Source organism: Chlamydotis macqueenii, chromosome 6 (assembly GCF_036417535.1).
Source record: "Chlamydotis macqueenii isolate bChlMac1 chromosome 6, bChlMac1.mat, whole genome shotgun sequence".
Classification (NCBI taxonomy): Eukaryota; Metazoa; Chordata; class Aves; order Otidiformes; family Otididae; genus Chlamydotis; species Chlamydotis macqueenii.
Genome location: NC_141561.1, coordinates 2,582,234 through 2,704,098, shown reverse-complemented (window position 1 = coordinate 2,704,098; position 121,865 = coordinate 2,582,234). Strand labels below are relative to the sequence as shown.

Sequence of the window (121,865 nt, the reverse complement as noted above, 5' to 3'; positions counted from 1 at the left end):
CATGCCTTTACTGGAACTGCTGCTTCCTGACAAACTGGTCTTTATGTGTACGTGATATTTTCAGGTATGTCTAAGGTTTGCTAAAGAACTAGGTTTATTTCTGGGATAGGACTATCATCTATGTAGTCTGAAGTATGAATTAATTTTTTTTTGAAAGCAGAACTGTTGCAAAACAGACTCTGAAAAAATAAGTTATTCTGCTTGATACATATAAAATAACCTTGCCTCTCTAACATACCCCCAAAATCCTTTTGAGGTTCAATGAAAATGTGAAGTCATTTCTTCTGAGGATTGGAAGTTGTACGCTTAGCAAATGACAGCTACCGAGCTCTGTAGCATAGACTCCTCTCACTGCAAATGTGGATCACTGTCGTGGAAAATGTCTCTAAGATTGCTCTGTATCTCTGACTTGGTATAGTCTAATCCTCATCGAATTACTTAAAAAACCTTTAGCTGGAGCTTCTGACTTAATAGGTTCTGGAAAAAATGTGAGGTGGAGAAAAGGATTTCATGAACTCCAGAGGCTGTAATGGTAAGTGTGTCGTATGTTGACTGAGTTTCATGTAAAGGATTGGTATTGACATAGCTTTACTGTAAAGTAGAACTGTAATCGTTGTCTTAAGAATTTCTAGCCATTAATTGTGTGCTTCAAGTGCAAGAAAAGGAGAGTGACAAATAATACTGTAGTCCATAGAAGTCTTCACTAAAGAAAAGGAAGGGAGTGTTGTTAGAAGGTCGTCTGCTTTCTCCTGCTACTGGTGTACAGCAGGGAATGCCAATGACCGAGTTATTTTTGTGTGCTGTTTCAAAAGTGTGTGTTGAGGATATGACCTTCTCTTTAATTCCCTTATTTGAACATCGTGCATGGCTGCAATATGATTTGAAGAGTGATTTCTGTTTTGTTACGTATTAGGGGATGTTGTTCAGGTAAGATTTTTAAATGTAGTTTATCTACAGCAATTTATACTGGACTTCGAGTGTAACATGCAGAGTTTTCCCTTCAATGTCAGATACTAGAAACTTCAAACAGGAAAGCTCTGAAGGCTACAGCAAACTAAACGCTACACAGGATTGTAATCTCAACAGACTTCCTGGATTTAACTGCAGATAAACGGTTTCAAATCTCACTTCCCTATTCCTTCTGCTTTTAGGTTTTGCAGTATTCAGACTTATTCTTAGAAGGATGGAGAATAACCTTCAGAAATTAAAGCACGTTTTCGCAGTAAACTGCTACTTGGGGAAAAAAAAAGAAAAAAGGAAAGAAATCTCTGTAAGAGGGAATGTTTCCTGTGTAGCAGCAGACCCAGGCAATGTAAGTTGGGTTAGCTATTAGGACCCAAGTGTTTACATTTGAGCAAAGGCACGTGGTGGATAATTGTTTTTCTTCTGATCTAACCAGCTAATTATGTGGAAAACATTAGATACAAGCGATTGCTGACTGTGAGGACAGGCACCGAGACCAGTTGACATGGAGACAGTGGTTTCTTGGCATGTGGAACCACTTCTACCCAGGAAGCGCCCTAAAGCAGGCAGCTGCTTGGAAGGGGATTTCTCAGGAAAAAAACCGGAGTTTTAGGGTAAGGGCGGTGTTACTTGAAGCCATGGCAGATCCACAGTGAAGGCTGTTGTTTTTGTCAGCACCGGAACTGCATTATCTGGAGTTTTTCACTGAGGAGCCTGACTCGTCTTTGACAGAGGTCATGTTACAGATACCCCGCAACGTTGCTGTAGCCTACGCAGGACTAGAGCAGCCCTCTAGCTGTCTGCAGAGCGCCTGCATGCATTCAGTGGCAGCGTTTCTCTTGTAGGCCAGTGATAATGTGTGAGTGTAGCATATGTATGACACTGGAATATATTGAGGTAATTTTCTTTACAAAGCTTTGCTTAAATGGCCAGGAGGAGAATGTAAAGATGCATTTCTGAGAGAATGTAATACTGATTTCATTTCTGTTTCGTAAGAAGGTCCACTGGCTAAGAATATGACTCTGAAGCAGGCTGCAATTCTTGCTCGTACATTATTCTGTCCTTTTAAGCGCTTGGCTCACCAAGTACTTAACTTGTGTGCCTTGTCCTCCTGCTAGTGGACGCAGAGCCTTCTTGAAGGAGTGACTTCAGAGCACTTTCAGGTGACTTCTGTTACCTGATGGAAGGTAATTGCATCTTGAGTCATCACTGACTGTGCAAGGGAACATCTAGGAATACCTGCCTCCTACTTGCAGGAACCCAAGAGCCCTGTCTGAAGCTTGGTGATGTGAGGTTCTCACTTGGCTCTAAGTTGGTTTGATTGATTGCTGTCTTGCTCCGGTGCTGGCCAGTACCCCAGATGGCATTTCCCTAATGTGAGAACGTTTGCTTCTGAAGTGCCTTTCTGTTGCATAGGAGGAAACGGGAGTTTCAAGTTAAGTTCCCTGTTTTCTCAGTGATTTTGCTTGTTTCTGAGTCACCTAGTATATCTCGAAATGCAGAGTAATGTTGGGGTTTTTTTTCTGTGTGCACTTTGGATCTTTTTTTTTAAATGATGTAATCTCAAAAAATTAATGAAGAGTACCCATGCAAGTTAACATTTTGCTGTGGGTTTAACCCCATTTAATCACAGTCTGTATTGTCACCCAGTAACTACAGTTTAAGGAAGAAAAAAAAAAAATAGTTGGACTAAAATCTGAAAACTAAAAGGGAATAGCTGTGGAGCAGCTGAACTGCTTCCTGAACCTGGGCTTTGTCCACTCCTCAGTGGCTTTGACTGCTTGTCCTCTGAATACCAGCATCATAATCCCATTCAGATGTAGTAGTGTGGAAAGTGGTGGTCCCTGTACCAACTCCAAAAATTATGTAGTGCAACTCAGCGTCCCTCCCCAGCCTCAGGGCGAGTGGATGTGCAGGCGTGAAGAAGCATGATGGCCCAAAACTTCTGTGCAGAAAACCCGAGAGATGTTTTGAGCCGTACCACGTGCCAGAGTAGCCTTTCCCCCAGTACCTCGGCTACACTGTTGGTTGTTTTTTTTTTTATTTTTTTTTTTTTTTCCCCCAAAGTTAAGATTGTTTCTGTAACTAGAATGGGAAAATCTGTTTAGTCTAATCTGGCTTCAATCCATTCCCCACTGGTTTAAGGCTAATACAAATGTAATTACATGGGGAGGATAATGTAGGAAGATCAATTAGGGAGCAAGGGGCAAATGAAGGAGGGAGGCAATTAATTAAGGCTATACTATAGCAGATAATGATAAGAGAAAACTTGTAATAGCACAGATATCAGCCTAAATCCTTTCGTCTGACAGGAGCACACAACCCCTTCCTTAGAGTTCTGACAGATGCAATGAAAAGACTGACCACAGTACCATACCTGTCCTGTCGTATTCTGGCAAGATCTCAGCCGTTCAGGAACGTCTGTAGGAATAAACTGTCAGCTGTTGAACTCCTAAGGACAGCAGAAAGACGTTAATGGGGCAGAAGATGATCAGCTGACCAAGGCTAGGCACAACTAATAGTTACACTTTCCGAACCTCAGACTGATTTTTTGAGGGAGACACAAGGCCCTGTGGCAGCCGGCTGTGAATTGTTGGCAGCCTGGCGCTGCCTTTCCCACCAGCCCTGTTAGCGCTTCGCTGCCTCTTCCTGAATTAATGTTATTTCATTGAACCCTGCCCTGGGGATACAGCGATGCTTAAAATAGCATCGGCCCCCGTCCTCCTGATGGTGATCTGACTGGGCTAGTCATCCTGGCTTTCAATCAACAGCTGTGTAAGTGACACCAGAAGATGGCATCGTCTGCCTGGGATGCTGTTTAACTCTTTCTGGATCCTCATGCATGGAAGTGGGTTGTTTTGTTTTTTTTTTTTTTTTTGGCAATGGACATGTTCTCCCTCACAGTGAAAATCGGTGTTGAGGCTTTGTGTTTTGGGGTTCTGTATTTTTTAGTGGGTTCAGGATTTTTGTTCAGTTGTAGGATTTTTATAATTGCTCTATGGGTTCCTATAATTAAGGGACACATATATATACACACATTTTTTTTCCAAGTTATAATCCTTTTATATTTGAGTTATTTATTGAGTAACCCAAATGAAAGAATTGTAACTTAGAAAAATATTTTGAGTATTGAATAATCAACTGAAACATTTTACTGTTTTACACAAAGTGGTAAAAGTCAATTTAGTTATTTTTAGCAAACTCATTTTTTATAGGTGGGTTAACATGACATACATGACTATGCATAATGTGAATGATTTATATGAAGACAGTTTTATGTGTGTACTTAACATGCTTTATATATATATATATATTTCAAAGTAAGCATATATTGAACGGTTTTGCAAATCAGAAGCAATGGCTGCTCTCAAACCCCCTGTTAGCACAGCTCAGACATTTTCGGATGGAGTACCTTTTGACTGGCAGGACTCCATTTCCAATCTGACCTTGCTGTGGAAGTGAGAGCAAGGAACCCCTGTAGCCCCTCATCCCCAGATAAATCATTACCTGTCTGATCAAAGGAAACGTTGCTTCTGAGATAATCACCTTGGGTGGCCAAGAGTGTCGTTATACGCTTTGCTATTAAATCTTTCCTTTGTCTGGAGAAGCAGTCTTGTAGCCCATTCTCTCCTGAATTACAGGTGTTTCCTTGCCTTTGGTGATGCATGGGTATGCAGATCAGGTTGTTTCTGTATCTCAATTCCTGCTAGCTGCCTTCTCAGCACTATTTAGCTAATTTTGTTGCCTGTTCTTCAGTCTTTGGTTTCCGTTATTTATTTATTTTTATTTCTGTGAAACACTTCATGTTCTGGCTTTGTAAACATTTCCCCTGATGCACTCCTACCAGTGTCTTCTGGTGTCTGTGGGACATTAACTATCCTTGACATTTGAAATCGCTTTTTATCTTGGGGATCCCAACCCTTTTGGTACCTTCTGCAAGAAATCCTTTACCCATAGATACATCTCAGCACTGATGACACAAGCGTATCATCAAATTTCATCTCGCTGGCCATTGCTGAGACACCAGGATCAATGGAATCTACATTAAAGCTGCTCTCCCTGCTGATACGTTGCGTCCCTGGCCAGTACTGGTGTCTGTTTATGGCACTGAACTGTTAAAAGACAGCAGAAATTCAACCTTTTTATTCTTTCCCAACCCCTGAGCTCATTCCTGGAGCCTTGGAGCAATGAAAGGAAGCAGTGTTCTTTTGGCTCTGGATAGGAAATTATTTTTTCACTTCTGAAATGCCCAGGTGTCCATTCCCTTATTTCTTTGAGGAGGAGATTTGTTATTTCTTTTGGAGACCTCCGACATCTCGGGCTGTTTAGTGAACTGTCCCAGCTGAGCTTGGCTCAGGTTGAGAATTTCTTCAGGAACAATCAGAACTCGCTGTCAAACCGTATCTAATCTGCCAGGGTGACCTAAACTGTGGATTTAGTATCTAGCTGGAGAACTTGCTGGAAAAATAGGAAAATGAGATGACGTCAAGGTTTGCTTTCTTTTACTTCCGTGATACTGGTAGCAAGAAAATTCTCTTGCATTCTAGTGTACCGTGTCAATAAACTGAAGCGAACTATAGCTGTAGTGGTGTTTCTTGTAAGTACACAATCTGAAAAAAGGCATTAATTTCTTTCATTTCATTCAGAAATGAAAAAAAACCACACCTAATAATGATAATGCTTAAGATTACAGTGGTGGAGTATGAGTACTTTTCTGTATCTTAATAGCTCATATTTTACGTGAAGCAGTTTTCCAGTAAATTGTAAATCATACCTTCCATCACGAGTCCTGGGGCATCCAGAACAGCCTGGAAGAAGCTCACCATCTGAAGGAGGTTCTGATCGCTCCTGCATCTGGCTGAAAACTAATGTTCCTGTGAGGCTGCTTAACTCTGTAGTCTGGTCATAAGTAGTAAAAAATAGCAGCTTTGTGACAATACGGTATTGTCTACAATGCAGACAATGTAATATTGTTTGTGACAAAATTGCTGCGGAAAGATGGCTCTTTAGTGCATTCTTCCTGCAGATTATACCTACTCTAATAGGAAGATAGAGGTTTGCCTATCTTGCCACAAAATGAGCTCTTGATAATGGAGAAAATATGGATTAATTCATCAAAGTGGTTGTCTTTTATGACTAAGCCCCTACTTGTCATGACTTACGAATTTGCTATTCAGGGCGAAAGCTTGAAACATAAGAGAAATAAAAGGGCTCGATAATTGGTAATCCACGGGAATAAATCACATTATATACTAATGTCTTATCACATGCTGCACATTGCTAACTCTCCCTGATGTAATTGCTTTTAAGAGAGGCATGAGAGCCTTTGTAACTGGCCTGCCCTTCTCAGACCCTCATCAGGTAATGAGGACAAACTCTGGGGCTAGAAAAAACTGAGATCTCTGTGGAAATGTTGAAGAACTGACTGCTGTCATCTTAATTGTATGGCCGAGGCTAATCGAAGGGAAGTGGTACTCTGTTCTTTGGAGGAAACCTGTTCCGGGAGCTGCTGAAGTCTGAGGGCTGTCTGTTGCTTTCCAGAAGACGCCGACAGTTGTTGTGAGGAGCTGGATTGCTTAGAGATGTCCAGGGAGAAAACGGTGGAGGAGGAGACAACATGTGGTACGTCAGACTATTTCAGGCCGCTTTAATCCAGTGAAATGAACTCGGCGTGGCACAGGGTTGGGGGCAGGGGGTTTTAGCAGGTAAGGAACAAACGTTGCCAGAGAGCGAAGGGGAAGGAGGAGGAGAGCAGCCCTGAAGTGCAGGGATGGGCTCCAGCCTTTGTTTTTCCTGGATGCTGATTCACTAGCTGCATTGTGCCAAACTTCTTGTAAATTTAACAAAGTCAAAGCATTGTCTGGAGATGCTATTGCTTCTGCTTTTTTTTTTTTTCTCACAGAAAAGAGGGGTAGTGTAATGAAGGGTGCTGCCATGACATCCCAGGAGAAGTAGGAATCCTTTAACCTGGTTATCGATCTGGATTGCGCCAGGGGCACAGCGCAGGTATCCGCTCCTCTCTCCTCATTCCCGTTTTATTTTTCCTGGGAGCGCAGCTGTGTGTGGAGGCCTAATCCAGAAGAGAGCACCTGCCCAACCTGACAAAACCAGGCGGAAACGAAACGCCCGCCTTGTCCCTCACCGCCTTCGTTAGTTAGTGTAAGTTACCAAGGAGGGGGGAGCTAACCGGGCTGCGGCGGGAAGAGCCGCGCGCCCCCCGCGCAGCCGTTAGGACCGTTAGAGCCGTTACGGCCGTTGGCGGCCGGCCGCGCGCGGACTACGGCTCCCGGCAGGCGCCGGGCGGGCGCTGAGGGCCCCGCGCAGCCGCTCCTGGGCGAGGGGGTGGGGAAAGGAGGGGGGGGCGAGCCGGGGGGGAGCGGCTCCTCGCCCCGCCCCGCAGCCGGTCCCGCTCCCGCCCCGCACCGGCCGGCGGCAGCAGCGGCGGTAGCAGCAGCTGGGTGTCTGCGGCACCTGCCCGGCGGAGCGCTCGCTCGCTCGCTGCGGCCCGCCGAGATGGCGGATCCCGCCGAGTGCAGCATCAAAGTGATGTGCCGGTTCCGGCCCCTCAACGAGGCCGAGATCCTGCGGGGGGACAAATTCATCCCGAAATTCAAGGGCGAGGAGACGGTGGTCATCGGGGTGAGTCTGCCGCCTGCCCTCTCCCGCATCCCTCACCCGCCGGAGCGCTGCCCTGACGGGCGAGCATCCCCCCCCCGCCCCATTGTTCCCGCTGCGGCGGAGCGAGGGAGGGGCGGCGGCGCCCCCCCCCCCTCCGTTCACCGCTCCCCCACCCCCCCGCCCAGGCGGGGGTCGCGGGCCGGGCCCGGGGAGGGGCGGCCGCCGGCGCTGATGTCATAGTGGGGACTGGGCATGCTCGCGGGGCTCCGCGGGGGCGGCCGCCCGCGCCTCCGCCGCGCCCCTGCGGCAGTCGACGGCGAGAAAGTTGTTTTATTTTTTTTTTATTTATTTTTTTTTTTTCCTTGGGGTTGCGGGAGAGCTCCGCACCCCTCATCATCATCATCATCATCATCGTTATCGTTATCATCATCATCATGCCCCGCGGGATCACGTTCCCCCCTCCGCGGGCGCGGAGCAGCGTCAGCATCCTTAGTTAAAACGAGCCACGCCAGGTGAAGTTTTTTTCTTCTCATAAAAAAAAAAAAAAAAAATTAAAAAAAAAAATACTTTAGATGTCAAGTCGCTGCCATTGCAGCAGCGACCTACCCAAAACATCAGGATTTCCCCCCGTGCTTCGTAACGGATGGGCTGTTCGCAGCGGCAAAGGCTTTAACGCACACGAAGCACGCGTGGGGCTGTGCCCTCCGTGGGTCGGGATGTGGAGCGTTGAACGTGGCGCAGCGCCTTGGCCGGCCTTCCGCGGGAAAGGGCCTCGGCTCTTCCTCCCCGCGAGCTGGAGCTTTCCCGAGTGGGTTTCCGGATGGGGGCTGCGGCCGGGGCTCCGTGGGTGCCCGTAGGCTGTGCCAGGCGCTTGAACCCGCGTTGTGGTTTTGGGTGATCCGTCTCTTTGGTGCTTTGTTTTACGCGTTGTCTACTGTGGTTAAACCAACGGCGTGATCCGTGCTGTGCTGTGATGAAGAGATCTTAAAACTAATTGTTCGTACGAAGAACGGGCGGTCACTCGTATGATTTGTCAAGATTCTTACTAAAACCTTGAGTTTATTAGAAACTTCTTTCATGAAAGTTGCAAGACCGTTATGGAAAAGTGAGGAAAAAAAATTCCTCAATTCTGGACATAAACGGCGCACTTGTTTTTCTTAATTTTTTTTTGTTAAATATTTTTTTTTGTGTAGCCAAAGTAGTTTTCTTTATTTGAAGGTTAAAGTCGGCACCACCAGCAGTTTATTAACAACAGAATAATCAGATTGGTTATCAACCTCTGTCAGCGAAGGAGGGCTGTCTGTGGCCAACAACTATTTGGAGCGAAAGCCGAACTGTGGCACAGCCATTTGGAGGTTTAAGAAACAAATGTCAGCAAATTCCCCTCCTTCTCCTTAAATAAATAAACCCTCAGGCATAGTAAAAGTAGATTAAAGTACATCGACTGTAACTCTCTTAACAATGTTATCTTTTTAAGAGAAGTAGAATTTAGAATCCCTTCTTTCCCACCCAAGGGAATGTGCAAGTATATAACGCATCTTTGTCTATAAAGTGTCTGTTGTCTGGGAAAACAGTAACTGATGCTTTGGAGAAGGTGTTTGTATCTTGCAGACAGGAAGTAATTCCTTTAGTAAAGATAAAAAGGAAAATAGCAGCAACTGTCAGTTTCCTACCCTGGAAGTTTAAAACCAATAGTTAGAGAGAAACAAGAAAAGCGCACATATTTATTTATTTATATAAACACATACAAATATTTATTTTTATATGCATATTCAATTTGGCAGGATGATTTTGGGGGGTTATTTGCCATCTTGAAGATCTAGTCAGAAGCTTAGAGTATGCCTTTCCCTTCGCAGGGCAAAACACAGGTCTTTTTTAGGTGCCCATTTTGGTCAACTGGTGAAATAGATCCTCAAACACAGCTTCTTTTTTTTTCAAAGGGAAACCATCCAGCTGCAATTTCATGTGGATATCAGTAGTTTTGTAAGTGTAAATGAACATGAAAATCTCTCCCTGTTTTTTGTCATCTTCATTCCAATGCTGAGCTCGTTGGGCTTTGGTGTAACTTGATCTACAGCGGATGCCGCTGCAGCACGTTAGTAGAAAGCAGTACCATTTCTTGTTATTTACTGGTTCAGAGTGACTGCCCTGCTCCAACAAATAGCGCCTGGCAGGGGGAAGGAGCCCTCACTCTGCTGGAAGGCACTGCCACAGTAGCCTTCCTTCTAGAGAAGCAGGATTTTAGTCCCCAAAAGCTCTTAGAAACACTACACAAAGCAAAAATAAACCAGAACCAAACACTTTTTGGTGTTTTACTATAGCATCTGAAAAACACTGCAATGCAGCTTTTATTTTTGTTCCACAAAATATTGGAAAGAAAGGGATTCTGTTAAAATTTTAAAAAAACAACCAACCACCAACCTCCCCCTGAGGAATTCTGTCATCACGTAAGAAAAGTTAAAATATAAATGATTTAAGAAAATGTCTAATTTTTTTTCTGACAAGTAAGTCTGAATTAATTTACTTCTCCTTCCCAACAACCAATTGTGGGGAAAATGCTTTCTTTCTGAGCCTCCCACTATTGTCTCCTGTTCTGGTGCCTTGGGCAGATCTTCCAACAGAAATTAAAGATCACGTCTCGATGAGATATCTTGGAAACAAGCAGGAAGTTTAACAACTTAGGCTTGAGTTTCCCCAGCATGTCTTTCTCTCCAGGAGTAAAGCTGTATCTCTACCATGCCCGTGGTCGCGCGGTTCAGAGCTCTTTGTCAGAGAGGTCCTAGGGCAATGTCCTACCTCCCTTCAAACCAGTTAAACTCCCCGGAGTTGGGATTTGACCCAGTGTCTTATATTCTGGCCGCTTCCATCCATCTTCCTGTTCTTTGCACGTGCAACGCAGCGAAGTATGTCCCGATCAGGGCTGAACTACGACAGTATGGAAGATTAAAATGTCTTGCCTTAAATTTTCCTTTGGTTAAAACAGAGAAAACCCACTGTATTTTGCTTCTACTTCAAAGTTTTAAATATAAAAGCCTTTTAGATGTATCTCATCTTTAACCGTGGCAGGAGAAGGCGACAGTGGTAAATCCATCGCTTTCTTTTGCAGTTAGCTACCCAACAGTCTCTACAGACTGCAGTTCCATTTTATGTTTTTGCTCCTCTGCAACCTCAAGGTGACTCTCCGATTGATTCTGTTGGCTCACATACCTAAAAATGTATTTTTCTAGCTGGCTTGCTTTTTACGGTCTTGTTGGAGAGCGTGGAGCTCTTTGCTGTAGTAAGCAACTGAGGCAGTCTTCTGGCGTGTGGTTTCTTCATGCTTCCCCCATTCCTCTGAGTGCTTTTATTGCTGAGCTCCTGCAAGGAAAGGATGCAGAGAGGCTCAGCACCTGGTGGGATGCTCTCCCTGAGGATACTTTTCTGGTTTAGGTTTATGGCAGAGGGTGCTTCCAGCTCTTTCCCCCTCTCCTGGTGTAAATGATAGAGGAATGCAGTTGTGAAGGAGTGTTGTCGCCTCCTTTCTCTGTTAGGAGCAGAGTGACTGCTTCCCTTTTAGTGCAAGGCTGATCTGGAACTCATTCTGCAGGCAAATGTCTCCTGTTTACAAAGGAGAAGGTCTAAAACAAATCTTTCTAGGCAGCTTGGAAACCCCATGTTAATATTACCAGAAAGGGGGATAAAAGACTCTTCATTCTGGTTGTCAGCTGCTTTTTGAGCTGCAGCGTGAGGGCATGTGTAAAGCCCAGCTTAGCAGGAGCTGCTGAGCGCTGCAGCTCTCTGCTGAGGGCTGGGCGTCAGGCGGGCAGCGCAGAGCCTTCCTCAGCCCCTCGCTGCCTGCGCTGGGGGCTTTAGACTCGCTCTCTGCCAGCTCCCACAGCAAACTGCCCGTGGGAAAACCAGCGGAGAGCCGCAGGGTCCCTGCGGGGTTGTGCTTTGCTCACATGGGGGAAAATCCTGTTACTCCATCCAGAAAACATTCCGCGTAGCTAACTATTGTGCCTCAAAACAAACAAAAACATCGTCACCTGATACTCTGCTGCTGTGCGATGGTCATTGCTATTTTGCAGTGTCATATTCCATGAAGTAAAAGAAAACAAAAATTGATGGCTGATTCCTTTGCAGGGGATGGGATGGAATCTGAGCATGATTGGGGGGTTTTTTAATACTTTCTGCTATAGGTACTACTTTGAATGTTGTCTTGTGGAGAGCTTCTCACTTATTTCCGGGAATATTTGAATACGTTTTTACCTTTTATTATCCACCAGAAAAGTCAGCAGAGTTTGTACTAATGAAAAACGTCGTGTTCTTAAGTCTCCCCCTGTACAGAGATCTCTGTGAGCTGTTAAGCAGTTGTCACTCTGCGGTTAAGACAGACCTGCAAAAAAACCCCTGGGATGGTAGTTAAATGACTAATTAAAAAAAAAAAAGAAAATTCACGCAGTGCTTCATGGCTTTTTTTCATGGGGTGTGGTACCTTGTGCTTCTAACAAAAGCCAAGCATCCACCTCTCCCTCGAAACGCACAGCAGTTCTGCTTACGGAGGGTTTGTTCGCGACGTGTCTATAAATAACTTTTATAAAAAGCTCATGCTGGTTTGATGGAGGATGTGAAGTGAGATGGGACTTCTGTCGTGGTGTGAAATATGTCAGTGGGTACGCAGCATGCCATTTTCCTAGCAGAACGCTTTATCTGGGAAGCTGATGCTGGCTTTGTCTCCCAGCATCTTTGGGGTGTTTCCCAGCTCTGCTCAACTCTTCTTTCCCAGTGAAGACTGAGCAAGTTCTGTGTGAAAGCTTTTGTGAAGGACTGCTGTGAGACACAAGCAGCTGGCTAGCTAAGCGTGGCATTTATGTGGAATTGATGGTATCTGAAGGTACCGAGAGCTCACAAATACCTTTGTGGGAGCTGTTTCTTTCAAAAGTGTTGCTAATCCTCCTACACCCTGAGATTTTCCTGTACCCTGGCGTAAGCTGCAGACGTCTCTAACCTGCTGCATTTTCCTGTTTTGTGGATAAGATGTACCACGATGTGCTGTGCTCATTCCCCTGTGGCTTTGGGCTGTGCTGCTTTCAGGTCAGACTATTTCCAGAGCAGCAGCAGCACAAGACTGACAGATCTGGCACTTGCTTTTTTTGGGGGGTGATTTCTCTCAGTAGCTTCAGCCAGCAGGGATCTCGGGAAGAAGCGGAAGCCTGTAGATCACAGCATGTTGCTGTTCATTTGGGAAAGAACAAATACAAGGTGATTCCACCGGGTCCGGATGGCTTTTCGGTGCCTTGCAGAAGAAATTATTTCATTTACTGAAGAACTGGTGTGGTAGCCGTTCAGGGAGCTGCTCACGTGCTCGATATTTAGAGTGGTTGTTTTCCTAAGGCATGCTGCTGTGCTTCACACTTATTTTCAGGAGCTTGTGTAGAAGGTTAAAATCATGGGACTGATGAGATGCCTGGCACAGTAGTTTTTTGGTTCTGTTTTTACAGTGTGTTGGCTAAAGAATGAAACTGTTCTGGATCTAATTATCAAGAAATACAATCCATTTTTCTCTTGACACTGCGATAGTCCCATAAAGCACCAAAGGAAATGTAATGTGCAGTATTACTTACTCTCCTGTAATATAAGTCAGTGGAAAAAAAAATATGTCTTGATAAGGGCTTGCAAAAAAGTCTCTGAGCTTCCCAGTTCCCCTGTTTCTCCTTCTCCACCAGCAGCCTTTGCATCTGTCCAGTCCCATAACCTGGACTGGGTTGGTACAGGATGGGGAGACAGCTTTCCCGGGACGCTGCTGGCACCAAACTGGTTTTCTAAGATGCTACTGAGACAGAGATGCTTCCCTTCCAGTTAAGGCTCAAAGCAAAATCCTCAACGTATTAAACGCTGCTTGGTGTGTCCTTGCTAGGTTTAAGCACCGATAGTCGCTTCTGTCGGGACACTGTGGTTTGGCAGGATTTCTGGTTTTTTTTTCCTTTTCTGAATCCTCTGCTGTTTCTCTTCTGGAAGGGGTGTTCTTTCAAGTTTGTCTGAAAGTGCTAAATTGGGGAATATTATTCAACACGAGTCAATGTGTGCCTCTTGGGTGAAGTTGTATGTGCTTTTCTGTTTTCTAAAACTGTAGTGAGAAACAAGGTGTGAGAATAGCTTCTATTTATTGTTGGTGGTGATAGAAAGATGATTTGCTCAAAATACAAAGCTTATTATTTTTTTTTTTCACCAGAGCAATTTCCCTTTTGTGTTTCCTCGGGGCACTGAAGGCTTTTTAAATCTTTTTCTAATCTCATTTGGATATCTTCCTCTGAAAGATCTTCATCCTGCATACCTACCCTGTCAAAAACATGGATTCCTACTTAAAGCTTTGAAACTTAAAATACAGCTGATCTGTTTCAACAAGACAGATTGTCAATCAGCTGGAAAATGTAGTCACCCGCCACTGCCAGTGTTGTGGTTTTTTTTTTTCCCTCTGGTAGCTCTTGCAAGATGCCTTTGGTTTAGACCAGGAGGTTTAGACCATTCAGCGTCTGTGCTCGCCTTCCTCCTCCCAGCTTGTTGCGGGCTTTGTTTCCTTCCCCTGAGATGCAGCAGTTAGTCACTGGTGTTTGGATTCATTTTTGCAAATGGCTGTTCAGCCTGGTACACTCAGATTTATCGGTATTTGGGGCAGTCTGGGAGTACTCTTTTTTTCTGCGTCATTGGAGGTGATTTCTCCCGAAGCTTCCTGCCCTAAACGAAGGCTTGATGTGCAGTGAGGAAGCTGGTAGGGAGTGATGTGTGCGTACATCTCTACATATTGTTTCAGTGTTTCAAACTGTGCTAGAAGAATAAAAGCCATTAAAAAAGATAAAATGATGGATGAGATGCCACTGACATGTCTTTAATATTAAAATGCCTTTCTCTGTAGGAGTTTTTTGAGGATGGAGGGGATGCTTCCATAAAAGCGGACATTTAGGAGGGGAGATTATTTAGTTTAGCTTTTCTTGACAGTTTTAACTAGACTGCTGACACATGGCATTACCTTTGTGTCCTTCCTGTTGTCATTAAAATGACTCACCTCAGGATGTGTTTTCTTCCAAATTCACTGGTTCAGAGGTGCCTGATGTTCCTCCAGGCACTAAGGTCCATTCCCCCCTCTGTTAGTGGTGTATCAGAGCTGCAACACCTGCAGATTTCACAACGGTGTTTTCTTAAAGGTGGGCTTTTCCTTCTACTGAGGACAATGCTAAATGAAGACAAAATATCTTGTGGCATCAGTATTTGTCTGTTATTTCATTTGAAAACTTCAGCATGCATAAACTGAGCTGTGCTGTCCATGGGAATACCGTACGCGTAGGGAGACGGGAGTTGTGGACACGTGTTAGAAAGGAGGCAGTGGCACAGAGGAAACGCATGAACGAGGTGATCTGTTCTCTGCTTGGGTAAGAAACGCAAACAATCCCATTTCCACCTATTAGCTTCCGTGGCTTGGGGCGGTCCGGTTGCTGATGCGTTTCTTGTTAAATTCTGGCTGTTTTATTTGAATGCAGAAGTGCATTTGGAATTTGGCATGAATGTTTTCACAAGGGAATTTATTTGTGGTGGTTTTTTCTTTTTTTTTTCTTTTTTTTTTTTTTTTTTTCTAAACATAGACAGCAGTCCTGTGCACAGGATGTTTTGTGTCTGTTTTTGTTGGATCCCTTTGAGCTTGACATGTTGTGTCTTAATGTAGCCCAACAAGACTGAACACAATTACCTACAACTACTTTCCCTTTACTTTCCCTTTTTTTGTTTGCTTTTGTGTTGCTGCAGCCTTTTAAAACTCAGCGGTCATGCCAAGGTAGGAGTCTTTCTGAAAAGATATTTAGTAAATGACTCAGATGACTGAAAAAAACACGTGTCTGTGTGGGAATGAGTCTTGGTTCGGGGTCTGCTCTCAATTCTGTGTCTGAGAGCCAGGATGCTGCAGGGTGAGGCAGCAGAGCTCTGCTTTGGCAGAGAAGATGAAGGGATGCCAGATCCAAGTCATTTGAGACAACAGCCTGGGTGTGCAATATGGGCTGATGGGTGCTTCAGCTGACGCTGCGGGTATAGAGGCAGAAAAGTGATTTAGAGTTGCTCGGTAATTGTTTGACACTTTTGACGTGACTGTGTGTGGTGTTGCCAATGTTTGTTTTTTTCCAGCTCCACTGGAAGGTGCACAATGGGTGACGGTGCTTGTCTGTGTGATGGCTTTGTGAGCTGGGAAAATACCTTTATTCAATTCTATTGGATTTTGGAGTGTGAAAATATTGCATGCTTTAAAAAAATCCCACAAAACACAACAGCAAAACCCCTTTTATCTCTAAATATCCAAAAAGGTTTGCTTGAGAATCTTAAAGGTGCGGAGTCACAGGCGTGGTATTTCTGATGAGTTCCTCTTTTTATTTATCTGCTGGAAAGAGCCAAGTCATTTCTAGATATTTATGGCCTCTTTGGATCTTGTCTTTCTATGGGATGTCCTGGAAATGCATGTGATTGTTATCAGATTCCTATTATAACACCGATAATTAGTCCCCAGACAGCTTCAGAAAATGCATGTTTTCTAATTATGAGATAGTCTTATTGAAACCAAGAATGTTGGATTTTTTTTCCCCCATGAGAAATGAGTATTCAGAGCTAAGAACTTAAATATTTCATAGTAGTCCACTTAGATGTCTTTGCAAAAAGCAATTCATTTTTTTCCAGTGCTTCACTCTCTGCTAAAAGAAACCTTATTCCGCTACCTAGTTATAATGATGGATAGGAGATGCTGTTGGTTGGTGTAAGAGACTTCTGGATCAGGGAGCAGTAGGATTCTTGAAAAATTCTTGATTGTTTTGGAGCTGCCGTTAAGCATTTCTGTTGCACGAGGAGGATGTGATAGTGAAAAACACGTTTTCTTATATGTCAAATGGCCCCAAGGCCTGCAATAACTTTTGCTGTACTCCTGAACAAAGTATTCTTGAATTTACTTAGATGCTTCAAGTCACAGTGTTGCTGTGACAGTCTTTTCTGTGTAATTGTCTTTGTGAGGTGAAGAAGACCTCTTATTTTGGGGCTTGAAAGTTGATTTTTAAAGTCACACGGGGAATCTACAGAGAAGTTGAGTCTCTGAAACGCAAGTATCATTCTGACTCCTCAATTATTCTTTGACTTAGCAAAGGATGTGCAGGAGACCATTATCTGAATTGGGGTAACTGGGTTAGTTCATATTTTTAGCAAAGCTCTTAGCAGAAGTCTGATTTTTTCTGCAGTTGTAATCTCTTTTCTTGACTGTACAGTTCTCCTGAATTGCTTGGATCTCTGTATTTAGGCCAACAGTGAGATGTGGATAATCCTACAACTTCTCAAAGAGCTTTGAGATTATATATTGTTCACTTAGTAATAATCTATTCCAAAAATCTATTAAAGAAAGTCTTCTGGCTTTTTTTTTTTTAATACATTGCTATGTAAGACAAATAGCTGAGCAGCTGCCCTTGCCGGCACTACGGCCTGCCGAGGGAAGCACAGGATGCAGCCGGAGGATGCCCGTATCTGTGTATGTATCTGTACGTGTATGGGACTAGCTCGTAACACGCAGTGATATTCCAACAGAAGGTGCTTGTGGCCCGTTCAGCTGGAACAGGCACACCAAATGTGTGTCTCTGCCTTGTTCTCTGTGTACCTGGCAGGATTTGCTGCTGGCTTGATCAGCGCCGCGTACACAATGGCTGCCGTGACCGTGGGAAGCCCCGCTGCTCTGGGTTTTACTGCTGATGCTCCTAGTAGCTGTTCCAGTTACACTGCAAACAGTTGTCTGCACCCATACAGCTCAGTCGTCTCCAGCTGCAGCAGCCAATTCCTCGTTAGCAGCCCAACACTGATTTTGTCACCATATAAATCATACAAAATGCTGCTGCTGAAGACTGACTTGTTAGTCTCGTACTGCTACCATCATGTCATACCCATCCTCTGCTTCTCTCCCTTTTTGTATTGCCTTTTTTCCTCTCCCCTTTTATATTACAGTTTGTTTATTTTCCTTTTTTTTTTTTTTTTGTTTTACATTTTGTTTGGTTTTTCTCCTCTTAGAACACATCTGTATGCTTTTTTATTTTCATACCACTTTCTGGGTCAAGCATAAATACCCAGTGGAAAACTCTGCTGTTATTTGATGAACTCATTGGCTTGATTATTTTTCACTTTATGGTATCTTTACAATTTAACTTCAAAGCAAAGTAGTTTAATGATGCAAACAAATCTTAGAGCAAAGTTAACCTTGCTATACAGAAGCATGTTTCTTTAGACTGGAGAAAAATATTTGCGTATATTGGTAATAAACGGTTTGTTCTGTCCATTGCTTGCTTTCTGTGCAGCCCAGATTTTCTGAGTATTATAGAATAACTTTAGCCATAACTTCAAATGAAACTGTTGCCAGCACAAACAATTTATTTTAATCGTACCATATGTGATCACTGAGCTGCGAAGCACTGTGTAAGAGTTGCCTTCCCTCTTTCTGTGCGGGAGGGAGATGGGACTCTGCTGCGGAGAGCTGAAGGAAAATGGAAACACCTGAAGTGGTTTCGTACCTGGCGTGTTGTGGAAGCCAGTGCCAGAGCTGGGAAAAAGAATGAGAAACGCAAACCCCTGGTTATCAGTGCCCGGCTCGGGAAACATCCAACTCACCCGCAGAACTGCTCTGCTTTGGGGAAAAAATGCTGAGATGAGTCACTGCCGTCTCCATCCTCTAATCAAGATGTTTGAAGGGCTGCGTGTTGGAGATGGCTACAAAGATCTGTAAGTGCGGAACTGGCTGCCCTGTCGGGAGCGGTGAGGAGCGCTGCCTTCAGCAGCTCTCCAGGCGCTGCATCCTCGTGGCAAAGGACGGGAGCTGCCGCAGGGGAACCAGCTCCGGCGCTGCGTGCGGCGCGTTTTGAAGGCTGGCTGTGTGCAGAGCTAGCGGAGAGGCTTATTGATGGGCTTGCTTGCTAGAAGCAGATTGAACTATTGCCCTGTTTTAAAAAATTATTTTAAAATTCACTTTTGTCAGAATTGGTCAATAGTAACTTAATATGGGACTTGGGTTTTTCTTCAAATTAATTGAACTCTTTCTCCTTAAGTTTTATGATTTGTACATGTGCTGTTTCAGCAACGACAGTACTGTATGAACGCGTAATTTCAGCTGAGCTTGCGCAGTTGAGCACATTGCTCTTCTGGCTTAATCCAGCTCTTAATCTGTTCACTTTAGCAGAGCTGCATTTGGCCTGTTTTGGATTCAGACTTTGTACTGGAACTGAACAAACCTGGATTTCACTTGCAAGTGACTTAGGCTCATCAGCTCTTTGGTCCCCTGTTTGTGCAATGGAAACACTCCTTCCTTTTCTCTTGCGTGTTCCTGGGTTTGGTGGTTTAAACTTTAGGATTTTCTGATTTTTGGTACCATGGTAGCTGATGGTTCACACTTCAGTTTCATTTTGAGAAAGTCATTTTGGACCCACTCTTTGAAATGCAGGAAGCCTGAAAGCTGAAGCAGCTGTAGCCTTGCTGGTGGCCGTGGGAATTCAGATGAATTATTCTGTCCTGGAGAGAGGTACCGTCTGTCTTTAGGATCTGGAGTCCGTTGCTGTGTATCTCTCCTGCTTTTCTTAAGACCCGTTGTTAGCTGTATGAATGTATTTCTACTGCCCGCAGTGGCTGAACTGCGTGAACACAGTCGTAGATGTGCGGGGACGAACACTGGAGCCTCGCTGCTCCTCCAACTCACGAGCAGCTCTCCTGCTGAGAGCTGTGTAGGGGCCACGACAGCACCACTGTCCTGCTGGTACGGCTCTGATCCTACACAGGGTTTATTTTTTTCACCATCATTGGAGTGCGGCATTGCTAATAAAGATGCCTCGTGTCGTGCAGTGCTCGCCCTCCAGGTAAGCTGCTGCGAAGGGAACGTGGGCAGCTCCTGATTGCTGGCACCGCACGCTGGGTGTGTCTGGGAAAAGTTACCTCTCCTCTTGAGGGGAGTAAGGGAGAAGGGCCATGTGGAGCTGAGACTGTTCATTTGCCAGTTATCTCCAAGGCTGAGCTGGTTTGTGTAACAAGAATTGCTTGCTTTTTATTTTTACTTTTTATTATTTCAGCCTGCCATTTGGAGTGGCATGGGTTTCAGAGACTTTGGGATCTGGGCATTGTAACTTGGATAAATATAAAGGGTGAGGAAGACAAGAGACCGCTGTGGCTTCAGGACTAAGGAGTCTGGGGCATTTTTTTTGTGTGTGTGTGTTTTTGTTTTTTTTTTTGTTTTTTTTTTTTTTTAAGTAGTTCCAAATGATGAGGGTGGCTGGAGGTTGGAGGCCGTCAGCAGAATGGCTTGTGCCTTAAGAGGAAGACTTAACTGCCTATCCTGGTGCAAATAAAAGGTCTGAATGATTGCTTGCACCCTCCTTATCCTCCTTATTTTCTGCTAGTTGACACTCCTGTGTCTTGCAGGTTTTGTTTGTTTCTGTTAGAGAGAAATAAGAATACGAATCATGACTTTTTGTGCCTCCTGAGCGCTGCAAGGGAACGGAGTGTGGCGGACCAGATTGTACACCGCTTTGAAGATTTGGGAAATGCAGAAGGAAGATATCAGCATTACTAAATCTGATAATGGAATTACTGTCAGATAACTCCAGCCAGCATTGCCTGTTTCTGGATAATTTAGCAGAAAGCGAGGCTGGTCTGCTGATCTCACTACTGCGCTGTAAGAGGAGATGTGCTGTGTAGGTAAGCTGCAATGCATTTATAGCTGCAGGGAAGGCTCAGGAAGGGGTTATGAGCCTGAAAATCTATTTTTGCTCTTAAAAAAACCCAAAATTACCAAAGAAGGTCCAAGCAGTGCATGTCGAAAAGAAATTCTGCAGCTCTTTGTTCTTATGAAATTTGTGTGTGTGTGTTTTAACCAGCTCAATAATACCACTTGAATTCATATTATTTGTGTAACAGTTTGAGCTGTGTCCTGCGGAGTAGCACAGTCAGACCCCCTTTGCCAGCTGTCCAGGAAAGCACAACTTGTCACCACGGAGTCCTTGGTATGGGACAAGTTGGCGTAGACATTGGCAAAGCCATTTGGGACCAGTTCCACTTGAATGCAGGGTGAGATTTAAACAACTCAGAATTACTTGATTGTTGACTTAATTTATCAGTGGTGGAGTAACTTACCAGAAATGCAAAAACCAGGTTCTTAAATACTGTTTTCCTCCTATAACTGGTGCAAAAGTGGAGGAGGCAGTAATTCTGGTTTGTAAGGGGTTGCAGTGTTTTTGTAAGGATGATTTTTTTTTATTTTATTTTTTTTTTGTCTAATTACCTGATGTGATTTTTGTGAACCAGAGGTACAGATAAGAATGCCTGCACTGGAACAGGATTGCTGAGTGTTACCAGACCATGACCCTGCTCCCACAGATATGTGGGGTTTACCAGTAGCGCTGGGGTCTCTGTTTCACAGTTTCCTATTTAAGCTTTCCCAGCCCCCACTACATTAGAGGCAGAATCCTTATTTTTTAAATATTACTAAAAGGTATGATTTTTGTAATATTACCTGGCCCCAGATGCTTTAGCTTGAGGAAGACTGGATGACTGGTGCTGAAATTGTGAGATTTGGACATACCAAGTTAAACTGAGAGTTCTGCTTTATTTTATTGTCCAGAAAATGGAATGAGATATATAAGAAAATCAGAGCAACAAGCCAAGAAGCAGAAGCTTGTTGGTTGTAAGGTTATGGATGGGAGTGAGCAGGTTCCTCTCTGTGCAGAGGGTATGGATGGCAGGAACCGGTGCTCTTGCAGCTGGAGATGAAGCTCCAAGTGACCAGGTTTGTGCTTGGCTGGTGCCGGGTGGCTTTGTTCTTCCCAAAAGGGAGCTGCCTCCTCTCTCCTCCACCCCTGCCTCTCCTAAATTGGGTGAAATGGCAGGGGGAGAAGCAACTGGGCAAATAATGGTAAGAATCAGAAGAAAAGGTAGAAGAAATCAATGGAAGTGTTACCAGAGTGAAAGGAGGTCAGCGATTTTGTAGTGGGAATCAAAGGCCGTATGAGACCCTGCAGTTCCTGCACATTCCTTCCCCAAAGATCTAGTGTTGCTCCCTGTTCTTTTTAAATCAGCTTTTAGTTTTGTGCTTCACGTGTGAAACATGGACCTCGCAGTAATGGCTCTGCCCCAGGTGGTGGGGAGTCCGCGGAACCAGAACGGAGAGAAATGGTGGGTGCGCAGAAGCTCAACAAAATGGCCGCCCTCGCGCGTGGGGTCTCTGCTCGGCGAACGCTGTTCTCCGTCCAGGTTTGAAGAGGTTTGTTGCCAGGAGCAACTTGTCTGCAATTCTCAGTGACAGGGTAATTGCTCTGCCTGCCTCGACATCTGAGCTCCCGTGAAGGCTCTTCCATGCTCAAATCGTGGCTGTTGCTGTAGTCGTTGAGGTGCAGAGCCGAGTATTTCCAATACACGACACCAGCCTAGGCTACAAGGCAGTCGAGCTACAAAGTAGAAGGGAATGCTAGGGCAGCTGTGCATCAAATATTTCTGTAGATAAAACCAGAGACAGCACTGCCCTGTGTGCTGCCCTTTCGGTTCTTCTTTTGAGCATCACTTTTCAATGGAAAAGGCAGAGGGAAGTACAGAAGTAATGGTGCTGTCATTCTTCCTTAATTCTCCAAAGTGTTTTCGGTGCATACGTTTTTAATTACATGGCATGAAAGAGGGCTGGGGCAGACTAGTGATAACGTTTCTGTTATGTTGTAGGCTTTTAAAATCCTGCTGCAACATCAGGTCAGCAAACATTCAAGCTCCCAGCGCTACTGGCATTTAGTATCTCGGTTTGTAAATGAGGAAGCAAGTCTGAAGTTGTTGTTAGTGGTCTCCCAGTGAATCAGGAACACAGTCAGCCAGCGAGGTGTCGAGGGTGAGCGTTATTTCCCCATCTCTGGGAGTGCAGTTTTACTCCATTGCGTTATGGACGCTGGTATCTTCCTCTCTCACTTCTCTTGGACACTAGTAGCCTGGGCTTTTGAACATCTGAGATCTTTCTATTCTTGAGGGCAGAGGAAAATAATCTACACGTAGCAGTGTTGCTCCTACAGTTTCCTGTCGGTGATTATGGGATGAAAACAATTCAGCTCTTTGGTGGAGCTTGTTCCCAGTGCAGAACCATGTTCTCACCATGATGTGCTGCCATGTAGATGGCATTTTGGCTCCGCACAGGTCAGCGTGAAGGGAGGCAGTTTGGGGAGCAGAGATGTGCTGTTGGGGTCTGAGCTCGTTGCTGTTGGGACTGCCTGGATGGTTTCGAGAGCCTCCAGGAACTCGTTCCTCAGGATTCAGTTGCACAATAAATTAGTGGCTCTGGCTTAATCCCCAGGAGACTGAACGAGTATATAGCCCAGCTGCAAATGTGACGGTTTATGCTTGTGCAGTGCTTTCTCTGCAGAACAAATACCGTACAATGCAGGCAGCGGGGTGCAAGCATCCCATTTGTTTCTTTTTGCCAATATATATCCAGCCTGTCAGGACGCTCTGTGACCAGTGGTGTAGTTTGTTCTCTGATCTCCTGCAATTCTTGGTTCTGTGGAGCATGCTGAAAAGAAAGCTGCTCTACGGACCAGTGATGCCCTCTCATTTCATTTTGACCTCTTCTGACCCGAGATGGATTTGAATCTACAACCGACAGCGCTCAGTATCCCGTTACTAATCTCCTGAGCCACCCAGTTGCCCCATAAATCTGTAAGTGATATGTTTAACAGAGTGGAGATTAACACAACACTGCCGCGGCAGAATTAAGATTTAGTTACGTCTTGAACCAGGACTGGTTTGTGTTGCGCTTCTCTTCTGTAGGTGGAGCTGAAGGTCAGCATCTTACTTGAGGTGTTTACTTCACCGAAACAGCTTAGTTTCGTGTTTTGAAATAGTGTTCTTTAAATAACAAAACCCCCCAGCAGTTTAAAACCAATTTTGAAGTATTGCATTTTTACACAATGGACAATTAATACATTGTTCTCTTTTCATTCTCAACTGCTACTAAAATCGTAAGACCTTTAGCTAGAGGAGTCTCAGGCTTCTATAATTACGGTACTTTTCTTTCTCTTTTCTTCTACAAATAATATTTTTTTGTCCTTTCTTTCTAAAGTGTTAGTTTGCATGGTTTCATATACAAAAGAAATTATTACAATCTCTTATCTTATTGATGTAAGGGAGTATGGTAGGTTAGCTGAAATGCTGGAGCCTGATAAAACTAGAGAAATTTGGGGTAATTTTGAGTTTGGCTTACCTTCCGAGCTCATTGAGTGCTTTTTTCCAGGAGGATTTGGAAGGTCTCTGTTGAAGGTGGAAGCTATCAAAAGCAGGTTAAACAGGGGCCCCTGTGCTGCTTGTGGCTATTATGTAGTAAATATCCTTGCAAGATTTCCATTTACCTAGGAACCTCTGATGTCGAGAAGATCTTTATCTGAAATGCAAGTGACAGCATTTTAAATTTAATTAAAATAAGCTTGTGGTTTGCTGAAGTAAAATGAGTAGATTATGAAGGTAGCTTCGAATAGGCCTGAAAAAGTCTATTACATTAGATAGAGCACACTAAATTAAACCAGTAGTTATCTGTTACTGGTAGCACAGTGGTGCAAGCTACCTGAAAGCCGGAGGGATGGTGCTGGAGATGATGTTCTCCCGTTTCCCTGAGGATTTTTAGCATAGCCTGTGTCTAATTCCTCACTCTGATGGTTTTATAGCTATGATAAAGTAGAGAGGTCTGCTAAACTTACAATCACGTATCCACTTAAAGCTTAGTCTTGTGAGACAAGATGGAAGAAACAATTTTATGAAAGAAAAACAAGTGTGAAAAATTAATTTCTTAATGTGGGGTGAAAGACCCAGGAAAGGGGGAATGATGCACATCTTAAGCTAGTGCTGTGCAGAGCCCCAAATGAAATCCTTTTTCCCACGATTATTAACACAGCTTCCTCTTTTCAGAGATTAAATTTAGCTCCAGGAGGATAACACCGCTCTCCCAATACCCGGTTTTGTGCCGTTGCATAAGCAGTTAAGTAATCGAGGCCCAAATCTGCACACTGCTGCATGGCGTGCGGGAAGGATGGTGCTAATCCTGCTGGCATTAGGCTGCACCGTGGAAGGAGTACGAGAGGATGTGCGGACCAAGCGCCGTGGGTCACGCAGCATCCACACACGGTGCTTGATGCTGCCGGGCGTTCAGGTGCGTGCGAAGTGATGAGGATGGCGAAGAGCTGGAAGAGGCTGTGTCCCAGGGCTTTTCCACCTCCCTGTCCTGTTCCCGAGCCAGGCAGCGCTGGGGAGTCCCGGAAGAGGAGGAGGAATGAGTTGGTTGCCCTCAAGTAAGAAGAGATCCTGTTTTCCACAATGCCGGTGGGTGCTCCCAGCTGGGCTACAGCCTCCAGCAGTGATGGAGCTCCTGAGCCTTGCACGCACTGGGATGCTGCTTCTCCAGCCCCTCGCCCAGCCTTCGTCCCAGCTGTGGGGAGTGTGTGAGCCTGCAGTTTATCATCTGATGGCTGGGCTAGGGGCCGCGAGGCTGTTTGCACTGCTTTTTTATTTTTGTGGCTAGAGTTATGTTGGTAACGTCCCATCTGAGCGGCTGAGAAGAGCCAGCGAGGAGTTAGAGCGTCTGCAGGGTCTGTGGTGGCGGGTGGCTGAATACACCGGGTTCATCTCATCCTCCACACCGTGCTGACTAACTTCTACCAACACAAGTAAATAGTAATAGCTGTGACTCTGGATATCGCTGTGACTCTGGATATTGCTGTGTCAGAAGTCTAAATGATTGTTGCCAAAGGGTATTGTTTAATAGTTGGCTTTGTACTGGGAGATCTTTGTATTTAAAATTCATATAAGATTTCTTGAGGAGTGTATTTTCCAGATCATGCATTTACGTAGAAGAAAAGCTTTAAAATAATTTCTAAGACTTGGTTTCCTAAATTGCCAATCTGTACCAAAGTAAAATAATGCTTTCTGAAAACAGGAGTTATAGCAAGGAGTGAAAGGTTCTTCCTGTAGAGAGTGAAAGCTAGAAGTGGATCTCTGGCCACGAGCCAAATTCCATCAGCTCCACAGAAATATTCATAAGGTAGATCAATAATTAAGCCTGCTATGCAAAAGTAATGCTGTGTTTGACTCAGATTGCTCTGCAGTGCCTCTTCATACATGACTACTTGTTTTGATTTACTTTCCAACTGTATTTTAGGAATATTACCAAGATTTAAGAATTTATTTTGGAGAACTTGGTTTGACTATGGAGTGTATTCAGGTTATTTTGAATAAATTTTCTCTTTTTTTAATATCCCAAGTGTTCTGAACTCTGATCTACTTGGTGAATTGCTATTGCCTCAGTGTTTTTAAAGGGCAAGCTAGCATAGAAAATGGATAGGATGGCAGTGGCATTTCCGTAGTCCATATGGCTGAACAAAGGAAAAACATAATAACTAAATTTAACTGTTTGGCTAACATGCCTTTATTTGCTTTGTCTGTCTTTAATGCTCTTGATTTCAATCCTCACTGAAGATAGACAGCTTCAGGAGAATGGGGTAAATCCTGTTCAGTTCTTGTGCTTTATCAGCAAAGTACTGACAACCTTGTAGTTGCAGAATCTGTATAACTTGTGAGGAAAATAAGTCATTCTGTCTAAGAAGTTATGTCTAATTCCAGGGGAAATTTGCAGGGCCAGCTATTTATCCCACTTGTGAATGGAGCAAGTTTAATTTAATTCCTTTAATTCTACTACATAGGAATTAAAGGGAAGAAATGTGTTTTATGCCACCTTCTGAGGGAGAAACTGCTGCACGAGGGATGTGCCTGCACTGAAAAATTGAATTGCTGCTGGTGATAGTTTGCTTTTTGCTCTTTGAAAAAATCTGTCTTCCAGGCCTGCAATTACATATCTTTTATTTATAAAACCTCTCCTACAAGAGCACTTATGATAGTGAAAACTAGCTGGGAAATAATTTCCCATTAATTAAGCTCCTGCGTATCCCATGACTCTATTACCTGTATGCTCATCCATTGTGTGTACTGTCAGGGGCATCTTGTATGGCGTGTTAAACCCACTCGTAGATCCGTTCGTTCCAACTGCATCAATAAAACTCTTTGACTTGAGTAGGGAGCCAGAATAATAATGACAAAGTTTCAGCGGAGTCACGGTTTGCCAAACGCTTCATCTGACAATCCGAGCCACGTGATTTGGCACTGTTTTGTTTCTGCAGGGACCAAAAGTTTTCCCGAGCTACTGGCTGATGATTGCATGGCTGATGCACCCCTTTTACAGGGGTTGACCAGGTTGTGGAGAAAAGAACCTCCCTGCCTTCTGAGGGGAGGGAGGACTAAGATGAGTGAGAGGCACCCTCTGTACGCGCTCTCTGTGTGACCTCCTCACACAGAGGTGCAGCTGGCAGCACAGACACATGGACCTTGTGACCTGTGGTCCTGCTTCAGTCGCTGGTGCTCAGACCTCCGTACACATGCATGCACGCGCAAGGAACTCCCTCGCCCAGAAAGAGAGTTAGAAAGGAATTTAGTAAGAAGATAGGACAGTGCTGATCAGGTGTGGGGCATGGCCGGACAAACATAGTGACCAGCAGCCTGCTTACATGGCTCATGCTTTTGTCTCTTCATCCCATGTTTGTTCCTCCCCAAATCACCCACATCTCTCCCTTTCCTTGCCTTTGTCCTCCCCTAACTGATGCAGTCCCAAAATGATCTTCCCCTACATCCCATACTGTGTGCTGTACCCATAAGCACTCTGAAAGGTGATCGTGAGAGCCATCTTGACAGCTTTCACACCTGGACCATGGGGCAGATGCTCTCCAGGGACAGCCTTGGCAGGTACCTCTTCCTGCAGTCTGCCATTTCTGTCCCCCGCCTGCCTCTGTGCTTCTGCGCTCCTCGGGATGCGTGGAGATGAGCCTTGGGTGGACTGATGGATGTGTTTCTGTTAAAAAAGACTGCATGATCTCTTCTTGAATCTCATTCAAAACGGTGTCCCCCTCGAGGATGTGCTGATGTGGTATTTTGCAGACAGGTAGGAATGAGCTCCACCATCGGCAGAGCTTGTATGTCTGGGGTCAGAACTGCGCTAGGCACGTTCACCACTGCCAGTGGGCATGTAACTTCCTCACAGCTGTTGTCTGCTCAGGCAGAACAAACTTGCATCTGTCCTGGGATAAATCTGGATGGTATCTCTAATTCTGGGGCATGGTTTCAGGCTATAATTCCTCATCAGGGTCAAATATCTCCTTACAGCCCCTCAAAAGCCAAGAAACCCAGCATTTTGTATGCTCTCCTCTTCCTTTTTACTTTAGCTATTATATATCTGAGCTACGTGCTGGCTGTTGGAAATTCTGTTGTAAGCCATCTCGCCTTGCCCACGGTTTTTGTATGGCACTTTGGGGATGGATTCTGCCTCCGAGCTCACGTGCCTGAAAGTCAGATGTCGTCTTGCTCAGCACCATAACCTGCAGAGACAGTGGTGGAGTCGGCCCTGAACGTCTGTCTGAAGATCACAGGGAATTAATAATGAAATTGCATTAGGGCTCCTAATTGTTAGCATGCAGCTCTAAGCACTGAGCGCTTCTCATTTCCTGTCTGTGTGGAGTTTAGGAGAGTTGAGATTTCTCTTTTAAACAGGAAATGTATCTGGTTATATTTGATTGAGGCTGCGCTAGCTTCTAGAGATAGTACTGCTCTGTCATGTTGCCTGTCAAATGATGGGTTTGGTAGCACAATTTATGGTTAAGATCCTTTTTGTGCTTGTGAAATCCACAGATTTTTCTTAAATGCCAAGCCTGTAAACTCAACAGAAAACTCTAACCGTGAAGCCGGTGAAATAATAATTGGCAATACATACGAATGGCATTGTCTGTGCTATCGAAGGGCCAGAACAGGATCCATCTCGCTGTCAATACAGCTTCAGCAGGAATCGTGTGGGTGGATCGGAGCGCTTACCCTAGCCATTATGCGGCAGTGGCATACGTTAATGGAACAGATTGTCAGGAGGACTGTAGGAAGTAATCGCATAGGCAGGAAGATGTGATTTATGTATGAGATAATACACTGCATATAATGAGAAAGTTTGAAAAATAACGTATGGAGGCAGCACGCAGATAAACCTGTGAGCATCAACGCAGGAAATAACACTTTATTTCTAGCTGCTTAGTGCTTTCTTGAATAAGCGCTAATAAGGCTGAAATCCTCCTGATTTTGGTATTAACTCAAGCTGAGTTACATTTGGAAAAAAAAAAAAATAAAAGCACTTGTGTTATTTCTGAAAATGACAATAGGGGAAAAAGTACCGCTTGGGAACATGCCAAAAATAAGGTGATGGTCCTGCTTGCTCAGCCTCCCTCTCTGTTTTGGAGCAGAACCTTTGGATCTGCCAGCATGTTGTCTTTGTAGGATGGCTATGGCTTTTGTTACCTTTGAGAAAAGTCTGTCAGACATTAAGAGCTTATAACAATAGCACCCTCCAAAACAACCAAAACCAAAACCCAAATTGTAGTTAGCTCCAGAGGAAAGTCTTCTATCTTAACAGTATCTTGGCAGCTGAGTTGCCACAGCTTTCCTTCAGGCTGGGCATCTTCTCCCTGCTGAAGGTGTGGTGGTCTCCTCCAGCCCCTCTAAGCTGAGGTTGATCTCCTGCGGGACACGTGCAGAGTGGGGTCTGTGAGCTGCCCGGCTGGGCCGTGGAAGGGGTGAGGTGGTGAAGGTCACAGTGTGCCAGCAGGAGCCTGGAGCTGATGATGAGGAGGACTCCAAGGAGAGCTGGTGGGACAGAAAGGTCAGAGAGCTGAACAAGGTGAGTGGGTGACACAGGAGGTGCCCAACATTTCTCCAACATCAGAGACCCAAGCAGGAATTTCTGAACAAGGAAAGAGAGGAGGATGAGGAGCATAAGGAGCAGGGAGTGTAGGTGGGGAGAAGAGGGTTGATCAGGATGGAGAGGTTTTAGGGCAGAGGAGAAGCAGTGGTAGAGCAACAGAAGTATAAACCCTCAAACTGAGGATAGGCAGAGGGTGCCCACTCATTATACTCTCCTTTGTGAGCTTGAGTTGGCTTTGTCTAAGATCAATGCGGAGACGAAGCACAGAAAACCTCCCCAAAAAACCCGTAAGTGCTGCTTGGATAATGAAGCGCTCTCATTTGGTGCGGTTGGTGAGAGGTGCTTTGTGATCCCTCACATTCATTTATTTTTTTCAGATATCACCGTTGGGTGTTCCAGTCTGGTAGCTTCCCAGAACAAAATCCCAAGGAAGAAGTTTCACCTACATAGCACGTTTGTGAATTGCTGCTTTACATTTGTAGCTTTTCAGTTTGGCAGCTCAATAACAGTTGTGGCCAGTGCCTCTTTCAGCTGCCTGCAGCACATTGATGATGGGATTGTTTTTTGGGGCTCTCTGACATTATCGTTGTGGAGAGCTCAGTAGAAGAGCTGGATTGATTGCGCCGGAGCAATGTGTGCTGGTTGGCTGTGGTAGGATGGTGTGCTGGCATTGCTCTCCGCTGCTCTCTCACATTCCTTAGCTAATACTTTGAGAAACTGTTCCAGACTGGTTATAGCAGGGCTGGGCAGCCCTTTCCATCCTGGGAACAAAGAGCTTTGTCCAGCTGAGAGCCACAGAACGTGCGCTGTCCGTGGAAAGCTGTGGAGGGACAGAGTTTGGGGTAGGTGCCAGCTGGGTGCTCCCAGCACCCCCTCCGCTCTCTCCCGGGCTCGGCGGAGAACTGGGGGCTGGGGCTGCATTGGTGATGTCGGTCTGAGTCGCCTCTTTGGGCTTGTGTCTTACCAAGTGGGCTGCTTGGATGGCCCAGTGTTCGCCCCACGCCAGCACAAGACCATGAATTATTTACTAAACGATTTATAAATTGCCTTCTTATCCTTCAGATCCAAAACTCTGGGATGAAACATGAAGAACACACATTGCAAGCAAACACCTCTCTGTCTGTTTTTCCCCTGTGGCTGTTAAGTACCTGAGTTTAAGGAGCAGGCAAGCGAAAGCTTGTGATCTGCTTGAAGTAAAATCAAAGTGTGACAAAAGTGACTAATTGCGCACCGCGTTTGAACAGCTGGCTGCAAGTGGCAGAAGTGGCACGTCGACGCGACAGAACGAGGCTCCCGCATCGGGTACCCAGCCACCTCGCAGTCGGCTTTGAAGCGCTCGTCAGGCTGTTCTTGGAGCAGGTGTCACGTCTTCGGAGAGAAATACTACAGCCTTTGATGGAAGATAAGGAAGATGTTACGCGTCCGCTTAGTGTAACTTTAAATAAAGGAATTGTATTTTAAATGCAAATGTCTTGCTTGTTTTTGAGTTGTAAGGAGCTGAACTGCTGTCTTAAGAATTGATTTGCCTTTTAAGTGTCATGCAAACCTATTTTTAGGATTGCTAGTATGTGTTTCTCTTGTAACCAATTATACTGGCTACAAAGAGGAATCACAATTTTCTGGAAGCGTGCGTGCGGGTTGTGCGGTATGTACACACGGCGAAGTGTCAGCCGTGCTGTCACCTGGGAGCTAGGGCACCTCGGTGCCTGTGGTGAGAGGGTGGTGGTGCTTGGAAATGGGCTGATTCTATCCAGAACATCGTTTTGGAGCTCTTTCCACATGGCATCTTGTTATTTGTTGGTGCTAAGGATAACAATCATGACAATTTGTGAATAAAATGCAGGCTTAGGGCAACATCACAGTCTGACTGGGCTGCCTGGTTTGGGTCTAACCTATGGTTTTACCCACACAGGTTTGCATGTTTGGCGTAGAATTGAAACCAGGCTGTTTCTGCTGAAGGCACACATAGCGTGCTGGGACCACGCTTGGACCGTGCTGGCCACCCCGGCCTCGGCAGAAGGCGGCTCCCAGGAGCTGCAGACTTCTCCTTCTCTCAGCTCTGGCTGCTGTTTCTCACACCACAGCTTTCAGTAATGAACAGCAAATCTTTTGCAAATATTTGTATGGCTATTCCCCCTTCAGTCCTAGGAGAGAGAGAAAATAATCAACTTTCAGTTGCTAATATTTCAGCTTCTTGTTTCCTGCAACTGTAACTGCTGACCCAAATGTGAACACACAGAAAACATATGCCACATTTTATTTGCCAGCTATAGAAAAGATGGTTTTGGAGCACACAAGATGTCACATCTGTTTAGTCAACAAAATATTGTAGTCTCCATTGCACTGAATAGCTTTCTTTGTAGTAAATGCTGCATTTCAGGATGCCTGTTAAATTTGGTCTGTAAACTGATTAAAATGTTCTTTGTCTTATAGAGTTTCTCTTTTGTTTGCAGCAAGGGAAGCCGTATGTCTTTGACAGAGTGTTACCTCCTAATACAACCCAGGAACAAGTTTATAATGCCTGTGCCAAGCAAATCGTTAAAGGTAGGTGTTGTCTTTGTTTATTCCTGCTTGGGGGGGAGGCAAAAAGATGTCTGCCTGGCCCCTCAAGCTGTTTAAAGAAAGGATAAGAAATGTTTAGATGTCTATATGGGAGTTTGGTAATCAGTAATTCCAAGTGTTTCCTTTTTCTAAGGACTTGTTTGTGTAAAAAAGCCAAACCAAACCCCAAACCAAACAAAGAAGGAAAAGAGCTGAAGGAATTGCAGCAGTTGTCCCTGACTTTCTCCTTGGGTGTGACTGTTATTCCGCACAAATACTTGCTTTTTGTGATGTATGATAAGCCACAAAAAGCAGGGTCTTCATGCAGCATGAGACTCTTTAGTACGGAATGAGCATGGAATAGCTGCGTCTTCAAATGGAAGGATGGGCTGGTAAAGGAAAATACAGAAGGCACTGATTTTGTAGCTGTTTTGCATGCAGATAGCTTGCATTCTGAAACAACATGAGAACACAAGTGCCTATTTGTTTAAAACAAAACCTTCATGAACTGTTGAAATTTCAAGACTTGTACCACCCTCAAATCGCCCTCAGACCTCCCACTTGGTTCTGATCCTGGATAGTCCACCCATGAAGGTATTGCAGCTGCCACAGCACCTCAGGGGTTATGAGTAGTACCTGGTCTAGTTGTTCCCTGGCCTTGTGTGGTGTCCCTGTGCCCCCCAAGATTTGGTCCTCGGTTTTTGTTTTTAAATCAAAGTATGTAGACGGTGGGAATGGTGTCAGAGCTGCTCAGGGCTGTGCTTTTACAGCAACGCAAGGCTGCGTGTTGAACTCTGTGGAGTTTATGTGGCATGAGAGATTTGGGGTTGCTCAGAGGTGCAGGAGCTACCGAAGCGGTGTTGAAGGACTTGGTAATGTTTCAGATGTGGAGCTGGATCTGCTGAGAGCTTGTGTGTGCTGCCAGTGGGGAGAGGTCCCTGGGGCGAGCGGCGCTGCTGCAAACCCTGGGTTCTGTTCTGGAGGAAATGGGTGGGCTCACTGGGACAGCCTCGAGCAAACCAACATGCATGGAATCTAGATGATCAGGGGTGAGGACCAGCAGCTAAATTATTTGATGTCGGAGAGAGGAAATGAGTCATAAGACTTCAGTTGCCTCTTCTCAGAGGGGAGCCTAATTATGGCAATTCTGACTTCAGAGGGGTAAGCTTTTAATAAAAACTGGTGGGACTGGAGTTGTAGAGCTTAGAAATAATTCGTTTGGGTGGCTGACATACCACACAGCTTCTGGAAGTTTGGGGAGCTGTACTACTGTGCGCGCTAACAAAAGCAGCACATCACTGTTTGTAGACTTGCGGAGGGTATTTATATCCCCTGTGGAAGTTGGTTTCCTCTGAAAATGGTGAGAGAAATAAAATTCTGTTTGAGAGCAATTTAGAAGACCTACATCAGTGCCTAAGTCACCAAATAGAAAGCCAAATACTTTCCAGAGTCCTAGCTGAAAATAGAGTTCAAACTTACTGTTGTATTTGTGTTAACTTGGACCTTCTAGATAACTTGAAAGGCAAGTTTGATGGGGGTGAGGGTGTAGAAGAAAAGAAAAGAGAGAGAGAAGAAAAAAAGAGAGAAGGAGAGAAAGAGAGAGTGACAAGGATAGTGATGGGGAGGGAGAGAAAGAGGGTGTAAGATGGGGAGAGAGGTAGGGAGAGCACAGTGTTACTAGAGTGGTGCTCTTGAGCTCGGGGCTTACATTTCCTTACGTTTCATTTCCAGTTTAAATCCTAATAAAGTGAAGAATGTGAAACGGGCTGAGCTGTTTCTGATAGACTGGAACAATGTAATTCACTACATGGAAATAGGAGCTGAGTGCATTGCAACTTGGAGCGCTATTTAAGTCTTTGAGACTTCTTTCGATAGCTGTTCAAGGTTACCATTTGTTATCAGATTTCCTTGTATCCCCATGAAATGGCTGATGGTTTTTACAGAAAATGCCAGCTGGCCTAACAGGCTCCAAAACAATGGTTATAGTCACTATGTTGACAGTAAGAATGGCCCAAATGAGGTTTTTTCACTAAAGAAGAAATGGGATTAGGTTTAAGTAAACAGTTCGATGACTAAGTCCAAGTATTTCACATTCCGTACGTGAGAGATGTGAGAAACAAGGAGATTTTTGGAGGAGGAGAAGCAACCTGTGCGTTACAGCACTCGCATCGGGCTGGGCGCTGGGTTGGTGGTTGTTCAGGGTACTGCCAAGGGCAGAGGTACCGGTAGTGGAAGCGTGTGGGGAATCATCACTGGTGTACGTGACCGCAGTTTGGGAAGTTGTGTTTGCATTTTTTTTTAACCAAACTAAGAAATATCACTAAATCTGACAGGGAACAATAATGTGTGATTGCGGCCGCTTTTGCTTTGTTTCCTATTGCTCTCTATTGCCAGAAAACAGCTTTATCTTCTCAGTCTACACAGATGGATGCCCGTATCTGGATTTCACATCTTTCCTACCATTACACTGAGGGGAGAATATATAATGGCTCAAGCTATTGCTGAGCACTGGAGCTGTGAGCACGTTAGTGCACGCGTGAACATCTGCGCATCTGTGTGTCCTGTGAGGAGGAGAAAATTGCTTGAATGATTTTTTTGGGTGGTGGGATTGCTCTCACTGAGTAGCTCATTGACTTTCTATTCCGGTTACAAATACGGGCCTCAAATGCCGAGTCGAAGAACTAGAAGGTTTAGAGATGGAAAAGATAAGTAATGGGCTAAACTTGGTTGTAGAAATAAGGCTGAAAGGACTTCTGGTCTTTCCTCTTGCCATGAAGACTCCTGTAGCTGTCAGTGGTCCATTTGAAAGGTTTGTTATGAGTTACGTAAAAATCCCAACTGATCTTTGTTCGGTCACTGTGTACATTTTTTTTTTTTTTTTTCCTTGCTCTTAAGCTTTGTGCAGGCTGTTTCTGTTGGGGACTGTCTTCTCTATTCAATTGACAGATGGTGTTTTAACTGTCTTAAGGTGGAAAGCATTCCAACAAAAACAACCTCTTTTGCTGTGGAGACCACTGGCCTTTTTAACTGCAGGTGATGCAAAGAACTTTATTTTTAACAGAATAAGGTATTTTTTGTTAATTGGGAAGGTAAATGACTTACCTATCCTTCCTCAAGCAGCAATGTCTCTTAGTATACATTTATGCTAATTCTGACCAATTTTCTTACATAACAGTTGATTAATCAGATTATTTTCCTCCTAGGCTGTGTCCTAGAGCTGACATTGTACCTTGCATTCACCTGGAGATAATAAGCTCTCCTTTTTTTTTTTTTTTAATTCAAACTAGTTATGTTTTTTTTCAGTTAACCAGGTTTACCAAAATGAGGAAATAGCAGTAGTGAACTCTTAGATTCTTTTTAACTGTCCTGGGAATTTAAAGGTGGTACTTCAGAAACAAACAGGAATTGCACGTGTTTGCTCAAGGATTTCTGAACCACCCCCAGAACACTTAGTTGTATTTTTTGATGCCTAAACACCTTTGAAACTCTAGCTCTGTGCACCTTCCAGACACTTTAGCTCATCTTCCCCATGTGCTAGTTTTCACCTAAAGAGGAAAATGAACCTTCCTTCTTTTCCGGCTTCCAGGTAGATTTTAGTTTAGAATAAAAAATTTCAAATACAGTTGCATGAAATACTGCCTTGCCGGTAGGGAATTTTGAAATTTAGTACTAATCTGATTAACTTTTTAAAAGGAAGTAATGCTTTTGTGTTAAACACAAGATAGAACTTTTTATCTCGTGAGCTGCTACCACTGCAGATCCGTGGCTGCATCTCTGTCTCCTCCTCGTTGGTCCTACGCTCCGTGTTCCTGCTGGTTCTCCCACCTTAGACCCGTTGGTGCAAGCTGAGTGGAGCTGCTAGCAGGATTTGACGTTTGGATCATCAGCAGTCTTCAGGAATTTGCTAAGCAGCTAATACGTTGAAGGTTTATTGGAAACAATGCCATTAAAATTGCAGCCATGAAAGTTCAGGTGATTGCGCTTTGAATGTGGTGCAGCCGGGGGGCCGGCAGCGAGGCTCGCCAGCTGTTTTCTGTGTGCAAGCTGCCGTTGCTGGAGCCCTTCCCTTCCACTCAAGTTCCTTCTGTGTTGAACTGAAAATCAATGAGCTGTTCCCTTCAGAAAAGAACTGGTGAATGAATGTTTTGAAATACCAATAATATGAAATTTGGCCCTATTTCGAAGCCTGTTGGTGAAGGAATGGGTCGCAGGCATGAACTCAGGATAGCAGTGCATCTGTGCCTGGACAGCTGGTTTTATCTATGCAATTATTATTTATAATCACTTATTTTGAACTTTGTTTCCTTAAAGCAAGAATAAGCAGTGTCTCTATTTTTATAAACAGATGAGGATGCTAAATTCATACAAAATGTTAATAGCGGCATGACAGTAATTACAGTCTCTAACTTTGTCATTCACTAGATTGCCAGATTTGAAAAATTTACCCAGCAATACTCTGGGGGGTCTGTACAACCTCTGGCATTCCTGTCCTCTCCAGCTCTCCAAATAGTTCTGCCACAACTTAAACGGTTAGGCGCTGTGTTTAATTAGAATATACATTTTTAAGTGGCTTCGTTCCAATTTCATCCTTACTCAGTATGGCTGGATAGGAAATGTGGGTCTTGTCGCAGTTGTCTTTGAAAAAGATCTCTTTCCCTTTCCTTTCTTTTATCCATTTGTTTTCTTTGAAATCACCTTTCTGTGGTTTTTCTCTGATTTTTTTTTCATGCTTGTTCTTTCTTTATTCTTTTTATATTTTTCTCATGTACCTTATTTAATGATCCTTCCTATCTGGAACCTACATACCTACATACACATAAATGGAGATATAAAAAAGGAGATGGTGTGTGTATGTGTTTATGTTATGTAATGCAGATGACATTGTATGTGATAGTATAAAATAGGGTTGTGTGTGTATTTGCTATAAATTCACACACACATAGGTACTGTTTTTCTCCTGGTAGCCTCAATTAGTACACATATAGAGGGTGGGAAACAGAAATATTTCAGAGGCAGAGAAGGCCAGCTCTAACAGCAGGAGATGTGTTTGCAAGTGGCCCTGGACAGGAAAGTTGCTGCCCAGCCAGCTGCCAGCTGGGTTTCGGTGCCTGTTCTCAGTCCCCTCTGCAGGCTTTTCCTTTTGATTTTATTTTTTTGCTACTGGCTTTGCTGCTCTATCTCTGCCCGGTGTTTCTGCTCCGGAGGCCCGCGGCAGAGCTCCGGCGCCGAGTACGGTGCCGCTGGCCCCTGGCAAGAGCATCGGGTGCAGTGGTGAGGGAAAGGTGGGCGTCCCTAAGCACAGCACCCTGGCCACCATCCTTCCGCTCCCTCGGGGCCTGGGGGTCTTTCTGATGGGGACAGCACGGGGTTGTCACCACTGCTTTTTAGATTGAAGGCTTCCTCAGTTCTTTATTTTCAATAAAGCAAATTTCTGTTTGTCTGACTTTCTTCTTGCTTTGCTCTCCTGCTCTGCAGATGAGCTTGAAAATTAATGAGGCCGTGAACTTTTGTGGGTGTTCTAGTAGTAAAAAAAGTATGAGTTTGTTTAATTTTCACTCTGTTACGTGGTGTTTAAAATGCATTTCCATGTTACACAGCTATATTGGATAGCACCTAGTGCCCAGAGATTTTTTTTTGTTTGTTTCCAGGAAAATTAGAGAGACGTCGATAAATCTGTAATTCTCCAATGTAGATTTTGTTATGATTTTTTTTTTTTTTGCCTAACGATAGCTAGTTATGTCATATTTCTTCCATTCTTTATTGCACAAACTGTTTTCTAATTGAGCTTCAGCATTGTGGCAGACTTACAAAATGCTGATAATTCAGCTTTAAGGTCTCAATATGAGTTTTAACGTTTTCCTTCTTCTTGCAGATGTTCTTGAAGGCTACAACGGCACAATCTTTGCTTATGGACAGACATCATCAGGAAAAACGCATACTATGGAGGTACGGTGGCAAAATTAAATCAGTTTGGTAGCGGCAGTAGGATTAGACGTACCAATTACCTGAACAAGCCAGCTATCTGGAGCACTCAGCTGTGAGTGACATATAAAGAGAGATCTGGCTGTGTTTGGCTGCTTCTGCCTTTTAAGCTCTAGTATTTCTTTCAATGTGGAGGTTTTTTTCAAGAGGTGGTTAGAGATACGTAGTTAAACTAACAAATGGTGAGTGAAAAATATCAAGTATAGTTTCTTCATATTTGTCATAATGGTTTAGGTGCGTGTGTATTTTAAAGGATTTGAGTGAGATTTGTTAATCCACAAATGAAGACAGCAGTAAGGGTCTGCAGAGTTCTGCATGCAGAATTATGAAAATTCATGCCTAGGTTATTGATTTTCTCATTTGCACACCTCTTCTGGGAATACTGCTCTTGCGTGCTGCAGCACAGACGGGTGAATTTGAGAATTGTTGCTTTGGAGCAGAAGAATACCAAATTATACCAAATTCCAGTGGCTGAAGTCCTAAGTCTGTTCATATTTCTGCTACGTGAAGTGTGACAGTGTAGGGTTTTTTTTCCTGTGGTTTTTTTTTAGCTATTCAGTTAGAAGACATTTAGATATTTTAGTCTCTTGCTAAAAAAGGAGAACCATTCAAACGTTTAATCCTCGCACAGGATTGTTCCATCACACCACTGTACAAGCTGGGTGCGTATGTCTTGGAGCGTTCCAGTTCAACCGTGAACTTTGAACAGGTCTGCAGCAAAGTTTTGCTAAATGGAAGGGAAAAAAAAAAAAAGAGCTTTCATTTGTTTAACAGCATCAGATGGTTTTGCTAGCTGATTAACACAGGTGACCTGCCTAACCCGGAGGTTAAAGAGGCAGGAAAGCAATATTCTCTCGAGCCAACAGGCCCTGGTGAAATTGCTGTTCAGTCGCCACAGTCGCTCCTTTCCTGGAGGTTGCAATAACTGATGCCTCACGTCTAATTAAGTCTGTCCTTGCGAGGATGGAGGAAATCACTAGCTCAGCCCTCACAGATGGCACAATGGCTGAGTAATCCACCAGCTCTGAGTGTAATTAAATCAAAATGTCTGCAGGGCTTGAGCTGGTGCTTCCACATGGCATGGGGAAAGATCTCTTAAAGCCAATTTATATTCAGAATTACAAGCTGCGATAAAGAAAATGACTGTAGGAAAATGGCTGATTTACTTCTTTAATAAAGAAAAAGCTGTCATTCTAAAGTGGTATCAAGTCTATATTCAGTTTTAATCCCTCTTTTAACCTAACATCCTCTTGTAGAGTTCCTAAAGTATGTTGTGGAAGAAAAAAAATATTCTGAAGTTGCAGAAATAGTAAATCCTCTTGGTAAAGCTGTTATGGAGGATTTTCTGTGAAATGGGAAATGCTTCATAGTGTGAAGCTTAAACAGGACAAGGTAGTGTAATGTAGCCAGGATAGGCTTTCTGGCATACACAGGTCTTTCTCCTGTGCTAGAGAAAACATTTGGCAACCCGTACGGTAGAGTATAACCAAAACCTTCTTAAAAATAAAGTATTTTTGTCCATAAGATTATATTGATGGGCTTTGACCTTATAATAGCGTTTTCAACAGTGGATGCCTCTGGACTGTAGTTATTATGTCAACACCCTGGAAGAAAACAGCACTGTCTCCAGCGTTACACTTCACTGGCTGCTGTCTGCCTGCCATGTGTAAGTGTGGAAATTAATGTTCTTATTAAAATGAGAGGCTTTAATGAGCAGAGAACTCTGTCCTGGTGCTTTGGGCGAGTTTACTAACAGCAATGGCAGCATGGCAGCAGCAGCAGCACGTTTCTCCAAACTTTTTGAGGTTACAGCTAAATCTATGAGAGTGGGTTTTTTTTTTTTTATTATAGTGGGACATCCTTCCATCATCTCTTGTTTTAATAAAAATCCATTGATAATAAAGTAAAAATAAGATTTTTTTTTTTCAATGTGTCACAGAGTACTGGTGTTACAGCATTTTAAAGATCTTAACTCGTTCTTTGCAAAGTAGTGAATGTGCTCTTGCTTCAGTGAAGTTTCTACTGTCTTAGTGAGAAAGCCCAAGAAGTTGTAGGTGCAGTGACTGAATTACATGTACCCTTAATCACGTTTTATATGTAACAGCGCGGTGCTGGCAAGGTAAAACAAAGTGTTGTGGTTTGGTTTAAGTATGTGTTTGTCCATACAAGTTTTGACCTCCATCAGGGATTTAGTTTATTTAATCACTCCCTTTTTCATTCTCATAGTCTGAAATAAAATGGTGTGCCACACAACAAGGACTTTTTAGTTTTTGAGACGCTTAATAGGATGTTGGGTATGGTATAATGTTTAACTGCTTCCGCTGCAGAAGGTAATATTATTTATATAATATAAATAAAATGTTCACGGTTTAGATCCATCTGGGTGCTGCTTTATAAGGAAGGCAGTCAGCAATGTAACTGATTTGTCCGTATTCTCCTCCTCCCTTCTTTTTCCCCAGGATGTGTAATTCAAGGGCAGAAGCCTAGTAACTGCATTAAATCCAGGTTCTGAGATAGAGGGAGAGGTTGCGTCAGTTCTTCATGTTAAATTTCCTTCATCCTAGGCTGATGCTGAGAAGTTGACTGCCATTTCACCCGCTTTAGCATAAAGGAAGCGATGTCTAGAAAGACTCTATTTGAGTATCCTAGTGAAGGCTGAGAAACGTGGAAAACAGGTCAATGTGACCCACTAGACATTCACAGACATGTGTAGTATTGAGAAACACATGTACGTGTGCCTGATTTTCTTCCTGTTTTGCTAAAAAAATGGAGTGTTTAATAATCTTCAGCAATTACAGATAAAATCTGACTTCCCATGATTTGGAATTGTATGATTATCCACTATATTTAATAAAAAACCCAACATTCCCTACCACTGTTTGGAGTACGATGCTTTGTTGTGCTGATATGGGCAGTGATGCTTGGACAAAGATATATTCAAAAGGTGTATTAGAGTTTCTGGACGCTGTGTTCTGATGGAGAGTTATGACTACTGGCTTGTTAATTGCCTATTTAAGCAGTTTCATAAAACATTTGGCAATAACAACACAGCGTACGCTGTAGTCAGAAAAGGTTTTTCTGTTGAGTTTATATTTCTGCCCAGTTTTCAAGTGGTGTTCGGTTTCCTGGACATGCCTGGCTTTTTCAAAAAGAGCAATGCAACTAAAAGGAGCTGTGCAGCCAGGGAAATTGTTGGTTTTAGTTCATATTCAGTTCTTGAAAGAAGAGAGGAAGGTAGTTGTGCAAATTAACGTGGAGACCAGTAGTGTTTGTAAGGCAGAGTTCTCTGGCAATAGGCCCAGCAAGCTCGGATCAGAATATATTACTCTAATCCCCAAATCCCTGCAACCCAGATTTCCCTTTAGCTTTCTAGCATAGTGGTGAAAGAGAAATAAAATGCTTTAATACTTCTCGTTTCTGACATGTTTCCAAATATCTGATTTAACTGGGAGAACCGGCTGTAATTGGTGGAGGAACGTGTGTTTGGACAAGGCTCTCTCCTCTCCTGTGCCTGAGCAGGGCTTTCCGAGTTATGGATGGCTTTTGTGTCCGCAGGGGAAGCTCCACGACCCTCAGCTCATGGGAATCATTCCGAGAATTGCACATGACATCTTTGATCACATCTATTCCATGGATGAAAACCTGGAGTTTCATATAAAGGTAAATGCAGAACGACGTGTTACACAATGGGTCGGATGGAAGAAAGTTGAGCTGGATGGGAAATCTGCATTCATGTTACAACATTATGCTGCAGAATTTTTCCTTTCTCCTTTTTACAACTCAAAAAAAAACATTACTGAGGACATTTACTAGAAATAATCCAGTACACTTGCTAGCCTTTGACAGAAGTTTTTTGTGAGTGTGTTTTCAGCCCAGGTTTGCTAGTCCATTGATTGCCTTGTCTCTGACCACATAGGCAGCTTGATAAGAAAGAACACACTTCTTTCACTGCAGCTTCTCCAAAGACACCACATCAGCCCCTCTAGTTCTGACCATAAATACTATTGATCCACGTGACGTTTGAGAGAATAATGACATGTTGTTCCTATCTCAATGACATAAAGTCCTCCATAATACGTGGGTTTGCAGTGGAGGAAAGATGGCTTTGGGCAGTTTGCAGAAGAATGTTTGGGTTCCTTAAGATGATGGACTGAGTCTTGGTTTGAACAGCTGATATGTTTTCCCTGTCCTTATTGTGATACCAAACATAGGATCTCAAATTATTCGAGTGACCTTTAATTCCTAGTGTTCATCCAGCCTCCTGGGGAGCTCTCAGCCATGGGACGCATGGGTCCATCTGGCAGAGTAGGGTCAGGGTACAGGATTGCAGGAAAAATGAGTACTCCTCTGTGTCATCCCTCCCCCAAAACACACAAAGTATACCTAGACAGCTTCAGTAAAGTTAAGTAGCTGAACACAGGTAGAGTGTGAAAGTACTGGCCCTTCTCCTGCTGTGACAGGTGATGCTCTCCAAGAATGGAGCTCTCCTCCTCTGTCCCACTTCTCCCTAAAAGTTGGAGATGAGTAACTTCTTAGTGCTTCTTGTGTTAAAGCCCTTGAAGCACTTCTGGGGGTATATATCTATTTTTAGTTTTCCCCCAATAATCTAGCAGAGTACCTCTACACCAGTTACTGATCTTCTGGAAGGACTAGGTCATTTTATATTGAGAACCTTCTCAAACAATGCGTGTTTGTTGGTGTGCTCATGAAGTACAGACAGAAGAAGCAGGCATATAAAGTACAAATAAACCATGTAAATATTTTAATACGTTTATATAAATATCATTTTAATTGTGAAATATTGAGCTCCTTAAGAAGAGACACCTCTGAATTTTCACGAAAATGGCTTCCATCGGAGTGACCCTGTTTTCTTTTCGTCATCTGTAAAGCTCTCCTGTGGCTATGGCTGTTCTACATGATATTCCACATACTACACTTGGATACCAAGATGGGGACCCCCTTGTCCAAGACGTAGTAAATTCCTGTCCCCAGAGAAGATTATCACTTTATAAATCACATTTTCCCAGCACTGGGTTGTTTTCCGTGGTTTCCTGTCATAGCTGACATTTATGAGTCTGTTAACAGAAGAGCTGCCTAAGCAGCAATGAATGAGTGAGTGATTGTACAAGGAGCTGTCATTCAGAGAAATGCCTGTTCTGTCACTGGGAGCAAGAATTTAACCAAACTGACACACTCTTTTAATAACTGAGCCAACGTGGAAAATTAATGTAATTTTTTCTCTCCCTCTTTAGTAGAGACCCATTTAGAACGGGGAGGGGAACTTGATATCTCCTGTGTGTGTTGGTCCTCAGCAGAGTGTTACTGGGATAATATAAAGCCCATCAGATGAGTCCGGACGAACCAGACTGTTGAAATGAGCTGGTGCAGGGGATGGCTTTAAATGGGACACAGGTGAAGTCAATGCACAGAAGATAAACACGTCTGTATTTAATAGCAGTTATCACATAGGAAGCTCAACTCGTCAGTATGAAAAATAGATATAATTTATTTTTCACATGAGAGAAAATGATACGTCACTAGATAGCTAGAGGTTACTGATACCTAAAATGTAGCCGTCTAGTGTTCTAGCTAAATAATCCCTGGATAATTCTTATTTAGGGTATGGTTAGGCATCACCCCCCTAGCACATTGCTGTTTGCTTCTGTGACTCAAATACCCTTTTATTTCGGGAGTCGCTCATTCATTATCCCCCTCCTTGATCTTTCTCTTTTTTTTTGAGGACAATTGTTTCTCTCTTTTGCTACAGAAAAGCTCATTTTCGGTTTGCTCTTTGGGACTTTAAATGTACTTCATTTAAAAGTGTAATTTAATTTATTTTGCTTAAGCTTGTGTAAGTTGTATGTTAAAGCACTGAACTGTCTGCTTTTGTGCTGGTCAATAGCAATATGCCTCTTACAGTTGGCAACATTTACTCTCCTTGTGATGCAGCTGGACTGATATGATACCAGCTGACTTGATTTCATTCTGTTCAATATTTTTGTGTCAAAAAAAAAGATAACGGTAAGATTTGAGTGAAGGTTCTTTGTATACTTTCCTGATAAATCATTGATAAATGGAGAAAGATCAATCACATGTAAAGAATGCGAAATACAAATACTTTCCTGTGAAAGATGTGATTCAAGTATGTGGGAGGTGTTTTTTATTTTTCGTTTAGTGCTTTTTATTTTGACCGATATGGAAAGATGGGTACAAAGATTTTTAAACTGCCAAAATTAAAATCTGTAATGTTTATGATTCCTTTATTAGGTTTCCTACTTTGAGATATATTTGGACAAAATCAGGGACCTACTTGATGGTAAGTTCTGCATTTCTTATGTGGCTGAGTGGTGGTGTGCTTGGTGTAATGCTGTGAATCAACACTTCAGGGGAAATAGTTACTTTCTGTGAGAGTGATTTAAATTTAAGCTGTATGACCAGCTTTGTGAAGGAGAATTTTGCAGTTTAAGTCATCAGATCTCTGACTGCTGTGCCCCTGCCTCTGCAGCGCTACATAGCTTGCCAATAAATCAATGAGGACAGAGAATTTTACAGAGTTTAGGGCGTCTCTGAGCCTCACCGGCAATGTACATTCTCAAAATAAAACTTCAGAATTTTTAAAATTTAAAAATGTGCGTAGTGTTCTGTTGAGGGTTTTTTGGATTAAATTTAGAATACATTCAGTTCAGCTTGTTCCTTGCTTCGCTTCTCTGAGGTAGAGTTTGTTGGGAGCTACCTGTCCCTGGTACAGTTCGTGTGTCTGTGTACACATGCTGTCTGTTGATGGAAGTGTGAATTGGGTGTGGAATCAGTCTGAAGGCAGGCAAATGTATGCTAATGGTAACACAAAACCGGGAACGTGTATTTCAGCTTTCCATTCCAGTGAGTTCTTCTGTTCCTGGTGAAATTCTTACTGCTTTGGCAAAACCTGAATTGGTCTGTGTTTACTTTATTAATCCAAGCAAAAGCTCCTGTGCCATAAAGTTAACTTTAAAGAAACAGATATAAGATTGACAAAACAAGCACAAGTTTTCATAACAGAAATATTGGTGGTTAATAAGGAGTGGGAAGCGACGACAGTTCTCATTTGCAAATGTAATACATTCACGGCGTTTGGCTGTCATGCCTCTTGCTGACACGTTACTACCCGTGGAATATTCCTAATGATCTCCATCTTTCCTTCTAGTGTCAAAGACAAACCTCGCGGTACACGAAGATAAAAACAGAGTCCCATATGTTAAGGTACAGGGAAAATTTGATGCTAATTTTTTCATTCTTTCTCACACAGGCATTTATTTACACATTTCCATTTGTGTACTGGTGCATTTGCTGAGATAATTCAGCTCATGTTCAGAGTCTTGAATGTTCAAGTAGTATTGTTCCCTGGATTTCAACAGTTTCCTGAAATATTAATGGGCTTGAATCACATTTGCTTTGTTTTTCTGACTTTAAACATTTACGTTTTGTTAGTATAGTGTTAAATTTTAAATATTCATATTCCTATTTCCTGTCAGATTTCAAAGAGAACATTGTGAAGAATTTTGTTCTTTAATATTTTGTTACATAGGTACTGCAATCTTGCCGTATTTTACAACAGTTTTATCAGGTTAAGAATTTGTTTGATGACTTCATGGGCCCTCACTTAAATGTAATATTACGAATATATGTGAGCCTTCATTCTATACATGTAATATGTTCTGTTTATTCTCATCCTGGGGAGGGTAAAATGAAATTTATGAAATAATTCCTTCAGTATGCATTTCCTTCATATTGCATTAAGGCAGAGAACAAGGACTATGCATCTTGTCTTGTAGTTTGAGAGAGAAAAACCAATTTGGGTATGTAATCTAACCCAAATTAGTAACAGGAATATATGCCGTATCATTCCGTGCGTTCTAAGTGTAAAAACTCTCTTCTGCTGTGTGTTTGGATTTGACAGAGTCTCTAATCTTGTGAAAGAAAATTGTCTCTCACGTTATCCCATGACCTCCTCCTGAACGTCATACAAGGCGTGGTTTGGTCCATTGCCTTGCTAATGCTCGTGTTGGATGTTGATGGTTCTCCTAATTATTTTGTTAATCAGTGCTCAGTATTTGTCCCGATGGCATTTGGAATACTTGGACACTTCCTAAACTTTTCTGTGTTCAACTTGCATATTTCTAGGGTTGTACAGAAAGATTTGTATCTAGTCCAGAAGAAGTTTTGGATGTCATTGATGAAGGGAAAGCTAACCGTCATGTAGCCGTTACAAGTAAGTATCCTGGCTGGAAAGACACACTTCAGGTCAAGTGTTGGTTTCAATTGATTCTTCACGTTCACAAAGTACTTTGAGGTACTTACATGAGCAATGTAATGATGCACAAGTGATAACAATTCAAAATTAATGGAGCTGTACTTTGTTACCACTTCAGTGCATACAAAAGTCTTTATTGACTGTTTGATCTTTGAGAACTTCTGAATTTAATACTTGGCATTATATAGTATTGTTATATAAAATGTCAAAATACGTATTGTTACATATACTATAGATATTTTGAAATGATGTATAACTGAAATTGTGTACGTACATTCTTCTTTGTGCTACAAGTCAAGAACTCAGGGCAATTCACTGGTGAAATGGCAGGCAAAGGCTGCAGAGCCATTGTCAGACTCCGCGAGTTATCCCTTGCGAGTTATCCTGGTGAAGCGGTGGCTTAGACTGAGTTCCAGTGATTGCAAAGCAAACAAATCTCCCTGAATTAAAAACATAATAACACTTCAGCCTGTGCCAAATGTGTTGACATTGCATTGCATGCAGCCTACTAGCTGATCCAAGCAGTGATCCAGCCTCATCTTGTAACTCAAATCTTGGTGGTGGTGTGGAGTTTCACGTGGTTTTGGTTTTGTTTTTTAAATTTAATTTTATTTTTTTATGATGTACTAATAACATTTTTTTCTCTTTCATGTCTGTGCTTTCACCCTTTGTTAAATACTGTATTGCTTTAGCTTTCCCATGCCTTTCTCATCATACTAGTAGAAACGTATTCTCTTTGTTCTGAGTAACATTTCCTCCCATTATTTCTGCTCTTTCTTTGACAAAAAGTATCAAAATATCCAAAATATCCAAATACCCAAGTACACCTTTTGCTGTGATACTGCCTGTTGCATTTGGCACGCACAGAACAGTCCTCACAAAAGTTGACAGAGAATGAATTTTACTGAGACTGAAAATGGCAAGGAGCAAATTCGTAAGTGTTATTGAAAACCTGAGTTTGGGGATGGAGGAGAAGAAGGAAGTGCAGATTGATGTAAACATTGCTGGGAATGGGAATGGGAGAAGGGTAACAGAAAATAGAGAAAACAGGTGAGGGAGTGGTTTACTGATCCTTAACGCTGTATTTTTGCAACTTTATCAAACTTCAAGCACAACATGGTTACAATCCAACTTACAATCAGTAGAAGCTGAGAGTGTAGCTGCCTCTGTTTTACCTGCGCCTGGGTGAAGCAGGATTTTTAACTGCATAAACAATAAAAATCACTCTGACATTTGGAGGTAAATGGTGTGGTTTTGGTGAAAACTTTTGCTAGATGTTGGGAGAGCTCCTCACACAATGGCGCTGAGACCTGCCCAACTGCTTTTTATTGCAGTTATTATTACTTCTCTTTAAATCCTCTTGCTCAGCTCAAAATTACACCTCTGTGCTGAACATACATCCTCACTGTAGTTCTGTCTAAATAGTGTCTGTTATATCACAGCAGTTTTTTGTGTGAGCTGTCTATAGTCATGAAGAAGCATAAAAGGACAGAACCTTTATTTTTTGCAGTATCTGTGAAATGTTATTTTGTTATTCTTATGCTATGATTTTTTTTGTTATTTTTTACTATTTCTGGTAACATTTTATTGCTTCAGGGGAATAAAAATTTCGAAAAAGAAACTAAAAAAAAAAGCCTTGTAGTTTTGAATTTGCTAGGCATAGGCTTGTTCTGATGAAATAAAATGTCTTGTCAGGTTTAAAGTCATTTAAACAAAACCTTTCAAATGTGATTCCTTTGCAGATATGAATGAACACAGCTCCAGAAGCCACAGTATCTTCCTCATTAATATTAAACAAGAGAATGTGGAAACTGAGAAGAAACTTAGTGGAAAGCTTTACCTGGTAGACTTGGCTGGAAGCGAGAAGGTAATCTTTCCTTTTTCCTAAGCTGCTGAGCGGTCCTAGTGGGGTCACTCATCTGGTTATGTTAATGTGTGTCAGTCAACCTAAAATGGTTTTTACAGAAGTCTTAACTTAGGTTACCGTTAGTATGGCAATCTTGCTTTTTTTTTTTTAATGTGGGATGGAGAAAAGGAGCAGATCAGAACTATAGGTATGAAATGCAAAACCCCCACATCTGCAATATATCTTCATGTATAATGAAATGGATTGAACCAGTGGACTTATTTATAACTTCACATTTAGTTATGGGTATTTGAAGCAAGTAATGTAATTTTTATGTAATTTGAGAAATTAGACAGTTATTTTAATTTGCTTATATTCAGACATGTCCTATTTCTAGATTTTCTGTAATTATTTCACATATTAGATCAATGAAATAACAACAGCTAATGCAGTTATACAGCTGAAGTCTATTTGAAGCTCCCTGAACGACTCTCTTGATCGTGGTGACTGTTTCTGCTTTCCAGTATAGGAAAATACTGATCAGAAAATAACTTGTATCTGTTTACCAAAAGAGTAATGGTCTAGAACAGTATTACAAATGTCATTTTTTCCCAGTTCTCATTCTAACGTCTTCTGCAGTGTTCAAAATTATTTAACTGTGAATGAGATAAATTACAAACCTCATCATTTTGCAACACTATGGAATTGCTTATTCCAGCTGGATCCTTGGTAACTACTGTGGATGTCAAAATAATTACTCATAATGAACCAGTGTCTTTCATTATAGTAGTAGATCTCTATTTCTTCTGAAAATGAGGAGTAAAATAAAAGATTTTGTTCTATAGACTGGGCAGCTTTCAGGTTTTTCGTTGGGACACACTGGTTGGTAACCCATTGGTACAATGTGGAAGCCATTCACCAGAGTAATTAACAGTGTTAATTTATATTATTGCATATAACAATAAATGTTAAATAAAAAACTCTTAGTGGTGTTTAGAAAATGAGTACCTAGTCAGACTCTCCTCTGAAAACAGAACTTCTATGGTTCATTATGTCTGTTTAGATATTGTACAGAGAACCTGAGATAGGGGTTTCCTTGGCAGATCGTCTTTTGAAGAGATGCAGTTATGTTTCCTTTCATGTCATGTGGCATTTTTAGAGGAAAGTACAGATAGCATAGTTTGAATGTAGAGAAAGATACATGGGTTTATCCTACATTTCTGTGCCATTCCCCACCCACCCTATCCTGCAAAAAATAAAAAAAAAAAGGAGAGAAAAAACCATTAAACTGTGTTGCTGTCTAAAGGAGTGCTGGTCCCAGGCCACCACGCTTCTTGCCTGGGCCACCTTGGGATCCAGTTTGTGGACCAGCAAACCTCGTGCTCAGGATGAGTGAGATCACGCTTTTTCTGTCCTGGCGTTCTTGGTCCGTGGAAGCAAAATACAAAGTCAAGATACTCATTTGGTGGTGTATAGTGTGCCCTGAGAATGTACCTGTGGTGTTCCCTATCTGTATGGAGATTCTGGTCTTGGAAGTGGTCCCTGAGCGTCCTCAGGAGAGCACAGACTTCCCAGCTTTTCCCTGAACAAACCAAGGGTCAGCTGGCACCTTCACTGGAAGAAAGATGGAAGTATTACAGGCTTTCACGAACAAAAAAGTGCGTATAAAATTCTCCCTCTTCACGCTGAGGGTAAGCTTGCTTTGTTTTTCTTCCAAGAGCATCGTTAGCTGTTGCACTGTCTGCGCTGGAGCTGTATTTGTAGAGACGCTTGCCGATAGCTGAGCCTGACTGTTGCCTGCTCTCTTTGGTAGGTCAGCAAAACTGGAGCGGAGGGCGCTGTTCTTGATGAAGCTAAAAATATCAATAAGTCTTTGTCTGCTTTAGGCAATGTGATATCTGCCTTGGCAGAAGGAACTGTAAGTAATCCTGTTTTGTGTTGTTGAAGAATGGCTTTTTATTTATCTGTTTCTTTGCCATGCATATAAAAAAATAAGCTAGCATTTCAATGCAGAAAGAAGAAAATATTAGGTGTCCAACCACAAACCAGTGACACTTTTGCTATTCTACTAAAGATAAACTAATTCTCAGTGATCTCACTTGAGTGAATATCCAATCTTAGCACAGTCAAAACAACTACTTTTCAGGAGTGTGTGCTTCAAATCCATTAAACCTGTCATCGTCAACTCATTCTCTCTCATTCCAATATCATTGTTTAAAAAAATTGTTCTTGTCTCTTACTTATATTTTCATTAGAAAACCCATGTTCCATACCGAGACAGCAAAATGACCCGAATACTGCAGGATTCCCTTGGTGGGAACTGCAGAACCACCATCGTGATCTGCTGTTCTCCTTCTGTCTTCAACGAAGCGGAAACAAAGTCGACCCTGATGTTCGGACAGCGGTGAGTCCTCCTCAGCGTCAGGCTGGATGACACTTGGGTTCTGCCACGTGTTTGAGCCAGCCACGCCGAGGGGAGTGAGATGAGCAGGCATTTTAGAATACAGAGGTTGTGGTTTCTGGAGTTATTAAAAAATAGTACTGGAGAACATGAGGAAACTGTCTCTTTATTCCCTATGGTACCAGAAAAATAAATGTTAATGTTGGCCAGCAGCTGCACTACTTAGAAGCTCTGATAATTTTTCCTGCAGAAAGTATTAAGTGTTACAGTAGTTCTTTGAAATTTTATGGAGAAGATAATGGTATTGGGCAGTTTTCTGTTGGCTACCTCAGTGGAAAATGTTCGGTTTTGCTTTATCTGATGCTGCTCTTGATGCTTTTAAGATGTGCCTTCTCTTTGAATGGCATCTCAGAGATCATTGTTAGGGTTGCAAAAAATATTTTTTTAACCATTAAGAGAATGAAGAGTGTGGAAACAATGTAATATTGACAACTTCAATAGGTTACCATGATAGCTCACAGACATTTTTGTATATTTAAAGGAACTTAACAATTCTTCAGAAACAAGCAAGGATAAAATAAGTGTGGAAGGACTGAGCAAGAACATTTCCCTTCCATATGTGTTCGTTGGCAGTAGTCATATGAAATACATTTGGAAAGTTTGCAAAAATAGGTCAGGCTCGTTACGCAATTACTGCTTTTGTTGTAATTGAGGAGAACTCTGATACTTTGGAAGATCACTTGTGTAATAGCAGAAAGAAAAAATACTAGCAAGTTATGATTGTTTGAAATAGAATTTATTTAACAGTTTGTACAAGGCGATAAATCTGTCCTTGTCCGAAAATGCATCGTTTTCCACCATGTGTAATTTTTGCATCGAAGCCCACACTGTTAAGGAGCATTTTATATTGGAAAGTAAAATCCTGTATAAAAAATTAATCTGACAATCTTCCATTATTTCATTGCCCCACTTTTACCCTTTAATGTGAGCTTTCCTTAGATTTCAGCGAGGGGAAGATGATCCCCTCGGTGCATTCATGTAGGAGTGCACAGAAGCGCAGGACGGGCAGTGAAGGACGAAGAGCTGCAGCTGGGCGCAATTCCGTAGCGGAGAGCTGCGGATTAGTGCAGGGTAGGGCTGGAGGGCAGCTCTCCCTCTGGCATTGCCGGCACCGGTATTAACTTGTCCTTACCTGCTGCTGCTGGGATTTGTGGAAGGCGGGGAGGGACCCATGTGCTGCAAAAAGCACCAGTTCCTCTGATCTCTGCTTCTTACAGCGGGTCCTTCCTTCACTGCGGAGCTGTGAGCTGCTCGCTTAAATAACGGCGTGCAGGGAAAACTCCCCACAGGGAGCTTCACAGGCGGTGCAGTAAGCTTTTGTGAAAAAGGGCTACAAAAGGAGAAAGTGGTTGTTAATGTATAATCAGGTTAAGGGTTGCTATGCAGTTTTAATTCACCATTGTATGATGAACCTAAGTTTAAGTTATTGAAGATGTAAGCGTCTACTGAAATCTCCTATATTATAATGTCACCAAACTTTTGAGTAAGTGCAAATATTAAGATGCAATAATTAAATAAAGAGTGTTAACAACTCTAAAGCATCATGAGTTGCACAGTTTTGTCCATGGTAAAAGTTTAAATGTTGTGAGAGTTCACAGTGTAAACCTCCCCACGTCCAATTTTCTGACTGCAGGTGATTTCAGACGAGTGTGAATCTTGCACCTCTGTAGAACGGAAGAGCGGTCCCAAAGTTCCTGCTAATGCATTCTGGATAAGGCTCCAGGGCAGGAAAGCAGCCGAAGGGACATTTCATTTTAAATAGATGAGTAGGTACTGTGTTAGGTCTCGGTCTGCTTGCTGCTACGCTGAACTCTCTCTGCAGGTATGGTTTGAAGTACAAAGACATGTAAGCAGTGAAATGTCATAGTTCAGATTAAAGGGATTAAAAGGTAGTGTAGCTTTTAAAAAAATATTTTATTCTTTTAATCTAGACTAAAAGGGTTTTGCTTTTGTATAAGAGTGCTCCAGGATCTCTGGGAAGCTGTATGCATGGGTACATAGGGAAGCGTGTGCGGAGGAAGTCCAGTTTCTGTGTTATTTCAGTTTACTTTTCTCTTGGTTTCATTTTTCTTTTCAGTAATTGGTAAAACTTGCCTTTCTGTTTGGGGCAAAATAATTTTCAAACCGACTCTGCGCATCCTGGCTAGGAGAGCTTGCAGTGACGTGTCCTGTCGAACACTTTTCTAGGCAGAGGAACATTTTAAAGGTGTTCCTTACTGAGGACTGTGATGACAGCTGAAAGAGCTGGGGGCACAGCCGAACACTTCATTGGGGTTTATTGTGGGCTTTTTGTTTGTTTGCTTAAAAGCTACAGAACTGGGCTGAAGCAAGAAAGGGAGTACAGGTAGGAGGCTGGTGATGCACCAGACCTGCAGAGCAGCACAGGTACTGCACAGACACTGTTGTTTGTCAGCATTTTGGATGGGAACATTGCTGTCTGCGGGAAGTGGTTTCTGTTACGGGCTCTTCGGTTGCGGGGTTCCATTCTTCTGATGTGACAGTATTAAGGGCCTGACTAACAATTAAAGGGAAAGTGTATGAGTCATGGGTGATTACTGGTTCCTCCGTTTTCCCTAGCAAAACAAGAATTATGTCACCATCACAATAAACATCAGGAGTAAAATTCATCTTCCCAGGCCCACTTACACTAATCAACACGTGCGTGTGCTCCTCTGTTAGTAGTGAGTCGGTTTCTTCCCTTTCTGCTCCATCTTTTTGGGTTTTTTAATTGTTTTTCATTTTAGTTGCTAGTAAGTACTTCATCCATCATTAGCCGATAAACTTTATGGTGTGGCATTTTTTTTCCGCTAGTGCAGTTAAACGAGTGGAAACTTGAGCCCTGCTTTTGGCAGAGACGATAGGTAAACGTTAACCGTTAGGCATCTGCAGATTTTAAAAATCCGGGGTTATTTTAAAGTGTTTCTGAGGTCATAAAACTCCTGCTTGCCATGTAGTGCAAATCACCAGAGCACAGTTCGAAGTATGAGGTGCAGACATGGGAGTGTTTTCTTGCTGATGAAACAAAGTTTTAGGACTTCTAGTGATTGGTCATCTTTAAAGGATGCTTCAGAATCAGTAAGCGGAGCTGTGAAGAAAATAACTAAGATCATGTGCTCTCCCCAAAGGAGAGTTAGTCTGTGTATCTGTAGCCCATGCCTAGGCACAGTTTCTTGCACTGATGTTTCAGCCAACGTGTTACAAGCTGGTAAGAGGTTTGTCTGTTATTCCTTTACTCAGCCTCTATTTTATCCAGTCACACTGGAGGCATTTGGAGGGACTCAGTGTCTGAGCAGCGAAGGGCAAAGATCTGAAGCCTTCTTAATTCAGACTGATTTGTTTGGTTTTTCTTTGTAAATGTGGATTTGCTGGACTAGGTGCTGTGCATTTTTTTCTGCTTGCTTTGCATGTTCTAGTGCAATTGTTTAGGTTCAGTTGGAGCTAAGCACTTTCGCCACAATGACGTGGTGGTGGTTGTTGTTAGAAGGGTTTGCATTTTGTGATACTGTTGCCTGGAGAGGCAGTAACTCCTGAGCCTGTCCACAGCGGCACAGGCACGCGTTCAGGCTCCTTTCCCACGGAGAGCCTTCCCCAGCCCAGCAGTAACCCAGTGATCTGCTGGTGACCAGCGGTTCTCCTCCTTCCCTTGCTTCCACCCCTAAAAATGTATTTGGAAGCGCTGTTTGGCTTTCAAGAAGGCTAAGTTTCCGTATCTCTGCTTCACTGTGTTGACATCCTTCACGCTGTGATGCGTGAAATACGGATGAACTTTTGGTGGGGGTTAAGGGATGGAGCCAGCCCATGGTCTGATGCTGGTGGGGGCCCCTCTACAGTGGGTGCCAGGCCAGCGGAAGCTGCGAGGTGACAGCTTACCTAGCAGAACAGTAACGACAGGACTTGGTTTTGTCCTAAATCTGAGAACATTTTCCAGAGCTGCTCTTTTTGGAGGAACCTGAAGAGGCAGATCCATGCCTGACTGGTCACTGGCTGCTGGGTTTTGAGACAGAAAAATTTCTGTTGAGGCTTCCAGGTAGTAATGCTGCTGAGAGTTTGAGAGAAAATGGAATTGTGGCATTGCACTTCAGAAAATAAATTGTGAATGTTTAGGGGTTTCCCTTTGTGTAACAGAAACATTTCTGAATCCTTTCTGTTGTGGTGAGGTAAAAGTTGCAGAGCCACTGACACCCTGTTTTGTTGCGCAGAGCGAAGACGATTAAGAACACGGTCTCTGTGAATCTGGAACTGACCGCGGAGGAGTGGAAGAAAAAGTATGAGAAGGAGAAAGACAAAAACAAGAGTCTAAAGAATGTTATCCAGCATCTAGAGCTGGAACTGAACAGATGGAGAAACGGTACGTACCAGAAAAATCACAATGGGTACATGTCTTGGTATTTTTAAGTTGCGTATGTTTAAATCTTGCCTTAAATCACAAGCCGGACTAATTCTAAGCTCACCGTTCAGAGTTGTAGCACACGCTTTATAATAACTGAAAGGTGAAGAAGCAAAAACCAGGGAAACGAGCAGCAGCCAGGTACAGAAGGTACCATTTTAAATGCCAAAACTGTCATGATAGCAGCTGTAGAGAATAAAGGAAGGCATAAATAATTTTTATTAATGTTAGGAATGTTAATAAAGAAAAGGTAAAAAGTCATTATGTTGATTTTTTAAAAAAGAACTCTACTTCTCAGGCATCAGAATCGGTTCCATTATGCTGTAAGGTAACTAGATCTTGGGTTTTTTTAATAATTGAGTTTAGCATTACAATAATTAGTCCTTTAGTACAATGATTAGGAGTGTTGTCTGATGAGAATAATCACCACTTGTCTGCTTCTGTGGCTTCAAAGTGAAATTTATGTTAAGAACAGCCAATTTTCTGTTTAGAAACACAGGGAATTGCTGTTCAGGGTACGTTGTAAGATCAAGTGCAGGTTGGCAGTGGAGAAAGAATGTTTCTGTGCATACATACTAATTAAAGAATTTTTATTTAATCTGGAACGTTGACACATAATGTTAGCAAACCATCATTTCCTTTCATTTTTATTCCACGTATTAAAAAAAACCCAAACAAACAAAAAACCAAACCCCAAACCAAGCCTCCAAGAAGCAACAAACAAACAACCAACCCCCCTAAGCCCACACAGACCAACCCTGCACCCCCTTGCACCCTGAAATCCCAGCAAACCCCAACAGCAGAACACTGCTGCTTTGAGTCATTGCTATTTTCTGAATTGCTTGTCACCCAGGTCCTGCGTGTCGATGCATCTAGCGGTTCCGTAGTCTGTAACTCTTGCAAACGTGAAGTATGTAAAGCGAGAACAAATGTGTGATTTAATTATTAGTCACAATTCGTCATGCACAGTCAAGTCTGGTTTTGAACATCCTGGGTAAAATCCCTCCTTAAAAGATAATTCCTGACATTTATGGCTGCAAAAGAATTGTTTCCACTTTGAGCTCCCTGTGCTGTTTGCTTGCCTTTCAGATGAGATCGTTACCTAATGATTGTGCTCCGTGTCTTTCTCCGGAGACTCCAGCCCAGGGAATATTTCCCTTATCGGCATAGCGCAATTGCTATGGAGACGGCCGGGCTGCTGGCGGTGTTGAGGAGTGCTGGGGATTCATAACCCGCTCATGTTCTGCCTGTTTCATCCTGTGTTTGCTAAATGTGATGGCTTTCATTTCCTTACCATTCTAGAAACATTTTTTTTTTTAGAAAACCCCATATAGATCCTCTCTATATGCTATACAAACAAGCCTTATACCGTACTGTCTCTATTATTTCATCTAAATACACGCGCCTCCTCCTCCCCTCCGTCCGTCCTGCTTTTCCCATTGGTGTCACCCAGCAATACATTCAGTGCGTTCAAAATTCTATTGATTTCTTGTCTCAGCTTCTGCAATAGCATTGTTTGGAAGGATATTCTGGTAAAGGAGGCTCTTTACAAATGGAAGTGCCACAGAAATTGCATCTTGAATATGAAACGCAGGATAGCTGCATAAATATTCGCTTTGTGGAGCTTGTTCTATACATTTAGAAAATAAAATACAAAATAAAATTGTAGCAGGAAATGGGTGTGCCCAGTTCTCACTGAAGCAGGATTTCAGCAGCTTTGTGTCCAAGTGCACAATCTGGTCTGTGTTTTACAGGTAGGAGGATGTTCTCATCCAAGCATCTCTCTCAAAAATAGGCTCCCCTCCTCCTCTCACCTGTGGTACTCTGCCATACGCAGCTTCCGAGTTAAGTGAAATACCACAGTGAAATGAAATGAATGAAAATCTAAAGATCCATTTTGAGAGGCTCCTGATGGATTCTCCGCAGCCTGAGGAGCGTTGCTGAGTGTGCAAGGTCCCATGGTCTGACCCGAGCCCACCTTTCCTAGTCTGCTCCAGTGAAATACGAGAAATCAATTTACATTTTTCCCATTAATAATATAAAATATAATTGAGCCTTTAGTACGAGGGCAAAAAGTATCCTGAGTGTAGTACTTTTCTAGAGGTTATGGTGCTTGACTTCAAGTTACTCAGTTTTTTCAAGCTTAAAGCTTGAAAACATTATCCTCTCCATTAGTTGGAGGTGGTCTTTCATGCCTTGTTTTGTTTCTCTTTGGAATTTGAATTTGTCTGCCTTTTTGGTTTTGTTGATATATTTGTGCTGTTTCCTTGTTTCCCTGCCAGTAAGATATGTAGTGCCTACCTACTTTTGGCAAGAGGAATGGCTGGTAAAGCTTTATGAGACTAAAATATCGTAGCTTTTCACAAAAAAGGGAAAAAACCTCCTTGTGCAAAAGGCTCGAATGCAACCTTCCCGCACCTCGAACAATGCGTGCAGCATTCAGCAGCTCGCAGAGTCTCCCACCAGACACTAATGAGAGTAGATTTAATTTCTAGCATGAGCGCCTTGCCTGTCCCTCTTCACTGAACTGCAGCGGGCTCGTAATTGTAATGCGCCGACGTTACCGAAGGAAATATTCCTCAGAGAAAAGGATTTTGAAAGGCAATGTGTAGGGAGATCATCCTATCTGGTATGCATAGGCAACGTCTGAAAATTGGTCTGTGTGCTTTAATTTTAGATGTGACAAGGCAGAAGGTGAATGTCGTTTTAAATGCAGCTGTTTTGCTTGTTGTCGTGATGCTCTAGCAGTTCGTTATCAGGGAGGGTGAGTTAATAAGGCAGTTGGAAATCTGAAGAGGAAGAGAGATTTAACTGCCAGTAGCCTTTAGGCTGGAAGTCAAATTTTTTTTTCCTCCTTATATTTACACTTTGTTAATCCATGGGGCTAATCCCATCTAGAGAGGGCTTGAGTGTAAAGGGGAGCCAGGAGTTCGGTGCTTTTAACGGCAGCCATTCAAACTGCTGCTGGGTTTTGTGAGGTTTGGTTTCTAACCGCAGAGGTCGTCTCTGTAACGAGGATGGCCATCTTTCCACACCTAGCTTGGCCCGTGCCTTGCACAGCTGGCTACGGCACTTCCTTCCTTTGCTGAGTCCCTCTTGGCAGCAGTGAAGGACCATCCTGGCATGTCCATGGTTTTGGGCAACCCTGTCTCTCGGATTGTCTCTTGACCAGGGATTATGTGCCTACAGGAGAAGCTGTGCCTGAAGATGAGCAGATCAGCGCGAAGGACCAGAAGAACCTGGAGCCCTGTGATAACACCCCCATTATTGACAACATCACACCGGTGGTTGCCAGCATCTCGACAGAGGAGAAACAGAAATACGATGAGGAGATTGCCAGTCTGTACAGGCAGCTGGATGATAAGGTGTGAACATTTGCGTTGACTCCATTCTCTGGGTGTAAATGGAAAACTAAGCCAAAATGGGTGGGTGTCTCTGTATTTCTTCAGCACCATGAGCAGGAAAATGTCCCAAATTTCAAAACATTATAATTGCATAAAACCAGATCTTGTCCTGTCATATCAGCTTCTGCTTCTGTGCCCTCTGCAGGTAGTGTTTGTGGGAATTCTCCGTGAAATCAGAGCCAAGTTTGCCTTTTGGTTTAAGGGCTCGATACTGGCTATTCAGCCCTCCTCTTCTTCAGTGATTTTTGTAAATATTGTACTCCCTCAGCAAACTCTAACATAATCTCAGAGTCACAGGGGAAAGGAAAAAAAAAGAGCGACTGTATCTTAATATGTTTTATGTATTTAGTGTATATTAGAATTTTAAGGAAAATAAGTAACCGTCCCTTGGGCCTCTTCTGTTCATGTCGTTCAAGCTGTGAACACTGCCCGGAGTGCAGGTGGTGGTTTTGTTTTTTTTTTTTTTTTAATTTATTTACACAGCTTGAAATACATCATTGGCACTTAAAGCTATCAGCAATATTTTACTGAGCACTTGCCATTAATAGCTTTGGCTTGGGTGAAGAGAATAAGTGGGGAAAAAGAGGCATGCTAAAAAAAATTGACCGTTATGGATGGGAACAGCTTAAAAGGCTATCTGGCAAAAATTTTCAGGAGGGAGTGGGTAGTTGAGTTTAAGCCTTAACTGATGTGCGGGAGGTGTCTCTGCACAGCCCAGCTGCACGCAGCAGTATGGTGATGGCATTTAAAATAACAATTAAGATCTTTAAGAAATTACAGCTTTTCTGAGGTGGAGAATACATTTGCGGCATCAGTCTCTAGCTTTTACGTACTCATTAGAAAAAGAACAAAAGTCAGTCATTCTTTCCCTTTCCCTTCTCGAAAGTAGCAAGGCCCATTGAATTATTCTTGAGGGAACGGGCAGCGGGTTTGAGTTTTACCCTAGAAAACATGGGGAGCGTAATTTGGTGCAGGACTACAGAACTATAGAGAATGACAAGGTATTTGATCCCCAAAATAAAGCGAAAATATCGCCATCTGTGGCTTGTTACAGTGCAGACCGTTCTGATGTTTGTCTCTGGGACTGTTGTAAGGTGGAACTCTGACCACAGCAGCGTCTTTTTTACCACCAGGGACACACCTGCCTAGGTGCGTTGCTTTGCTCCGCAGCTCTGTGTGTGTCTGGTTTTCTCTCCTCTCGCACCACTCCAGTCTGCACAAGGTTCGCTACTGGATTATTCCTGCTTCTTTGCTAGAAAGGGGAAATAAGAGTGACCAAACGAGAACTGTGAAAAGAAACTAAAACCCTCCAACCCTGTTTCGTTGCAGGATGATGAAATCAACCAGCAGAGCCAGTTGGCTGAGAAACTAAAGCAACAAATGTTGGATCAAGAGGAGGTAAAAACCAAAACAAATCAAAAAAACCCTTACATTTTGCTTGTGAGACCCTTGTTTGGTAATTCTGTCACAGTTGTTGGCTAGATATGTTGGCTAAAATTTAAAAGGCAGGAGAAACCTGTGTGACACCTAGGTTTAAACTTCCAATTTCACAATATCCTCAGAAGAGCAGTAAGCCTTGATAACTCCGTGTGATAGCGTACCATCCTGCTGGGAAGTGATGCTGGAGATACCAAAGCAGGAGCATGTCCAATATTTTTCACATCAGATGTGGTTTTCAATATGTCTATATCCTTTCGGGTATCCAGGCACTATGGAATGTGCGTGGTTAACAGATTTCTAGTCTGACAGTATAAAAATTACTCCTGGTAATGAATTAGTGATGTTCATTATTTTGGCAATTAGAGACAGTGCTGTGAGAAATCTGGGAGGCTGAAACATTGATTATTGGTGCTGCCACAGATTTGCTATCAAGTCTTGGATTACTCCTTTAAACATTTTATTTCCTTGTTTCTGTCCATTAAATCAATGTTTGTTGGTTTTTGGATGAGGAATATGATCACTAAACTAGACTAAGTGAAGTCATTTCCTTATCTGTTCTTTGTTAATGAAAGGTTTTAAATAACACCAAATGACCAAGTTCCCCAAAGGTTGCGGTGACATTTCTTAGAAGATGGTTTTATACTTGTTTTCAAACTGTGGGAAACTGAAGCAGGACCATTCAGAGCGAAAAGATAATCCTGGTGTGGGAGTTCACCCATCATTAGTGTTCAGAAACGTTAGTGTGTCTGCACGAAACACTGCCCTGATTCTCTGAAGCGTGCCTCTCCCAGGTGCCCAGACCACCTCAGAGGGAGTGCAGCATTGTGCTGGCTGCTTTGGGTGTGAAACCTCTCGTGTAACTGAAAAATTATCAGACTGAAATTATCCTGGACTACGTAAGGAAGAAATTCTTCATGGTGAGGGTGGTGGAGCACTGTCCCAGGTTGCCCAGAGAGGCGGTGGATGCCCCATCCCTGGAAACATCCCAGGCCAGGTTGGCCGGGGCTCTGAGCAACCTGATCTGGTTGGAGATGTCCCTGCTCCTGGCAGGGGAGTTGGGCTGGGTGGGCTTTGAGGGTCCGTTCCAACTCTAACCATTCTGTGATTCTAGAATTCAGAAAGTATAGCTGGTTCATCTGAGAAGCTTGTCCATCTCTTACCTTTGGAAGCTAATGCGATATTTTCGTTTTCTTCTTTAAGGGAATTGGATTAGTTTTTCAAGGTTTTGTCTTCCACACGTAAGCTTCACCTGCGCAGCGGGAGCGAGCTCTCCGTTCTGTCTCAGAGCCTGTGATTAGCTCCATGATAGATGCGCTGCAGAGCAGCTGCCTCACTCTGCTTCCCCCTAATTAACCAGAGTACTTTTTTTCTGCTTGATTAAGCTAGCAGGTTAATTATAAGTCTAAGGCTGTGCTGATGCTGGTATCTTTTGGTACCTTTTCACCACTGGCTGGTTCTTAGGCTCTGTGTTTTGGGTGGCCGTTCTGAATCTTCCACCCTTGCATCTCACGTGCTGTGAGCAGATCTGTGAAGTGCTGCAGCCGTCGTCTCCTTCCCGTTGTTCACATAATGTGTTATTAATAGCCTTTTAAAATCTTGGTATATTTTTCCACATTATATCAACAAGAATCTTCTGGGGAGTTGTTTTTATGCTCTAGGTGACATATAACACTTCCCTTTACTCGAAGTCCCAGTAATATTCACACAGAAAATATCTTAAGTAAATGTAAATAATAGTTCCATCTGTGTTTAGTAGAAAGATTATTTTAAGCTATTTTGTTGTTTAAATATTTACATGCCATCTGGCTTTGGCAATTCAGTGGGTTTTTCCGTAACGTGAGTACACTTCTGAGGCTGCAGCATTACCAGCGAGATAAATTTCCCTTACATCTGAATCCTCTCTTCACCACTTTGGGCACGTGCCAGTGCCTGGAGCTGCCTGGTTGGTTTCCTATGTTCCATTAGCACTCTGAGCCAGAAAAAGCAGTGTCTTCTCTGACATTCTGCTTTGAGGTGGTCTGTTTTAGAGAGATGTTTCTGTTTTGCGTGGGGTCTCGCACTCAGTTTCATCTTCTGGGAGTGAGGAGCAGTGGGCAGTGGTGGGGCAGGACAGGAGAAGTCCACCCAGCACATTTCATTAGGGCAGATTTTGTCCTGCTGCCTGAGAAAGCTGCGGTACAGCAATGTGAGGCTAATCCACGCGTTGGAAGGCTTGGAACTAAGTGAGTTTTGTGAAAGAACGTCCAGCCTGTGCTGTCAGGATGGCCTGTGAGCATGAACGCCTTCTTGTATCTCATGCACTAGATTTCCTATGTTATTGCTCTATATTTTATGGTTTTATGCTATACAAGGCCTGATTTTGTTACTGTTCTCAAAAGTACATTATTAGCAATAAATGTTAGGTGGGACCCTTTATTTATTTTCACATCGTTTTGCAGTGTTTCACTGCTGTAGAGTCTGGTTCTGTGCTGAGAACCCAACAGCTGAATTTTCGCGACTTTAACATCTGAATGAAGACGGAGTGGTGCGAGGGCAGGGCAGAGGGCTGTGCAACAATCACCGCTGTCACTGAAACTTCAGCATCTCTATTCGCAGCATGCAAAGAGTAAATTCAATAAGTTTTACAAATTGGAAAAGCTCACTAGTATGTGTGAAGTCTATATTCTTGAGTTAATATCTTGCCTCAGCAAATATGAGCGGCTAATCTGTCTTCGGCATCACGCCTCAGATGATAACTAAGAATAATCATCATAGGTTTGCTTATCAAAATATTCCTCTAATGCCACAAGATCTTTGAGGCTGCCTCAGAGAGCTGTTGGTTCAATTCAAAGCTGTGATTCTGCGTTTAAGCATTTTACTTTGAGGTATTTTTTTTGGGTCCTAGTTGCAGCATTGGATTGAGGGCAGAAAATTTATTTGGAGCTGTGATAGTGTTTAAAATACGTTTCTGCCTCAGTTTTGTGTCATAATAGGATTTGATGAAGATTTTTCTTTTCATTGAAGTTCAGAGCCTTTTTTTGCTTCCGTCAAATACATTTATGCTGAAAGTGATGCTCTTTCTGGTAGAGTAACGGGATTTCTTCTCTCTTGCTTTCTCTCTCTCGCACACAGGATTGTGTGAGAGAAAGAAAGCTCATGCTTGCTTTCTCTCTTTGTTTGTTTTTACCCTTCTCGATGTCGTCTTTTGAACGAGTTCTTGGGTGACTTAACGCTTCTGTGCTATCTGGTTTCCAGCTTTTGGCCTCCACGAGGAGAGATTATGAGAAGATTCAAGAGGAGCTGACTCGTCTTCAAATTGAGAACGAAGCAGCGAAAGATGAAGTGAAAGAGGTCCTTCAAGCCCTGGAAGAATTAGCTGTCAATTATGACCAGAAATCCCAAGAAGTGGAGGACAAAACAAGAGCCAACGAGCAGCTGGCTGACGAGCTGGCGCAGAAGAGCGTAAGAGCACGCGGTTTATAGTCCTGGTTCCGTCCTCACCCCCTAACTCTGCACCTCCCCTAAAGATTTCCGTTGGGATTCCCAGATAACTGCTAGTCTGTGCCATTTCGGGAATCTTTCAGATACTGCTGCCAAGTACGTTGTTATGTAGTTTAAAAATTGGAGTAGCAGGGAAGCTGTTAAAAAATCCATATTTGGTAATGCTGCCTTCCCTCGTCTGTCTTAATTAAACAAGAAAATTAAGATAATTCAGAAACTGCTCTGTGGAAGCTGATGGCAGATTGTGGCTCTGTTACAGCCTCGGTATTTTGCACGCCGTAGCGGCAGCTGAACTGAATGTGAGAACTGGCCATTCTGTGTTTTGGTTATTTAAAACCCGTGTTGTGCCAGGAAAGATGTCAAAATCTGCTTTATGCAAATTGCAGCATTTGGGGTTTTTCTGAACTCTGCGCTGTGGAGCAGGGATTTTGTATACGGTCAGGGGATCTCAAGGAAGGAGTCAGAGAAAATTCACTTTTGCAGCTGACGTGTACTGATCTTAAGGAAAAAAATCTGATCTGAGAAAAATCAAGATTGGCTTACTAACTTAACACGTCCCTGTTCCTCAGTTCCTTATACAAACGGAGGAAGCTGTTATTAACAGGTCTGTTTTCGTGGAAGACTTCGTTATCCACTTCAGTCAAACATTCCTGTGAAATCCAGTTGAAAAAATTCGAGTTTTATCTCCTTCTGTACCTGTTTCTCTGTGATTAACCTTCTTTGACACGTATTATGCAAATAAGACTCTTACAGGAGTTTAGATCTAAAGGAGCCTCGTTAGCAAGCGAGTTGTGAAAGTGGATTATGGCAAGGTGGCATTGTGAGCGCCGGTACGTTGATCCAGTAGGCATGCTCAGGAAAATACAAGACAATGTTGTGTAACCGAGATGTCACAGAAGAACTGATGCCCAGTCTGCGGAGGGGAGGGTAACTTTTGCTTTTCAACCTTTTCAGAGTGTCCTGACAGCAACCCAGAGGGAGCTGGGCCAGTTGCAGGAGCTCAGTAACCATCAGAAGAAGAGAGCGACGGAAATCTTGAACTTGCTGCTGAAGGACCTGGGCGAGATTGGCGGAATCATTGGTACTAACGATGTTAAAACAGTAAGTTGGCTATCTCTGTCGCTTCTCCTCTGACACCTCCTGCAATAGCAAAATACTTGACGCGCAATATGTGGGATACAGCAGTCCTCCTCCCAGGGAGGGCTCTCTTGGCTAGAGCACAGAGTAAAATACTGAAGAGATCTTTGTCTGGGTCAGAGATGGTCCGTGTCTGCGCACACAATTACCACATTTATTCCCAGCTCAGCGTTTGAGGCCAGACTAATGCAGCCCATCTGTGTGTTGATGCATTTATTAATGGGAGGGACTGCGTTTCCCCCAAAACAATACACACACAGCCCTACTCCTTCCTTAGCTGGCGTGATCTGGTGTTCCCAGAATCTAAAGAATATTTATTGGTGAGATTTAGTTTCTGTGTTGCTACCTTTTTGTTTGAAGTTTGTCCTAAAACTGTTGTGTACCTGAAGGTGAACAGTTCTCAAAGCCAGATGTCTGTACTGACGGCTGCCCAGAAAAGATCTGCATGTAAATTTTGTTTTCTCCATTCTGGTGTTTATTGCCTTTCAACAGTGGGTGGCTTCAGCAAAGAGCCCACGCTTTTGTGTGTGTTTCTGAAAGCAAGATGCTTTAAAAATACTGATTTCCCGCATTGCTAAGTTTGTGCTAGATACCCCATAAACACGTATGTGATGGTAGGACCAGCTTAACTTTTGTGTATTGACTAATGACCTTTTTAAGAGGACAAATTGCAGAGGATCATTTTCCTCTGAGGTAAGAAGGTAAGAATAGAAGAGAAGGTGGTTGAAGCAGCATAAAACTTGGTTTCTGAATGTGCCTGGAGGTGGTGCAAATTTTGGCCAGCTTTGCTTTGAAATTTGTCTTCTGTCTGGCTCTTGAGTTTACAGACACAGTGAAGGAGGGAGCTGCTCACTTTGTCACGCTTCTCGTGTTGTAGATGAACAAAATGCCAAGTCTTGGACGAGAGATTTGTGTGGTCATTGCTAAATGGCACATTGATGGAAATAAATTCACTTCTCAATTTTTGAGCAATGGTCTTTCCTGAACTTTTTCAGAGGTCGAAGGTAAAAGTGAATACGTGCAGCTGGAGGCTCCGAGAGTTGCTGATATTCAGCTAAAGCTGCCTTAGATCAGCAGATGCTGCAGGCTGCTCTTACTGCAGAGGCCAGGATCCCTGTTGTCCGACGTGGTTATGCAGATGCCAGACAAGACAGGCTTTGCGAGATGTTGCAGCAACCTCTGGTGGCCATTGCCACAGGAGCTACAGGAGGAAATGTTTGAAAATGGAGGCAGAGTCTGTTTGAGACAAATTTTTATAGTAACTAAGATACCAGCGTTCTACAGGACAGCTGTCAGTGTAAATAAGGCCAGATTGAGAAGCTTTTAGAAGAATAATTTCAAATTTGTTGGCAATTAGCGTCTTCTCGAAGAGTGTTTAATTTCAGACCAAACTGGGGGTTTTGGAAGCAGTCGCGTTTTTTTAGGCTGCTGGGAGAAGCTACAGCACATGTCCCCTTCCCCTTGGAAGCGCTGGGGAAAAGGCGAGAAGCAGGTGAGGTTGCCAGCCATCAGCTTGCTCAAGGAGAATCTTCACAGCTCATCAGTGGCTTACATGAGTTAAGTAGTTGAAGAAAAATCATGAAGAGAAAGACACGCAAATAAAAGTCACCATGCTAAACTAGGGAAGGAAATGATGTATAAATAGCGTAATACTAATATTTAGAGATGAGAGCGGTTGCTTCCCTCTTGCCAGGTGAGATTTCCAGGCCCACATCTGTTTTACAGCTCCTTATTGAAGAAGCACAAGCCTTCAGGAGTAGACCTCTTTAAGGAATACTTTGAAAATGCTCCTCAGCTTTCAGCTGCTTGAAAGAAGGAAAATTTCCTGTGCTGGTGACATCAGAAGGTTTCTCCAAAATACGCTCTTGCCATGATCGCGGGCTTGATTACTTTACATCTTGAACCACTAAATTGATGAGGCACACCATGAGCGCAAGCCTTAAATTCTCGCTTTTGAAGCTTATCAGTGAAGATTGTAAGAATCAGAATGGTATAACATGTTTAAAGGTGACCTGAAGGTCTCTGGGTACTCCTTGAGTACTGCTGTGTTTTCACAGAGGCTTCCTTGCTCTAGGAAGAGTTTCACAGCAGAAAGATTGCTTTGTATTGACTTACCTGTAAGAACCACACCTCAAAGATTGCAATTTTCTGTATGTTTAGTTAGCAGATGTGAACGGGGTGATTGAGGAGGAGTTCACCATGGCACGGCTTTACATCAGCAAGATGAAATCTGAGGTGAAGTCTCTGGTGAACCGCAGCAAGCAGTTGGAGAGCGCCCAGATAGATTCCAACAGGAAGATGAACGCCAGCGAGAGGGAGCTTGCAGCTTGCCAGCTCCTCATTTCACAGGTACGTTTTTTCCTTCCTTGTTCCCTTTGCAGCGAGGTTTTATGACTTTCTCAGCCTCCTTCCTCATGAAATGTGTGTGTGCTAGGAGCAAGAGATGAGGACTCAGGCAGCAGAGTGGTGTTCCTCTTGTCTGTTATGTTGGGTTTTCTTCTCTCTTCTCGCATTCCTCCTCCTCAATGTTTTCAGCACATTCTGTGGCAAGATTGTGTCCTGCTCAAAATGTTTTCTATGGCATAATACTGAAAATCCTCCTCAGAGTGATTTCCTCAGTGTGAATTTGTATCTTGTACCTTTACTTCAAAAGCAACCTGAGAAAGAAAGCAGCGATTGTGTGGGTCACTAGCAAAACATTTGGAGAGCCCCCATATCTGGTCTGTTTGTATGCCAAAAAGATAACTAGGCAGCATAACTTTCCGTAATACGTTATGGAAAACATTCCCATGTAAGTTAGAAATCCAGATGGTAGGAGGGCCTCACAGTGGGTGGCACTTACCAGCAGCCATGCTTGCTGCAGCCTGCTTTTCATCCTTTCTTAAAGTAGACCCTGGGTTGGCATGGCCAGTGAAGGAAGTCATCCTGCTAACGTCTGCCACCCTGCCTTTCCTTGGGAACCTCTATTAGTGAAGCAGATGAAGGCTTGACTCACGAAGCAGTTGTATGCATGCTTCTGCTGGCAGGAGAGGAGCAGCAACTCAGAGCTGGGAAGAAAAGTCTTGGCAGCCGGTGGTGGGACAGGCTCTTTCAGCCGTCACGTTGGGTTACGTTGACCCAGTGAAGGATTGAGCGGAAGGCAGCCCGACTGCCTTTGTGGGGTTGGTGTTTGTCCTCTTCGACCATAGTCATGCTGGAAGCATGGAGAGCTTCAAGGCTCAGAGCTTGTCACAAGCAGGACCTAACTGTTCTCCTCAGTACCTCTTTACAGAGAGGAGAATGGAGGTGTAGGATTTGAGAGACTTATCCTTGTGGAAAGAGGCAATGTAAGAGGTGAGACTGCAAGGCCATATCATTTTTTTCTCCTGCATTTGTACTGTATGTTCATGTGATGAAGAAACCAAGCAGAAATAACTTAAGTGGGTGACCACCTTGCCTTGGTGTTTTGGAAGCTCTGCAGCTAGGTTCATATTGAGGCCTGTCTGTGTTTAAAACCAGGAAGAAGCTGAGTGTTGTTATGCTCAAAATCTTGTTAATGGGCAAACACACCTTATCTATAAAGCCACCAAGTAAAATTTAAAATTTGCAGGGAAGTCAGGAAGAGCTCAGAGAGAGCAAGCCTGGCAAGCCTCAGCCCTGAGGCCTTGCAAACTCAGTACAAAGCTGGTGGCCTGTTACCACCAACGACAATGCCGTATCACAGGGCTACACAGTTACAGCGTTAAGCTGATCCTTAAACTGGTGCGTTACCGCTGTGTGCCGTACCAAGAGTCTCCATTTCGGAGCCGGAACATCTGGAGCCAAGCTGGGACTTGACTAAATTTCCTGTCAGGTGTAGAAGTCTATTGAAGGACTTACTGCCCAACGTGGGCACGCGCCCTTCCCTTCCCTTCCTGGAGACCTCGGTGCCAGGACGGTCTGAACTATTTTAGTTCCTGCTAAGGATTGCTCCTCACTAAGTCTGATCTTCACAGTAGCACCAACCCAGACGTCTCAACCCCTATCTGCTCAGGTGAACTTTAAGAACAGTGAACCACAAGTGCTTCAGTGCTTTTATTAACGGGATGTAATAATTCCCAGACAGTATCTTAATTTTACCCCCAAGGTAGAGAATTTTAATTCAATTTCTGACGTTTTCACGACAACCTTCACTATTTTCTATTTAAACGTAAGCCCTTCTAGTTCGAAAGGATGTTAGCAAGAAACAAATGATCAGGATGGTTGTGGAAAGTCAGTCTGAGCCTCTGCGGGTTGAAGCATCCAGGAAGCCACCTCAGAAGCCCAGTGTTCAGCTGGTTTTAGAAAGCTGCTAGTTTGTTTAACACCAAGTCACAAGCTTCCCGTGATGTTTTGGAATTACCACGTGCGCTGTTCAGTGTATTTCTTGGGCTACTAAGTGTGACCTTTGAAAATGACCATTTGAAAATGCAGTCTGTTCTGGTCCGTTAGTTCCTTCTCAGATCTTTTGCTGTATTTTCTCCTGGTGGTCAGCTCTGGATGTGGAGAGCTTTCTATTTTTCCCCCTTTATGTAGGACAGTACCTGAATTCCTAGGTAAAAAGCTGTGGTACTCGCGTCTCATTGCTATTCCCCATGTCTTTAAAGCATGAAGCAAAGATCAAGTCCCTGACAGACTACATGCAAAATATGGAGCAGAAGAGAAGGCAGCTGGAAGAGTCACAGGACTCTCTGAACGAAGAACTTGCCAAGTTACGTGCTCAAGGTACAACACCGAGTCTTGTGGTCATCCTTTCTTTTACCGCCTATAGCTTAGAAAATTCAGTATTGGCTGGAGTATTGTAGGTACAGTAGTCTACAAAATTTTGGCTGCTTAGTATTTTGTGGTGAAGACATGAAATTGTGATTCAGAATGTCTAACACGTTGCACTTCAGATAAAAACAGAATTATCCCTTTCAACCTACTTCATTCACAGAATACAGAGAAACTTAATTTCTCAAAGGAATCAAAAACTTTGTGATGAGCTTCACCTTTAATGATGTAAGAAATATTAATTAAAAAAATATAATTTAGCAAAACAGCGGCAATCGATCTTGGTAAATCTCTGTTCTGTAAAACTCTTGGATATCTGTCTAATTTCAGTTGTCCCTCTGGCAAATGCCCTGCCCCGTTCAAAAGGAAGCTGCTTCCCTTAGAGCCAAGTGAAAGGTGCTATATAGGCTCCAGCTGACTTCGTTTTAAGAATTGCTGGTTTTAAAATTACTTCTAATTTAATGTGGAAAATGTGTATCAAAAGCGGTCCTCGTAGCATTGCTAAGCTCCCGTTTATGTATAATTACACTGAGACCTAGTAGTAGCCTTAATTCTGGATTTCTGTATAGGGGATCTTCTGAGACTCCAGGAGCAGCAGGTGGTGACAAAATTAATTTTTTTTAACATCTCCATTTTTAGAATAGAACTTTTATTCCCTCTCCTGATTTTCCTACCCCACTGATAAGAGACTACCTGGTTCTGGAGGCCGCCATTCCCAGGGGAAAGTGAAAAGGGCCAAGGAAGATTGCGATATGTAGTGTTATAAGGAGACGAGGAAAGGTTGCAAAGGTGCAGGGTGAGCCAAAAATAATGTGAGCTGTTAGTAAAGGAGGTTTGGGCGGTACGGTTACAGGTTGCGTATGGCAAACCGTGGCTGGCTTTGCCCCTCCAAAGCTGTCTCCCCTGATCCCGCTGCCCCCTGCCAAAATTGGAACTGTTTTTTTTTTTATTAAAATGCCTGGACGTAGCGTGTCCTGGAACTGTGGGGCTAACTCTCAACTGTCTCCAACTTTAAACAGAAAAAATGCACGAAGTCAGTTTCAAGGATAAGGAGAAGGAGCATCTGACCCGGCTTCAGGATGCAGAGGAGATGAAGGTAGCATGGCGCGCGGCAATTTTAGAAGGCATTTCTAAGTGAGATCGTTCATTAAGTTGATAATTATGGCATAATTTTGTCTTCCTGTACACATCATGTGCTTTTAGAAAACACTTTCAGCCTCTGTCAGAATTGCCAGCTTCTGCTAGAAAACCTGACCTCATGTAACCGAGTGACCTTTGCAATTTGAAATTGGAGAACTTGCTAGTATTGAGGTTGTTGACCAGGTTATGGAAAAAAGTAACATCTGAGGTGAACGCGTCTTCTGAGACCAGTTTGTAAGCTGAGCCAACTTCAAAGAGCAGAGAGGTTTAGTGCGCTGCGTTTGCCGAATCGGACATGCCTGGGTTCCTCAAATCACATGAACGGAGAACCAAAATATAAGAGCCAGTGTATTGTGTCCATACTTAAGAGCAGTTTTGCTATGTCTGATTGAAAAATGATAGTGATTCACCTCTGTGCAACTCTGATTTTTTGCCAGTGGAACTCTGCTGAAAGTCAGTTTGCTAAAGAGTGAATCAGACTACTGGGGTTAGTGTAATTTGGGTACTAAAATTTGATAAAAAAAGAGCCCAGACTGCTTTCCCAAATAATTTGGCAAGAATTCCGACTGTCTCCTATAAATAATAATGAAGTATAAACCTGTTTTCTGGTATTTTCTTCTCCCGTTGGAATGTGAAGAAGAAATGTTAGGCAGTAATGTGCGAGTTGTGTTTCTGATGGAGTTGCAAATTGCACAAAAGGCAAAGTAGAATTTTTCCAGGGTAGTTACAGACGTTTGTCAGCCTCAGAGCTTCACCTCCATTATAAAAAGTTTCAGTTATTAAAACAGTTGTACAGTTATTCCTTACAGCTGGAAGAAAAAAAAAAAAAAGAAATATTTTATTAGCAATCTAAAAAATGTCTGAATTAAATCCTTGGATGAGTAGGTGCGGTTTTGTAATCATAGAAAGATACACCAGGCGGGTTCCTGAATTAAGCTGATCCGATAATCTTCACTGGGATCCAGAAAGACGGGTTGATTTAGCCGACGCGTGAGAAGGAAGCTTGGCTGTGTGTGACTTGATTCCTGTTCCATGCATGGCTCTGGTTTTTGCACTCTGCAGAAGGCACTGGAGCAGCAGATGGAGAGTCACAGGGAAGCCCACCAGAAGCAGCTGTCCAGGCTGAGGGATGAAATTGAAGAGAAGCAGAAAATAATTGATGAAATCAGAGAGTACGTTCACGCGCTCCATCACTTCCTCTGTTCCTGTCCTGTTCTGTGACACTGTAGGGATGGGCTGGGATTGGTTTTGTTAGTTTTAATTGATATCTATGTGTTTATTCTTTCATCATATTTATTGGGTGGCCAAAGACCTAGTAATAGGGAAATGGGAAGGAAGCAGGACAGAAGGACTACAAGAACAATTTGTGTCCTTTAAGATAAAGGAAGCAAGCCACTGTATTTAGTTCTCCAATATTTTTACATAAAAGCTATTGTTCTTCAGATCCTTTATGCTTAATTTCTTTTAGAATTTTTCAGTAGAGATTTACAGCTTTACTGTCTCTGTCTAACCCAGTTTTGTTTGTGAAGATTTACCCACTCTTGTTTATGGGGCTCAGGACTGAGCTGTACTGACTTTTTCTTTCACATTTCAGTATGAATCAGAAGCTGCAACTGGAACAAGAGAAACTGAGTGCTGATTATGATAAATTAAAAATTGAGGACCAGGAAAGAGAAATGAAACTGGAAAAGCTCATGTAAGTCAAGAGTTTTCTCATCTGGTGTCCTTCAGTATAGTGTCTTTTCATGTGTCCTCAGGAAGTGTGCTAGTGAGAATCATTTGTGTTGAAATATTCACACTTAAAACGTAATTTCAGCAGCAAAGCCAATATACAGTACTAAAATGATTACTAATTACTCCATATTTTTACATCATAGGATGTATGTACTAGTGGATTTGATACTTCTTGAAAAAGATTTCTTTAAAACTTTATATATATATTTATATATATTTTTTAGAGCTCTGATTTTATAAAATATCATAGCAAGTGTTAAATCCCCTGTTTATTCATGCACAGCAGAAAAAAAAAAAACCCAAGAAAGAAGCTGGGGTTTGGGGCATGGGCTGGGCTGGTAATAAATGAGACATCTGAGTAAAAGCTTTTCCTGGAAATGAGAGATAAAAACTTGATGTGTGGGCACAAAAAATTGAGATGGTGGCTCAGCTATTCCATGTGAGAAAGCTGCATATTTGGGACAGTCAAAAGCATAATTACAGATGCAAAGAGACGTACAATTCGCTCGCATCTGCAGATGTTCTACTCAAACTGAATGTTGATTGATTCTCTTCTCTCTTCTATGACTTCAGCATTTTGTAATTTGTGTTTCATGCTGTGATCTTTCTAGACTGCTTAATGATAAAAGGGAACAAGCAAGAGAGGATCTCAAGGGGCTGGAGGAAACAGTGGTATGTCTCAGTTACACTTTATTGAGCTTTTTCCCCCTAAGTCTTCATCACTGATGTGTTGTCAAACGCTTGTATCTGTGCCCAAGGACTGACCAGTTTATACCGTAACAGGCTAAATTGGTGCATTTCGCCAAATCATGAAATTGAATTTTAAAATTTAAGATTCAACGCTATTATTGTTGCCTCCTCTGAATAAGCTATCGCTGTTAAGTCTACTGGTACTCTGCTCGCTGCCTTGCTCCTTTAAATCACCCGAAATGGCCGGCGTACTGAGTCGTGTCGCTACAGTTAGGTGCTGCGTACCTGCCTCTGCCGTGACCAAAGAAATTTCACAAAGAAATGTGATACGGTGCATGCAATGTTAAAAATGCGATCTGTGATGGACGGCTGCAGGCTTGAAGCTGTTGCTGCACAGGTTTGTGGGAAGCTACGTTTTTATCTGCCTGTAAAATACGCGAGTTTCTCGAAGATCTACAAGTTGGTCAAAACCAGAGCTGGTTTAGGAGCATCATATGGTGATTTTTGCTAGTGTTAACACGGTTATAAACTCAAACCCGGCGTTTTCTCCTCTGCGTGATGCTTTAAAAATGAAGCGTAGAGTGGCCTCAGGATCAGCTGGAGCTCATTACTGAAGCTGAACTGTTCGATTCCTTTCAGCTTTGGCTCCTGATGGCTCCTGCAGACATAAGCCTTGTTAAACTTGCGCAGGGGACAGATTTAACCGGCCTTCCTGGTGTGAACTGTGCTCGTCAGAGACTTACGCAGCGCGCGTGTAGGCTCCATTTGCCCTGTACGCCAGAGGAGTAAGGCAGCTGGAAATCAGAGTTAGGCAGTATGATGCCATCAGCTTGCAGAAACCCAGGGGGTATTTTTTTAAAATTTTGAATGTATTTTTTTTAAAGAATTCCTGCAGCAGGAATTAAAAATCAAGCGTAGCGAATTACAGGAAAGCATGAGCCGTCAGAGGCCGAACGGTGGCTCATCTCTGCCCATTGGTGTGGGAAGGCTTCAGGCTCTGTGAGCACTGCCTGTTGTTTGGATGATTACTTTGGGAAGGAAGGGATGAAGCACAGTTTTGGTAGGACCACAGCCGCTGCCTTTGCTTTGACTCGTTCTCCTTCCCAGCTTCCCACAAACGGATTAGTGCTTCCGTCCTTCTGGGAGCAGGTGCAGGGTTGTTGCTCCTCGTGTCACACCTCCAGTCTGGAGTGAGGTGATGATTTCACTGAGCCTGAGAAATGGATGCGTATAAAAAAAAGCTGGGAAAGCTTGAGCTTTTGCCAAAACTTAAAAAGCACTTAAACTTCTTAAGTGCCAGTGAGTAAGCATTCAGAGTGGGCCAAGGCGTCTGCTAGAGAGTGAATGCAGATCTCTGTCACCTCGCTGGATGTGTGTAACCATGGCCAACTTGAGAGACTTCAGCTTTCTGCTGTTGCTTCTCCATGCCCTGCGACAGAGCTGAGCCGTTTCCCCAGTAGCTCCGGTGTGGTGGACACCTGGGGAGGTGCAGGAGCTCTTCAGTGGGGCACAGCACGGGCACTGCCTCTGTGAGCTGCGTGTACCTACGGGCAGGTACGTCTCTATAAGTAAATCACAATAAAGTCGTATTATCTACTCAAATCTGAAGAGAATTTTTACCCCAGAGTTTCTGCTATCTCGTACTGGCTTGTGCTTTTTTTTTAATTATTATTTTGATTCCAGGCAAGAGAACTTCAGACTCTTCACAACCTGCGCAAACTGTTTGTGCAAGATCTCACCACCCGCGTTAAAAAAGTAAGATACGCTCCTTTGAACCGAAGCCTTATCTTATTTGCAGTGTTCTTGTGATTTGTTGGAAGCCTTTAGCGCATGTTGTTACAAAATGAGACATTGTCTTTTTCAATAACTGTGGGTAATAAGATTAAAACTGTTCTGATGTTTATTAGCTTTTATTTGGTCCTAATTTGTTAACGACAAGTCTTGGTGGTTAACCGAAATGAAGCGATCCGGTTCACTGCAGTTACAAAAATTCTCAAAACGGTATTAATGCGTACCAGAAATTATTCACTAGAACTTGCGCTAACTTACACTACACAGGCAAAATTATTGCTTGGCAGAAATTAGTGTGTTTTAAATGCTAAAGAAGAGTCAGAGCTGCTTAAATAGTCAAAGGCTTTGCAACGCTTTTCAGTCTTTTAGAGTAGTTTTGGGGAAGAGGTTTTATATTTTTTTTTTTAAGACTGAAAATGCATATTACATAAAATCTCTCCCAGGAGTGGAAAAAAGAGGGAAAAGAGGTTTTCCCCACTAAAATATATTATTTTCCTATTCAGGATCCCCCCGTAATTGTTCAGGAAGAATAGTTTATTTTTTGTGTAGCGGGGAATGTGGCTTTTAAATATCAAATAAACAGGTAAAATAAATTCTCTTTAATTTGGGGCTCTGGAAGACTTTTCTGACTTTGGGAAGCTTAAATTGATAAAAGATCTGAGCTTCCTCTTTGCTGAATGCTGCAACTCTCTGTGCAGAGCGTTGAACTTGACAGCGACGACGGGGGTGGAAGTGCTGCGCAGAAGCAGAAAATTTCCTTTCTTGAGAACAACCTGGAACAACTTACAAAGGTTCACAAACAGGTGGGGGCTCTCCTTCCCTCCTTCTCTCCTTTTGTCCTTCAAAAAAAAAAATAATCTTTTTATGTTTAAAAGGGTAATTTTTGAAGGTAACATGTGGGTACTGTCTGAGGAAGAAGTTCTCAACTAAAATCCTTGATGTTTGGAGTTGGTATTTAGAGCTGCTCTTCCCACTACCCGTACTTCTTATGAAAGTATTAAATAAACAATTATTTTTTCTGTGAAAATAGACCCTAGCAGTTTTGGCAAGACAAATTGTCCCTGTATTGGTGAAATGCATACAAAATAGAACAAAGTGTTTATTATTAGCTTGTCTGCTGATAGCTGGTTTCTAGATGGATTGCGTATCCCAGTTTTGACCCCTGGCCTAAAGTTGCTTAGAGGCACCCGTGGAGGTGACTTGAGTGGAGTCAACCAGCAGAGTACAGAGGTTTTCTGTGCAGCTTAAGGGCTGGTGCCTCCCCGGGATGCGGAGGTTGGCCATTTCTGGGCATGTCCATCCATGTCTCCTCCCTCTTTCATGGAATTCCCATTTCCTTTGCAATTCTGCTGTTCAGAGAGACAAGGGCTCTGGAGAACCTTTCACCCTAGGAGCGCACCATGCAAATGGGGAGTGGAGGGGATGCGTGGTAGGCAAGGGTTTTGGGTATGCGTCAAGGAACGAGCCCTACCCTCTCCTTGCTGGAAGCGTGTGTGTATCATTGATGTGTGTATCTAGGCAGGTAAATAAAACTGGATCATTTCTGCCAATAAGTATGCTTCCACCCTCTTGCCGGTTATCAGTATTTCTGAACTGGGTCTCACCGTTCAGGTGCGGAGCACAAAATAATAAAGATGCATTTGATTTCAGTTTTGGGTAGTGACAGAACATTCTCCACTGCGGTTTTCTGAATCTGTTATTAGTGAGACAGGGCATTCTCCAAGATTTGCTTTACTGATTCCTGTGGAAGTGCCAAAAAAGGAAGCAGTGCTGCGCCGTGACAAGTGTCCGCTAAGGTTCAGTATTTTGAGATTCCCAGGGAACAGATGGTTTAAAGACCTAGTTTCTAAATGTGGAAATCAGGACATGTTAGGAGTGTTTTTCCTTTTACTGTTTCGCCTTTTTTGCACTCAGTTCACGCATCTGCTGGGTTTCAGATATGGATTTTTATAGCTCTCATTAGTGTATATTTACTCAAAATCAACTAGGAATCCGTGTCTCCTAAGACACTTAAAGGGAAAAATGATATTGGGCTTGACCTGACTGTGATGCCATCCTTCTCTTATCAGCTATTGGGTAGAACAGGGGTTCGACACTTGCAGAAAAAGCACATGGTGACAATTTTTTTTTCTTAGCTTTGTTTGTGTTTTCCTTCTGGCACTAAGCCTGGACTAGCAGGTGGAAAGCATTTTGATTGTCAAACAACGTGTGAATGTTAGTACGTGGTGCTGCTTTACTGTATTATTAATGTGGTAGTTAATCGACGTTCTTCCCTTCACTCCAGAAAAGGGAGAATCGCTCCTTTGGAACAGCTTCTAGTTGACTTTGTTGACTTCTAGTAGGGGTATAATCTGTTCAGTCGAAAGGGGTACTGGATTTTCTAACGGCACCAGTTTTTTATTGATGAAAAAAGAAATTCTCTTATCTTGGCTATTGTTGCATGTGAAGTTAGATGTTACTCTGATAATCGATAGACCTTGCTCAGGTTAATTAGTTGAGGAAGTGCATGAATTCAGAGTTGCATATAATCATCCTGTTTATAGCTACAGGCCTTAAGTGATTTCTTAGTGATGTTTGAGGCGTTGAAGTTTCCAGTTTTCCCATGTATTTGAGTAGGGAACAACTGCCATAACCAGTGGAGAAGATTAATTTTTGATGATACCCAGTGTGTTCAAGTATGCGCAAAATGCCAGACATTTCTGTGTTCTGAAGAAATGCAGAGTTTCTGCCACAGTTGCCCTTAAAGTCTGGAAAAGTGGACATCCTAGTAGCAGGGTTTGTCCTGGAGCCCTCGCCCTCCAGGATCAATCTGAGAAGTTTTGTTGGATGGAACAAACTCCCTTGTTCTTTGATCTTTCTGGAAAAATTAAATTAATATCATACCTCAGCTAGACAAATGAACCGCATGATTAGAAATAAATCTCTCCGGCATAAGCTTTTCACAGTCATTTCTGGAAGAAACTTGTTTCTTTCATTCGTAGTATACGAGATGTGAAGAGGAATGGGTGGCATTTTCTGTCTGTCCTTGTAAGAGGATTTTTCCCGTAGCTTCTCATAGGATATTTTTGAAACTTCTTTCCTTGCAGTTGGTACGTGATAATGCAGATCTTCGTTGTGAGCTTCCTAAGCTGGAAAAACGACTTAGAGCTACGGCAGAGAGAGTTAAGGCCCTGGAGAGCGCACTGAAGGAGGCCAAGGAGAATGCCATGCGAGACCGCAAACGGTACCAGCAGGAGGTAGATCGCATTAAGGAGGCCGTAAGAGCCAAAAACATGGCACGGAGAGCGCACTCCGCTCAAATTGGTAAGGACATGGAGCTAAAGGGCTGCTCACGTACTTCATGGTTGGTCTGTTTGCTCATGTCTAAACAGAGACAGCTTTGAAAGCAGCGGTCCAGGGCAAACCACAGGGTCTGCTTCTCCTCTGCTGCACAGGAATCTTCAAAGGCTTCACTTTTTAATAGAATCTGCCCCACCTAAAGTTTAAAGCACCTCTGCTATTTAACTCAGTAAATAAATGGCATAATGGGTCTTGTGTGCCCTTCTAGTGACCTGAAAACTTGTCTCTTTAAATTAGTCTCTCACTTTCTTCCTCCTCCCCCACATACTCTCCTTTTATTCTTTCCTTGCCTTTCTGGACCTTGTCCCTTCCTCTCTTTCGCCCTGATTACTCCTCCTTGTGATTTAATTTGGGCTGTGTAGATTCAAAAATCTTCCTCTGTAATTCAGATGCTTGTTATGTCTTTGTGGTGTAATCCAATCAAATGGTGTTTAAGACGGGGCAATTTTTGACATGATTTGTTGGAATTGCTGAAGTAGAAAAAGAATATTTTGGGTGGTGATGCTTACTGGTGTCTTAAAATCTGAGAGAGAATTAGGCAGCACACAACATTTCCTGCTGTGTGCTACCTCTTGTAGAAAGCCATCAACAGCTTTGTCTCAGCATCTTCCAGAATGATATAAATAGTCAAACTGGACATAGAAAGTGCATGACGGACCACCAAGTGGGTCCTAACTTCTGTCGTGTAGACAGTCCATAATCTTTGCAGAGATGGGTGGCACGCACGGGATGGTTAAACAGCTGTCGCAAGCAGAAAATGGATGTGCGTGCTGTTGGCCGAGGTAAGGGAATGCTGTGCTCCGCAGAGCTGGATTACAGCCTACGCTGCCAAGCACGGCTCCCTGTTCGGGAACAATGGGGTTTGTGCTGGAGCAGGAGGTGAGGTAGAGACCTGTGTGTGAAAGCTTAATGTCCTGTTTGGTTTCCTACTTTCGCTCTGCAGCCAAGCCCATCCGCCCTGGTCACTACCCAGCGTCTTCTCCAACGGCTGTCCATGCCATCCGAGGGGGAGGGATGTCAAACTCCAGCTACTACCACAACACCAAATAGACGAGAAGTAAGAGCAACGTAACTTACTCATCTGTTCTTTCACTCATCACCCAGTTCTCTTTGTATCTCAGTCTTGCTTTTAGGAGACCCACAGTTTTTCTAGTTTTAGTAGGGGTCCTTGGCTGATAACTGAACTGTGAAAATTAGTAATTTCAGCGAGGATTGCCTAGTTAGAATGCTTTGCAAGCTGCTCATGAGAGTTTTTATATTAATGACTTATCACTTAAAACTTTTTTAATAAACTAAAATGCTCTGATAAATCTGTACTGAAACTCACACATCGAGGTGTGAAACGCATGTAATGAAAGTGCAGTTCCAGAGGTTCCTTCTGCCAGTATAATTTTCTGCTTTCTGCAACGTGAATATGTTTCCATGTTGTGATATTTCAGACTGGGACAGGGTAGAGCAGGGTAAGTGGCAGCAGCACACAGCTCTCCAAATTTGAGTATCACAATTTGGCAAACTTTACTTCTGTTTCTTTTGCTTTGCACTCTTCTTCAGCTCTCTTCAGAAAAAAATGTCAATGTTTTACTTTAATCGCAAGGGCTTGAGGGTTTGTCCCAAGCAAAAATCTCATCCTGGAAAGGTGAGCAGCATATTTCCATGAGACTGCTTCATGCATCATACCTTTCCATTTATTTCTTTAAATGCTCGTTATTGCTGAGATATTTTACATCTGCCATTATTTTGGATTTTAACTTTTACGTTACAGGCATACCAAGAATTGGATGGTAGCGAGTGGCTGCGAAAAGCAGCCAGTGAACTGCTAAGTTGTCCCTCCAAGTTTGCCTTTTTTCCCTCCTTGAGGATTAACTCTGTCTTATGACTCTTTTCTGAGAGTATGTGGTTTCCTTTAGGCACTCAGCATTCTTGGGTGTTTTTTTTTTCTTTTTTTTCTGAGAATGTTTCATGTCATGCATGCATGCAAACCATCCATCACGTCGCACTCAAGCTGTTATTGTGTTGTGCAGATTGTTTTTGTTCATTGTGTTTTCCACAAGCCCTGTAGCTGCAAGCAACATATTTTTGCTGTGGATGAATTAGGGCAAGTCCTTGCCGAGCGTTTTTGTGCATTAGTTCGTTCTGAACTGAAATTGGCTTTTCCGTCTCGCAGGCAAGAATAGCCTCTATCTACTTCACTGCGTTCCCACCTCTGGGAAAGAGCGAAGGGAAAAGAGTGTGATACAGAGGCATGTGAAATATTTCCAAACATACATCATAACAGCTGCTCTGCGGGGAAAAAAGGTGCTACCTGCCTAAACTGGACGGGCCTTTAATAGACCATCTGCTGTGAAATTACGTGTCAAACTCACAGACCACACATTAGGTGTAGGCACGTGTCAAGTGAACAACTGTAGATTAATAAAAGTTAATAAAACTAGATGGGTGTATAACAAGACAGGACTTTGGAAGCCAACAAAAAGCCATCAGAGGGCATAGAATCCCTCTCGAATGTCTTAGATGCTGAGGCTTAGATTTGAGGGTGGTAGAGGATGAGCAGACTCAGGCCACGCTTGGGACGTGTTTGCAGAGGAACTCGTGGACGAAAGGGGTGGAGAAAAAGAAGATGGAAGATCTTAGAAGAAATCTGATTTTTGCACAGAATGAGTTTTTGCACACATCTAGAAAGATGTCTTGAAGATGTAGTGAACTAAGGCCGAGCAGTCAGAGAAGGTCAGTCCTCATCAGTTTTGGTCCTTCGGTTAAGAAGATTGTTGGCAAATTGCGGCAATTTGGCTGACAAAGCATTTTGGGAGTATCAGAGTAATCTGAATTCTGAGCTTGTCGGATAAAAACCCAGGGGCTTAAGAGTGTTAGTAAAGGTACTAGTTGTGCAGGGAAAATTTTACAGAGATTATTTCCATAATATCAGACATTGCTATGCTCTGTAGAACTACACCATGCTTTTGAATGGCGCAGTTTAGAATTAGAAGAGAACTTTTTAATATTTATTTAAGAGCAGTGAAGTAAAGGTGGGGTTTCTACATAAATGTGTGCTGTCAAGTAACATACCCCATCTCTGGAATGAAAATTCTATACCGGGATGAGGGGTGATTTATCTTCTGTTCATTCATCATTCACAGTAATGATAATAGACACTTATTGCTGTTAGACCGGTCAGTGATCATGATTTATTAACCCAGCAGCATACCCCTCACTAATAGCCAGTGTTGCTTTTGCCTTTTTTACGAAGTTCATTGGTAGAATTGCTTCTGCAGAGCTCGGCAAGCCTAAGAGACCGATCAGATTTTGCCCAGTTTGGGCCAGTTTGCCTAGGTGCAACATGCATGATGTAAGGAGATGATTTCTACCTCAGAAAGTGTGGCGTCTGATGAACAACAGTAGCAAATGGGAGAGAAAGAAATGTGGGTGTTAATAAAATACGGTCCTGAAATCGCAAATTGCCGGTAGCTGGCTTACCCAGGAGATTCAGGAGGCCAAGGAGTGTCTGCAAAGCTCCAAGAGGTAATTCCTCGCTGTCTACATTGCAGATGGTTTTGAAAATACAGGTGCCATCAATTTGTTACCTGCGCCAGACCTCAAACCTAGTTTTGGGAAATGACCAGAAAGGGAATTCGCACTGGTGCAGCTAACAGGAAAATTGCTGCAGTAGAAGTCCTGCTTGGGTTGCAGTGTATTGTCGTATGTATGCCCTCTGTGGGAACACTTTCTATATATAACTAAACATAGTCCAGGTTTCAAAGAAGTTATAATATTAAAGTTTTTCAAATACTGACAAGAATTTAAAAAGCAAAACCTACGGTATGTATTTTGCTTTAGATAGGAACAAAAAAAACCAAACCAAACTTCAAATTTGTTTGACTCTTCCTCGCGCTGCCCCACAAAGTTTAGGCCAAAAACTGCACAAAGTTATCAAAGTCACTGTACAATCTGTTTTCATATGGTTTTGTTCTAAATCGTTAAAGAAAACCTATAATAATAATACGTTTTAGAAACTGAAGTAAGCATAAGGGCAGTGTCTGAGCAAACTTGAATGTCTCCTGCGGCATGCTCGTTAGTAACTGCAGGTTGAAGTGAAAAATGGGAAAAATGCATTAAGTGGTAGAAATCTATGTTGAACTGGTTTTCATGCTTAAAATACGCGGCCAGATCAAGGTTAGTACAAATCAGCTCACTTTAAACTGGTGGAGCAGACCTGCTCAGACCCCCCAGACCCCATCTAGAGGACGCAGCTCCCGTCACTCAGGTTGCTCAGGGAGAGGAGAGGTGAGCCACGGTGGTGCGGCTCTTCTGCAGCTCAGGATTTCAGAAGGACTTTCTCCAGACGGAGCAGAGATCATCTTCGAGTCTGCTTTAGTTACACCTTGGAGCTCACCTGGCTAGCACACAGGAGGGGTGCTGACTTCTAGGTTTGCTGACGCCGTTTTCGCGATGCCTTTCTGAATGGCTGAGCTGCAGCTGGAGGATGCTCTCCAGATGGGTTGATGATGCGAGTGCTTTCCAATTTCAAACCAGAAGGAAGCTGGTTATCTGCCTGTCCTGCCCTTCCAATATTTGCTCAAACTTGTCCGCTGCCTCGTTTCAAAAGAGAAGGAAAGGACTGACATGAAGATACGCTAACGACTGCGGTAACGCTCCATCCCAGCCTACTGAAATTATTAAAGCAGCTGGGATTTGTGAAATGGGCTGTGCGAACAGGCTCCTGTCTGTATGCCCCTTAGCCTAAAGGCTCTGGTGCGTTCCCAGCACCTCCCCATCCTTGAGCAGGATGAATGACTACATTTAACCTGGCCAGACCATCGCTAATCTGGCCGGTAAGACGCGTGAATTAATAACCATCCTGGTTTCCTTTCAGGTGTTAATAAGGATGACAATTAGGAGCTAACTACAGTTCCCACTGTTAATTTGGGGTAAATTTCGAAACACTGATGCATTGATATTTATGCATTTCTTTTCACAACTTGATCTTGAATATGGACAAGTTCTGTTTTAAATAAAGATACAAGAAAATGCTTAATTGAGGAAAACACATCGATCTTTGTAAGACTGATTTGGTATTAGCTGATTGAAAAAAGCGCTAGGCACATTCAGTTACTTAGGTAGTGTTTTCCGTATGGCTAATGAGAAACGTGGAGAGAAAAAAATTCAAACCCAAGAGTTTTTAAAAGTCTGAATTTCAAATGTTTTTATAATCAACTTTAAATCACCTTTGTACTTGTTAACGTGCCCTGAACTTTGCTTCTGGATGGAATTCCTATTAAATTAGTCAGAAAGATTGCTCTATAATGTGCATATATGTTATATAAAATCATATAATATATTTTAATAATAAATTGCCAGGTTATTATATAAAATATTTTTATTTTGTATGTTTCTGTAAACACATATTTTTAATATATATGTGTATGTGTGTGTATATATATTAGGAAAGCACCTCTCTCTCAGGAGACATATAAAACAGAAGGATTATTTGTAATTTGTCTTTTTTTAGCCTTTCATTTTATAAGTTTTCAAATTCAACTGCAGTTACTTTTCTTACTTGTTGTGTAAGACATGCAGGCGTCTGCTCTTCAGCATATCCAGCTGCTGACCAGTGGAGAGAAAAGTCCTGTTAAAAGAACAGAGAGGGAAAAGGGAAAAAAGTTAGACCTTTCGGTAGCGTTTAAGGGTGTATTTAGGCAAGACATAACGTTACGCTACAGGTGGCAAAGAATGAATTTCATAAAGGGAATTGTTTCATTATGACTGTGCCAGTTTGTGGGCTGCAAAGACAGATCCTCTCCAAGACAGAGTTGTGAGTTGTCAAACTGTGGTGCACGCGACTCTGGTTTCCTCGCTGTTCTGGTGGCTCTTTGGTTGCTGTGCATCAGGTTTCTGTGAAGTGTAGGTATTGTTTGATTTGCCACCTTGCTTGTCTGCTTTCTAATCTCAGACATCCACTAATGATCGTTACCTTTCTTGCTCTCTTTTGACAGGTCAGTTCCACTTAGCATGTTAAGGACTCTCATTAAGTCACTAGTTTCTTTTTTTTCCCCTCTTCAACCCGATCCACGTCCTCCTCATCCTGCGCTTCCTACAGCCATCTGCAACGCACTGGTCCCAGGTATTTTGAGCTTCGTAGGATCTCCACGTGTACAGAAGTGTTCGGCTCAACTCTTCTGCAGATACTTGTACAATGTATTTAACATAACCATCTAAGTAACGCTAGGAAGTCTGCCACTCAGAATCTCTCACCGGCTGCGTTTGACCCCTTGGCGCTGGTTAGGTTGGGGCTTCTACGCTCAGATCGATGCTTTCTCGAAGTCCTCTGTTGCATCGGTAAATCCCGACTTCTGGCATCAAAGAATTAATTATTCAGTGACCAAGTGCCATCAAAGGCAGGTGATTGTGCTCTGTCATGACTGATTTACTGTATAATATACATATTATTTTATATTTTTAGGGGATGAAAATGTGCTGCTATATGGTTTAATTTTACTGCTTACATTTTCAGAAGTAAATTTCCCCAAAGAACCATTTGTAATATCCTGACAAAAATCTTTGGACTGTATAAAATAACCTTTATTGCAGTACCTGGTAAAGATCAAACGGGATGCAGAGAAATCTGTTAGTAGAGATCTAGGTTTTGAAGTTTGGTAGTTCCATGAATATATGTGTGACCTATCTTAAAACTAAGATCTGATCTGCTTGTAGTTCTCCCGACGGTGGTGGGTTTTCCTGGAGTGTGATGGCTAGCCGCGTGTTAGTAAGCGTTGTTCTCTATGAAATTTTGAAGGCTTTCAGAATGCTGCGGAGATCTTGTCTTGGAAAAGCAGACAAGCATCCCCCCCTCTTTCCCCTCCCCACAAGCCTTTGGCAAGCCCCGATCTACTCGCATCGGAATTCAGGTACGGAGTGAACAGTCCCCTACCAGAACAGCCGTTACCTTAAAGAAACAAAACAAAAAAAGAAATCTCCCAAACCAAGCCCCTGTATTAAAAAAATTATACAGAGAGAGCCCAAAAGGAGGTGAGAGTTGTATACTCGAGCTGCCCTTTGCTGACCAAACTTGGGAATAGGTTTGTTAGGAGGTGAAGAGCGTATTCCAAGGGGAAAAGAAGGTCTTTCTACGTTACGATACGCAAGTCGTCCCACGGCTGGTACACTTGTGCGCACGGAGCTAAGGATGAGACCGCTTGCCTTTCTTGGATCTCTCTTTCGTGCCAGACAAAATTTCCATCTTCTCAGCAAGGGGGCACTGGAATCGTTCCGGGAAGGTTCCGCTGGCAGGCAGAACCTGCCGCTCCTGCTCCCTGCCTACCGCTTCTGTGCCACACGCATCTCCTCCTCCTTCAGATGTGCGTAGTATGCAGCCTTACGTCTTAACGAAGTGTGGATTCTAGGAAGGTTGCGGCCGAGCGTAGCCCTCGCGTCTTGTTTTGCAGACATTTGCTCTTATTTCCTTTGATTTTTTTTTTTTTTTTTTTTTTTAAATTTCTGAATGTGTTTGTTAGTAGACATAGCACTATTTAGTTGATGTAGAGCGTTTTGAAAGATTGTGATTTGACTTTAGGTATTTTTTTCTACTGAAATTATTTAGGTTGTTGCACAGTAAGTGGGACTTAATTTAACTGTTTTTTTTAATGTTGCACTATTTTGGGGAGCATTTTGCTAAAAATATTTAATGAAGTTGCAAATCTGCATGTATTTAATTTATTTTGTATTTTTCAAAGTTTTATATTTTCTTTCTTTATGTGCATGTGCACTGCCAGGAAAATGAACTGTGAACTTGCCATATGCAATCTTTAATAAAAATTCCTAATTCAGAACTCCGCTCTGCTATCCTATCAGCTCTTCAGAGCTGATGTTTCTACTATGAACTAATGATCCTCTTGTTGGAAAAGATACGAAACTTAATTGCTGTCCAAGTTTTTGTATTGTAGTGAAACTTTTGTTCTGTCTCTCCAGTTCAAAGTTCGGTACGGAAGTATACTGTAGATGCAGCATTAGCTTAAAAAAGAAAATGTATTAAGTTCCTCACAGCATCACCATTCGTTACGTACGGCAGTTTGGACAGCTTTCTTCAGCTTGAGTCATAAGTTAGCTTTGACATCTCTTAATTGTGCTGGTGCTGATCAGCCAGTCAGTTCACCTAGCTAAAACAATCTAAGTTTCTCCAAGTTAACTTTTACATCAAGGCTGCAGGAGGACTCTCTATAACTGAAATGCTGAAAAGATGCCTTAGGCTGCAGTCCTCGGAAAGAAATACAGAAGGTATTAATTAATTAATTCTGTCAATTGAACTTACTCTGCTTGTATACAGATTCTTGGTTTGTAAGCCTATTTTAATTAGGCAGCTTAAGTTTGTATTGCGGATTGTATATTCAACTTTTGTACCATTTTTAAGTCTTACACATTTTATATATAGCAAGGAAAACCACACGTCTGCTCCGCAGAGATCAAAACCTGTCTCCTGTTAGTTCCACTACTCCGTGCTATCTTATTTACTTTGCTCTTTCAATGTTGTGTTGTATTTATTCTAGGCTAATTTGAAAGTGGTGATTTGTGCAGCGCAAATTAAATTTCACATCTCTAATGTCATGCACGGGACAAATTTTGGTGGAAATACTGTTCACAAATGGAAAACGTACTTCAGATGGAAATAAAGTGCATATTGTTCTTTTTGCTAGAAACTAAAAAGTATTTCCTGCTCACCTGAGCTTCTCTTAATGCTCTGTTCGGATATCTGGTGTTTGTCCTTGAGTTCACGTTTCATTGACTTGTCTTCTTGAAAGCAAGGAAAGTTTTAAACCTGGAAAGATCTTGGCTGATACATTTTTAAGTTTGTATTTAACTCAACAAGGGTGAGAATGGATTATTCTGAATATATTGAAAATGATTAAAACTGTAAGAAAACCTTTACTAGAATAATTTCTGCCTGCAGAACCTTATGAGTAACTTAAATTTTGTTTTAAAAAGCCTAATGGACTAAGATGCACACTTGCCTGAAATTTTGATAAATAAGGCTTGGAAATTCACAAATTGAAGGTTTTCAAGCTGAACGTTGTTTCATTTGAATAAACTGGTGTTTAAACCAAATGGCCATGCCGGTCCAAAAGGAAAAGGCCTGACCAACTTCCCCTTCCTGGAGGAAAAAGACCCTGTGTAGAGATGAATGAAGTGCATCTCAAATCCTAAATGGAAGGAATCCAGAAATAAACTGGCGGGATAATCTTAATCTACCCTTGCTTTGATTTTCGTCTTCACTGTGCCTGTACGAACTGCGAAGTGCACCGGACAACATCCGCCATGCAGGATGGAACACCGCTCCACCGGTTCCTCTCTCGCTCTCACAATCTTGTCCATTGAAACACTTTTCGTGTGGGAGAACCCCGGGGGTTGAGGCATTCTGTAGAATTATACATGTCTAGTTTGTAAAGTGTGTAACGTGTACTGCAGATGTGTATTCTCTGGGCTCTATGTATCTTTACAGTAGTGTTCAATTTAGGAAAAAAATAAATTGTGGACACGTTTTGCTGGTAACAAGGGGAAATTTTTTGCCATTGCATCAAACGATGCTGAAATGTATTAAACTCTTGATAGCAGATCTGAACCCTCCTTCCCCCATCCCGTGGAGATAAGTCTTTTATCTTCGTTCTAAAATTCTATCAGAGATGGATGGATACACTGGCAGACTGCATGATGTATCATTCGAAAACCGTTACAGTGGAAAATAAAACTGAACTAAACTTGGCGGTGTGCATGTTGTGTGGCGCGTTATGGACAGCATCTCTGTTACAGGGCGCTCCGCCCGCGCCCATGGTGCGGAGCAGTGACCCGTTCAACGCAACCGCGCTTGAGAGTGTGCTGGAGTCCGGATCTGAGGCCGCTGCATTTTAGCTTTTCCTTGAAATGTGTAGAAAGTAATTAGAAGGCTTGGATGACTCGCTGGGAAACGAACACAGGATTATTTTTAATTTTTTGATGAATAGTAGCATCTTCTCTACTACCTCTCCATGGAAACCTTCCAACTCTTTTTCAGTAGCCTGGAGGACGGCAGGGAGAGTTGTCCACTTACCCTCTGCATGCGTTTCCATTTTTCTAGGAATGTCACGCTCACTTTGTATACAGGGTAGTGGAGTAAGAGGTCCTGCATCCTTGCCGCCTCCCTTAAGTCATACTCGGGAGCTTTATAAACGGCTTATTTTCAGTTATTACTCTGAGCATTTCTCGGTTATATCGTTACTTTTCTACTCAGGAATGCAAATTTCCGGCACTCCAGAATTTCTGTAGAAAGGGATTGCTCTATTTTTGCTGCTGAGTAGCTTTCTAATGAGGATTAGGCGGTTTTCCATCGTTACGTGCACTCATGCTGCCTTTGCTCGGGGCCTGCTAGGGGACCCACGGGTGGCCAGCGGTGACCGATGGTCAGCGTGGCGAGTGCGGGTTGCTCAGAGCTTCTTCACGCTTTCTGAGAAGCTGGTGCCCGCGGGACGAAGAGCTTTGGCTCCATCGGGGAGGAAAAGGCTTTCCAAATCCCACGGTTTACGTGAGGGAGAGCGGTCGGGGGTCCCCGCGGAGAAGGCAAACTTCTCCGTGAGCCACCAAGGTGCAGCCTTTGAGATCTCTAGAGCTTGTGCCTGGAGGATGAGGTCAATTATAGGGCAGACTTTGCAAGTGCAGCCCTACAATTTCATTTCTGGAATGTGGGATTGCATCAGTTAATTAACTCTATCAAAACAACACGAATTAGTGTAGCCATGACCAAATTCAGCGTACACGGTGAAGAAGAAAGGACGGGGCTTTGCACTTCTGGTGAAGTCACTGCAAATCCCCGGCTGCCGGTGAAAACCAAGCGCCGTGAGCCCGCTTCCTCGCCTCTGAACGCTCCCACTCGCGGCCCTGTCACCCCCCGGCTCCACCGCCTGCCCCGCTCGGCCCCGCGTTCTCCCCGCAGCCCCCGGGCCCGCCCGGGCTGAACCCCCCACCCCACCGCTCCAGGATGCGCAGCCCCGCTGCTGCCCGGGCCGAGCCCCCTTCCCCCCGCCCTCCCGCCGAGGCGGGCCCGCCGCCCTCCCCGCCCCGGCCCCACCTCCCGGCACCGCCCGCCTCCCGCCGAGCCAGGGGCGCAGCTACCGGTGTCCCGCACCGACCGCCGCCTCACGCCAAGCCCGGGGTCCGCCGCTACAGAGGGTGAGTTGCCCCCCTCAGCTCCTGCCCGGGGCAGCGGGAGTTCCCTGAGGGGCGAGGAGGGGAAGGGGCCCCTGCGGCGGTGCCGCCGCCATCGCCTCCCCTCGGGGGTGAGAGGCGGGAAGGGGCGGGCGGGCGGGCGGTGGCCGGTGCCGGGCGGGCTCCGGGCTGAGCCCACCGGGTGCTGAGCCCCCCACCGCGGCCCCTCCGTGAGCTGGGAGGGGGAGATTGGGTGTGAATCTCCCGGTTTCGGGAAAACCGAGCGGTGACAGCGGCGGGAAGGAGCCCGAGGGCTGTGAGAAGCTGTGGGTGTTCGGCGTCAGGTGCTGCAGATCCAAAATACAGACCGGGTTTTATAGGTGTGTTGTAAAAGCGCGGTTGTTACAACATGGCTCTTGATGATTATATAGCTGTAAAAAAAAAAAACCAACAAAAAAACATTTTTCACAGGTATGTCAGCAAACTTTTCGCTCTTTTTTAAAAGTACGTGCGTTAGGCTTTGCCGTAGAAAATAACAAAACCACTAAAATGCATACATGAGGAAGCAAATACAAGTGAATAAATCATGCAAGTAAGTGAAAAACACCAAAAACACAAACCGCCCGCCCTGAAAGCGCGCGGGCAGGTGCTGGGCTCGCGCTGGCAGCGTCGCGCTTCTCGCCGCGCGTCCCCCGAGCGCGGCCGCGGGCTGCTTCTGCCTCTCTCCTCTCCGTGGCGGCGTGTCTGCGTGCGGAGTTAGGCCCTGGCCTCCTCGCCGCAACAACCGGCTGCGCTGGTGCGGTACGGAGGGCGCCGAGGGCTCGGTTCTGCGCGAGGCCCGCGGGCGCTGGGGTAACGCGGTTAACGAAAACAGTCCCAGGGCCGATGAGCCTGCGCGGTTCGCGCGGATGGAGCCGGCTGGCGAGACTCGGCTGGTTGGTTCCTAAGGGCGATCTTGGGGAAAATAGGTTGGTGTGATTTCCCGTCTGTCGGAGGGGAACGCGGGTAGAGCCTGGAACTGCAGATGCAGAGATGAGAGCAACTGCAGAGAGCCCTGCGCTGCAGCCTCCTTCGTAAGTAACAGCACTGGCAATCCCAGATGCTCGGATAATGAGTCAAGTTTCCCTCCCTCAATAAACATGTTTTTGTTTAAAATAATAAAATACGAAACGCTGAGATCGCTGTTTCTCAGGTTGGTTTTGAACCTCTAAGTTTAAAGTTTGCAAGCTTCCTCCGTAACTGCGAACCTCCCTGTTGCGGCACCCCATTTCTGCCTCTCCTCAGACGGGTTTTTAAGAAAAGGACAAATTTAGAGGTTTACGATGACAAAGAATGAAGTCCTCCCTTGTGTGTGAGAACAGGTACACCAACTCGGAGAAGGAGAATTCGAAGCCGAAAGAGTACGTCCTCATCTCGCTGCGTCCATCTCACTGAGCGTGGCCGGGCCGTGCACCGGCAGGACAGTCCCGCAGGTGAATTCCAGAGGTAATTGTAGATGGGTGCTTTACAGCACGGATGAAGGGAGTTGTCCTGTTTGTTACAGCGGGCACGGCTTGGTGATTCATCAATCTTTGCAGGGTAATAACATTTGCTCTTCTAGTCAATCCACAATTAACTTACCTACCAGCGTTGCTGATGAGAGCCTTTCCCTCTTCTCGTCGCGCGTTACTTGCTGTAAGTCAATTAGCGTTTCCCAGCGTGGTAACTGCAGCACTCTGTTCGCATCCTCTCAGTGCCATCCCTTCCAGAGCGGATAATCGTAGGGCCTTTTGCCTTAGCCTGGTTCTGTCAGAGCCCTGTCTCCAACGCTTGGCATCTGGCATTCTGGCTGTGCCCTGTCAGGAGTCCGATAAATCCTGTAATCGGCTTATGTAGGATGGATCTCGTGTGTTGATCCTCGAAACGCTTCTGGTGAATTCCGTCCTCTGGCTGGCACGGGATGCTGGATGCTTTATCTGGCAGGAGGAAAAGGAGAGCGTAGCCAAGGTGAGGGGAGATACGGTCTCGTCGTCGAGGAGGCACGCAGTTGGCAAGGGCAAGGTGCTGCAGGGGAAAGAAGCTGTGTTACGAGAACGGGCGCCTTCTCCTGCACTGTAGGAGAAGGAACTCTGGAACTCTGTAGAAGAGACACCTGCGCCTTGCTAACTCGTAGGTGGATTCACGCCACGCAGTCAGTCTATGCTGATCTCTTCCTGCCTTGTTTTCCATTTGCCCAAGCTTCAGCTGCGGGAGAAGTGGGAATGTTTCCTTCTACGCTGTTTATACAAGTTGTGTCCGTTGTGTAGGACAGCCCTGCCTGAAATCAAGAGCTGCAAACTTGGCTTACCAAACAGCTGAGTCACAATGGGGGTGGTGGAGCACTGGCCCAGGTTGCCCAGAGAGGCGGTGGATGCCCCATCCCTGGAAACATTCCAGGCCAGGTTGGCCGGGGCTCTGAGCAACCTGATCCGGATGGAGATGTCCCTGCTCCCCAGTGCGGGCAGCAGGTAAGGAACTCAGCAGCAGAGGTGAGAGAAAGAGAATGACCTTGCGTATTAAGGGTGCTCCGTGCCTCTCAAGGAGAGCACCGTGGTCAAGGGTGAAGAATTTTGCAGGGCTGTCTGTCATTTCTCAGTCCAAATGGGCCCCAAGCTTCATCAAAAAAAGCCCACCTTCCCTCTACCTTACTGATTTGATGAGTCCTTTAGAACAAAATTTTGTTCCTAAAACAAATTTTGCTGCTTAAATTCTGATACTTTAGAAAACTCCCCTTCTTTTTTTTTTTTGAGTCTAAATTCCTCAGTATTTTCTTTGCTTTCTTCCTATCCAGTAGCTGGATTTTGTAGATTCAAAGGAAAGGAATGCTTCGGTTATTCGTGTGCGTGACTCAAAAGGATTTTGGGAAGAGGTGCACCTCTGGCAGTTCAGAAGCGGTGAAAAGGTGCGTACGATAGTGCCACACCAGTAAACTTCAGAGGGAATTTCAGACCGTGGCTTACCTTAAGGACTGAGTTTATTGTGTGCATGTGTTGTTGGCAGTTATTTTTCTGTTAATTGCTGTGAGAATCTTTCAGGCTCAGTCAGAGCCCTAGACTTTGCGTGTGCTTTCAGCAGGCATCTGAGTACCGGGCTGGTTCTTCTGAGTGCCAGACCTGAGATGAAGGCTCGGCGTAACCGTTTGCGTTTGTTGCTCTTCTCGCTCAGAAGCCAGAGCGCAGGGCACGAGCTACGATCCGTTTTCACGTGGAAACGGCACCGCTCCAGCTGCGCCAAGAAAACCGGATTGGGATTTCTCGCCTGAAGCTCGGGACTTTTTTGATGTGCCCGGTTTGAACCGCAGGCTTTGGCGGGGAACCAAATTGGGGTGAGATGGCGTTCGTTTGGTGGGTTTGGTCTAGGTTTCGCTTTGATATTTAAACAAATGTAAACTGTTGTGTGAAACCTGCTTGAAATAAACTTCCAAACCCCATTGTTAATATCGCTTTACAGATCTGGAAATGGGGCGGTAGCGGATTAGAGGCTTTTTGTTATAAGATCTAGGCTTGCTGAATGGTCCTAGGCAGGTCACTTATCTTCTTTCTACCTATTTCTTGTCTCCTTAGCAGGAATAATGATGACTTTTCTATTTCCATGAATTGCTGTGAAAATTGATCCGTTTGTAAAGAATTCTCGGTGCAAACAGCCCTTAAGGGTGTGAGTTTCACCCCACGAAATTCAAGCACGTTGAGCTTCCCCGTGTTTCAGTCTGATGACGTGCTGCAGTACATACAGAATGTGGGGTTATCTCCTATTGAAGATGGCGATAGGTCAAGTGGGGGTGGTGAGAAAGTTCCTCTAAACCCTGTAGCATGTCTAGAAAAAGTTATTTTCAGTGTTGGGTAGTCCAGCTTTAAACTAATTTTTTTTTCCACTGAGGGTGGTGGAGCAGTGGCCCAGGTTGCCCAGAGAGGTGGTGGATGCCCCATCCCTGGAAACATTCCAGGCCAGGTTGGCCGGGGCTCTGAGCAACCTGATGTGGTTGGAGATGTCCCTGCTCCTGGCAGGGGGGTTGGGCTGGATGGGCTTTGAAGGTCCCTTCCAACCTAAACACTTCTGTGATTCTAAATTATCAGAGCATTTTAAAAATTCTGTAATGACTTATGGATCAATCGGATCACCATCTCTGAGGTGACCATCTGAGTTGGGGAAAGGAGGAGATTCCTGCTGTGGATGTTTCCACTGGCAGCTCTCAAGCCGGAGAAAGGTCCACTCCGTCCTGCAGAACGTGTCTGCTGGCTGGCTCCATAGAAAGAAGGCTTTCTCCTTCGTTTTTTAACACAGGAGTACATGCCGAGAAGCAGAATGGGAGGAGATGCTTGCAATAAGCAGGTGAAAAATCGGTTGTATGAATAGATTGAACTTACTGCTTATTCAAAATTTTGAAATAGTTTTTTTCACACTCCTCATTTGTTCTGCTCGTAAATGAGTGTGTCTGTGAGAACCGTTTTCTTTCCTAGGTCAGTCAAAGCGGCCTTGTTGTGTCTCTGCGAAGAAATGTGTCCACCTTCCCTGTAGCCTAAGAAGATTACACTGCTATTTCCCAATGGTAAAGAAGTTAAGACTGAGATTCTTAGGCCTATCTTGGGTTACGTAGATTGAAAACTATCACCAGTTGTGGGAGCGATGCTTGATTTGTGTCTATATATTTGCCCTCGGTTTAAATGCAAGGTGTTTTATTTTCCGTCTGTTATTTAAGTGGAAATTTAACAAACAAAAATACCTCCATAATAATAATAATAACAACAACAATCCCTTCCAAAATTGCTCCATGAAATCTCGCGCCGCACCCGTAGATTCTCTCCTGTTTGTATCTGAAATCCAGCGTAGTGTTCAAGCTCTGGACCGCGGAGCGCATTTCAGAGTTCAGAAGAGCAGGTTGCCGTACCAGACCGGCTCATCATCTTAGATCTGCAAAGCTGCCTGTGGCAGTGATGAATAACCAGCGCTTCGGGGAAGACTAATATCCCCTGTTACACACCTCCCCAACTGGGCGATGTCAAAAGCAGAAATATGGGCGTAAGATTATCCTCCTGACCCCCGCAGATCATGCCCTGAAGTGTGGTGATTACCCTTCTCGGAGTCTAAACACGCAGAAGTGCAGATGGTAGTAGTTAGAGTCATCTAATCCTTTTTTTTTTTTTTTTTGAAAAATGCTGCCCCGGCTTTGTCTTGATGTGAATAAACCTGTTGTGGCAAATTGGGCTAATTCAAAGCTCAACTTAATGCGGAGGAACAAAGTTCCGGGCTTGTGAAATGGAGAGAAACGCGGGCACACGTGCCTTGTGCCGCCGACATGGTAAGCATTGTGCGTGTCCTCCCAGTGCTTAGAACCTGGTTTACCGGGGCTGTTTCTGTCTTAGACTTAAGCTTAGTTTAAGGCCAGATAGGCACGGGTTTGAGCTGTTGTGAGCTTCAAGCGTTGATGTTGGTAGCGTCGTGGCTGCAGAGCATCCGGCAGGTGTTCAGGTCCCGGCACTGTTCTCCATCTGGGGTCATCATTTTTTCCTTTAATTCCGCTGTCTCCGTGTGTTGTGCCTGGCTCAGGTAGTGTAACGTCTCCCTCAGATTTACCGTTACGGTGAGAGATTAATCTGGAGATTACCAGATTTAATGACGCGACGGCTAAAAAGAGTTTACCCTGACACAGATTATGTCCAGTGTGGAAGAACTTGAAGTGTTTAAAATATTAATGAGGTGTGGAAGAGCTGCAGATCTACGGCTAATGTGCACAGGCTTGAAAATATCCCTTCTTCCGTGAAGCAATAAACTGAAGTTAATAATTACAATATAATTAGACAAGAAGAAGAATATGTCAAGTGAGGTGGGATCTCTACTTCACCGGTTACAGGAAATGAGGGACGCGGTGTGCAGAACGGATCCGTACCTTTTCTGGCAGAACCCTGTGTGGGGCTGAGTTTGAACTCTACTAGTAACGAAAATCTGCACAGCTTTTCTTTTTCTTTTAGAGGCAGAGATTAGGGGCTGTGATTGCCCACCTCGTGTGCCTCCTGGCACCGTGAATTCCGAGCTGAATCGAGTTGGAACTCAGGGCGTCTGGTGTTCAGGCTCACAACGGTTCTCTGTTTTGCCTCCCTCCATACTGCGAATAACTGGCTTTTTGGAAGTGTTGGGGATTGGGACGTTCAGCTAAGAACGCTTCCTGAGGCTGCTATACTGTCTTAATCTCTGGATGTGTAGTCTTGAACTGGAAACATCTGGAGCTTAAAATATGAGCTTGAGTAGGAGATAACTGCTCAGGGTCACCCGGTCACCTTCTGTGCTATGCTTGCAGCTCCTAGGTGCCACAGGACAGCAGTGTCAATGGTCATGGAGCTTGCTGGGCTGGGATTGGCAAAGGGGGTGTACCTGGGCGTCCGTCAAGAAGGAAAAATTACACATTGGTCCACGTTCCAGGCTGATGCAGTGTGAATTTATCATTACATCAGCTTGAGAGGGTCTATGCTTCTCCAAGTAATAGAATCACAGAATGGTTTGGGTTGAAGAGACCTTCAAAGCCCACCCAGTCCAACCCCCCTGCCAGGAGCAGGGACATCTCCATCCGGATCAGGTTGCTCAGAGCCCCGGCCAACCTGGCCTGGAATGTTTCCAGGGATGGGGCATCCACTGCCTCTCTGGGCAACCTGGGACAGTGCTCCACCACCCTCACAGTAAAGAATTTCTTCCTAATATCTAATCTAAATCCATCTCCCTCTATTTTAAACCCATGACCCCTCATCCTGTCCCAGCAGGCGCTGCTGAAGAGTCTCTCCCCACCTTTCCTGCAGCCCCCTTTGGGCACTGGAAGGCCGCTCTCAGGTCTCCCCGGAGCCTCCTCTTCTCCAGGCTGAACAGCCCCAGCTCTCTCAGCCTGGCCTCACAGGAGAGGTGCTCCAGCCCTCTGGTCATCATAATTTTCATTGGACTTGCACATCTTGCATTGTGAAACAGCATGAATACTGAAGAGAGATGATTGTGGTGGTGGTTCATTTGTTTTTATTGCCAGGATGGATGTGTTTCACCACCATGTGTCCTTCCTCGGTGATGCCTGCCAACTGTAATCCTTCCCGGTTGTGACTGTAGGCTTGGTGGCTTTGTATAAACACTCCTGATTTGTAAGATTTATACATTCCGCCAGATTCAGAACCTCAATTCACTTAGAGCAGCTCCTCAGCTATTGTGAACGTCTGAAGAGAATGCTGAGGTAGACTGTACTCCCCTTCCTGACCAACATTGACTTTAGCAACGCCCTAGTGATTTGACAAATGGATCTCTGTCTGATGGGAAGGAATTGTTTGCTGTAGTTCAAAGCCAGATTTCAGAGGTATGGAAAAATATTTCACTCAGAATCAACAGGAGAGGGGGAAAAGGCCCTTGCTGACATACTTCATTGCCACAGGATTTATTTTTTTTCCTGTTTGAACTTTGTGAGCCCACCACCTGGTCAGGTAAGCTTTAAAAAAAGGATAGCTGTGGATCTTTGATGGAGAGATATTTCTCACCTCTTGTTATTTATGCCAAAAGATGTGCAGTGTAACAGAAGTCACATCAAATACTTTAATGTATTGCATTTTTCTCAGGTCATGTTACCGTAGGCCCCTAACGACTCGGCAGTCTGTAAATCCAAACCGTATGACTAGTCGCGTTCGGCAGGCCAGACTTCGTGCGAGAGCCTTGCACCGCTCTGCGTGGCTTTTCCAGCCTTACCCGCTTCGGGCTTGACTTGCCGTTGGTGTGACCCACCTGGCAGAAGGAAAGCCAGATGGAAGTAACCAACCTTCTCACTCCTGGTGAGACAGCATGACTGACCTACAGCATTTAATCTCGTAGTTTTCAGAGAGGGACTGGCTTTTGGGGCCATTTCACTTGTTTTTGCATTTTCAGTAAAGCACTTTATCAAAGTGACTGGTGCTTTCTGCAGCGTCAGACACACAGTAACAGTTGATAACCTGAACTTCTTGCGTGTTTTGTATTCTAGCAGCTCGTGGATTTTCAAACTTTCAGCTTCTACCCCTTCCTTGCAAAACAAGACGTTTAAAGCCTTCAGTACTTGCAGCTGTAGGGTGGAACGCTGCCTCCCAAAAAGCTGGATGACAAAACTACCCTTGGCTTGAAAGAGGCTGGGTTTTCACTTCTTTTAAAAATCGCACAGAGCAAACAGCGACGCTTCTGATGCCCTCATTCAGTAGAAGATGCTTGAGGAGCTATAGTACGGGTCAGGTTTTTAAACAGGTGTCCGCTGTTGAAGCCAGGTATTCTGAAAAATCAGTACAGAAGTATAATGAGAGTAGGTACAGGGAAGGAAAAAGTGACACTTCTAATTGTTGTAAGGGTTGTTCCATCTTGAAAAAATGTCCTGTGGTGTCCCAACACCGGAAAATGTCATTGGACACATGAATTTATTTATGAACGTTCTTTGTATCCCGCTGTCATGCTAGAGGAGGTACAATTAGAGACAGGTCCTGGGATTTTGAAGGCTGAGTGGGTGCATTGTGTGCAATCTTGATTGTCGGAGAGATGCACGTAGGATAATTTTAGGCGCTGCAGAAAGAGAAGAAAGTATTTCCTTTCCTTCCGTTGCTGTGGGGAGCCTTGCTTTATTTCTGGGGACAGCCCTGGCTTGAGCATTCAGAGCAAAAATGGGTTTAGGGGTGACCTCAAGGCCCGGAGGTCTCGGGAAGGATGCGCTCTGGGTTCATTTTTGGGAAATGGTAACATGGCTGTTATAAACCGTGGCACTGGGCACTTAGTGCCTGTACTTCAAACCAACAGACGGCCCCGAGAACGCGGTGGCTCCTCTGGCTGGTGGCTGGCGGCCAGAGGAGATGACAAAGACTTGTTCAAAGTTAAGAATCCAGGATATTGGAGGCTTTCTCTGGATGTGTACTCAAGAAGATAAGTTGTGCTGATAGACTTGTGCTGGCATAGTATTTCCAAATTGCTTTTTGCTAATTTTATTAATTGTGTTCATATCCTTCCTGAATTCCTTGTGGAATTCTGTGTATGCTTGAAGACTTTTGATCTTTTAAAGCACAGATTAGTTAATCCTCTAGTTAATTTTAGGGTTTGGAGGTTTTAAAAACATATTTCCTTCTTCTTTAATATTGCCAAGAATGCAGCGTTGCTTCTGTGATGATGAGAAAGTCCAATGTGTATCACTCTTCTCACAGAGGGTTTCATTTATTCCGTGTGGTTATAAACCATTTTTCTTCTCTGGTAGTACCCAGGTAGGTGGAAGATATAAGTAAGTTTATTCAAGATATACTTCTCTACGTGGCTTTCTGAGTTGTCGGTGTTGTTTGACCACCGTAGTGAGGTATTTGTGTGGTAAACTGTTTTAAGAAGAATGTGCAACTGCCAAAGAAACCTTTGCTGGTATACTTTAGTTCCCACAGTACAGGGAATTGAGACCTGCTCTGAATTGTCAGAATGCGCTCTGACCCAGTTAAATCCATATTTACACGCCTGCCTGTGGTTAACCACCGCTAGATAAGATCGTGGGCTGTCTTATCGGGAGCGCTAACATCCAACGGAGTGATGATACAATTCACATTTAAATTACATTTCTCTCTGCTTTGTTTTTTCTATTGGCTTTGGCTTTGAGAGGAGCTCTCTGCGCTGTGAGGAGTCTTACCAGTTTATCAAGTGACTCTTTCTCAAAATCATCTGCTGTAGCTGGACAGGTAATGGTTTGCCTTCCGTAATACTGCACCACACCGTTTCCCTGCAGTGCTTTCACGGAAAAGGCCGTGTCTGGACTTACGCAAGATATGAAACCCGAAACTTCGCAGTGAATACGCTTTTAAGTCAACATCGCTAAAAGCAGCCCCAGTGCATCCCTTTAACTGTTGTTCCTGTCTCTTAGTTATCATGGAAAAGCAAAGAGAGTTTATTTCAGGAACTATCTTAATCTGAGCCTTGTCCCAGCGCAAGTCTTCTTCAATTTTCACTAAAGTTGATCAGGTAAAGGTAATATTTGAGCTTGAGCATTTGGGGCATACCACCATGGTCATCCCGTTTTAGTACCAGTTATTTTACCAGCGAAATCACAGTGTGTATGTGTGTGTCTGCCTATATATTAAAAAATGGTGTAAAATTTATATAGAAATATAGAGTAAAATCGGTTAAAAAGGCGTTAGTAGCATTCAGTCAAATTAGCTGGGCAGATGAGTGGGTTGTCCTCCAGCCTGCTGCAGAACAACTATTCTGCAGGAAAAAAAAAAAAAAAAGCAAAATAATAATCTTTGCAGCTATGTCTCTAGGAAGTCTTTTGTGGAGTATAGTTCTTATGTATTTCCATTTGAAACTAAGCATTTAAATAAAGGATTTCGTTATGAGCACCTTGAGCACTTCACTCTTCCCCCAGACAATGGCAGTGACGGGAATCGTGTGATTTGTGGCAAGTCTCTCTCATTTTCATCTACTCGGTTACAGCTTTTTGGATCTCTTCTTGTTCCTTGCCGTGCCAGGTACTGCCATCAGGTCTGTGCATCAGATTTACATTTCTTTGCCTGAAGTTAACAGTCTATGCTCCACGGAGTGCCTCGTGGCTCCGCAGCTCCTGTTAGCAGCATTATCCGTTCGCAATTTTAACGTCAGCACTGCGGTTGGAGGGGGGTGCGAGCATCCGCGAGAGGCGAGCGTTCTGCGTGGGAGGGAATATTTTGCGTGCAGTGATTATGGAACAGCTCCCACTCCAACTGTTTCTACTCTCTCTAGAAATCAAGTACCGTGTGATGGGTATTATAGTATAATTGTCTTTATTTTTAAAGATGTCCACTGGAATTTCACCCATGGGAAGCTAGAGGCTTACACCTGTAGAGAATTTACATGCTTATAGCTCCTGCTTTGCTAGGAGGAGGATGTTTAGCTCTCCTGGCACTTAGGTACAGCCTGGCTTAAGCTTCACTTATTTATTTATTAATATGAGATAAAACAATCCAATCTTTATTTTGGATTCCTGTAAAAATGGCTGATGGTGAGCTTGGGTTTTCTAGAAGACAATTTATTTGGTGGCTTCTGTCTCTGTATCTTGTTGGTGTTATATTTCGTTTCTCTCCATAACGGACTTGGTGCCGATGTGCACGTGCTGAAGAAAGCCTTCGTGACACCCTATGGGATCTGGCATTCTGCTGTGAGGATTACGGATGGGAGATGCCTGGCTCCTTCCCAGTGCATGCTGTTCCCACAGGAATCCTGGAAATGGGTGTGGCTGATGCGAGTAGTAGCAACAAAGGCATGAAGCCGAGATTGCCTGCTGGAATGGCAGCTCATCAAAGGACTAGGAAAATCTATAAAACGGGCAATAAAATTACTTTGAAAGCTTCAAGTTTACTCATTTTACTACTGCAGGAAAATGCTTGTGAGGTATATACACGTAAAACACATTGGTTTGTATTCTGAATATAGTACGTGTTCCTTGAAGAAGCAGATAAGGGGAAATCCCTTCAGAACTCTTATAACAACTGTGCTCCTACAAACGGGTTATTTTCTTCTGGGAGAATCTTAAACTGCGCTTATTCAGCTTTCTTTAACTGGATTGTTTCCTTTCTGTATAAAGGATGCAGGAGTTAATCAACTTCTAAGTGTGCTTGGAGGAGGGTTAATTGTTAATCACTATCAACAGCACTCAGAGGTGTCTGAACTAATTTGGTGAAATGCATTTTCCCTGGGTTTTTGACACTCTGCTACAATAGACGTCGATTATATGGCTTTGACATGTGGCTAAACCACAAAAACTGATACGTGTTTCAGAGATGGTCCTTTAAATGGTATTGAAATCGAGGAAACGCTGCATGGAGCCATTACACGAGTTCATGTAAGGGAGTTCACGGCAAGAGCCCACGTTCTACCTGTGGGAAGATGCCTGAAGGCATGCAGGAGAGGGGGGCTAGGGAAATACAGGGTTTTAAACCGTGGCTCTCTTGGAAATACGGAGCTCGATTCTGGTTTACCAGAGGTGTTTATCTTCACTAAAAAGTCAGATGTTTCATATGCCCAAGCCATTGGATAAAAGAATCGATAACTGAGACAAAGACTGGGATGGAGATCCTCCTCCTCCCAGGTGAACGTCTACTCTCTGTGTGTCTGTGGAGTCTTTCTGTCTGCAGGATGGACCTTTGATGTTCCCTGCAAGGTGTATCGCTCTCAACAAAACAGATCAAGAGCTTCTCGCTCTACATGAACAGGTTGGCTGTTGGTAGAACGCTTTCTTGGAGAAAGAGTGGTCTGAAGCCTAGCAAGGATTAACCCAGATCTCCCACATCTGAGGCAAGCGTGCGGCTTAGCTCCCGTGGAATGGAGCTATGGAGTGGGGCAAGGCAGCCCTACCTCCAATTACTTCACCCCCCATCATCCTCCCTCCCCACGAGTGAAGGAATCTGCTCTGAGTGCCATCTGGATCCAACCCCTCAGATGAAGCCCTCAAGAAGGGCTTGTGAATACAAGCGTGAGCCTAAGCTGCGAGATGGGGTGGTAAGCTGCTCAGGCCTGCCAAAATTGGGTGTGCCTGAAAGCCACGTTTCCTGCGATTAGAGAATGGAAAACTTGGAGGTGCCTGGGGAATCCTGGTAGCAGCTGAGAGGGTGAGCGTGAAGACTGCGGTTTGTGTATCTACTGTGATTGTTAAGGTTTTGTTTTGTTTTGTTTTGAACATAAATTATTTTGTGGATTTAAACCTAGGTGTTTGGAAAAGTTGCTGTTTGAGTTCTGCAAGAAAAATATCACATTATTCCTTGTCACCAAAATCAGCTCAACTCTCCGAAACCCAATGGCAGAAATAGTTGCTGATGGTGGATTTATGTACACAAATGCCACGCCGTTCATGGCCAATACCAGTTCTGACGCAGGAATGGTTCACCTAGAATTTGGTTTTATTTTTTTCCAGCCTCGATGTTGGTGAAGGAAGACTTAAAATGGAAGGATTAGCGGGTTGTGCTTGGAGGCATTTTCACGTCCTGGGTATGGACAAGTCACCCAAATGTCTCTGTGCCAGGCGGATTGACCTGTCAGTGCAGCGTCCGGTGGTTTAGAAAGCTGGAATTTTTTTATTCTGTTTTAATGGGAAAGCCTGGGGCTGTGGATACGTATCGTGCAACGCAATGCCCAGCAGCATACCAGACCCAGGGAAGTTCATTCTGCCTGTAGCTATAGTAGTGCGTTAAATACCAGCGTTATTAATCTTTCCTCACCTCAGAAACTGGTAGTCCGTGTATTAATGTGTTTTTGTTTGAGATTTAATTGCTTAGACTTGTAACGACTCACAGCTCACGATCCCATTTCCCACTGCGACTCGAGTCTTGAGAAATCCCTTCTTGAGAACGCGTTCTGGAGAATTCTGTTTAAAAGCAGCAAATTGTTGTTTTGATTATGTTGCATTTTCAGTGGCATATCTGTGTTTGCTCGGAAGGTTGATTTTCAAGGCCAGGTATGAGGTGGCAGGGAGCAGAAGCAGAGGGCCGAGGCAGAGGCAACCCCAAAAGCCTGCTGGTCCCCACATTTGTCTGTGATGGGATAAGGGTGTTAACGATACCGTCAAAGTCAGAGTCTCCCTACTGAAACAGATGGTCTGTTCGGGGTCTGTGGAGCTTCTCCGTAGTGGTAGGTGGCAGGTAATACAACGCAGAAGAAGACATGACCGTTTTCTGTAAAATCAGTGGAATCCATAGAGTTCTGACATCACACCACGCAGTAACGTCAGTGAGCTGATGGAGACACGCGCTAGTGTAGGTGCTGGAGGCCGTGCCGCACCGGCCGTGGCGATTCAGCCCTGGGTTGTGGCGCGGCGTTGCATGCTTTCACTCCACCTGACTCTCCCTTGAGCTCATTCGAAAGAGTTTTGAAAGGTAAAATACGTGAAAATCCTTTCTCTCCAGGGATATCTCTGCTGTAGCTCTACCAGCTCTGGAATCGCACCGTGACTAGATAAATCTAGCTTATCTCTGTCTTGCTGTGGTTAAGCCAAGCATCGAATGACATTCCTAAATCTGTTAAAGTCAACGGGAAAGCCTGTGGCAGAGCGCTTTGCCGATCTGGGATCCGAGTGAGGCTGACTGAGGAACATACCCGGAAATTTATATTCAGATGAAATTATGTTTTTGTTAATCAGCGTTTGCTTGTGTAACATCCATCAGCACCGGCCCTGGAGGTAAGGAGATGTTTTCTAGATAAGTGGAGCCCGAGCCTCAGACTAGGGCAATGATTTTCCAAAAGCAAACAGCAACCAGAAGTGATGCTGGGAAGGGAATTCCAGAGTTACGGCTTCCTGCGCTTAACTTGAGTCATGTCAGCACCATCTTCGCTATCTGAAAAAAAAATTACCACAATAAACCACCTTAATGTTTATCTTACCATAATAAAGAAAGGTATTTTGTACAATAAAGTGTGATAATAGTCTCTAAATTAGCGTCAGATGAAGGCCAAGTGTACCTTTTACTGCATGGTTTTGGCTTTCGCATCGCATAAGCTCAAAGTAGCAATGCTTATTTTTAATAGTTAAAACAAATGTAAAGGTTAGAAAATTTTTTAAAAGGTTTTGACATTCAATCTGTCATCGTTGTCTTTTCAAGAATGCATGCAATGTTTAAAAAAAAAAAAAAAAGGGTGAAAGGAGAGGGTTTTGTTGAATGACATTGAGCTGCTTTGGAGTTCTGGTTTAGTTTTCTGCTCGTTAAGCTGCTGACGTGGAACCAGACCTGAAGAGGCTGAGAGCTCTGACATTGGATGTAGCTTTGAGGTATGTCACCAGATCTAGTAATACCGTATGTACTGAACTAGATTTTATTTTTTTTAACAACAAGAACCAGTATTTGAAAGTCATGCTTTTCTTCTGTGCTTCGCTTTGAAGCGCAACACCCAGTCTGACTTCAGAAGATTTACAAACAGACTGCTTGCAAGGGTTCATCTTCATTTTTGAAAATTGATTTTCAGTTCTTCTAGCCGGTACCGACAGAATTTTTGTGGCTCAGGGCGTATTGTTAAAAAGTGCACAGAACAGGAATGTATGGAAAAAAAGGGTACAGAAAGTTGTACTTGAGAAAGAAACTGGTCAATGTGAGCCTAAGTTTTCGTGGTGCGTGACGAAAATGCTAGACCTCAGTACATCAGAATAAACGTTATAGAAGACGTAGATCACGTACTTTGTATATTTTCTCATTTAAAAAAGTATAAGGGAGCAACTGTATAGTTCAAATAACTCAAATCCAAATGCTGTTTATGATGCAAAGCTGAGAAATTCATTACCGGAACCATCACTGGATAATATGAAAAAGGGGAATCCTCGTTTCTTTTTATCTCCGAGGGTGTCAGGAGCAACGCAGGGCCTCCTATCACCAGTACAACAGAGCGGCTGGACGGCGGTAGGCTGGCTCCCCGCTATCTTTTTTTTTTTTTTTAATCGCAGTGTAGTTTTCTGGTACGTATTTATACCCATCCTGGAAGAAACGTTAAGTGCCTTTTTGTGTAGCTCTTCACATCTTGGTTTCGGTAGCTGAGCGCTTGGCAGTCGGCACTCTGTGGGCTGCTGAGTTGCTGCCCTGGTGAGAGCTGCGGGTTGTTACCGCGTTCCCCGGCACCTTCCCAGGCCCCTGACAGGGCGATGCTGAAAGTATTTTGCACGGTTGTTGGGATAGGATTTGTGAATCCTCTCAGTATTCCATGCCTTAATTTGTATGATGGACCTGGAAGTGAATTGGGGCAATTAAAGTATTCCACATATGTGCCTGCTTTTGTGTTTGCGGTGACACTCATTTTAGGGCAAACTGGGGACTGGGAGGTCTCACTGGAGCTTGCCAAGGGTGAATGGGCCTCGCCAAGTGTCTGGATGGAGACTGTGAAATTAGAAGAGACGTCTGAGAGCGTGTGCTGAAGGCCTCTTTCAAAATTAGCCTCCACGGAGCGACACTCTGGAGGAACACGTGGCGATCTGGGGAACGCGTACAAGTGGCCGGCGGAAGGAGGAGACGCCGGCTGGGTCTGGCAGGCCGTGCGGCAGGTTGTCCAAGTTCAAGGGTGTGATCAGAAAGCAGGGCGGGGGAGAACCCTTTGGCTAGCAATCTGTCTGCAGGGCTTGAGCGGCTGATCCACCCCATAGCTTCTTGAATACGCGTGCATGGGACGTAAGTACATTCTTCTCTCTTCTGAGAAATGACACGGAACTTGCACTTCTCCTCAATCATCAGTGCTGCAGACTGCTCCGCATCCATAATCACACTCTTGTGTTGCAAATAATCGTTTTCAATTTATGAAGTGCATATTTATTAATGCAAGCAAAGCAAAATAAGGAGTCCAGTCACTACTTCCCATCGGCAGGCAGGTTTTTAGTCATTTCCAGGAGGGCAGGGCTCCATCACAGGTAACGGTTACTTGGGAAGATGAACACCTAAGGCTGAATGTTCCCCCTTTTTCCTTTTCCCCCAGTTTTTATTACTGGTCGTGATGTTACATGGTCTGGAACGTTCCTTTGGTCAGTTGGGGTCAGCTGTCCCGGCTGTGTCCCCTCCCAACTCCTTGTGCACCCCCAGCCTGCTCGCTGGTGGGGCGGTGTGAGGAGCAGAAGAGTCCCTGGGGCTGTGTCAGCGCTGCTCAGCAATAGCTAAAACATCCCTGTGCTCTCAGCACTGTTCTGGTCATAAATCCAAAGCAGAGCAGCATATGAGCTACTATGGAAAAAAATTCACTACCCCAGCCAAAACCAGTACAATCCTAGTGCATCTGGTGATGTTATCTTTTAGCTTTCTGTTAATCTCAACATATTTTACATAGTTTGTGCTTTCATCACTTAAAAAAACAAGCAAACTTTTACTCCTTTTGCTAGGTGAGTGCAGTGCTACTTTGGGAAGGCGGCCTTTATTTTTTTATTTTTTTTTCTCCTTCAGAATGTGGTTCCAGATTACAAAAACAAAGCAGCCTTTCCCCAGGGATCAGTTGTCCTGCAAAGACTCTTCACATCCTTTAATCTGTAGTTTCTATTCTCTTGAAGCGTCAGGAATTGATGTAAACCGTCTGCGTGTTTATTGACTTTACATTCATTTCACTAGTAGAGAAATTGAGAAATTGTTTATTTTCGTGCGTAGGGTTTTTCTCCAAGCCCAAGCAATTGTTTGCCTTGAGTGAGCGTCAGATGCTTCTTTTATGCAAAGTAAAACAGGGTATGCGGTCTCGTTCATGGCACAAGAGGAAACAATTGTTCTGGAATTCTCATTATATTCTCCTTGTTTCTAAATTAAAAAAAAAAAAGCAGCACTTGTTTAAATTAATAGCCAATTAAAAAGTGTGCTTCAGCTGAAATGGGGTTTGTGTTCCTGGAAAAAGAGGGTCCTTGTGCTCGATGTGTTTTAAGTGCAGGGTGTGTGACCTACAGGTGTTGGATGCACAGTAATTCCCCTTGGCTCTAGTCCATTAAATTAGCCAGCCCGCTTTCTTCAGTGCGCTGGGAAAATCGCAGACGCGCTGGTTTGTGTCTCCGTGGCAGTCAGGAGTGTGGCGGGACATCGATTCGTAGCGGATGCCCAGACAGAGTCCCATTGTTCGTCGTTAAACTCCGCTGAGAGCTTCTCAGATGCTGTGCTCTTCTTCTAGAGATGCTTCAGCGCTGGAATTATTGACTTTCATTTTGTAGTAGTCATTTTAAATGTAAAAAGCTTCTTCTATTTTAACTTTTTTTTTTTTAATGGTTTCATCAGGTATACTGGAGGACACTTGTTAAATGAGATTTTTTCAATCCTGGGCATTTTAAGCATTTTACGTGGCAGGTATCAATTTGTCACCACCAGTATTGCATTTCTTGGGTGCGGTGTCGTTCAGGGATACGTTGCCTCTGGAAATACCGGTGTGCTTTCTCTACATCCATGTGCCAGCTCTGTAGGTATGAACTTAGTGAGGAAACTGATTTAGTAAAAAAAAAAAAAAAAATCCGAGAAAAATCCCCAAACACAACCAAAACGATGTGTGAAAATGTGTGTTCTACACCCTTTTCCGGGTGAAAAAAATTTTGAAAAATTCAGTTGAAGGCTAGGAAAGGCCTCCACCTTTTTTCCGACGCAAACAGCACCTTAAAGCGCTCCTCAGGCTATGGCGCTAGTGTTTGGCTGCAGTCCTCTTTCGAACGGCAATTTTTGACGCTTCTGCCTGAGTGCCCAGGGTGTTCTGATTTTAGAAATGAAATATTTCATCAGCTTCGAAATATTACTCGTGCTGACTCTTGTTGCCGGTGATTTCTGAGACTGCAAGTGAATTGGGCATCTCTTTCCACCTGGCCTCACTGGCGTGGTAGGACGTACTGGACGTATTCCGTGCGCGTTTTGAGTGTAACAAACGTTTCTGATTATAAAACACAGCAAAAGGGGCTATCAAGTTCCAATTTCTTAACAGGTTTTAAAAGCTCATCTTAAAAGTTGTTAATTAACAGTATGCTGTGAGAAGCGTTGTGTTAGAAGTCCTAGAAGATGCTGCATTTTGCTGTAAAACTTTACAAGTGGTTTTTATTAAGAGGAGATGGAAGGGGATTACAGAAGATACAATGCAACCAAGCAAAAAAGAGAAAAATATTTGGGTTACTACTTCCTTTCAGGGAAACCACAATGAATGACCACTGAGCAAAGAAAATGAATCTGTAGTGATAAAAATTTTCACTCTTTCGGAGTCACTCACTGCTTTGGTTTCCTCACCACTTGTTTCCTTCTCAATCTTACAAGTTGTTGATGAATTTTATCATCTCCCTCGTATCAAGGGAGATTCATCTTCACTTAGATTAAAATTGTGCCTCAGAACATTTCCGTTGTTTCTTCCATGTCCTTTGGACTCCGTATTTATGGAAAAGTGCTGACATCCTCAAAAAGGCACCTCAGTCTCAGATGCCAACCTGGGCCATGGGAAACAATTTGAATTTTATTTGCTTGCTTGTTTCCCACTTCAATTTTTTTTTTTTTTTTTTGCCACACACTAGGCTTGTTACATTCCTGGAGATCTGAAGTTCTCTAAGCTAACTGTGAAAGTCTTGTTCATAATTTTGTCTGTGCTTAACGTTGCTTTTCTACTTCAAACCACCTTTTGATGGTGACTCACAGCCTTCTCTCCTCTGCTGTAGGAATACTTCTTCATCACTCTTTGTTGAGTAACACGGAAGAATGAAACTTAAAATATTATTTTTCTGCTCTACAGAATTCTTTTTTTGAAGTTAAATTCTGGCCCTATAGAGATCGATGGGAAATTGTGCTATTTCTTTCAATGACCATGAACTGAAGTATTTTAAACCCCTTAATGCCCTGCATATTTTTGTTATTATAGAGAAAAAATAAGATTTAAAAAAAAAATAGTTTCTTCCCCAGCTTCTCTCTTCCATGATTTTCTGGGGTTTAGTTCTTACTTCAACTTTAATTTTAGTTCTGAAATGGAAAGAAAACAATATATAATTGAAGGGGTTTTTGTTTTTTTTTTTTTAATCCCCAAATGAAATATTTTGGTAAGATCTTATAAATAAAAAAAATCTAGGCCGCAAAAGTGGCCAAGCTGGGGTTGGGGACAGGAGCACAAAGAGGGCAAAGTACAACAACTTGGCTGTGCTAACGAGGAGACATAGTCTGCAGCCGCAGTAAGGTGATTTAATTATTACCTTTTTTGTAATTTATGTGTCAATTCTCCTGTTTTTTTCTTTTTCAAGTGGTCCAAAAGTAATCAGGAGTACTTAAGGCGACGTAGTTAGTGACAGGCATTGGAGCGTGAGTGAGCAAGTGCCTCTTCAGGGAAGTTAAGACCACTTCAAAAGAGTTTGTGGTGCAAGAGGAAACATTTTGAGTGATATTTCCCCTTACAGAGAGCGAGAAGCGGGCTCAGAGCGCGTGCCTGTTACCTTGAACGCACACGTCCCCAGAGAGCCAAGTCAAACGTCACTGCTTGCTTTGAGCAGCCATTGCACTTCTCTGTGAGTACTTGATGTCTTTTTTGATGACCTTCATAGGCAGGCCCTGTTTTTCAGAAAAAAAAATGGTCACTCTAGATATCTTCTCACTATCAAAATAGTGAAAAGGCTGATCCCTGGGCTCCGTAGCTGGCTAAACAAAACCAGAGCGGACTATTTAGAGGTTGGCAGATATTAACAGGGCAGAACAAAGGAGGCAGACGCCGCTGGAGGTGATAATCTAGTCTTCAAGTTTGTCATTTAGACCAGGAAGCGTATTTGGCTTCTTCACTGGTTCAGCGAGCCGATGATGTTGGGTAGGCAGGCTGTGAGCGTCCGCCGGCCTTGTAAATGTCTCAGCCCTTGCGATGGACGGGGCCTTGTTCTTCCCGAGTTGCCTTCTTCTGGGCTGCCACTTCTCTCAGGGTTTTGTGTCTTTCCACAATCATCGCTTTTCCGAATCATTGAGTTGCTGAATTGTTATTAAACTGGCAGTCTCATTTCTCCACTGTGCCCTTTCCTTCCTTCTGCTTTTTTTGTTTGGCCAAATACCCCGTGTGCTTTATTGCGCGTGGACTAATGACAACAACCATGCTCAACAACAAAGTCTGCAGGATAATCAGGTCAAAATCACAAGGCTGTGCCTCTCAAAACACTTTGTTTGGGCCTAGTCACACAGCCTCCCATAAATCTGCAGCCACAAACCCCGGAGGCTTTTGTGCGGCGCAATTTGCCTTGGTCTGTGCCTAGCGTTTCCATCACCGCGGTGTCTCGCTACGGGCGTACCTGCTGAGTATTTTATTTATTGATCTATTACCGAAGCACGTGAAGAATGCAAACCTGCTATCCAGGAACGGGCTGGGAGCGGCAGGGAATGAACAGGGTTTATTTTCAGACAGGCTGCTTGGGGGGGTGAAGTTCAGAGGCAGTTTTCTGGCAGCGCAAAACCGCAACCGCGCTGTCCGTTCCTGCTCGTTCCTGCGTGGCGGTTGCGCAGGCATTTCTGCAGCTGCAGACCGAACCCAGCCGGGAAAAGGAACGTGGTGGAAAAGCGATCTTCCCTGGGTTTATTTTAACCTGGAGTGATTCCTCCGCTTGGTTCGGGGTGTGAAGGCCACCCACGCCTTCTGGGGAGCAAGGCGGAGGTGGGAACGAGCAGTTGGGCTCTGGCAGGTGGCTGCTGCTAAAATTTAATTTAATAAGTAATACTGCTGAGCGTCTAACCTGCAGTCTCAGGAGGTGCTGTCACCTTCCCGCTGGCTGCAGTCCCCTTCCGAAGCGCCGCTGCCGTTCCCTGCTTCCCAGCTGCTGTCCAGGCCCTGGCACGAGGCACGTCAGGATGCTGGCCTGGCTGGATGATGGCTTACGTTCTGCCAGTGTGAGTAATGCTAAATAATTCCCGATCCAGACACTTTGTGGGCAAAAATTAATGATGCTAATCTTTAGGAATCTGTGTGCAGTTTGGTTCTTGCATTTCTTGTGTGAAAGATTTATTATTTTCCCCTGCACTGTACAAATGGTGTAAGGACAGAGAATAAACTTTTCAAACTTTTTTCTACCTATTTTCTTCTAGATTTATATTTTGTTTTGTCAGATCACGCAAAACTAGATCCATTTGATATTTATTAAGACACACAAGTTAGAAAAAAAAAAGGCAGAAAAGTGTGACTGTGTTTGCAGGCTAGTTATTTAGAAGTAGAGGATCTAAGATTTTTATACTGGAGATGGGAAAAAAAAGAACTCCTGTCAGCAACATGATGGGAGAAAATGTCGCTGTTGTACGAGGTACGCAGCGCAGAACGGTGTTTCTTAGCCGCTGTGACACTTTACCGTGGTAGCTAAAGCCTTGAAACGTCCGTACAGTGTTTTTACAAGCAAAACACCGCACTCAAAGCGGAGAACTTCGCCAGCAATCATACTTCTGTGAGTAAAGGGATTATGAAAGATAAGCGTTTGGATGCTGGTTATTATACCGCCTGTCAAGCCTGAATAAGCAGAGAGTGATGAGGCATAGAGTTTTTGTGCTTTATAGCCCAGATTAAGTTTAGGGTGACTTTTAGAAGGGAAGGTATGCAGGATATGTTTCTAAAAAAGAAATTTCTAAGAAACTCTTCACAGCATCTGGTACTCAACAGCAGCTGCTAGGCGGAAATTTCTAGCTGTTGAAACTGGTGAGTTGTTGGAGGAATTAGAAAAATATCTGAAAAGTACCCACCAGCCCCAGTCGTGTTCCCTCCTCGGCTTTCATGCCCTGAGGAAGGGAGCCTCATGGTACCAGGATTATGAAAAATTCAGGTGGTTACCCTTGTTACCCAACGTACCCGGTCCGTTTTCCAGCTTGTAGTGGGGTCACATGTCGTATTTCCTATCTCTACAGAAGTTACCAAGATAAAAAGATGATATGAAAATTAATGCCGGTTTTCTCTTTGCTCTGCAAGTAATAAACTATTCAGAAACCTTGAGAGCTTCTCTGTAGGTGGCACAGAGCTATTTCAGACATTTTGCTATCCCTTCTCACCTACGGTGATGTGTTGGTCGATGTTGGTGGCACGCCTCGGTGGTGACAAGTGTTGAAAGGAAGGCGAAGAAGCAGAGTAAATAGTTTCCAAGGCTTGCGATCCTGTGCTTATCCAATTTGTGAATTACGGCGAACTCCGGTTGTCGCATTTGTGACTCAGAAGTGTCCAAACACTTCCTAGAAGGTTACCGTGCCTACACTCACGTAGCAGTTGCTCTCAGTTGAAGGAAAAATTTCTAAAAAACCTTTCTTTTGGGTTCATTTACAGTTTTACCACAGTGAGCGGTGGGCTTCGTGGTGTATTAGCGTAATTTATAACAATTCTCAATGCTGAAGTAGCGGTTGACGTTTCAAGGACTTTGTTTCAGACTTTTTTTAGTAAATATAGATTTGTTAGTATTTTCTTATTTCTGCTGAGATGGCAGTGGTTATATTCGAACCCGAGGGATGCATTTCAAAGCAGTTGACATAGGGAATTAAAAAATTGGATTTCTTTGCAGCTTACACAAAGACAGACAAAGGAAATAGGTAGCACAAAGAGGCTCCTGTATTTGCAGGGAAGTCCAGGAGAGCTTTCTGTTCAGCAAGTGGAGTGAGGTCTGTGAGTATTCACGGTGCTGTTCCAGTTGGAAGCAGTTTCGCAAGCTGCCGTGATTTAAACTCTCTGGAGCCTCATCTCGTGCCGCCTTCCTCTTCATCCCTGACTGCTGCTCCTTCCTCTCAGCTGTTCGTTACAGGAGTGGTGAAAACAGTTCAGCCTGAAAATAGCAATGCCTGACGGCAAGGGAGAGCAAGAAGAATATGGAGGAGAGATGGATGACACCAAAAAGCACCGGCAGCTTGATGTCAGAGTCAAGTAAGAAAGGGAAGGTGGCTTTTGGACACTGGGACAGCACAGCCACAAAATGCTTTATAGGTCATTCACTCCTGCTTTGCCAGGATTGCCATGTGTCGGTACGGACTGCAGCCCTCCAACTTGCAGCAAGGCAACAGATGATTCTGCCCGTTTGTCGAAGGAGCACTTACCGAGGAACGTTCCCTTCTCCTTTTCACGTGTATTACCCCTTAAAAGCCGCTCCCGGGAGGATCATTCCAAGTGTTTTGTGTTCAAGGCAGCTTTCCGAGCCCTGGAGGTATTCATGATACAAAGCAGGAGAACTTTCACGTGGATGGGATTCTTAAGATGTATTTATAATTAAGTTTGGATTATTTTTTTCACTCCACCCCTGTTTTCCCCACCCTACACTTCCAAGCCTTTGAAGAGAGGCCAGCTGTCTGACATCTCTGTCATAGTTCTCCTGTTTCTGGAGTGCTTCCAGTGTCAGAGATTTCTGTCAGATTAGAGAATTTTATCGAATAGGCACCGTGAGATGGGCACGCAAGCAGAACTGCTGCATCAATGCACTGATGCATCTTCTCTGTGTTAGAGAGACAAACTCACCTTGTTTCCAAACGGGGAGATGGAACCAAAATATTGCTCGGGTGAACTGTTTTCCCGAGATGTGCGTGTCTGCTACGGATGTATGGTTTGAGCGTGCGTGAAAGCGTACGGTAAGTGTTTCGGCTTTCTCTTGGTGCTGTACTGAGGCTGTCGAATGCCTTCGGTGTGTTACAGCTGGTGGACATCCCACTTATTTTTTTTCTTTAATTTGTTTATTCAGAGCAGCCGTGAGAATGGAGAGAGAGATTGATACTGGCGTTGGCCCAGTTCTGTACCAGTGCTGATCCCAGCCCTAGCTCTGATTTACTGGAGAAGTACATTGCTAGTTTATAAATATAGATCCCTGTGATCATCAACTGGATTTTTCTTTACTTCTATTCTGTAGGAAGCCGCCTTGATCCTTAATTTTTCTATAGTGAAACTGTGGACAAAATGATTATTTTTCCTTTTACGCAATGTGTGCTGGTTGATGAAATCCCGGCTATTTCTGTTCTTCAAGGAATAGAAGTAACTACACTAAATTGTGTATTAAATTTGAAATAGTCTGATGTTTCTTTAAGGTTTGACTGGGGGTTTCAACAAACTTGCTTTCTTCGAGATTACAAAGTGTGAAATTGAACTCATATCTGTAAGAATACAGCGTTTCTGCCTGTCAACAAATACCTCACGGTCTGGCGTGGATTAGTCCAAGATTAACTAGGTTTAAGGTATGCAGTTGTGCTTTTTATGGTGGAAAAATGAAAAGGCTGGTGGCTTGCCTTAGGTGACAGATGTTTGTGGCGGAGTGGGAAACTGCGCCACATCTTCCGAGTCCTGGGCCAGTAGTGACCCGGTCCTTTTCCCTTGCTTGATGTGCTGCTAAAAGCTCAGTTAATTGATTCGTCTGAGAGTACTTAAATCTTATTATGAATCACTTTTAAAACTAATCAGAATTCTTCATGTTCTTTTGTCTTTGGGATCAATTCTGGAGAGGATTGTTAATTAATTTTCTTGTCTAGTTATCGATTAGTCAGATTGCTTTCAGGAAGCTGTTTCTGGTTCGGCGTAACCAGCCCTTTACCTGCCTTATCTCTTATCTTGGACTGGCTGAGCCTCTTGTGTGCAAAGTATTTTTTTTTTTTTTCCCCAAATGGATAGTAACGCGGCTTCATTCTTGAGGGCTTAAGCGATAAAAACCTCATGCATAAACCGGGTGAGTTAACTTTTGACCCCCTTTTGGCTAACAGTAGCAACCATCAGCAGATGGAGAACTTTATCTTTCCGTGGCACTTTATGGCGTTTACACAGGGGTCCGATAAGAGCCGGAGGAATACTCCCCCTGTTATAGCATCACTTCATGGTGTTCAGTGAGCAATTGTTTTGTAGGAATAAAAAAAAAAAAGGCAAAGTATGCATTACATTTTTTATCCCAGATTCACACTTTATCCTGTGTGGAAAATTTAGAAGCATGTCTGTCCTTTTCTTGGCTAATGTGTTTCTTTTTTACCTAAAAATGCTTCCGCCATGCTTTTACGGTAGTTATTTGTTGTTGTGATGGAATTGTCTGTCTAGGTTTTGAGTTCTTTGGAAGAACTTTCCAAAGAAGTTCTTTGGAGTAGGCTAATGAGTATTTAAACTGATTTTTCCCGTTAAGGACTATGTTGTAGATCTGATAGGTGAGCAGCAGACCATAGGCTTCATCCTGTAGGTTTTTCCTCACTGTTGGTAGGGAGAACTGAAGGATGGGTGTGGAGTTGGTGCTTTGCCTGCTATGGTGTAATCACCGCTGTGGTTTTGTACTTGAATTTTGTGAATTGTTATTTTTCTTTTGCATAAGACGTGGTGGAAGCACACGATTTGCATGATGAGCGGGCAATGTGAATGTATCGCCGCTTCCTCGTGCCTGTGATGAGAAGAGCAGCGACCAGATGTCTTTCCTAGGAGAAAACTCTCTTAGTGCAGGAAACTCTCTTAGTTCTGTCCTCGGGCCCGTCGGTTGGGATCTGCATGCATGCGCGCGGTTAGGACTGTTGCAAGTGTTTTCCTAACCGCATCCTTGAAACCACCCGCCTGCGTTTGAAACCTGCAATCCGCCCTTCAAGGCCATCATAAAGAGTTCAAATTAAAGGTCAGGCCCAGACACCCGCGTTTCTTGGGGTGGAATTCCAGGAGGAAGCGAGTGGGGTGATGCACCGCCAGACTTAAAGCTATGAAACATCAAAGAGGTAATTCGCACCGGTGCGGCAAGCGCAGGAAGTGACATACGGATGAGAATTGCAAATTAGCACGGTGCTCTCAGGCATTTGGGTTGGAGCCTCTTCTTGCACCCTTTGGTACATGAGCAGATCAGACCGGATCGGCCATCCTCCCTGCCGCGGGGAGGATGTGGGAGTCGTTCACCATTGAAATGTTTTCTGAAAGATTTGTTGTTGTTGCTGTATTTAAGCTTCAGTCCTGTTTTGCGTTAAAAACCTTATCACATTGTGTCTTCTTGATATGTTGGTGGAAGGAGGTTTTGGGGAAAAAACACACTTCTTCGTAGATATTGCAGTTCTTCTCTGGTAATGTGTAAAGATACTTTTTAAAAACACTGAGGAGGTTTTATTGATGCAGCATCCCTTTTCACTGATAACAGAAGTGATTAAAGCATCAGCATAGTTCACTGTTCAGGAGTGTTGCCTCATTTTTCCTTTTCCCTGCTGCTGGTTTTCTGTCGCTGAAGCCCACTCATGGGGGCTTCAGATAAGTGAGAGCGGAGAACTGCAGCGAGAAAGTTCTCTGATTTCAAAAGGCTGTTGGACTTTTTTCCTGTAATAAAGTTTATTGCTTCCTATATGTTTGCTTGCTATTGCGGAAGGGATAGCTTTCCTCTTACTGGGTAATTACTGTGGAATTCCTCAGCTTACACTTCAAACTTTAAAATTTGCTGATTCAGCTTACTTTCTAGATTCTCCACCAGTTAACTTTGTCGTGGCCCTTCCGTCCGTATCTTTATTTAATTGTCTGAGTGAGGTTTATCGATGAAGCCCGTCCTGCATTTCTTTTCCCTGTTTTCCCTCCTGTCACCACGCAGTGAAGACTTCTGGCTAACCTAGTTCTGAGTGCGGTAAGAATTAAGAGCCTGAAAGGATGTTCTTTTTGGATCTTCCCGTGTTTGGGGGATTTAATACTGTTGCTCAGACGTAAAATTTCGCTCCGGGCTGACACTTGGAATTGAAGATCTGAGTTTGAAAATGTTTCATTTATGTTCTTATTTTGTTTATATACAGCTGTGATTCTTTGAAGTAGATAATTAATTTGCTGTTTGTGTCAACTTCTCTACAGTCCGTGCATCACGTTAGAGGTATCAGAAGGAAAGTAATAAGCCACAAGTTGCCCTCTGGAACTCCTTATTCATCTGTTGATACTCACAGAATATGTTTTGGGGAATTGGCTGATATGCAAGCAGGTCTTATTCTCAATCAACAATTTCTGAAAGTAATGTAACCTCTAAAAAGGTGTATTTCTAACCTCTGGTGTACTGCATGAGCTACGCTGTGAAAATTAATACAGTTAATGAAAGGAAATTTCGTGTACTATTAGCAGTAATGAAAATTTAATTTTCCTTCAGTTTAGGTATGAAGTCTGATTATGTGGAGTATAGGGCTTACGACAATAAAGATAAACAAAAATCTTCAACTTCTATGAAAAACCTGCATTTTTCAGCTTAGAAAAAGAGAAAACTGAGTCAGGGATGCGGCAGACAACAACCAAATCACGGCGAGCGTGGGGAAGGGAAGTGCAGAACGATCATCCCTGGTTTGTCACAGTGCGAGGGCCGCGTGCCGTAAAATGCAGCAGGCAGCTGGGTTCAAACAAAGAGAAGAAAGTTCTTTTTCAAAAGGCGCGTGTTTGTACTTTGGAGTTTATTGCCATAGGGTGTTGTGATTGCCAGGAGTCTCGATGGGTTCAAACCCTGACAGGAATAACCCGCGGACAGTTCGATTAACCAGGCCATGGGCAGGCAATTAAACACCAAGGTACGTTACGTACGCGGTCTGTGCCCCGGGAAGAGCCTGGGTTGCAGAGTGTCGGGGCGGTGAATATATACGGGAGACATTGTCCCCGTAAGCAGGGATGTCCACGTATTCTTCCCTGAAACGGCTCGTTGCTGGGCAGTTTTGGAGAAAAGGCAGCTTCCTAACTCCTGCTTCAGAACACAGTTGTGAGCCAGCACCCAAACGACATTTCCTTCTTTACACAGAAGGCAGCTGACAGAAAAAAACCTTTTAAATTGTATTATCTGATGGGAGAGAATCAAATGGAAAATCTCCTGCTCTCATCCATTAAGGGAGAGTGCTGAAAGACGTGTTAAGATACTTATGGATTGTCAGTCCCGAGAAACAATAATGACATCAGCTGGAATCCTACAAATCCTCCAAAATGAAACCACCTCACATCTGCGTTTCCTTGTACCGCTTCTGTTTGCCCTTTTCATATGTGCTTGCGAGTGCTGAGGGAAGTCTGTATAGCCTGGTGAAAGAATGTGGACCTGAAGAGACTAATAATAAAAATAATAAATAAAGGTATGCAGTAGCTTTTGTTATGAGAGACTGCAGTGTTTTTCTTTCTAGTGTTTATTTTCTTGCTAGTGTTTGGGTTTTTTTCTATTACCAGTGTTTGGTTGGTTGTTTTTTTTTTTTTTCCTTACTGGTGATTTTTTTTGTCCTGTGTCTTTCTTTCCAGTTTACCCTGGGGCTGATTTGATAGTGACCTGTCTGCCTAAAATACACCCAGGGTTGTACAAAGGGTTTCTTCAGGGCTCTGAGTAACCGCGTGGAAAAGCACACGGTGCCCGTGGTTGTGAAGAGTTAGAATGTCAGCTCCCGTACACAAAAGGAATAAGATTTCTTCTTTCCCCCAGTGAATCGCTTTCTGTTTAGAGGGGAACAGTAGCAAGGCCAGTTTTCATCTGTGTTCATTTAGGTGGATAGCTTACTGAAATGGCATCTGATCGTTCTTGGAACCGGCCTACGGCGTAGGAAAAGCACAATAAAGAGAAATGGCTGCAAGAAACGAGTTATTCACCCTTTACGTTGAGTTGTGCACCTGTTTTGAAACACAGTGTGCGAAAATTGTGTGGCTTGCACATAGTGTTTTATGTGTTCTAGCTGGTAGACATCATCAACAGCCAAAGTTAGTTTGCTGCCAATGGATGCAGCACTGGGTGCCTGCTCCTCTCGGAAAGGGAGAGTTACCGGGCTACGTGGAAATGCATGGCAGGATCTGAAATTTTAAAAAATAATTTTTAAAAGGCATGTAGAGCATTTAGCTCTTGAGTTTGAGCTTAGTCCCTTCTCGCCAGTTCATAAATCTTGGAAGAAATTCTGCTGCAAAGCAACTGATGATATTTCAGGCGCAGCAATTGGCGCTCGCTTCTAAAATGCAGTGCTCCCTTTTATGTTTTTACTCAGAGTCGCCTCACCTGCCAGGGATTTGATGTTTTTATTGAAGCAGGGTTTATTTTCTTTCCTAATTGTAGTGCTTGTCTGTGTAGTGTTACTCTTGCTGTGTGAACAGGAAATGAAGGAAACAGAAAATTGACCCACTTTAATTTGTCAAATGAAATCCTGCACATTGCGGGCGATGTGTGTAGTAAATAAATCTCCCCACCCACGGGCGTTCTCACTGTAACTGGTTACCCACTGCCAGTTTATTTAAGAATGTGTCATTGTCTTTTGGGCAGGTAAGTGCAGAGGTAGAGCGGGCACTTTATCTCTTTCTGTTGCTCTTCTAATTAAATGAAAACTATATTTTAGTTCAGATGATAAGTTACATCCCCTGTCTTGCTTAATTATTCCATTGACTTGTCTGAAAGGAGTAAGGCATGAGGCTTCATCGGAAATTATGCTTTGAGAATACAAGCCAGTCTGTGCTCTGCAGGAATACCCAGAAACGAAAGAGGATTTCTTCTCCGAGAGGACTTCAGAGACGTGAAGGGGGGAAGGAGTATTCGAAGGGTAAATAGCCTTGCTGTCCTTGGAGAGTGTCAGGAAGAGCTAGGATGGTTCTGAGGAGAAGTGGTTGTGTCACTTTAATTATAAAATTCTTACATACCTCCTCTAGCAGGTGAGAAAACTTCACTGCCTTGATAGTGTCACACTAAAAAGATAAGGGGAAAAAAAAAACAACAAACAGCTGAGAAATGGGAAATGTGTGTCAGGGGAAGGGAACATTGGTTCTAGCCAATATCGAGATGCTTGGCTGCTTTCTTTAAAACAAAGACCATGAATCACACCACAGTCACAGTATCTTTTGCAGCGTGAACAGATGGGGAGAATCATAGAATCATAGAATCTTAAGGTTGGAGGAGACCTCCAAGATCATCAAGTCCAACCATCAACCCAACACCACCCTGCCTACTAAGCCACGTCCTGCAGTGCCACATCTACACTTTCTTTGAACACCTCCAGGGATGGTGACTCCACCGCTTCCTTGGGCAGCCTGTTCCGGTGCCTGATCCCTTTGGTGGTAACACAACAGGTGTCGAGATTGGACTCTTTTCCGTGCAATACTTTGACCTATTTCCTTCCAGTACTCAATATGCTGCCAAGTTGAGGATAGGACCATTCCAAGTGGTTAAGATTTGTAAGGTAAGCAGTGATGTTATTGAATTACTGCAGCAACTGCCAGGGAGCTAACGCTGGAAGAAGTGAAGGGGCTAGCTGGATGCTGTTCCAGCAGAAGTGCGTGGTATTGGAAATGGTTGGCTCGCTGTCTTCTGCTCTGCTTCAATTCAAGCTTTTAAAAACACAGATAGTGACACTTTAGTGAAAAATGTTATGGAAAAAATGCTATGAAGTGCTTGCTATATGCCTGTCCTGGACAATGATGAAAAGACCAGAAATGATGGATGTTTGGTTTCTGCTGAATCCTGGGAATGTTCCCTTGGCTACTCTAATATTCAAGGTGCAGCCTCTAGCAAATGAAACAAGTAACTGCAAGATGATGGAAGGGTGATTTCCTCTCAGCTGCTGTGCACAGTGATGTGATTCCAGTCCTGCAGCCCGAATGTTTATGGTGAAGGGCAATGAGAGAAACTGTACAAAACGAATTATTTTCAAATAATTTTAATTAAATATTATTCTATTTGATTCTTAATGCTTAATATCAAGTTGTGTTTATAGACATGGAAGCTGTGTGCTTCCGCTCCAGAAATTTGAGCCTTAGAGGAAGAAAACAGTGCAGCATTTGGGTTTTGTTGTTGAAGACACGGCGTGTATGTCAACACAGCTTTTGTGAACCTATGAAAAGGAGCTTTTTGTGTTTGCGTTGTCCCTCTCTTTAAAATGAGGGCAAATCACTTTTCTCTCACGATGCAGCAGAAAGCTGACTGAGGCTGTTCAAATAGCAAATTGTGCCAAACGCTGCTCGTGGGCAACAGTTCTCGGCTAGTAAAAACGGAGATTTGCTTTTGGCTGGTTTCAGTCTGGATTAGAGTGTTGATTGGAAGTAAATGCCATCCTACGCTAGGTCAGGCTGGATGGGTCAGCAATTTATGAAGCCTAGTTCATGGAAAGCATTTCAAAACAAACAACCGACTCTTAGGCTTTTTTGTGTTTGTGACTGTGTAAGGAATTGAAACAGATTTTGTTAGCACTCTTAGAAAAATAAAGCATTTTTCTTCTTACCCCCTTTCATCTCTTGCTTTCGCAGAGTTCATGTACCTCTGGATCTGTCTTCTAAGTGAATCTTTCCTTAAGAAGACAATCCTGTAAAATATGTGTGTAGCTGTATTGTGTCATGTATATTAAGATTTTCCTGAAAGACACAATCAAAAGCACCCTCATCAGCGCTGTAGCTTCTCAGCTCACCCTTTGGTGCCATGTAACAGGAGGGGAAAGTTCAGCTAGAAGGGGTTGTAGGAACCAGGGTACCGCAGGCAGAGAACCTTGGCTTGGCAATGGGATTTCCATCACCTCTTCTCCGCTTGTGTTTGTATCTCAAGAAGGAAAATCTTCGTCTGTAATTAGGGAAGCCGTGTTCGACGTACCCATTGGTTCAGGGTGGCGTAGTGTTTCGCACATTAAACCCTGCCAGTGTAAACCAGAGGCTGGCTCTGCGTGTGGGTCATACCTTCCGATTCATCTGATCCCACAGGGCTGTTCTGGGTCAAGCAGATTTTGGTGAATTTAAGATTTGAAGTAGGACTGCATGCACTCTTTTCTCCTAGCAAATCTTTCCGTGCAAATCTTGATTTGACATTTTAATTGGAAAGGGAATGTAATGTTTATTTCATAAGTGGAAATCAGGTAGGTTTTAATTTCTGTTGTCTAGAACGCCTTATGTTTTGTTGTCTGGAACGGGATATGTGACTTTGTGGCATATGTAACTGTACATTGGGCATAGTTTGTGTTCAAAATAGGATTTAAGTTGAAAAACAGACGTTAAAACCAAGGCATCTTTCTGAGGCTGAATTGAACTGGCTGAAGACCTGTAGTGAGGTCTAACTGGTTAATAATGGTCTGATACACCGAGATATTTAACAAAATACTCTGTAAAATTAATATCGTTAAACTGACTTCTGCAGAAGTGCTCTGACGAGCTCAAGGGAAGAAAAAACGCTGCTTATTCCTAAGATCTCTTTTCTCTAGAGGAGTATCAAGTTCCTATTTCCAGTCTTGCACAGGTGGAAGAGAGAGATTTACGCAGTTCCACGTGTGATGTGTAGAACCTGTGAGAAGCTGGAGCGTAAAACTTCTGGTCATCCGTAGCTTTGACAAAGTGCAGTTCTCTGAGGAAATTCTATACTTGCAGAAGGGAACAGGAAATTTATCTCTCATTAATGGATTTTTAGACAGAATAAATTATTTTTCCACAGATAATCAGGCATTCTAAATTTAAAATTAAACGTCACTGCTCCAGACTAGTTTTTGCTGAGCAGTTTTGGCTATAAAGGGAATGAGATGTAACTTCACATAATGCAATTTTTATTCCGTGGGTCTTCTCTCCTCACAAGTACTCCACGTCAGTGGCATGGCTCAAA

General features: G+C 43.5%; 1 protein-coding gene across 1 annotated transcript; it reads left to right on the top strand.

Moving 5' to 3' along the window:
• Positions 1–7,376: 7,376 nt before the first annotated feature.
• On the top strand, positions 7,377–87,577 carry KIF5C (kinesin family member 5C). Its single transcript, XM_086751032.1, has 26 exons — positions 7,377–7,602; positions 31,855–31,945; positions 37,815–37,888; positions 41,480–41,584; positions 44,192–44,240; positions 45,108–45,163; positions 46,085–46,172; positions 47,957–48,081; positions 49,874–49,978; positions 50,316–50,464; positions 54,721–54,869; positions 58,098–58,273; positions 59,642–59,710; positions 62,987–63,193; positions 64,187–64,333; positions 66,530–66,718; positions 68,974–69,091; positions 70,159–70,235; positions 71,342–71,451; positions 71,874–71,975; positions 72,625–72,685; positions 74,387–74,458; positions 75,193–75,297; positions 77,581–77,797; positions 78,777–78,890; positions 83,821–87,577. The coding sequence occupies exons 1-25, from the start codon at positions 7,477–7,479 to the stop codon at positions 78,881–78,883; spliced, it is 2,874 nt and encodes a 957-aa protein (XP_086607158.1). The 5' UTR covers positions 7,377–7,476; the 3' UTR covers positions 78,884–78,890; positions 83,821–87,577.
• The last annotated feature ends 34,288 nt before the right edge of the window (positions 87,578–121,865 follow it).

Coding starts and splice junctions, on each gene's coding strand:
- KIF5C (XM_086751032.1), top strand. CDS start 7,477: ATGGCGGATCCCGCCGAGTGCAGCATCAAAGTGATGTGCCGGTTCCGG. Junction 54,870..58,097: donor ACTGAACAGATGGAGAAACG/GTACGTACCAGA, acceptor ATGTGCCTACAG/GAGAAGCTGTGCCTGAAGAT. Junction 71,452..71,873: donor ATAATTGATGAAATCAGAGA/GTACGTTCACGC, acceptor TTCACATTTCAG/TATGAATCAGAAGCTGCAAC.